The 141,839-nt window shown below is 44.3% G+C and overlaps 1 protein-coding gene and 1 long non-coding RNA gene across 4 annotated transcripts; one reads left to right on the top strand and one right to left on the bottom strand.

The window, feature by feature from the left end:
* Positions 1-20,229: 20,229 nt before the first annotated feature.
* LOC136289082 (uncharacterized) lies at positions 20,230-62,091 on the bottom strand. Of its 3 annotated transcripts, none has more exons than XR_010720712.1 (5): positions 61,352-62,091; positions 25,264-25,359; positions 22,032-22,149; positions 21,820-21,869; positions 20,230-20,454 (listed from the first exon to the last, which is right to left on the bottom strand). It is a non-coding gene; the product is annotated as an uncharacterized lncRNA (long non-coding RNA). The 3 variants fall into 3 exon arrangements; XR_010720717.1 differs by lacking the exon at positions 20,230-20,454 and adding an exon at positions 20,661-20,785; XR_010720718.1 differs by lacking the exon at positions 20,230-20,454 and adding an exon at positions 21,286-21,544.
* A 217-nt stretch (positions 62,092-62,308) lies between these two features.
* GATA6 (GATA binding protein 6) lies at positions 62,309-83,184 on the top strand. Its single transcript, XM_066182538.1, has 7 exons — positions 62,309-62,392; positions 63,677-64,590; positions 67,886-68,052; positions 71,390-71,515; positions 72,854-72,941; positions 73,051-73,157; positions 81,558-83,184. Exons 2-7 carry the CDS (start codon positions 63,696-63,698, stop codon positions 81,723-81,725), a joined length of 1,551 nt encoding a protein of 516 aa, XP_066038635.1. The 5' UTR covers positions 62,309-62,392; positions 63,677-63,695; the 3' UTR covers positions 81,726-83,184.
* Positions 83,185-141,839: the final 58,655 nt, after the last annotated feature.

Here is a 141,839-nt window from a genome sequence, read left to right as displayed (position 1 = left end):
GTCAGGTAAGAGCAACTCCACCTTGGCTGTGTTTGTCGCATCCTTTTCCAGCCTCTGCCACCACACTCAGTGCCATGTATGCAGCATCATCCTTGGGCACAGAAATCTGCCCCCAGAAGAGGTGCAGATATGACTCAGAGAAAATGGCAGTACCTGGATAGGGCGAACCCTTTGGCTGACAAAGTGGAAGGGCGGAATGAAAGCCCTGAGCATTCCACAGGGTGGGGAAACAGCGAACCGAATGAAAGATGTGGATGTTGTCTGATCCAACAACAGAGAAATGAACATTAAAGAGAGATGGAACACTTGATAATTTAACATTTGTGTTAAATGGGATCAGGCCTGATTACCAGGGCTGGGTAATTTGTGAGTGCGAGGCATCGCAGCTGTATATTGAGGTAAGTAGGCCACGTTATTCAGATTATTTTCTCACTTGAATTTGCTCAGGAGACGGGGGATCTTCCTGCTTTTCAGCCTCATGGGAGTAGCAGTGTTGGGTGCCTGGTGTCTGACTTTCACAGGGAGCAGGATATTTGACTACCAGAGACAGACAGTGGTAGCTGATGGTATTAATGCTCTTTTCCCAAGCCGGTGTGAATGCAGTAAAGCAAATACAGTGTAAAAGTGAAAGTAAGTCTTCAGTGTTTCCCAGGTGGAGGGCACATCAGTTGGACTTGCTGTGAGAGGAATGTACCATCCCACCGTTTGTATTTCCATACCAGCAGTAACAGGAGCTGATGGGCTCCTTGTGGAGGCAAGAAGTGAATTGTACTTCATGCAAAGTAAGGTCTACCTACCAAGAACCTCAAGCCCTGGTTTTAATTAATTTCTCCCACCACACTCTTTGCTCTGCCATCCACAGACCCACACCAAAGCCAAATTTTCAGTGAGCAGTCAGAGTACTGGCATAAGGGAACCAGAAATATCTTTGTCTTTGTCTTCATGGGTGGAGGTTGTGCAGCCTCAAACTCCATGCAGAGCAAGTCTACTCACCAGGTGGGGTGGGGAGAAGAAATTCTCCATTATGGGATAACAGATGTCACCAGGGACACCTCGTAAGCCCCCTGGGGTGCTCGGGGAGACTACCATTTGTTCCAACAGCAGAGCTTAGCCACAGGGCACAGCCTGCTGAGACTTCATGTGAGTCCAGGTAAAATATTGCTGCTTTTTAACACCTCCCTGCCAAGTGTCCTGAAACCAGGGGGTTGCCATTCTTCAAGGGTGTGTGTGCTGCCCCTCTGCTTGTTCTGAACCAAGTTCCTCCCACAGCATGATCCCAATGCCCACCCAGCTGATGGGAGGGACTCTGACCCTCTGCCTTGCACCAAAGCAGTTACCAGACTAAGCTGATTTTTCCAGCGCCTTGTCTCTTATGGCTGCTACAATGAGGGACCAGGGCAGCAAAGCCTGCGTGAGTGGGAGTGATGGTTTGTGTGCTTTGCCTGGTGGCTCTGGACGTAGAAAGCATCAGTACAGGGCAGCTCAAGGAGCCTCCAGTCTGGGCTGTCAACCACACACAAAAAATCAAAAAAGATAAGAGGATTTTGTGTCATCAGCCATATCTATGTCAATAAATTAAATTAGGCCAGGACGTGGCTGTTCTGTATCACTGAACTGTTAGCACAAGTACCTGCATGTACTTGGCCCATGCCACTTACCACCCCTCTGAGATTTTGTTGCTGAGCCACTCTCCATCATCCTTGAAAAATCATGGGAGGTGCCCAGTGTTTAGAGGAAAGCCAGTGTTACTCCCATCTTCAAAAAGGGCAAGAAGGAGGATCCATGAAACTACTGGATGGTCAGCCTCATGTCCATCTCTGGAAAGGTGACAGAACAGATCATTCTGGAGGTCATCAACAAGCATGTAGAACTAAACAAGTTAATCAGGAGTAATCAGCATGGAATTTTGAAGGGGAAACCACGCCTGATCAGTCTGAGGTCATCCCATGGCTAATGGTGTGGCAGGGTGGGACGATGAGAGGAGAGCAGTAGATGTTGTCTACCTCAACTTCAGCAAGGATTTTTACAGTGTCTCCCAGAACATCCTTGTAGGTAAGCTCAGAAAATCAGGAAATATGGGTTAGATGAACAGACAGTGAAGTGGATCAAGAACTGGCTGAATGGCAGAGCCCAGAGGGTTGTAATCAGTGGAGCTGAGTTTGGAGGCCTGTAGTCAGTGGCATTCCCCAGGGATCAAGACCCAATCTTATTCGATTTGTTTATTATTTGTTTATTTACCTGGATGAAGGGATAGACTGTACACTCAGCAAGCTTGCTGATGATACAGAACTGAGGGCAGTGGCTGATACACCTGAAGGCTCTGGTCCCATTCAGGGGCATGAATAGGCTTGATAGGCTGGATAGGCTGGAGAGTTGGGTGGAAAGAAACCTAACGGGCTTCAACAAGGGCAAGTGCAGGGTCCTGTACCTGAGTTGGAACAACCCCAAGTACCAACACAGGCTGGGGGCTGACCTACTGGAGAGCAGATCTGTAGAGAGGGAGCTGGGAGTCTTGGTTGATGACAAGCTGACCATGATCTGGCAGTGCCTTGTACCCAGGAGGGCCAGTAGTATCCCGAGGTGCATTGGGAAGAGTTGGCCAACCCTAATAATTCTGTGATTTGAGTGTTTCAGGTGCTTGTAGCAGCTGTGGCTACCGAGCACATTGTGGCAAGTCTGTCTTTAGAAGCACGAGACCTGGTCACATGGCTGTGAACTCCACTGGGCTAGCAGGCTTTGAGACCAGAGGACATCCCTGGAGGTTTTTATTAACTTAGGGAGATGTAACTACTCCCTGCTGCAACTTGCATTTGGCACTAGGCACAACTTGGTCCCTGGGATGATCCTGCAGCAGGTAGGCTGGAAGAGAGCCCTGGCTTCAGGAAAACTCTTTTGGGCTCCACACCCTTTGGTTTTGCACTGTGTTGTGCATTACCCCTTTGCTGCTCCATCATTTTCCCAGAGCAATCCTTCCCTCTGCACAGCTCTGTGCTGCCCACATCCTGGAAGCTGCTGCTCAACCCTTCCAGTGCCTGTGCTCTCCTCTCCTGCATCCCACACTTCATCCTTCGCCTGACTGACTGTCCACACCTACTCTTGTATCACCTCTTTATGAAAACACATCCCCTGCACTTCTTTTCTGCTCATGAGAGCCACACACAGAGTCGTGTGTCTTCGTGTGCATCAGCTGGCACGACCACACTGACTTCTGGGGCAGGGGAAACACACTGACATGGAGGTGTCACCCTTCACCATCCACACTGGCACCGAGTTGGACAACACAAAGGGAACTTAATGCTATTTTCGTGGAAAGGTCTTCATTTACACCTCAGCTGGTATAAATAACGCCAGATTTTAGCAGTCAATTTAATCCTTTTACTTCTGGTGTGAAAGAATGTATGCTCGGTGGCTGGGACTTCCCCACACAGACCCATCCTCAGACTCCTCCTTTTCCCCTGGAGGTAACAAGTTCAGCTGGACCCCTCGTTGAAAGGTTTTTAGCATACCCAGCTCGCCGGGGAAGCGATCAGCGTGCGGCAGAGCATCCTCGGGCACAGGGATGCGAGCGAGTCTGCCCCGGGCCGGGCGGGAATGGACTATACACAGCTCAGGTCCGCGGCCGGCAGACAAAGGGAGCCTGTAAGGCTGCTGGGATTTGCGGTTATCAGCGGCCAGGGCAGGAAACGTCCCACACCACAATAACCTCAACTCCACCTTATGTCAGCAAGCCCTACAAACAGAAGGACCCAGCCGCGGGCTTTTGCTCGGGCTGGTTCAGTACACCGGAGCTGGCTTCCATGGGGAACGGACGGAAAAACAACATGACTGGGCTGTTCTGATGGCAGGCAGATAAACCCTCGCTCCACTCAGACGGGTATTGTTTCCTTCCCACAGGTCTCCTTGCTGCCACCACCGAGCACACGATAAAACCTCGGCTTTTTATAGGGGTTCTGTTTGAGTTTGTGCTCATTTCAATGGAGTCATTCAAAGTGAACACGCTTGGTGAATTGTTAATTCAAGTGTCCTGGAACACAGCAGTTAGGAAAAATGGAAGGATTATTATTAACCAGTTAATTCTGGACAAAAATTCCCTACCTCTACTTGCCGTAGAGTTACAGCTTCTTCAGCTTCACATAGCAGTTGACTTTGGAGCCAGGGCTGGCAAGGAGAGGAGGAAATATGTACATATGTCAAGAGCTGTGCCACAGTTTTGGTCAAACTCTGCCAATATTGTTGTTTCCCTGTCTGCCACCTGAGGTGGCTGGAGTCATTGCTCCAGCCTGGATTCTAGCAGAAATAAAACCAGATGTTCATATAGACTCTGTCAGGTACTACATCCCAGCACATCCACACATGGCTAGAGACAGTAAAGACCTGTGGGGCCTTTTAGAGCTGCGTCCTCTGTTTCTTATTCCTGAAAGTACTGACAGTGAATTCAGATATTTTGCTCGATACTCAATGCATTAGAGCAGCACCTTGGGATTGCTATCCTGAGCTGTCGGCTGATATCCCTTCCCCATGCTGCAGCACCCAGCTGGCAACCACACACCCAGACACACTCAGGCAGGAAGGGAAGGTGGGAAAACACCCAGTGTGTTTGGGCAGAAGTTTGGGTTTTTAGCTGGATGGTTTAAGACAACAACCTTTGGGAGAAAACCTAGTGAAGGTACTCTAACTGCTGACAGACCATTTCCTTGGACTGCAGAGGGCAGTGGGCATTTGCCTTAATTGATGCTTCCTGCACTATTTTAAGGTTGAATGCTCTTCCAGGAAAAATAAACGGATAACAGGCCCATTGCAACACAAGCATGTATTATTAAATGCTCCTCTCCTATGTGCAGCTCATCCATGGCCATTTCCCTTTCTATGTCCTCCATGCCCCTGTCCCTCACACACTAGAAAACATTATCTTCATTTAAATATTTTGTGAGTAGATGAAGTGACTTCTGTCTCTGCCATGGTAATTGGTACTTACCAGCCACTACCAACTGGCTGTATGCACCTAGAAGGATGTGGCTCTCTAATCCATCAAACCAGTATGGGTTTTCTTCTTTCGTGTACTGCACAGGCTGTTTTGTCTTTTTTTTCCAGCTCAGGTAACTCTCTGCAGCTGGCCCACTTTTTTTTTTTTTTTTTTTTTTTTTTTTTTTTTTTAACAGGATTATCTGCAGCATTTTTTTGTTTTCTCTGTTTGTGAATTGATTTGTTTCTTCCCTATTCCTCCTTGCCCCATCCACCACAGCTGCTGTAATCCTACCTGCACTAAATCTTCGTTTCCTGTGAAGATGTTAATTTTGCTTGACTGAAATATACAATGGGAACATGGGAGAATCTCCCATATCCTTGTAAGTCGTGTGTTTCTCCTCCTTTCCAAAGCCAAATGATACAATTCAATTGGAAAATACTCAGCAACCTGGGTCTGGTGAGGTATGAAAACTTTGGTTGCTGCTGCTGCTCCTGCTGCCACTGCTTGGAGTGGGGAAACAACCAGACAAATTAACTGCCCTGGGAATATGCAAAACCCAAGTGAGAAACAGTCCCTGGCCTGAGAAATTTGCAGTCCTGTTAGACAAGACAGAGAGTGGCAGGGAGAGGAGGCATGGGCAGATGGGCGCCTGAACAAGGAGTAATTAAACCAAGTTCCTGCTCAGGAAGGGCTCTTCAGGGCTTCAAGTCATGCACTGAATTTTATAGCCCCTTTTAATTGATCAGTGAGTAGTCTCATCTTTATGACTTTTATATCGTTCTGTGTGTTTCTGGTAAGTTGGGGTTTTTGTCTCGGTTTTGATGTCTGTTTCTTTTTGATTTTTCTTTTTTCTTTTTTTTTTTTTTTTTTTTCTTTTTCTTGCAACACTAACTTGATAATAAGGTGATTTCAAGCTGACCTGTTGTCTCCTGTTGTAAGGTTGTTCTTTGGACACAGTGTGATCCTCCTGAAGGATGGCTTTTGCCTGGTGTCATCTGCAGCTCTCAGACTGGCATATGCAGCTTGTGAAAGATGCCTACAGTCTTTTGTTCAAGAGACTAATAAAATTAAACACTGTGGCAAGTTCTGTTGGTCAGGGCAACATCTGCTTCCTCTGACATATCACAGGTGTGGAACATACCAGGCCAGAAAAGACAGAACTGGGAGAGCAAAACATCTTAAAAAATTAGGAAGAAAATACCCTTCGGCAGCTATAGTGTGTCAGTGCTATGTCCTGGCACTGAGGCTGGCCCAGCGTGGGTGCCTGCATGCCCGTGATCCAGGGATACCATCCTGGCTGGCACTGAGCCTCCCAGGAGCCACGTGTGGTCCTCGTGGACCCAGCTGCTGCCTTGAGTCCTGTGCAGGGTCTCTCCAGGCTGGTGGGGCAGGAGAAACCCTGGCCAAGGATAGGATCCTTGTTCCTCAGGTCCTCCACTGTCATATGGACCTCGTGGGGGTGTGTGGCAGGACCTGAAGCACAGGGACTGCGACCAGCAATAAAACCCCCTGGGATTATGTTTGCTTATGGCCATATGGACATATAAATACCGATAAAAGTGCATCCAGGCTCCAGTCTCTGGTTGGATTAACTCCTTACAGTAAGGTTGGGTCCTCTGGGTATTTCTGTATCCCTTGCACTTTTGTTCCCTGCCACAGGAGGCACACAGTGATTCCAAACCTCCTGCATCTCCAATCTTTCCCCATGCCCCAGGAAAGAAGCTTTTGGAAAAGTTTTCAGTCAGATCCTCCTCCTCGTTAAATTTAGCACAAGCCTGTAAAGCGCCACCAGGAACAGCAATTAGGGAGCTGCATGTTTTGGTTCATGGTTATCTGCAAGGTCAGAGAGAAGTACAGGCTGTGTTAGTGTAGGTTTGTCAGTTCTCATACAGTTTAAACACAGAGGAAAATGTTAAAAAGAAGAAGAAAAGTAAAATGTATTAGTCAGTCCTGACTCTCAAAAACCTAAGCCCCTTCCTAACTGTTCGCCCCCCAACTGCTCCTTCCATTTGCAACATTGATAAAACACAAACAGCTGTATTTAATGAAATCTAGCTTTGTTGAAGGCAAGGAAAGTCAATGAACCACTTGTCACTGTGCAGAGCTCCCAAAATAGGGATCTGCCCCAGGATCTTCAAGCTAATGGCGTCCCACTTGACAGAGAATGAGGTCAGAGGATCCTCACGCTAGGAGTGTTTTACCATCCCTTGTTCTTTTAAAACTCTTTTTGTATTTCATCTTTTCCTCTCCCTTTCCCCTGCCACCCACCCAGCATCACCCACCCTTTGCCTTTAGCTCTTTCCCAAGCTCTGTACCCACTTCTCCCAGCTTTTTTCTTCCCCTTCCCTCCTTTTCCATACCAGACTGCCTTCATCCTGGCTGTCTAGGCTCCCTTTGCTCTCTTGGGCTCCCTCCTGCCCTCTCACCCTGGTCTCTCTCTGTCTTATGCCAGGTCCCTGCCTGCTCTCAGCACTGTTGGGGGACATCCCAGTGGGTGCTCCCTCTTTTCCTGCCATGCTGGTGGCATCACACGTAGGAAGCACAACAAGGACAAACATTTTACAGCGGGATGGAACACCAGTGAGGTCACTCAGCATCCCCAGGGACAACCAACCCCTCCTTCAGGCTCAGCCTGGCTTTAACGTGACATGGGCAGTGCTCCTGTCTCCCCTTCCCTTTCTCTCTTCCCCTGCCTCATTCCACGTCATTTCCATTGCAAGCAGAATATGCTCGCTCTTTCTTTTCCCTACCGAGCCCCGTCTGAAATGTATCTGAGGGGTATTTTTAGCAGAGAGCTTGGCAGCCTGGCAGTCCTGGGCGTTTTGCCACCTTGAGTGAAAAATGTGCATCAGCCCGATAAGGATTACAATGGTGTGCTGGGGGGCCGTGAGTGGGGGCCATGCTGGTGCCTGCCTACCTGCTCTGTGGGATGCAGCAGAGCAGCTGTGGGGCTGCCCCCAACCCATCCTGTGCCCCGCCGTGCATCCCACACTGGCCTCTAAAATATGGTCGCAGGTATAAAAGGAGGGGTTGCTGGGAAAGCTGTGGGAGTTAAGAGGAAGAAAGCTGTTGTGTGGCTGGAATAGGGGTATTTTTCTGGCCACGGTGTTTCTGCAGGTGATGTGCGCACAGCACCTCGTCCCAAAAAGTTGCCTTGAGAATGTAGCAGCCAAGTAATGATGGGCACAGGCACAGCTCCCAATATCACAGCCTCAGGGTTGCTGCTTTTCTTCTGCTTTTTCCTTTTGGCTGTGCTGTGGCTCAGGGCAAGGTGTTGGCCCCCTCACAGGCACAGGGTGAGCTCTGGGAGCAGGCACTGTTTGTCCCAGGGCTGTGGCTGGCACAGCTTGCTTGGAGCTGTTGTTCCCTGACGTGTCAGGCAAAGTATTTGCAAGTGGGAATGGCCTGCTGGGTTGACTTCCAGCTGCAATCAATAAAGAACTGTGCTGTGGGGTTTTCATTTGAAAAATAAATATCAAGTCTAGCTAATATTTTTTAATATCTAGTTTCCCCCTCACAGGGTCTAGATCTTACTTAGAGAAATTATGACAATGTGATTAAATGTCCTGCAAAATGTATGCAAAAATGTCACTTTTTACAAGCAGGACATTTTGGGGAAGAGGGAGATTGTATCAGGCAACCCACCAAGTTTGATTATCTAGCCTCCTGGTAGTCTTAGCTACCTTTAGAGTTGAGGAGGGGAGAGAAATTCCCTCAGGAAGTATTTTTGGGGGTAACACAGATGCTCTAAATACTCTTCAAATAGGCCTATCTTTCCTATCTACACCCCAGGGAAGAGCTGACTGGTCAGTCAGGGACCCTCAGATGTGACAACCTCTTCCAATCCACAACACTCTGACCACACCTGCACAGACTGGTCGAGGCAAGGGTGGTCCCTGCCTCCAGACAAATGGCTCCATCCTTCTGTGCCAAGCAGAATAATTTCAAAGGGAACTGTGCCTCAAGGCTGGTGGTGAGGATGTTTATTTGGTGCTGGATATGTATGGATGACTGCCTGCCTGCAGATGAGGGGTCCCATGCCTGAAGCACAGAAGTGGATGGAGGGATTGGAAGGAATCTCCAAAAGTGTGTCTGCCCAAGAAGAGACCAACTATACCTGTACTGTGTTGTGAAAGGTGTTCTTATATAATTCTTAAGGGTCTTGGTTAGACAGGGTTTTTTCCCAGTTAACTAAGAACAGGGGAGCAGACTTCTTTATCTCTCCATCTCTTCCCTTCTCTTCATCTTCGTAATTAGGATTATTACTCCATCGCCCTCAGCTGTTTGTTTTTGACCTAAGCCATCCTGTTCTTTCAGCTCTCCCCTGCAGGTCACGTTTCCCAGACCTCTGGTGTTCCTGGATTCTCTCCAAAAGGCCAACATCTTTCCTGAAATGCACTGCACAAAACTGGCCACCTTATAATAGCAGTAGCATACCGTATCTGCCCTGAACAAAAGGCCATTTCTTTGTATGGGCAATACTGCTTGTTATTCTTTCCAACAAGACATTTGCTTTATTGGTTTTGGATTTTGGTTTTGGTAATTGTGTGGTTTAGAGTATTTTCCAGAGGATTGCTTCTTAACCAGCCATTTCCACCTGGTTATTTCTGCCTGACTGTAGTTCCTTGCACTCTGCTCTACTGAGTTTTGCCACACGCTTTCTCTTGTCAAAACAATGTCTCTTTTCCCCCTTTTTCCTCTTTTTTAAAGATTTTAAATTCTGATCCTCTCTGCCAGATTTGCCATCACAATCTGTGTTCCCCTGTGCTCTGACAGATGATGCCAGGCAGAGCAGGGTACAGACCTCCTGTACCTACTCCTCTGTGTATCTCTCTCCTTTCTGACAACAACCACCAACAGCTGCTCTTTGGACTGCATTATCCAACCAGCTTTGTATTGAAGTTGTGTTTTCCTGCTTTACTTGAAGGCACAGCACCAACCCTGTCCCCAGACAGTGCTCAGAAGGGAAGATGATGCTGTCAAGGCAGCTGGGAGGACACCCTGGCACAGACATCTCTGGAGTTTAGGCATTTTGCCACTCAGCTTGGCTATGTTTTAAGAAGCCAGGTACATCCCAGATGTCTGAAGGCACCTGGGCAGAGGAGTTTAGCACCCAACCTTTGTACTCAGGTGCCTCTGTGGCCATTGAGGTTTGGTTTAGGCACCTCTGCAGCCTGTTTGCTGGCTCCAGCTCTGGCAGTGCAGCTCCCTGCTAGGCCAAAGGGCACAAACGCACGTCAAACTGAAATGTTTCGCTCAGTCCTGGTCACGTGTTTGGAGATGGCGTTCTGTGTGAAAAAGACTCCCAGTGTTCATTAACTGGTATTTTTCTTTTGGAAACTTTCTCTGTCCAGGAAAATACTGGATACTAAGAACTTCTATCCCAACTTACCAAGGAGAATAAACACCCAGGTGCTGGAAAGGGCTACAGCCTACAGGACCCCAGCTCTCAAGCAGCTGCTTGGTTTTGGTTGTCACTAGTGCCTTGTATTAAAAGCCAGGGGTTGCTCCATGAACCAGGGGTTGAGTTACTGTGAAACCTGCATCTCGCCTTCCCCTCACCCCTAACTGGCATTAAAACCTTGAAGAGCTGCAGCACACACAACAAAGGAGAAAGCAATAGGAGAGAGGCAAGGTCACACATCTGTTGCTTTCCACACTTTCTTATCTCTGACATCACGGGCCTCAAGGTCTTTCTTCTCATTAAAACAGCTGAATAATTGCAAACTGTACACAAACTGACTAAACCTGTGGCCTTCTGCCTTAGTCATAATATGGGATGTCTGACTAGGGAGGATGTTTCTCGGTAAGGGAGGGTGAAGGGACTGAAGAAATAAGCAGCTCTGTAGGAACGCAGTGGGAAGCTGCTGCCACTGCCCCTTGGGGCTGACAAGCTGCAGGACATCCAGCCAGGCCAGTGTGGTGTCATCGACGGTGCTGCTGAAAGCACGGGGATGTGAACCCACCCCACCCTCAGGAAATGCAGGGCCAGCACCAAAATGACTTTGTGGGGGGCTGACTTGCAATGATCCCACCAGTGCTGCCTCTGCTTGAGGTTTAGTTAGCAGTGGAGAGAGAAATAATAGGCCAGGAGTGAGAAGGGGAACTAAGGACTGAAAGAACTATGGAAAATCAATGGGTAAGGCATGTAATGGATGTAGAGGCATTAAAAAAATGATGGCAGAAAAGGCAGAAAAAGTACCCTCAATCATCACTTTGTACAGCCTGGATTCGTTCAAGCAATATCAGCCTAAGCTGACCTCAGGCCCCTCTGTCTCTTGCATCTCTTCACATGTCCGTGGTTTGGACAGTCACTTCTCAGGTCTGATCAGTGCATGCACTCCTGCTGATGTCTCTGTGGTTGCTGCACCCCCAACAGCTGCCACTGGGATTTCTGAAGACCACACCTGCATCCCCCACCCTGCTAGTCCCGATGAAATTCATTAATGGCAACTCATTTGTCATGACATAATGTGGGATGTAAAAGATCTATTTCTGGTGGTTGCACACGCCTCCCTGCTTGGTGATTAGTGTTTAGCATCTGGGAGTGCAACAATCTGGGAAAGTTAAGGCATTAGCAAGAGGATGGGGGTGGTCTGCCCTGTGAAAAATTATATGTGTACTGAAGTAAGTGGAAAAAGATGCTTTCGAGGTTCCAAACATTTTCCTACAGGAATAGAAATGATTGTGAAAGATGAAATCAGGAAAAATTGTGTAACAGGTGGCTACTGACATCAGCAGCTCAACACAAGTGTTAGTGGTTTTTGTCCTTCCAGTGTTATTTGTGAAGGTTTGAAGGTGCCAGAGTGCAGCACAGAGCTCCTGTTATGTGTCTCCCACATAACACTGGCCACAGAGTTCCTCCCAGCATTTTGTCCCCCCGGTGAGCCCAGCAGCTTGCTGGCATTCTGCTCGTGCTTCACCGGGAAGAATGTAGTTGTAAGTTCTCACATAATTTTTTTTTATTATTATTATTTTTAAAAAATCTGGCTTCAAATTCCACTTCTTTATATTGTGTCTTTTCCCATCAAAAATAAGTGGGGCTTGCTATGTGACACAGTTTCCTTCTGAATGAATTTGTACTGCCAGCAAGCTAACTCAGCCTTCTTTTAAAAAACTGGACACTGACTGAGAGATGCTGCCTCTGATCTGTATTTTCCTGCACCCTCTGCACTTTTTTGGTGGTTTTGGAAGTGTTGACCCCAGAACAAGGGCCATAGTCCACTAGTGCTGTCTTCACTTCCCTGAGACTTGGTGAGATCCCATTGCACCCTTCTCATCCTACAAAAGCAGGAGGGGCAGAGGCAAAGATCTCTCCTGTAGCAAGAATGCACAATGATACAGATGCATTATGGATTTATTTTTACTATCTTTTCTTCTTTAAACACCGAATCTTGACTGCTGCTGGAAGGAAAGTTTCAAACAGATCGAGTTTTCCTTGGAAATGAGCTATCTAGCAAATTTTCTCTTTGTGACAGGTTCTTAGATTAACATGCTTCTTATCTGATAAAACTCTTATCAGAGGCAATTTGTGGCACGTTGCCCCTGTACCATGGTGCAGTCCTTTTAGCTTTACTCTACTGAGTGAAGACAATAGAAGATGACACTGCAAATAATAAAGAGCAAATGCTCCCTGTGTGTAGGTATCTTCAGACTATCATTCCCTCGTTTGAACAAACAGTCAAATATCTACTGACAAACAAGCAAAAGTTGGCAGCAATTAATGGTCCTCTGGAATAACAATGTGCTGTGCGAGTACTGTTAAGCATCTTGAGCTGGACAACTGTGGCAAAATTTATGGTTTCTCCTAGACAGAAATGGTTTATTAATGGATTATTGAGTCTTTTAAATGATATTCCTCTGGGCCCTGCCTCTTGACAAATGCCCACAGGCAAAGTACAAAGAGAATAAAAAGTATGCAGAGTAGCAACAGTGATGCTTGGTATAACTGCAGGATATATTAAAGCCTGAGTGGAACAGTAATTAATTTTGAAATTTCTAAACATGTCATGCAAAAAGAATTCCAGTTCTGATGGAACCAAACATATTGAAACAAGTCACTAAGTCTTCTGCATTTCATGTAGAGGATGAAATTAAAATCTGTTATTTCAATATTTTGCTCTAAGTAGCTGATTCAACTAATGAATCATCATCTTTGGCAAAGTGAATTTTCCTGGAATTATCCCAACAAAGCTCTCCTGAATACCCATTTTGTAATTTAAAATTGGATAGCAATTCAGGTTAATACTTTGATGTCAAAATGGCATAAAATTTTGTAATGATAAACTAATCTGCAGAATAGAAATTATCAGTCCTTACCACTATTAATGAGAAAGAACAATAATTCAAGTCTATGAGCTGTTGCACACAGAATATCCCTTAGATAATGCTATGACTAATGTATATCTCCTGATAAGTGTACAGACACATCTCTCTTACATATGTATAGCTTCAAACCAGTGGAGGAAAAGCCACTCAAAAGCTGGGAAAATACAGCTAGATCAAGCTTGATAATGTCAGGGATAAATAACATTCGGAAGTACAAACTCACTGGTAGGTCTTCCCTAATGATCAGGGTGGGGCTTCCACAAAATTTTGACAGGTGTCCACATGCTCAGACCATCCATGTTTGACAGCATTTCCTCAGCATCTGGCCTGAAGCACTCAGCCTGAATGCACTGCCCGCCCACCCTCAGACACTTATCCTCCACTATCAAAAAATGATCAGCATTTATTGCAATGTTGTCCATAATGGATTTCAGCTGCCGGTGTCCCAGGGAAGCAGGACTGCATGGTCTCTTTCTCCTCCCCTTGTCAGGATCACTCATGCTGCTGCAGTACCTTGGGATCCGTTGGTCTTGCTGTCACATGCACGCACACACACACACACAAGAAGGCAACATTGTGGCCTCTAGGATGCTTATTATCTAAGTAGATACCATAGCATAGAGGCAAGTGGGCTCGTGTGAAGTCTATATGGCAAGCTGGATATAGAGGTGAGCGATGGGACCAGAGTTTCCACTATCCCATGCCAGCGTTCTGAGTTACTGGGCCCAGCATTCCCATCCTTAGTGCTTTCCTAACACCCTTCCTGCATATGCACTCAGTGTGATCTAGAACAGAAGGCATCACTCCTGGAAGACCTATCTCTTGGTTTCTTCCTCCTCTGCCAATGGCAGATCTTCCCCTCTTAGAATTGCATGAAGCATTTGTAACTGGAGCCTTTCAGGTGGCATCAAACACCACCTGAAACAAACATCATGTTCACCCTCTGCCCCAGTGTCAGCCCTTCTCATCTGTCCCTCAACAGCGCATGCAACTTTTCAACAATAGTGGCTGAAAAGTTGCCCAGTGGAAAAGGACTTGGAGGTGCTGGATGAAAGCAGCTGAACAAGAGCCAGGTGTGCCCAGGTGGCCAAGAAGGCCAATGGCATCCTGACCTGTACCAGCAATAGTGTGGCCAGCAGGATCAGGGCAGTGATTGTCCCCTTGTACTCAGCACTGGTGAGGCCACACCTCGAGTGCTGTGTTCAGTTCTGGGCCACTCAGTTCAGGAAGGACACTGAGGTGCTGGAGCATGTCCAGAGAAGAGCAACAAAGCTGGGGAAGGGTCTAGAGGGTAAGTCCCTTGTGAAGCAGCTGAAGAAGCTGGGGGTGTTCAGCCTGGAGAAAAAAGAGGCTCAGGGGTGACTTCATCACTCTCTACAACTCCCTGAAAGGAGGCTGTAGCCAGCTGGGGATCGATCCCTTCTCCCCGGTGACAAGTGGCAGGAGAAGAGGACATGGCCTCAAGCTGCATCTGGGGAGGTTCAAGTTGGACGTGAGGATGAATTTCCTCATAGAAATAGTTGTTAAGCATTGAAATGGGCTGCTCAGGGAAGTGGTGGGGTCACTGTCCCCAGAGGCATTCAGGAAATGGCTGGATGTCGCACTTTGTGCCACGGTCTAGTTGACAAAATGGTGTTTAGTAAAAGGTTAGACTCGATGATCTCAGAAGTCTTTTCCAAACTACTTGAATCTGCAATTCTGTGATTATATTCCTGATCCTAGAGTTCATCTGTTGGGTCAAAGGGCATCAACTGGTGCAGTATTTGCATTCTTCCAAAGAGAACTGGACCCTAAACTGGAACTATAAACAGCTGTGATTTGGTTCTAATTTAACTGTGGCGTTGCCTACTAACCTTATGCTGCATTTTATACTGATTTAAGCTGAGAAAGTAACTCTAAGTACATTTAGACCACGCTACTAACCCAATCCAGGGCTAGGCATCTTTAGCAGGGGTGGTCAGCTTGGACCCAGGGTGGTTTGAACACCTCCTGCAGTCAAGGAGTTCTTGTCAGTCAGCTTGAAATTTCTGCTCTACAGTCTCCTGTGCTTTGGGGTCTACGTTTGGAGGTCACTACATCTAGGATGTAAAATCACCTGTGTCTAAGAAGTTTAAATACAGGCTATGCTGAGGCCTTTCCATGCAGGAGAGTTTTTCAGAGCAAAATACTCCTGATGAACTCATCAGCTTCCAGAACAGGAGATCCTCTGATAAATTCATGTAATCTGCTTTAGAGCTGACCCAGAGGTTTCCTGCACACAGTGCCTCATCTGCAAGAATGGCCACAGAGGAGCCTTAATTAGGTGTGTCTTTAATTATTTATTTATTCAGAGCACACATGCATTCCCATTGTATTCACCAATCTCTGGTCAAATCCCAAGTCATTGTCTGCCTGCACACAAGTATTTACCCAAAAGTATGGTTTTAAACTGATTAACTCGCACTGGAGAAAACGCCTGCGTAGTCACTGATACTGGCTTAATACCTCACTCAGAAGTACTCTGAAGTTGGTTGAGGTCTTGTACAGATCCTCTTCTTTGAGAGTAAAGTGTTTGCACAGAGGCAGGAGTCACCTTTTCCGTGTTGTACAAAGGCTGAGTTGAGCTGATACCAGGCTGACTGGGAAGCATGGAAGCAGCATGTCTGGAAGAGGGCTGCTGGAGATCTGGAGATGGAGGACCTCAGCTGCATTCCTGGTGGTGGAGACTGACTTTGTTCTTTCAAAGTTTCCAGCAAGATAATGGTGTTTTAGATCAAGGTGAACAAAGGCTGCCTGTGCCTTCCCCTGGTATGATGTCTCCTTGCCCTCTTCCACAGCAAACTCATTTGCTTTGCAAAGTGCTCACAGATACTTGGAAGTGGAAAGGGGTACAAACCCACCCCTCCTGACCCAACTCCACTCCTGATGAACCACACACCTATTTTCTGCCACTGGGGTTGCCTTGTCACTTAGCTGCTGCCTCCTGACTAATTTAATCCTCTTCATGTAGGAGACAAACCAGAGCAGCAGAAGAGGCACCTGACTTTATCAGCTCCGTTTCTTCCTTCAGCTTATCAAAAACGAAGTCCCAGTTGGCTTTGTTTGACTTCTAGGGTTTATTGGATTTGTTGCTTCCCTTCTTCATTTTCATATTAAAGGCTAAGGTTGGGATGTTATCCTGCTACTGTAGCCTCCAGCTCCTGAGCTGATCCTACCAGCTCTAATTGCTCAGCTGCCTGATGTAATCACCAGGAGGTATATTGTGTGTGTGGCTACAGGCACTTCATATTTTCTGCCCAGCCAGATGTAAAAAAAAATAAAAAAGAAGAAAAAAAAGTCAATTGGCTGTAGGTCTGTCAATAGTGACTAATCAGGTGCTGTACAATTAATTATGAAGGGGTGTCATTTTAAAACAATTCTGAGGTGGGAAAGAACAGGCCTGGGCCCTTTACCTGCTGGTACTGTTTGTGTTGCTAAGCCAATCCAGGCTTCGTCCTCTATTTCATTTACCTTTTAAACTATTGCCCCCGCATAAGTAAACACTTTCTATAAAGTGTGTGTGTGTGTGCATGCATGTGTGTAAGTGGGTGGAGGGTGATCTGGGAAGCTCTCCACCCTAGAAAAGAAATTAATGATGGGGAGGAAAAAAAGAGTGCAGCATAATTTGGCAATAATTTCTCAAGAACGGCAGGAGATAATAGCAGGTGGATGAAACAGGAATAGGATGAAGCAGTCTGGGGCTGAATCCCAGAAATCAAAATTGCTGTGAGATAGAGAGATGGGGGTGAGAGATGTCCCTGCAATGCAAACGCCCTGAGCAAGGAGCCTGGGCTCCCCAGCAGCCGCCTACCAGCACGTGTCAATGGGACAAATCCCAGTCCCACCTAAACTGGCTCTCCCAGGCTCCGCTCCCAGCAGTGGCCAACATCGCCCTCCCAATCCCCTGGGAATGTGGCTGCACAGAGCAGGATGGTGTTCCTGCTCTTCACCCTGCTGGCAAAACAGAATTGTCCCTTGCAAAGCAAAACTCATTTTTCAAGGAGGATGGTAAGGGAGCTGCTACTGTCCAGTTCCAGGCTTAGGGCACTGACTGGTGAAATTGTGTGTGTGAAGGGGAAAGAAGAGCAGTCACAGAAATGACAAAACAGCCTAGTAGAAACAAAGTGACAGTGCTAAACGACTGAGCTTCACTGAGGGAGCTGTCAGTCATTGAGACTGTGATGACACTGTGTCTATTGCCTGGAGTGGCAGAAGACGGGCTGGAAATGTAGAATCAAGGACGTTAGGGAAAAGCCTCTGCTGAGACCACCTCCTTGAAGATGCTGACTGCAAGAGATCTTCTGGAATGTGGCAAGGGGCAAGTGTCATGTTGTCTCATAGAAAAAGTTAGAAATACTGTGTCCAACCATTTAGCTTGCTAATAGAAAAACTCCAAATGGCCCTTTGGTTAAAAATTCTGCCTGCAGCACTTGCAATTCTGTTCCATGGGGGAAAAAAAAAAATAAAGGTAAATTCGTGTGTGTGAGAGAGTGTATAATTGTTAACACTGCTCTTTACTGTAATAATTGTAGAATTACATGGATTATTCTGGATAACGATTTATTAGCAAATGTGTTTTAGGGGCAAAATGCCAAGGCACAAGAAGTCCTGTTCTGAACTTTTCAAAATCAACCATGCTGACTTTGTTCCCCAAAAAATAATTTTCTTCATTTTATTGGTCAGTATTTTAGTTGAAAACAAGCATTAAAGATAGAGCAAAACATTAGATCAAAATGCACGTTTATTACATCAAATTAGAAGACTTCTAAAACCGTATTCAAAGTTAGTTTCAGAGCTTTGTGAGTATTTCAGTATCACTGCTGGCAGAGTCCCCCCCCCCCCCAGTCTTCAAAAAAACACGTTATATTGGCTTTGTTAACAGTGAAATATTTAGTACCCTTAACCTCTGTTTCTGTCAGCATTTTGATGACAGCAGCTACTGGATCCCAGCCACAGCATTTCCTTGCCTGTGTCAGAGGACTTTGAAATACGATGTGAGGAGGTTCAGTTTGTTGGGGCTGTACAATGTAGGGGTTGCCAGCCTGGTTTAGGTCAATCCATTGTCCTGGTTTTGAAGTCTTGTGGCGAGACCATGGAAATGCATCGCCCAGAGAAAGAGCTTTACCCTGAATCATCCTGGACCCAAGTCAGTTGCTCTAGAAGGGCACCATGGCACTGAGCAATGGCTGACCCCGGGTTACACAGCAAAGCAAAATTAACGGATGTAAAAGTGGAGGTTACAACATAAACATGTGCTCAGATACTGGTGTAATGAACACAGTATAAATATTTAGATGTATTCCTACATCTAATTCTTATACTCATCATTCTTATGTCAAATGGTTTACAGAAGGCAAAACTATATTTCAGTTACAGGCACAGCTTCATAATTCTTCAAGTTAATTAAGGCATCTAAATGTGCTTCGTGTCTGTCGCTTCTACTTTGTAAATGGCACATACCTGTAGGTAATTAAATGCTTTTCATAACCGTGACAGTAATGGCAGTTTAGGTGCCCAGCCTCAGGGAAAAGCAGGAGCTGTGAGTGTCATTTGTATGTCTTCAATGAACAGATTATATCATGTATGCAGACATCATGTAGGGCAAGAATTAATTGTGGTTTGGGATCTCTTTATACTGAGTGTGAGAGTCCTGGTGCTGGTGTAGTGGTGCCCTACAGATGGGCTGTTGTGCTGATGGGTGCCCAGGGGCATAGGAATGTTTCTGCCAGCCCTGGTGTCAGAGCAAGGGGCCTGTGGGTGCCACCTTCCCAATATAGCTGCAGCACTGTGCAGCTTATGTTGGCCCAGAACACCCCTCATTGCTCTGTTTCTTTCTCTGTCTGTGCCTTTATGCATAAACTGTAAAACTGGCTGCACAGGCAAGGAAGGAGAGGGGTGGCCTGTCCCCAGCTGGAGTGTCCCCTTGCGAAGGAAGGTGAGCAGGTGATGGGGTGCCACCCACAGCAGAGATTTCCCCAGGGTGGCCTGAGGGTGTGCTGCCTGTGGTGGTCCCAGAGCCTCACTGGCAACTGAGATCTGCTCGGTGCCAGGTGGGGAATCTCCCTTTGCCAGGGGAATCCCTACCCGGCCACTTCACAGTGTTTTTAAGGACAGCAAGGAGCCTTATCATGTTTCCACATCTGCTCCAGATGCTTTGCATTCCAGCAATGCTCCACAAAGGTGCTGAACCCTACAACATCTCTCCAAAGAGGACTCACTTCTTGCCACCTTGGCAGCTGTCAGCTTCCTGCATGCAATCCAAGGGGAAGGGAGCGGCCCTGCTCTCAAGGATGTCCCTGCAGAGCTGACAGCAGGTGACACAGCCCTGCCCCTCACCCGTGTCAGCAGGACCCGTGTGTGCAGGAAGGCTGGGCTGCATGCAGCCAAAGTTCAGGCAAACAGTCCAGAGCAGAAATGGTTTCCGACCCAGTGGCACCAAGGCCACTTTGGCCACTTTTGGGTTTCACCTTGAAGTGCAGCCAGAGCACAAGGTGCTGCTGGCACTGGTGTCTGTGCAGAGGGGCACGGCTCTCAGGGTGTGCTCAGTTCCCAGAAGAGGGGATAATTAATAAATGCCTCTCACAACATTTCCCAAAGTGCCAATACCCATTAGTCCCTAGCCAAACCCCAGTGCTGTGCCATCTCATTGCTGTGTGAGGTATCAGCATGCCCTGTCCTCCCTCTCCCTCTATCTCCCACGTCTATGCTGTTTCAGGGCTTTTTTCTCTTTAAGAGGAAACCCGGCGGAAGCCTAGCTATTCAATATTGTTTCATATTATTTGGTTGTGAAACAATTTAATTTGTTTATGGCTCTAAAGGTCAGATTTGACTGTTGCCCAAATTTCTAAAGAATAAAGAATGCATCAGGCTGAATGGGACTTCATGGCATGACCAACTGGAGAAAGAGAAGGGGGCTAGTGAGAATATTTAACTGGAACAGCAAGGCAAACTTACCTTCAGCTCAGGTTTAAAAGCCTAGTCAATCATTACACGTTTTTTATTATTTACCTGGTACAAAATCCCCCTGGGTGAAGAAGCAGAAAAACCCACAGGCCACAGTCTTTCAAAATTTTTAGTAGCTTGCTCAGCATTTTTTTTCCTCTATCTCAGGACAGTTGAAATTATATGGGTTGTGATGGTACCTGTGGATAGATGAGAAATAAAGTGGAAGCACATTGTGGTTGTAGCTCCAAGCAGGGGTGTTTGTAACAGTGAAGAGAGCAGGGCCAGCCAGGGACTTTGAGAAGGAAGGTAATTCTCACACAGTCATCAGAAGACAAAGGTTGCATTTACACCTGGCCAGAAGGTTTAATCATCTACTATTTCCAAACATTGCAGGCTCACAATCTGTTGTGTCTGAGATCATAAAACATAATCACAAACTGGAGACAAGAGACCTGGGGCTTGATTGACCAGACCTTATCTTTTCTTTTTCTTCGTTCTTATTTTTCACTCAATTTTCTTCTGCCTTTTCTGGAGCGGCGGGGGTGGAGGGGAGGGGGTGGGGGAGAAAAAAAGATGCTTTGGAAAAACTTGCTTTGACCAGAAAATTCTTGGCGCAAAAAAAAAAATAATCTGAAACCCAAGGATTAATGGGCAGTTTTCATTCCTCTTTGTCTCACTTGCATCCAAGAGCACTTGGGAGACAGATTACCTGCTTGCTAAGATCTCCCTCCCAAGCTTTCAGGGAACAGAAATTGTGGTAAAGGGACCAAAGAGAGAGAAGTATTCAAAGAGAACCAGGTACAAACCACTCATAGCTTAGTTTTCCAGGTCCTACCACAAAAACAACTAACATTCAACCACCTGAAACACCGGGTGTAGGTGGCTTTCATCTGTCTTTGGGGGAAGGGTAAAATTAAGGTAACATTGAAAGAGAATCTGGTAGTGATGGGAGGGTTTCTGGGTAAAGTTAGCCACATTTTTGCAGTTTGAGACTGTAGCTGGTTTCCTCTGTACCTGTGAGGCTGGTGAAGAGGTTTATCAAGCATAATCACGGACTCCCATAGTATAGGAAATCTGGGGCAACATCATCACTTCTGCTTCCCTCACCCCATTGTCTCTGCAGGGGCATCGCTCTTTACTGTCTGCCCGTGGCCAGGCTTGCAGAGAGGAGCCAGGTGTTTCTCACCTGATATTCCTGATGGTTTGTAGGAGAAAGGGTGGAAGGGCCGTGTCCCAGCCCCGCTGCCGCCTGGCTCCAAAGCCTTGTGTCGGCGTCAGGGAGGGACCCTGGAAGAGATGATGCTGCTTTGCACCTCGTTTGGGTGTTACTGTGTGGATTCATCATCAAAGCACTTAGTGCTGGGAGGAAGAACTGGCCCTGTTGAGATGAAGGGTTGTCCTTGCTGACTTCAAAGGGGGCTGAATTTAACCCTTTGACTTCAGTGGCGTTTGAGCTCCTGGTTGGAATTAAGCACGTGCTGCTTCTGGATTGGGACTTTCCTCTCTTTGTTTGAAAGGGGAAATAAATAATCCAGTTAATTTGCAGTAAACCATCATCTTACCTGATGATGCCTCTGTGTGTTTTATGACTGCCAGGTCTGTGACTTCCCCGCTTTAAAAAAAAAAAAAAAAAAAAAAAAAAAAAAAAAAAAAAAAAAAAAAAAAAATTAGAGTGGGAGCAATAAGAGCTTCCCTAGGAGAAGTTCATTAAACAAGGCAGGCTGGAGAGCCATCTGCCCCTGGCACTGCCTGGTACCTTCGTGGTGTCCCTCACCTGGCTAGGGCTGCCTGCCACCTGATGAGAGTGGCATCTTTGATGTCGTCTAGGGCAGCAGCCATACCCAATTGCATAATCAAGGTCACTGGAAAATTACACAAAACTTTGCCCAGGTCTATTGGAAAAAAGAAAAAAAGTGAAGCACTTGCAACAAAAAACCCCAACCACCCAAACTTCTGCTCATGCCACCAACTTGCTACTCTGTGTGAATACACGTACAGTGCCAAGCTGCCCCCTTACACTGCCCTGCAAGCATTGACAAAAAAAAAGTATTATCCACATTAAGGCAATTGCAAATTTTCTCTGGTAGCTACATGAATTCATCCCTGTGGTTTTCCTTGTCTTTCCTTCAGCTACAGTTTCAAGTAGATAACAATGATGTGCAAATGCAAGAAGTAATAGTCTCATGCTTTGCATTGCTGAATGCTGACCTTCTGAGGATTTCAAGACTTAGGGTGGTAAGTTTGGTTTCACATGCCCTTAGGAGCTATCAAGTCTTTCCAAGACTTGATAGAGAAAACAGTCAGCTTGAAAATCTGTAAATAATTCTTGAAAATAAAAGAAGAAAAAATTTCAGAATTTATCTCCAGAAAAAGAGAATTCTTGGAGAATTTTCTGTTATTCCTCCAACATTTTTCCACTGCCATTTGTGAGGAAAAGAAAGTCATGGACATAGCATAAAGAGGAAGAACTTGTAGCTTAAAAGGAACCAGGGCTAAAGAATGGAGCAAGAAAAAAATCCTGAAAATTTGAAGGACTTTCCTTTTTTTCCTGATAAAAAAACAAAAACAAAACCAACCCCCCCCAAAAAAAACAAACAAACAAAAAAAAACCTCCCCAAAAAAACCCCACAAAAAAAAATTAAAAAAACCTCCAAAAACAAAACAACAACAACAACAACAAAAAACGAAACCAAAAAAAAACCAAAACCAAAAACAAAAACAAAAAAAAAAAAGAAAGAAAATAAACAAAGTCCAACAACAAACCCAAAAAAACCTGGGGGAAAAAAAAGCCTCTGAATGCCTTGCTGGCCAGGTGTTCTGTGTTGGGGAGTGTGCAGGTCCAGCCCTGTTTGCCCAGCTGGACTAGCAAAGGCCATGTTTCCCAGTTACTGCCTGCTGTCCATTCAGTGGGGGCATCCTGCAGGTATTACACCACCAAAATATGTCACAAAGGTCCAGGCAGTGCTGGGCAAGGCACTGTGATGCCCCTTTGAAAATCTTACATATTTAACTCTGAATTTACATTTCTGATTAGCCCCCTCTTGCAGCCTAGTCATTTCTGGGTAATTCGAGTTTGTCTCCTTCCAATTTCTGCCCTGTAAAAGCTCTCCTTCAAGCTTTTCTCAGCTACCTGAGGAGGATTTGATAACTGTCAACATTTCTGGTCATGAGAATATCATGGCAGAATTTTTAAACTTCTCTTTCCATAGACCGAGGTAAATGAGTAATATGAAATATCTGCTGTTTCCTAACTTCTAGAGTTCAGGTATGCTAGAAACAAAGACATCTTTTTCCCCCACAATGGAAGGGCTCTGTCTTTCCACTCTTCACATTGTATATGAAACAATAATTTGAGTCTGTCATCTTTAAAAGTTTGAAAGTTTAATAAACTCTTTATACTATTTTTGTTTGCATGGAAACTGCTAGTAAATATCCCCATGGCTTTCCAAGCCTATGTCATATCCTCTAAAAGAGAAATCTACTTCCTTAATCCTTAAGCCAGAGGATTTAATTACAGTATAGCAGTTGAAGGGAGGGCACAGTTCATCCTCCTGAGTTTCCCTTGTGCTCTTGTTTTGTTTTCTAAATGGACACGGTGGGTAAAGATCCTTATACTCGGGACACTGACATTTGTAGGGTTGTACTGCTTATACTATCTCTGATGGGCACTTTGTTATGTCTTAAGTAGTTTAAATTTCTATTATCTAATTTCATGCTGGAGAAAGAAAAAAATAAGATATCCATCCTGGAGAGGTCCTAAATGCCTGTGGGCACCTTCCCACTGATGGCTGGTGTGCAGCCAGGCATTCCACTTGATGTCAGCTACCAGTTCCTCGGTCGTCACAACTGAGTCACTTTCCAGTTTGCTAAGGAATAAGATTTACATTACAACTGACAAAGCATGTAGCAGATCAATCTCTCAAAGAACTTCTGGTTCCTTGCTCAGGAATGAGATGGAAGTTTAATGCTGGGGGTGGACAGCACAGATAGGACCTAGCACACTGAGATCTTGCTCTCCATTTATTAAGAGAAACTGCAGCAGGCCCAAGGAAGTGCCTTGTTTAGCATTTTTTTCCTCCAAGGGCTGTTACTCATGGTTTAGCTCTTTAAGGCTTTCATCTGCCCTCCAAGGAATCACCTTGCCCCCACGAAAAGGGGTGTTTTTGGGGCTGGGTAGCTGTGAGCCTCACAGAGCCTGGAATGTCTCTACATGCCCTTTCCAGCTGTGGGGTGGAAATTCAGTAAGAATTCACAGGAATCTGACTAAGCCCATGCTTGGCCTGTTGGGGTAGCGGGATGGCTCTGGGGCCATGGACAGGGCAGGGGCCTGGAAAGGCAATAAATTCAGGAACTCTGCTTGCTTGGCTGCTTTGTGCAGAGATGTAACAGTACCAGCTGGGACATACCCCTCTCGCACATACCTCGAACGTTTTCTGTCACCCTCAGAACATTTCCTGGATTAGCAGAAAGGCTCTTCAGCTATAATTTTTGTTGAAATATCTTGCTTTAAACCTAGAGAGCAGCAATGAAGGCCTCAAATCTGTAAATCAGCTGCACTTTGGAAAACAAATCATTGCAGTGGAGTTTAGCCAAGCCAATTTTCTGTACTCATTCATTATGTAGTTTTCACTTTATGAACTGATTTAAACCGACCATGCTCCAGCAGTACCAGTTGCATCCAAGATAGGAGCCTGATTTACACTTCCAAAATGTGAACTGCTCCATGGTTGCATTTCCAGGAGGAAGAAATGCTACAAAGAGAGGCTGTTTGGCAGCACCCACAGGCCTTATAGACAAGAGCTTGCTGGTTGCCTCTGCTGGCCTACTTGAACTGGTGAGGTGTTATTAGTGAAGGGAAAGCTGTGATGTTCCCACATGCTGCAGAAAAAGGGGTGTCTTCCAGGGAGAAAATGACAAGACAGCTCCAGTCTCCAGTGATTGCCCAGTGGGAAAGTAGAAGATAAGAAGGTAGAGTGGAAGAAGCATGTATGACGGTAAAGGGGTACCTGGAAAAAGTGGTAGTAGAGGAGAGACAATGGAGATACGGATATTAACATCTGCAGTCTGTGAAATGGCAGTGGTGGACAGACAGCATCCATGGCCTGTGAGAAGAATGGGAAGAAAACAATGGAAAATTTTATACTTATTTAAGTGACCATGTAAAACTCAGCTAAACAAAACTGTGCCTTCACCCAGGATATCTGCAGGGGCAGTGTGATATTGTGTACCTTCACCAGCATTGCAACAGCCATTACAGGAAGGAAGGAGGGCAATGGTTTTTAGTTTTTTTCTTGGCTTTGAAGGTTTCTATAGTTTTGAGGTTTCCTATGGTAAAGTGAGACAGATTTGGTAAAAAATTGCTTGATTCAAACACTTAACCAGCACAGCTAATAAATGATTATTAACCTTAGCTATTTATTTTTTGGAAGTTAACCTGTTAGAAAAATTTTCTCTCCCATTTTCAGCCTTCCCAACATTTTTTCCCCCTGGTGTCCTTGTTAGATCAGAATTTTTTTTAATTGTGGTAGTGGGACTGAGCTTCACCTACAGTAACTTTGTTCCAGTTGCAAGCAAGGCAAATATGAAAGTGGAATTGCTGTCAGGCAGAACAGTTTTCACACCATTTTTGCAGGTCTTGTAAGTCCGTGTAATTACACAGAGATGAACCCCACATATTCCTTCCTTGCTCGTGGGAAAGTCTTTCAGGCTTGTTGAAGGTTATTATAATAAGGCTATATTGGCATGTTAAGAAATACCCGTAATTTCTAAGAACACAGAATTATTTGCATCTGTCATAAAGCTTATTTTCTTCATAAAGCTTCCCTTTCCTTCAAAGGGAAAATCAGCTGCCTTGTTATTAATATTGCAGCATCCGTCTTTTCTTATCTTGGTGACAAAAAATATCAACATACAGGGAATAGGCTTATATAGAGAAATATGAAATCGAGAACTGGTAAATGTGCACGACTGGAAAGAAGAAGCTGGGTTTGTAAAATTCTCTGATTTCACATTTGTGCACGCATAGGATTAAGGAGACTTTAAACAGTTGAACAGATTCAGATAAGAACAATTGTTATACCATCTATCAAAACATTATTATTGATATCCTCTTTAAAATGCTTTCTGCTGCCAGAAGCAGAATGAAGAAGTCTTTGTGTAAAATCCCACTGAGTCACCTGTGCTAAGACTGTGGAAAGTGCTTGGAAGGGCAGTCATTTGAGATGCTGGAACCTTGTGTTTTCCAGCTTCTGTGAAATTCAGGTACATTTCTCTGATTGTGAATAACAAGAATAGATCCCCTTGACAAGCTCTTTTATGTGGATAGCAATTAGGAGTGGCAATTACCGTACTTGTTAATCTGAGTAACATTTACATTGGCCCATGTCTAGTGTTCCTCCTGGTAGTGCAATTCCCTTTCATGTAGTCAGAAGTATGTATCTCATCATCATCTTTCTAGGGAGGTGATCACAATCCCTCACTTTGGGTATGTCCTTCCTTCAGGTGGATCCCTTAAGAGATTGTTATCTATACTTCAATGCCTTCTTCCCATCCCCCGCGCAGCTGTAAGCATCTTGAGCCACATCTTCCTAGCATCTTCCTTGCTTTTAGTATTTCCAAGAAGTCATCCTGGTGGGATATCGAGGAACTGAATGTGGTGCCAGGGGTGCCGAGAATTCCCCAATAAGAAGGCCGACTGCATTTTACAAAAGAACGGTTGTGCAAGGATGGGCAGGACAGATGGCTGAACCTGCAGAACGGGTTTCAGCCATAAATGCTCTGAACACCGTAAACGTTCGGTGGCTTTTCTTTCTTTCTTTTTGAAAGCTGAAATATATTTGGGAAGTACTTGTTCAAACTACAGACTCAGTCAAATATTAACAAGTGGAAACTGAGCGGGAGGAAAAAAGATACTTTGAAGGGCTCAAGCATGTGTGGGTTCTTGCTGTATTTGCCTAACTATAATCACCGGGGCCACACTTGCGACAGGCTGAAATGTTGCTGTGAATAGAAAGTATACCATAAGGGTTCTCAAATATGAAAGTGGGGCTGGAACAAAGAGCAGGCACCAGACAGACTTCCCCTGTTAACGATTGCAGGCCTGTCACCCTGGTGCCAGCAGTCTCAGAAATCCAGTCGGGAGCGGGCGGCGCTATCTCGATCCCAGTGTGACTGGGCTGCTTTGAAACCCTGCCCACAAGCCGTATTCCTCGCTGCCGCCTCGTCCCGGGGGAATGAACATTATCTCTCCGCTTTTAAGAGTGTTTGCTTTAAAGATGATTTACCACACTTGACAATTACCGAATTTCCTAAATTCAGCCCGAGGTATTGTTGTTGTTATGTGCAAAGCGGCGCCTCGGCCGCAGCACGCAGAAGGTCACCATCTCCCAGTGTGCAGCAGGTTGCTCTCAACACATGCCGAAAGACCTCCGAGGCTGTTTCCCTCTGCAGTCCCGTGACTTGGGATGTCAGTGGAGACATGGAAACCTTCTGACTGAAGAGCAGAAGAAAACAAAGCTGTAACCCAGTCTTGCAGGAACATCAGCGCACCACTGAGTTAGGACTCCTCTCGCTGGTGTAGCAGGAACAAACACGTAACTGAAAACGCTCCATAAAAAGTTTCCAACCTTTTTTCCCCCTTGCCTTATTTTGTTTTTTAACCATATTTTGATCCTGGTAATCAATGGGGTGGCATCTTCAAAACAATACCTATGGATCGGTAATGAATGTGATCCGTTGGGTGCGAATGTGATTTTCTTTAATTATGTTGTTGCTGACTCGAGTGCTACAGGAATGGTCTTTCTCCACTCAAATGTGAGGCAATACAAGGAGTTATTGTTTCATTTATATTTTATTGGGAAAACTACCAAAACCTTTATGTTAGAATATTTGACTACAGTGTTAACAACATTTCCCTGGACTGCTGCTTAATATACTTTTAATAGTTGTTTTCCATTTATTGGTTCTTTTAATCTATTGTTAATAAAGTCTTCCATGTTTCAGTAATTTTGTCCCTGTGTTTCTTTTGAAGAAGGCAAGTGTGTGTGCTGAAAGATTAGATTATCCTGTTAAAAAAAGAGAGAGAGAGAGAAAAGGGAGAAATGTCTTCAAAATGAAGCACATCAAAAGTAAAAGTAGGTGACAAATGTTAATATTTGCAAAGTGCTTCTGCTTTGATCCTGCATTTCTATTTTTTTAAGAGCTTGACAAATGTGTCCTGTGGTTTGGCTCAAACCTCTTTGCCTAGTGCTTTACTTGACCCACAATCCATTTGATCTTCCACTTGTTTTTCCTTCTGTCCAGGAGGCCTCTGGACTTGATAAAGGCTAATTCTTATTTCCACTTGCTGCTGTTCAGGGAAATAATTTTTAATTTTTGGTTGGATTAGGTTATTGTGTCTATTTATTTAGGCAGTTTGTAAAGAGATATTCGCTTTGCTGTTATTTGGGATGGTTCCCTTCCCATTTCCATGCCAGTACAGCTACATCAGATCAGCATCTGGTTTGGCTGATAGACTCTGGCACCAGATGTGAGGAAGATGTGGCTGCTAGAGTGCCTGACTTGGATGGCAGGCTGCCACTTTGTTTCTATAGTACAATTTCCAGGTGTGCAGTATCCAGTACCTGAGCTGACAAATATTTAATATACCAGACACTTTCAGGAGCACTGGACTGGCTACAGTTGAGTAAAATGCACATGCTTCTACAGCCCTCAAACACCCATTTCAGACTACCTGTTGTGATCCCAATCCCAGTACTGCCTGCAGAGTGTCTGATCTGTTTCCACTATGCTGCTTGCACAATCTCAATATTGCCCAGCTCAGTAAGAGCCATCTACAGCCCAACAGCCCCAGCAATCTAGAAGATGCTTCTGCAAGTATGAAAGTTGGCCATAAAAGTTGACATGTGATTTATGGCCTGTTTTATTGCATCAGCTCCCTTATTCCCCCTCAGGAACCCCTCCTCCCAAGAAACCATAACCCACAAACCACAACTGAGGGAGGCATGGAGTTTTGAGCTGCCATTTCAGCCAAGTAGGCCAGGAGGTGCAGCATCTTCCAGCCATCCTCCCTGCGGACCACTCCACCAGCTCCAGGCACAAGGGCACTCCTCCATGTCTCTTCCTCAGGAGCCTTCTCCTGTCTTTAAACCAAGGGAGAATAAACCTTAAATTGGAGTAGAAGATGCCTGCTTATGTGTCACTTTGGGGAGCACTCTCTTACAACTGAGTGAGCCCCCTTGGTAGTGTTGCCCCAGGGCCTTGGGTGCTGTCAGTGAGGTTGGTGTTATTTATGCTGCTCCCAGGTTTCAGGACAGAGTACATCTGTCAGGGCTCCCATGTGCTGTACATTTGCTTTCTGGAGACACATTTAGGATTATCATTTGCATTGCAGATGTGTGGCTCCATTGCACTCAGCTTCTGTCCCCATAAAAAGCTATTGACAGAGTGAGATCAATTCCACTGCCATGGCAAGAGACACGCATGTTTTGAATAAGTGTGAGTGTGAGGGATGAAGGGAAGCTCGCTTTTGGGAGCAACAATTACAATGCCTTGCTTAATTGGAGCAGTCAGGCGGGATGTTATAACAGTTGAAAAGCTTTGCAGATACATTTCTTGTCTTTAATGGTAGTATGACACCTGCCAGCTCTCCAGCTGTTTCCCTCTCCTGCAGAATGCATGCCATCAAGTGTGTGAAGAAAAGAAGGTATGCAGCAGAGCAGATCAAGGTCCAGATTTTCACAGGTACAATTGTCTGTCAATTAAAACAAAAAACCCAAACAAAGTACATAAAAAAATTCAGAGAATGAGGAAAATTGTGATGATGACACTCAGAGATTCAGAAAGAGCCTCTCTGGGTAAACACTTCAACATCATAGCAGCCTCCTTTGTGTTTGTCTATCCCTTTCAATTCATTCATTTTTCATGCAGACTTATTTCCATCTGCACTTAAAATTCTGTGACTCCTTTGCCTGTCAACTTTGTATCTTCTAATGCTTTACCCACAATAACGTACTCTACCTTTCCTGAGGTGGCAGAATACTTTTCTTCTGGTGAGAACTATTTTGTTTTCTTTAAAAAAACCACCCCCAAAACAATGAAAAAATTCACTCAATAAATGGCACCAGGGTTTTGCACCTTTCTTATTTCAGGGAATATCTGCAGCTAGATCAGCTATTACTTTCCAAATCTGTTTTCACAGGCATTTCCTGAAGACAGACTATCAGATAAAATGCTGGCTTTAGCCTTTTCATTATCCTCTGCCTAGGGTACTATTTTATTACTCTTGTTTTTGCAGTTTCTCTCTCTGGGTTTTGCTGAAAGCAGTTTTGCCAGTATATGAGGAGTTCTGGTGCCATTGTTAAAGAAGCTGTGCATTTCTGCTGGATAGATGCCTGAGATTGCTTTATGAATGATAACCAAAATAAGTTAAACCCCTAATCACAATTCAGAAATGAATTTGTTGGGGTGGGATTTTGTTGTTGTTGTTGTTTTTATTTTTCTTTTTTCTTTTTTCTTTTTTTTTTCCTTAAGACAGTCTTTGCAAGGATTCCTCTGCTTGGAGGATGCCTCAGATGGACAAAGGCTGCTGTAATGTCTCTTATTCCACATTTCAGTCTGCAGGAATGCAAGTGGCGAGTGGAAATAATTAATTCTTGGTGCTGTGCTGGAGTCATCTCCACCGTCTTGCCAGCCTCAGAATGTCAGACATATTGTTACTCTACCTGAGCAGGTCCAGTCAATATTTAACTGTTTGGTTGCTTCTGAGGCTGCAAGTCTGCAGCTTTTCCACAGTGGTTATCAGCACTGAATGCAAGAGGATGTACAAAATTACTCCTTGAACACAGTGCTGGTTTGTGTGAAGTAAAACACCCAACAAAATGACCCAAACCATGGAAAAGGGAGGATGTAGAAAAATATTTTATAATATTAAATATTTTAGTAACAATACAGTTTCTCACTTCCCCAGTAGCCTTCTCTTATGCCTTCTCCACACACTGTTAGGTTGATATGTAAATTTCCTTGCATTTCCAGAGGAGAAGACCAAGAATAATCCTTGTGCCAGGCCACTGGTTCAGTCAGCAATAACTGCTTGATTTGCATGAAGATAGAATCTTTGCTAAAGGGAAGGGTATACATGAGGCTGAGAGTCCCAAAATGCAGCCTTTCTGAAGAGCTCCTCTTTTTCTTGGACAAGTGACCTGCTGCACCGTGTCTCAGTACTACAAGCTAACAGGAAACGTGTCATGTAGGAAAAGAGAACTTTTGAGAAGCATCTGGATCCCAAGAGAGGGAATTCATTCCACTTGTTTGAAATCTAGATTTTCATTTCAGCTAATTGTGCTCATTGGTTGATGGCCATGGAGATTTAATAGCAAGGAGTGGTTTAAACTACTTTAGTTTGGACACTTATAAGAGGCAGAAAAGGGCAGTGAGGAATGCAGTGAGAGGAAGAGTATCAGGCATCTCTCTGAAGATCACCCTCTGAAGTGCTTGTGCTCTGCACGTGTACATTACTGCTTCCATTTAGCACTGGCATTTGTTACCTCCTCCACAACCAAACTGGCATCCCAACACTTCAAATTCCATTGCAGTCCTGATTTCCTAGTTCTGGCTATGATATTGCTTGCGTATGTAAGTTCTGTAAGTGCGTGTGGGGGTTGACCCCCTCCACAGAGAAGGTTGGTGTGTGAGAACAATTCCTATCCCTCTGTGTGGTTATTTTTCTGCTCTGGGTCTTCTATTTCAGCCCAAGCATGGCCCTGCTTGGTGGGGAGATTCCCAGCACCATGCCTCAGACAGAGCCTAACCCAGAGGGACACTGCCAGCTGTGGCCACCACAGAGGACCCCTGAGGCTGTGCTCGCATTCATGGGCTCTTCTAGACACTGTGCAAAATGGGGAAAGCTTTTTTTGCTTTTATACTTGCAGAGGTGTGAATGGCTTTTTGCCTTGGCATGACCAGAGCCAGGAAGCCTCCAGGTAGGTTGGAATAGCATGAAGAAAAATCTGTGCAGCAGTTTGTAGATTGGAAACTTTTGTAAGTTGAGGTGGTTCAGCGTTGTTATAACACCTATCAAAGGTAGGAAGGAATACCTTGACCCTTCCTTAGTGCTGCTCAGTCTGGTGCTGATACAGTGATGAATATTACTTACACAGGAATAAGGGGGAGGCAGGACCAGGGCCTCATCCTTTCCAGAGGAACATGTTACAAAAAAGGTGCAGATTTAGCAGGTCTGGAAATGCTGGGCAAGAGAAGCAAAGGATAAGCATGTTAAGAGAAGGAAAATGAGTACAGCTTAAAAATAAGCAAGTAAGCAGAGTTAATCTAAAAGCCCAGACTTGAATGCAGCCTTCTTTATTCTTTTTCTTTTTTTTTTTTTTTTTTTTTTTTTAACTTGAAGTTTGCATGTGCACAGATATCTTACACGAACTATTTTCCGTTTTAAGGAAGGGGGCCATCGCTGGCTCTGACCAGAATTGGCTTGCAAGGTGTAGCACCATGAAATGTTCAGGCAAAATTTGTAGCCTGCCTCAAGATGAGAAGTACTGGAAATCAGATGAGAACTTGTGATTTTTAGTTCCATTTAGTTCCATTTTGGAGATGCAAGAAATTTTATCTTGATCCAGCAAGACAAGTAGCTGTGTCTGAGTTTTACATGTGTGAGTAGCTGTTTTATTTTTGTGCAACTAATGCGGAGGCTCAGTGTTAGAGCAAGTGTTACACAGGTAGAGAGATACCCCACAAAATCCTTCCTTTGTGAGATCCTATTAGGTACCCAGGTGTTTGTGGAACATCCAGAATGAGGTGAATGCCACCATCTTTTGATGTTTGTTCTCACCTCACCTAGGTTCAACCTTTTGCCCAATAAGATGTCACTAATATAAGTTACGCAGGCAAAACTGATAATTTTAATTTAATACCAGCCTCTCATGTAAAACCTGTTATTGCCTTCATACAATTAATTAGCAATCAGCAGGGCTGTCTGAAACTTGTGCATTATTTGAGGTACCTGCATATTAGCATTAATCATATAGACTGATCAAGACAAATCTTTAAACGGATTGGGAAAGACAACCTTCGGCCTGTTTCTTCTGATATTAGAGTTTATCTTTCTGCTTGATGTCAAAGACAGGAGGCTTCTTTTGCATTGTTCTCTCCTGCAGATGACTGACATGGGCAGAGTCCGTCATCAGCACATCCATCTGATATGCTCTTATCCTTCCTGAAATTTGCCAAACTGGTGGCATGCAGGGCAGGAAGTCTACTGTTGTGCTCACAAAGTGGAGTCATGGTGTGCCCTGGTATTTCTCTTTGCTCCCTCATCTTCCATTTGCTGTGTCCTGGGTTGTACTATAGGATATGCACAAAGTATTCTATCACCATCTTCATGAACTGTTGAATCCAGGTGGGGCAGTGTTTTCCCAGGGTCCCTCCCTCTGGGCCATTATCTTCTGTTAATGGCCCATCAAATACCTTACCCATGACTCATAGAGAACTCCCTCCGGGAGTTGTCTCTGTTTAATGGGCCATCAAGGACCCCCTGCATGACTCATCATCCCATTGTGAGATGCTCTGCCCAGGGGGAGGAACCAAGCATTCTCCTCTGGATATAATCTGGGGTTTGGGACAGTACAGGGGGCCCTTACCCACTGGATTCCCGGAGGAACAGAGCTACCAGACCTTGCTACAGGATCACTGCTTCAGGAAGACTACCTCATCTGGACTGCTTCCGTCACTCTGCTCAGGTTGTATTCTGACTCTGTCAGTGGTCTTTTGTATTACTGCATCTATTTTATTTTACTTTCTTTCCTTTCTTCCTATTAAATTGTATCTCTGACTTGGAGCCTCTCATTTGTTTTGCTTTCAAACCACTACATGCTGGTTTCTCTTGCATTCGGAGTCAAGCAGCTCAAGTCAGCTTCATTTCCTCAATCTGAGTTATAAAATTTACCTCTTCCAGTTGACTGCCTCCTCAGAAATGAGCAAATCAGTTCTGCCAAAGAGCAACTGGTGGAGGCTGTAAGTGAAAGTCCTAGGTAATCTGTGGCTTTTGTCCAAGGCTCATGTAACCCCCTCAGGAAGATGGTCATCATGGCCTTTATTTTGGTCATTAGTGTGACCATAGCCAAAACCCAGTTTGTCACAGATCTTTGTCCTTTGGGCATGATAGCCCTGAGAGCCTGGCATTCTGCCTTGCTTGGCTCTCCTGTGCTCATAAACAACAACATAGCATTTCAAGAAAAAAACTGAGGGCTTTTTTTTTTTTTTTTTCCTCCCAGGATAAATAGCCTTCTATTAAATATGTCTGAAAATTTCCAGGAGGCCCTCTTGATTTTAAGCCATCATGCCCTATAGATCCAGAGTTTTTCTACTGAGAGCGACTACGGAGATTTTCTGTCTGCTTTGTTTCTCTCTTGCCTTCCCCCACATCCTCCATTTTCCCTCTTGTATTATTACCTTAAACAATGCCTTTTTGGAAAGCATACCCTTTTGAGAAGTGCTTTGTTAAAAAGCAAAACAAAAACACAAACCCAACAGCAAATAACAAACTTCCCCAAAATTCCCACAGAAACAAATAAGACAGCTTTGAAATTGTAAAGCACCGGCACACGGTGGGTGCCACTAAGCCCAGATGTTACAGCCCTAGCAAACCACAGTTGCCCTCCAGTTGCCCTGATGACTTATTTTTCAACTTTCATTTGATGCTCTTCCATCGAGCCGCAAGGTTTCCAGGCTCAAATACCAACATCCACAGAGACCCGCTAACTGGCAGCAAAAGACACGAGTGTGTACAGAAATAATGTTCCCTCTGCTTCCTCCCTCCCTCCCACCCTCCCTTCCTCCATGTCTTGGCATCTAAAAGGTCTCCCAAAGGACTTGGCTACAATGGGAAAGGTGCTCATAAATGTGTAGACAAAGGAAAGCTCAGAAAGGCCCTGCTGAGCTGGAGCAGCTGGAATGCATGAGGATGAGGGATTTTTTTTTTTTTTCCCCACAAACTGGGAGCTGCTGTTCTTCCTCCCTCAACCCTCATGACCTTTCTGGGAAGAAAAAGAGTAGGTGTCCCACCTGCATAGTGGCATATGCCCTTATCTAACCCTCAAACATTTTTGCAGGCAGAGAACAGGAACCTGGAACTCCCTCTCTCCCTGTGCCTTGACTACCAAATAAGTACTTTGTGGTAGGTGCATCAAAATAACCACACCAGGAAAATGTGTCCTCTTTGTACTGCTCAGTGTCCATGAAGAACAGGCAGATGAGGGGCAGAGGAAAAAAAGACCCATGTAGTCCTTTCTCATTTCTTTTTAAAATTGTTCATGATTGTTAATGTTACAACCTCACCAACTGTTTGGAGATTGTGTTTATAATCTAATCTTTGGAAGGATCCTAGGACCGCTGGATTCATTATGTCATTGCTTCGGGAGGAATTTCTGTATTTTAAGCTATCCTCTGAGCCCAGGGCTGTACAAAGTGTTCATACACTTTCCTTGTGTTCAGTTTGCATAGACGTGTATTGGGGCTTTTTTATGTCCTGCTGCATCTGTGGTGTTGATATCACAGGACTGATTTCTCCTGCCAGATATTCCTGGGTAAAGCAGCCTGTGTGAGCCTCTCGCAGCACAGGCAATTTGTGTGGAGGGAATTGTATGAGACCTTCTTTGCATTGTCCTACCAATGACCCCTTCTGTAATCAGGCAGAAATCGTGCCTCTGAAGAGTGGGAGGTATTACTGCTTCCATGCTGGTCTGTTCCTGGGCCCCTGCTGCACAGACATTGCCAACAGTAACAAATTGCTCTGAGTTATGTGCAGCGGTTTAGTGATGTGGACTAGTTATTTATTAGAGAGGGAGCTGAGACATCAGCAAAGGGCAAAAGAGTGAATGAAAGAAAAATCCCCAATCAAATGAAATGAAGCTGCCTCATCAGGCAGGCTTCCTTCAAAACTGCTCTCTCTTCTGGATCACACCTTGTTTATCTAATGGGGGGATCACATGCAGAGTTTTTAAAATAAACCCCTCAAAATAAAGGAATGTCCCCAAAGGCTGTGGATAAAGGTGACAGAGTTGGACTAAACTGCCTTTCCAGAGGTGGCAAATCAGTGATTTATTGTTTCATTAGTCACAGTTTCCTAAGCACAAACTTGTCTGTGATACTGATTGCCTTGCTCAGAGGCACCTTTTGAAGATATATGATAAAGATAAGGGACCTCCTCTCATGCACTTGGAAAGAGAAGGCAGCTGCAGAAGAGTGAGTACCCTGTCTGGTAAAAAACAGACCAATGGAGGTCACTGGAACAACATTCATTGGTAGGAAAGTCCTGAGTTTGTTTTGACTTGGAAAAGAAACTTCCAAGTTTAACATCATGGGCCTATAATGTGGGCGTGCCAAAAATGGGAGGAGGGGTCTTTATGGTATTCTTTAATAGTGATATTGATGGGCAAAAGTGATGCCATTGCACTACTAGTCTGCAAACATAATTAAGTTTCACCCTCATCGATTGAATTCAGTTTGCCCAGCATGGGTCTCTTGCTTTTTTTGTTCCCTTCAGTTACTTAATGGTCACCCGTATTAATACTCAGTACATTTTCCTGATGCAGAGTCCAGAAGGGCTGGAGGTGCCCTGGAGAGGACAGTCAGCTCTTGGGAAGCAAAGCACTTCAGAGTCAGAATGGGGTGTGACAGCAACATGACTCAGACCTGGAAAGATCTGGAACAGAAGAATTAGTGGGAAGAGGTGTTGATGCAACCTCCTGTGCAAAAGGCAGGCTCTGCTGAATAAGAGCCTCTCACTTCCCAGGCCTCTGACTCCTCACCAGAGAGATTTGTGCTTGTCTGATGCACCAGAGAAGTTCAATATATTTTTCAGCAACTGTGGCACAACTGTGGAACAGAGACCCAAGGAACTGGTGCTGTTTGCTAAAGTTATCCCTCCAAAATCCCACAGACTGCTGGGGAAGTGACTTCCCCCAGGATCTTTCTATGAAGGGACAGAACTAAAGTAAACAGTTACATTTATAAATAGATGTTGATCTGTGAATTCTGCTGGGGAAAAAAAAAAATCTGGCTGTAATGGTGGCTACAATCTGAATTCAGGTCTACCTAACCACTGAGTTGTGTCTTCAGGATAAAGAGTTTGAAATAAAAAAAGAGATTGGTTGGCTTGGTTCAGGTTGGATCAGCTCCTTCCCAGTAAAAACATTGTGACAAGACCCTGGGAATCAGTGAGGCTTTCAGTTATGAGCTTCAGAGCGGCTGAGGGCTGTACCTGCAGGGATTTGCTGCTGAGACTGCAAAGCCATACATTGCTCACCTGTTGGCTACCTGTATGCAAGGAAGGGGCAGTGTGTGCCTTCCATAGGGACAGCCACTAGGAGACCTCTTATTTGTGAAATTGTTCATTCTGTAAAAATAGAACTGACTTTTTAAAAATTTGCTTCTTTAAATTGTTGACTTCTTAAATACTGGATTAACTTTCTTTTCCTCTTTCCTTTTTTTTTTTTTAATTATCTTTTTTTGCTGAGTAGTGTAGTAGGTGGCCCCTTTTGATTTCCCTCCTTTTGCCTCTCCCTAATATTTCAATATTTCCTCAGCTTTGGAGGCTTACTGACCAGTTAAAGCAAAACTAGGTGGATCCTGGATATGTTTCACTTACCAGAAAATAAATGTCTGTGGAGGAGGGCAGAAAACATTTCCAAGTGATTTAGGACAGCTTCCAAAATCAGATGAAAGTAAAATCTATTGAGACCTGAAAACTAAAAATAATATTGCAAGTCCAGCTCGCCCTTGAGATAGCAAGGACGGTAACTTCTGTTATTTGGCCACCTAGAGCAGCAATGCTGAAGATGCTTCTCACCACCTTGTGAGCATGTAGTGAAAATTTATGAGAAGCTGCAGCATTTCCAGTCCAACATAATGGACATTAATACTTTTTTTATACACATCAGTAACAATGTGTCTAGATCCACCCAAAACCCCAAAGCCAAATCAGCTTTGGGATGGAAAAGAGGAATTCCATTTTTCCTCACTTTCGCTGCTGGGACAGACAGCCTTCCTCCCTTATGAGGTAATTTAATTTTCACATTATGCTTTATGGGATATCCTTATTTACCTAATGTTTTCCTGTCAAGTCTTTTCAGACTATGAATCTTGTATATTTTATATACACAAAGGTGACTTTTCCTTCCTTTAATGACCGTGGCTTATCAGTGCAGGCAACCGATACTGGACTCATAAATATGTCACTCTCGGTTTGCGGCAGCCCCTTCTCCGCCGTAAGACTGTTCCTTGCTGCTTGCTCCTCCCTCCAGCTCCCTGCATACCCATGGTCTGCTCAGCCCCTCAGGGCTACTGGACTCACCATTGGCTGGTATAAATAAATCACTGATTCAAGCTATAGGTGAAAATCATTGTGAAAGGAGCACCCAGAGGAATGCAATACGAGGTCAGTGGAGCCAGCGCCTTCCGACTCCAATTAAATATTTCCTGTAAGTCAGTGCCAATTGTGCATCTTGTAAGAACATTTGAGAGCGAGAGCTTGAACTCTCCGGGACCCTCTCGCCTCGAAACCTGTTTCCTGTTTAACAAGATTTAACAAGTACAACCAAACATGCGCCATCAGCAACAAAAGTCATTGTGAAGGGCTCCAATGTGCAAAGGTGCTGGGTTTCCTCTCGGCCCCGAACGCCGACCGACCTCATCAGGCAGTCACAGGGTGGCTGCAGGGCAGTGCTGCTGTGCCCTGGTGCCACAGGGCTGGTGTAGGCTCAGCCCTTTTGCTGAGAGAGGTGGAAGGAAAGAGGAAAAAGGCAGCCTTTTCAAAAGGGGTCAAAGCTTGTTGGGTGAAAGCTTCAAGAGTTGATGTTGATGCCCCAGGATTTTCTTATGGAGGATGGAATAATAGAATACTCTGTGCTGTCTGTCTCTTCAGCTTAAAGAACAACCTTGCTGTGATGCAAGTCTTCTGCATGATGCCTTGAAGATGTCATTGCAGTCAAAGACATCACTGTGGGTCCTGGAACAGGTTCTATCCGAGGCTGAGCTCCCTGTCCAGGCAAAAGAGATGCCAAAAGCAGAAATCAGCCAAAGCCAGCTTTTGATTGGGCAATCAAATATGGGGAGAGTGGGCATGAGAGCCCCAGAATTTAGGGAGTCCTTCTAGTTGAAAATGCTAGGGAGACACTGAAAACCTGTTCATAGTGACCGGGCACTGAGAGCACAGTAGTTCTTCCCAGAGGGCTGTACAGTGGTAGGAGACATCTACAGATGTGTGTGTATATTTATATATGTATATACACCACTCTTATATGTAAGATACATGTGAATGTAAAAAATATGTGTGCATATTTATCTACATACATTTATGTATATGTTCTACATTTCTGTGCACTGTGCATATAACTCATACTAGAAATTGCTGTAGCATGTTCTCTGTATCTCTCTGTATCTCTCTCCCCAGTTCAAAAAGCCTGGGACTTGGGATGAATCCTCTGGTGTTCCTGAGATAACAACAATAACAATAACAGGAGCAACAATCTCATCAGTTTACTGAAAACTGTAGTGTCATCCTTCACCAGAAAATACATGTCTGACTAAAGTTTCCAAGTGCGTAGCCCATGTCTTTCCTCTCATCTGCAATCTGCTGCTCTTTCCAGCTGCGCCATCCCTTCAGTAGTCAACAACCAGGGCAAGGTCTGCGAGCAAAGGGAGGACATGGGTGGAAAAGAGACGAAGAAACAAAGTAAAGTGGAGCCTAATGTGGTGCAGAGGGTTCTGTCCTCAATGTTGCTCACACAATGAAAATGACATTTCATCATGATGGATGTTAAAATCAGAATAATTTTCTTCAAGGAGGTCATGAGCTTGATATATAAGATTCATTAAAAACAATTTTCTCATTGTTGGGGAGGAGGAAAACTTGGGAATTTGATATAGGCTCCTTGGCTATGTGCTAAGTGGGCCATCCTTTATTTGAAATCCATCATTATATGGGATATAATTCAAGTTCAGGGAGGACAGCACTTTGCTGAGAGAAGTCTCCTAGGTCTTTTCCTATACTCCCTGGGCCATGCTTACACAGGAGCCAAATCTGCCCTCTCTGCCTGCTGCAACACATAGAGTGAGCCCATTCCTCAAAGGAAGGTTTGCACAAGGTCCTCACCACCCAAAGGAGAGATATGCTGGTGTTCCTGCCTTGTGGCTGAGCAGTGGACAACCCATCTGGGTTGGTCTTCTGGGTTGGTCTTCTTTCCTCCGCAAACTGCCTGTGACTTTTCACCACCCTGCTCAAGGCAGTTCCCATGCCCCATGTCCCATTATCAGCCTCTCTTGCGCCTGTGTCATGAGGCATCTTGCTTCATCGTCCTAAACTGACTCCAAAATAATTCTTGGTGTGAAGGCAAGACATTGTATGATGCTCTGCTGACTTCAGCAAGGCCATCCATTCTTGCTGTCTTGTCACAGCACAGGGGCAGAAGTGCAGTGTTCTGGGAGTTGGGATCTGGCACAGCAAGTGACAGTTTTGGGCACTTCTCCAGCAGAGGAGCGTGCAGGAGGAAGGAAAGATTCCTGCTAGTGAAATCTACAGTTTAGCCATGCAGCTTGGAGGAGACCTTACAAAGTGCCCATGGGCAAAGCAGTCACACAGGGCAAGACTGCACTTTATCATTAAGAGGGCTCTGATTCACAGTACAATAGGCATGCTTTGGGCACATTAAACCTGGACAACTCCTGTAAATTGAGGTTGAGGTGGCTCACATGGTGCCAGATGAAGGAAGGAGCTCCCAGCCTGAGTAGCCTGGTGCCCCACTAGGTAATGTACTGACAGTGCAGAGGAAAGAAAGCTGTAATGTATTTCCCTCTTACAGATGGGAAACTGAGGCAGGCTATGATCACGTTCTCCAAGAGTGTGACTTGGATTTATACGAGGTCTCTGGAGCACAGCTGGGCATTAAAATCAGAAACTATGTCTTATGTCTGTGCTCAGGAGGAGGAGGAAGGTATGAGTTGACTGGCAAACATTTCCAGACAGACGGTGGAGCGGATTAGTACAAAAGAGGATGCAGATCTTGGCTGTTCAGCTGCCAGCAGAAAGGAGGGGGGAGTATGGTTAGGCAGCTGGTGGAGAAACAGGTGCAGAGAAGGTTTCCTGATAGCCGTGCTGTCATCCTGCTTTGAACCCTCAGCTCCTCAGTAAATTTTCCCTCTTGGAACTCTCTCATCAAAGTTTCATTTCCTCACGTTCCTAAAATAGTTCTTGATAAGCAACTTGTCATGCTGGTAAAGCCCTTTTGGTTACTTTCCTAGAAATCTATTTAAATGTTTTCTGACTGGACTTCAGCTGCTTGCATTCCCATTCGGAAAAAAAAAATATTGGTGAAAAAAACAGTACAGCCAAGGCTTAACACAACAAGAAGGTGAAATGTTTATGTTTAGTAGCGCAGCAGGACCTTGTCTGTCAACTGAATTTCCAAGCAGTGACATAAAATTACAGTGGTAGAACTCACACCTAACCAGAGTGACAGGGGGAGGAAAATATGAAAAATATATATATTTTTAGCACGTAAAATATCTGCAAGAAATACATACTTTTCACTTTCAGTGCCTTTTTGTGGGCATTTTGTCCTCACATTGCGGGTAGAGATGGAATAAAACAGAGCTGGTCAAGCTGCAGTTTTCAAGGCCCAAGGGGAGCCCTTGTGCAAGGCAAATGCTCTTTCCATGCTCATCTCAGAGATACACTGGGGCTGCACTGGCACAGGGCTCCTGGGCAATCCCAAGTGCTGGGGAAAGAAAACTGGCAGAGTCGATTTGGTCTAACATGGCTAAATGGCACTGTAACCAGTGCACAGCCAAATCATCCCCATCTCAAAGGAAAGTAGTGGGGAATGCTTGTTATCCCCAAACAATGAACTTTTGCCAGAACTCCTCCCACAGCATTCTGATGCCCACGGCATTGTGTTGTCCCATGGCTCTCATCTGGAATAGTTTTTGACACATATGAAAGCTTGCCTGGGGGAAAGCTGGCCATCCTGCTTTGTAGGGCAGGAGTTTTCAGAGACTCATAACAATGTGGGAACCCAGGATTATTACAGGAATGGGGGAGCTGAAGGGAATAAAAAGATTCTGGGTGGGGAAGCACTTGGTTGTATCTGGTCTTTTCAGGTCAACTAGCTACCATTCCTTGGGGCAAGTGCAGAAGTCTCTGTATAAAAAGCTACAGTAAGAGAATGAGAGGTGATTTCATTGGCATGGCACCAAGAAAAAGGATAAAGAGTTTGATCTGAGATGATTGGGATGCATTATGGTAGAAGAGTGGATCGTCTGATGAGAGCATCCAGGCAAGGAGTCAGTTCCCTTTGTTTGAGTTCAGACAAAGGTTTTGCAATTTCCAAGGATTAAGAAAACAGGTATCAAAACTGTGGATTTTACTTCTGGGTGATTCTTTGCTGATTTTGGGCGTCTAACAACAATTGGAATATCTCGTGCCATATCTATGTCTGTCATTAGAGAACTTGTTTCCACATGAGTGCCAGGACTGTTTTCATAGGATGAGAAAGGCAGAATGAAAATTGTGCTTTAAAGAGACCTGCTCACAACAACCCTGCTTTTACATCCTCAGCAATGGGGAAAAAAAAAAATCCCTGGACACCAGATGCAGGTAAGGGGTCTCTGGAGCCCTCAGAACAATTTATCCAGCCTGTCAACTGCTCCTGGTAGCTTTTTTTCTTTTTCCTGGGGACCTATTGGCACCCCAGATGAGCTATTCTGGTGCTGCAACCTGCCCACGCTTTCCATTTTTTATTTCCAGGACTCCTTTTTCTTGGACACAGAGCTGCTAGAAAGAAGTTGCCACTTGCCCAAAGGATCAGTATCTCTAATGCTGATTCCCTAACCATTCCAGAGGCCTGCGCCTTTTCTTGCAGGTGACAGGCAAGGGACATGTGTGTGCACACATGCAGCAGGTCTGGAGCAACTCAGTGTCTCCAGGAGGCATAGGAGGGATTGTTCCTGGCTGTGTGGATCTTACAGCTCACTGAGGGGAGGCAGTGCCCAGACCTCTGCTTCTACTGCAGGACGATCCAGGACTTTTCTGAATGGAGATGTGGAAAGAAGTTCACAAGTTTTAACAATATTCCTAAATAAGTAGGTCATCACAGTGTATCTACCCTACTAGCAAACAGCATATTTCTGTTTGATTTTCATGTATTTCTTCCCACTCAAGTCTGACACAAACAGAAAGCACTGCCCCCAGCTTTGCCCAGAGGTGACCTCGGGGCAATACAGCCTCAGAAGTACCCAAACTGCACACACCCTAAACACAGACACACATTTTTCTAGAGTGAAGAAGTCTTTTGTGTGGGTTTGCAGCAACTTACAGGCATTTGGGAGGGAATCAACCAGGAACCAACACAGTAATTCCTCTCCTGTACATCAAACGTTAACAAAATAGGCCAGTACCCAGCTTTACCCTCTGTACTCAGACAATTGCCCTGTAAGCAAAAGCCTTGCTTCCCTGGGATCCAAGAGATCCACCATCCCACAGATTATACTAGAAAATCACATTTGTTTGGCCTGGGTACAAACTCTGGATCAAATCACTGTCTCATGTGGGTAATGGTAACTTCTCACTGTTTCTCAGAGTTTCTCTTTGAGTCTCAAAGCAGCATAAGAAGGCTGCATCCCAAAATGCACGTAGGAGTGATATTTATATTATCTTAGAATTTAAACATTTCAATATGGAGTATTTTAGCATCAATCCTGTATAATTTTCCAATTTACTGAAGATGGGTTCCCTAGTGATGTGAGGGGCTCCTCTCTGGTGCCTGAATACCATTAAGAATGTTTGTTCCCACTAGTCTTAACCTTAATAATTGCAGCAAATTGATTTTAAATGGTGGATCAGGAAGGCCTGCAGAAAAGAATTACCTTTTTGTGTATATTCCACATATTAAACATGCAGAATGAAGAAAACTGAGAGTCATCAAAGCACCATTTCCAAACAGACTTGCATCATTAAAAAGACATTTGGCTTCGTAGTTCAAGGTCAAGTTTGTTCCCAGAAGATGAGGTAATTTAGTAAAATAATAAAGCTCCCATTAAACAAACCCTGTAATAGAACTGAGCCTTAGCGGCTGCAAAGGAAGGAAACTGTAACTTCTGTCAAAGCACAGAGATGAGATTAGCGTTAATAAAGCATTCCTCACAAAGCAGAGTGATAGTAGATGGGGGGAAGGCACATCCAAATAGCTCTCATTTCCACAGCATTTCCCTTCAGATATGGGCTTTTTAATTAGCCATCGGAAAGAAAACTGAAAGTGTACTTTCTCCTCCTCAGTTTCTCCCCGGCTATTAATCTCCATGCTGAAAACACTGCCACCGGTCCATCTTATTGTTATGAGCTAGTGGAGACGTAAAAGAGCTACAGTCATAGCCCTTATCGCAGCCCAGAGGTGTTTCCTTTGTGTTATGAGGAGTATTTTGATTAGTTTTCACTGTGTCTGCAGGGAAGACACAGTTTATGTTTTCCACAGCTAGAATTATTTCTAGAAATACGGAGATTTGTTCCAGCACTCACCAGTATGTATTGGCAGGGTTTAATGATTGAAAGAGTTTCATTGTTGTGCCACAGTCATTCCTTTTTTAACTCCACTTGGCTTCATGAGTAAGTTTGAGGCAAAACATTGGTAGTGGATTGTTCCTGGAGTAGGTTGCTGATTTTTAGTGAATCATTTGTTTGAGGAATGCAACTTTTCTCCCCTGTGACTGCCCTGTCCACTGGCAGATGCGGATAATAGCACATTTGAAGAGCCACAGGGGTTTTCTCTTGGGAAGGATCTCAGAGGGACACCAAATCCTTTTCTTGCTATGTCTTCTCTTGAAGTGTTTAACCTCTTTTAAGAGCACAGGTGACGGCAATTCTCCAGTTTTCTCCGGTGGATCCCATACCTTCCATCTGTCAATAGTGAAAAAATATTCCTTTACTCCTTGCAGGGGTCTAGTTTGTATATTTGAAGTCCATTACCTGAAGACTTGCTTACTTTTCCCTTCATTTCATGAAATACTCAATTTCATTCCAGACAATGCAGCAGGTGGGACCTGGGACCACACAGCAACTTGAGGGGTCTGCCACTGGCAGATGCTTTCAGTCCTGCTTGTGCTCTGTGCTCCCCTAGAGCCAAGTCTTTTTGGAAATTGTGCTTTGATGACTCTCCATTTTCTTCATTCTGCATGTTTAATATGTGGAATAGACACAAAAAAAGTAATTATCTTCTGCAGGGGGAGCCATGCACAGCTCTGTGCTGGGCAGGAGCTGCTCTGCCCACCCCATTTCCCACACACAGCCAGGGGTATGTGCACAAGCAGATGAGCAGTCACAGCACTTTTGCTTTCCAGTAGAGAAAAGTTGCCTGATAAATCTGGTCATAGCAATCCAGGATGATGCAGTTCTGCGGTTCCCTGTGGCTTCTTACCTCATGGAGGTGAAAGGAAAGAGCAATGCTCTCCATTCCATCTGCAGAAAGATGAGCTGGCTGGGCTGACAGCCCTCAGGTAAGAGCCATGACAGCACTCAAAAGAAAATTTGCAGCAAACAAGGTGGCTCACTTGTTTCTAAAGTCTCATCAAAGGGAGACAAAAAGAAAAATTGCAGTTCTTCCCAGGTGTGCAGGTTTTGCTTGAGGGAACTGATGGGAAATGTAACCCATTTTTGGGTATAACAGGAGTAACACCCACTTTCCGTCTTGAGGTTGCTAATTTTACATGACTACTTCAACTGAAGTAACCAGATTTTTAAAAAAAATCAAGTGCTGGCAAAGTTCCTGTTGACTCAAGGAAACTCAGAACTGCATTCTTCTTTGGTTTATCTTTTGTTTCACTCATGAACCTGAAGCAAGCAGAACATTTAGGAGTGCTAAATTGGGATCATTAAAAGTCCCTAAATAATTTTATGATGACTTCTATTGTTTTGTGTGTGGAAAAAAAAACCCAACAACCAAACCAGAAAGCCACACCAGGGTAACAATGGAAAATGGCCCCCTGATTCATGCATTCCTGTCACTTCAGACATTTCCTACTCTGACAGACTAGGAATATAGCTCCAGATGAATGATTAGGGTCTGCTTCACTGTGAATTTGTTTTCTGCCACTGTTGTTAAGCTGTCCAAGTGCTTTTAATCTCTGCAGTTGCTATAACCTTAAACTAGGCAGGTCAGAGTTTTGCCTGCTTTGGTTAATGCATAGCAGACACAGCTCTACTCTCTTAGTCGAGCCATTGCAACTTCTCACAAGTGGCAGTAGCTACACAGGAGCATCAGAGAGGAACCATTCTGCACCTCAGGCCTGTGCAGGCCAATGTCAGCACCCAGAGCTGACACTGGCACCCAGGAACTCCGACACTGGGTGCCCGAACCACCCTGCTTCTCTTTGCCTCCCTGTATCTCCAGCTTCAATAGGGCAAGAACAATGTTCCTCACATAGAGTCACTTAGATACAGTGAGCTAAACTCTGTATTTATGGAAGGTCTGGAGCAGATTCCTTCCACTGCTATAGCATGTGCCTCAGAAGAGTCTTTGTCTGCTGCAGAAATCTCCCTGCACCCTACAATCAAGGAAGCAATAAAAAAGGTATCTAAAAAATGTGGCACCAGTGCATAGTCGGCAGCGCTTGAAATCAAAACAAGATCTTCAGGGAGCAAAACAAACTTTCCACTCTGGAAAAATTCCTGATCCCCAGTTTCCCAAAATGCCATGGCAAAACATAATTGTCACGGCTCTTCCTATGTCTAGCATGTGTCATTGAAATGGCCTGAATGAAGTTATTTGTAGTGTGTAGCTCATCCAAAGCCTCTATCAATGAAACCACTTAATTGCTTTCTTTGGGATATTATGCAATTGGCTTTTCTGTCATCGTTTTCCTTGTCAAGGCGATAATCTTGTGACTCACAGTCATGAGGGAGGCTTCTCTCTCCTGCCAGCCATAATCGTAATCCACTCACTCCTGAGTGTGTGCTTGCTCCTGCAGATGGGATGACACCTCCTGACTTTGTTGGTACCTTCAGGAACACATCAGAAATGATTGTACTCAAATGAGGATAGTGAGGTAAGGCCCCTAAGAGAAGCTGTGGGATGGAGGTAATGGTAGATAAAATTTCTTATTCAATTCAATAATATTGAATCATTTATTGGATAAATATTTGGGAAGTATTGCTACAGCCTGATTTCAAGCAGGGTTGCCTGTGGAATCATTCATAAATTCAAGCCTTCTCAGAGGCTACCCCAGATTTGGGCCATTCTGCCACAAAACCTAATTGAGGAGCCCCATTCACAAGTGTGGGGTTCCATCCATCTCTCTCATTTAGTATAAAGCAGGTGTTTTAAGCTCTGTGAATGTAAAAATGTGTTCCTGAATGAGGGCTGCCATGAACAAGCACCCTTAAAATCCTGAAAGTTAGTTGTTAAGCTGATGCCTTTATGTAGATTCTCTGTCCAACAAAACACTGCAAAAATTCAGGAGCTCGCTTCAATTAATGCTGGAGGTGTTTAGATTCCAAGGTTTTGATATGCTGGGGATAATAACCAGCCTTTTTGGACAAGGTTTCTGTAAGTGCCTGCTGCTGGCAGCTCTCAGGGATGGGATGTGAGGTGAGGGAGGTCTTCGAGGGTGCAGGATTTTTCCTCCTACTGAAGATTTTTCAGGTCTCCCTTTCTCCATGCTCTACTCTCTTTCTCTTTCTACCTTCTTTCCTTCTGGCTCCTCTCCTCACCACGCACTGAGGTTGTGTAGCACCTCCCACAATCCATAAGAAGCACAGAATATCAGGTTATAACAATCTGGCAAAAGGTGTTCAGGTGGGCAGTCAAGCTGAAGCACAGCTTTTGGAGGAGATGTGCTGCTTTGGTTTGTTCTGAATTTTTGGACTGATCATGAAGCCTGCTCCATCATGGCTGCTTCCCCAAGGCCAGGCAGCTCCAGCAAGCCAAAGGGAGTGGTAGTTTCACTTGTAAAGCTACAAAAGCAGCCTTCATCTCTTGCTCTGTCAAAGTCTGCTGCCTTTGCCAGCTACCAGAGCTTATTCTGCTGCATACCTATTAAAAAGAAGTCCAGGATTTTTTTTTTAATGGGGTTGACCCAAGCTGTTGGTCCAAGAACCAACTTTACAAGTGGTGCGTGATGCACACCCACCTCAGTGGTGATGGAACAGAGCCCAGCAAAGCTTTGCAGTGTGCAGATGAAACATTCCCTGGCTCAGGGTGAGACAAAAAGGTGATAAACACCAGCACCTGGGGAATAATCCCCTTCCCACCTACCGCCACCACCTTCTCTTCTTCTCAAAAACACAAATAAGCCGACTCAATTTGCATTTTCATAGCTGGAAGTGATTGCTAAATTAATGAGCACTGCTATTTATATCTAAATAATCACAGTCCTAAACAACTGCTTGGAGGCATCAGTATGGAAGGTAAGGTTCTGGACTATGATTTGATGGGTTTCAGGCAGCACTTGTCATCTGAAGGAGGAAAATACATCCCAAAAAAAAAAAAAAAAAAAAAAAAAAAAAGGTGCTTTACGGTATTTGAGACAATCTGAGGAAAACTGGAATAAGAAAGCTATGTGAGCAGTGTATACAGACTTGGCTTGCTTTCCAGACTATGCTGGCCTTAACATTATTCAGAGGAAATACTTTTGCTAAGCAGCTTCCTTTAACCATCTTAGTTGCCACAACCCTTCTAGGACCTCAGCATTAAGCCGTCCTGCCCAGATGCACAGGGTACTCAGCATTGTTCCCAGAGTGTGTGAAGAGCCCTGCAGGCCAGCTCTGTCCTTGCTGCCTTTGGCTGAGTGTCTGCAAAGTGAATCTCTTGGCTTAGTGCAGAGCTTGTGAGGCCACTTAAATCTCTCTGACCCCTTAATGAAGTTTTTAAAAGGGCTTCATAAATCTTCATCACTAAGTATTGCTTAAAGCCCTGCAGGGTTTCTCTAGTGGCATTAACCACTAAAACAACTAGACAGGCTCAGGTCTATCTATTGCATTCATCTTCATTATTCCACGGGTTTTCCTCCTTTATAGTCTTTTACATAAGCTGCAACCGAGAAAGGGAACTCAGGAGTGGGAGCCCTGAGTCAACACTGCCTGTCTGGCAGTTTGTAGCCATCCACTGTGACTATGTCTGATCAGTCCTCTTCTTGGGAATGTTTTCTGTGCGGGCAGCAACTTTATGCTGTCATTTATCCTTCCTTATTTTAATCACTGTGTTGTTCCTCATTAGGAAAAGAGCCTCATTTTTGCCTTTCCTGTGAAAACATACCTCAGGTCACAACCTGACAGCTTCAAAATGGATTAGTTACCTGCTTGCCCTTCAATTTTCTGTTTTATTATTGGAATTTTGGCTGACTTTGATAATGGCTTTTTTATGAGTAGCACAAGTGTTGTCTGAAATAACTTCCAGCTTGACGGATATGTAAAGATTGCTAGGAAAGTAGGATGGGTTTTTGAAACTTTTTACATCCCAAATATTGTGCACTCCACAGTGAGTGTGTTGGTTCTACATAGTCTGTACAGGTTGTTTGATTTTTTTGCCTCTGCAAAGTGAGGACAGAAGAATCATGATTGAAATGCACAGACAAACAGAAAAATAGTGCAGGTAAAGTCATTGAAAACAGTGAGAGACTTTGGAGAAATGGTTTCAAGGCTAATTCTGCAGACAATGAAGGGCTAAGGCTCTACTGACCTTTTGAAGGACTGGCGATCCTTGTGGTCTAACATGGTCCAGCCAAGCTTAGGTTGCCTCATTCCATCCCAAAATCATACTTTTGTGAGCTAGATGATTTTCAAGGTCGCCTTTTCAGTTGGCATTTTGTTTATGCCGTCAAGATATGGTAGAGTGCCACGGAAATGCTGCTTTAGAGCCATTGTGATGTCATTTTATTTTGTTTTAAATTTATTTGCGTTACGAGAAGGTCTCAGCGATTCAGCCTCAGGGAGGACTGAAACAGTGTGCAGGGAGCAGAAGAGAAGCATTATGCTTGTGAAGGCTAACAAGATCTTTCTATTGAAGGGCTTGACACTAGAGTATTTAATCTGCCAGAAGTGCCAGTTATCATTAGGAAAATCATGTAAGTTCCTAGTCTGGTTCAAGACTAGAAGAAAAGTAATGTCTGATGAACATGGAGGAGGCTCAAAACTCAGATTGTGATATGTGAAGTGAGTTACTTGAGGCATTAAAGGAGAGCTCCAGACTCAGCTGAACTGACATTTCTTCCACTGAGGTTAGTGTGTTCTAGATGATGTCATGCTGTGATGCTTTCACGTGTGAGGCAATCAGATAACTGTTTTCAGTACAGACAACTGTAGGATAGGTTGCATGATGCAGCGTTATCTGCTCTAGAACGCATTGGCCGACAGTGTGCTAGGGACACTCTTTTGCCCTATCAGGGGTAAGATTAGATATTATCTGACTTCCTGGCTGCTTAAAGGCTATGCAAGTTCATCCGTGCTTACTTACATAGCTGTTAACAAAGATTCAAATTAGGTCATAGATTTCAAGTCCTCAAAAGACCAAAATTGCAGGCAGGGGACAGAAGAAGTCAAACAGCCACCGCAGCCTGAGGCGTGTAAAATGTCAGGAAGTTGGAGTGATAAGAAAGAAGGTTTCAGCAAGTGACTCACGGCCTGTGCTTTAAGAAAAGATGAAAAAATCCTAAATTGTGGCCCAAACGACCTGCCAGAAGTTCTTACTCAGTCCTAAGTCCCATACACAGCTTGATCCTTTGAATGTAAGCCAAACATAAAAGGCTGTGAGTAGAGACCTGGAGGAGTGGGTGGGTGGGTAGGTGGCTACTGTCCTATGGCCAAGGCATTGTCACTGACCGTGTGACTGCTCCTAACCCTGTCCATTTAAGCCTTCCACTGCCTGAAAGTTAGCTATCTAAATGTCTTTAAGGATATCAGCCTCAGGATTCACCTGAGGCTTCACGTACACTGTATTTCTTGTTGATTTGGCTCACATGACTGTAAATCTCTGATGTAAATGAACCAGGCTGGGGTAGGAAAGCAACACTGGTCCAGCTCTCCTGTACTAGGTATTTGGAGCAGAGATGCTTCAGGTCTCTGAAAACACTCAGGAAAGGTAAAGTTTAAGTTCATACAGTGAACTATCACACCGTAGTCCCATGATACACTGCCTTTGCCAGCTAAGCTGCTGCAGCCAGCTCCTGCCCCAGATGCCTGTTCCCACCTCTGGCCTGCAGTTTGTCACCTCCTCAGCTGTGCCAAAACAACTACGTGTAGAGAAGTGCTTAAATCAGCGCACTGAAGTGATGGAAGTTAAAAATAAACTCTTTGTGGGAGGAGGAGAGGAAGAGCTATTTTTAATTGTAATCACTTCAATGGTCTTTCTTCCAGTGTGGTCCCATAAGGAATTTCATTAATACAGCTGGGAGAAGGCAGTGGATTGCTGTGCTGGCACTGGAATGACTCCTCCAGGCAGAAGAATACCTCCTGGCAGAGGGAAAGAATTTCTGGAGCCAGAATTGCACCAGGGCCAGTGTGCTGCAGAATTGTGCCTTCCAATATGCAGAATTATGACTTCCCTACCTGAGTCTAAACTAGACTCAGGTGTCCCAGGCTCTCCATTAGCTATTCTGCCTCCTAGATTCTCATAGCATTCATTAAAAAAATTATTGCATGCAAGCCAGCATTACCATTAATAAAAACAAATAAAGAGACACTGAGGTTTTTCCCTGTTTTATAAACAAATACTCCTTGTAATCATTCTGAATACTAGCCTCCTCCACAATTTACTATGGTATGGTTAGATGTCACCCATCAAAATCTATTCAAATACAAAATGCACAGTAAATTGAGAATAAAAAACATCAGAAGAGATGCAAAACTGTGTTTTATTTAATAAAGTTTCTTACGTGATCAAGAAAGAAAATATTTATACGTTCCTTAAAAAGCATTAAAAGTTTATTGAAAAACATCTGAAAAGAGTTCAAACAGTTGTGGTGCAGATACAACTTGAAAATTCACTGTATAATTCAGCAACTTAACCAGCAACTTACTGTTGTTTTGGTCATTTCCGTGCTTAAAGAGATTTTCTGTGAGTGTGCGACATGTGCAAAGTCTTGGCGATGCCTTGTGTTCAGTCACCTCAGTGATTTGTTTCTGTCTGAACATGAAACACCTTCACTTGCATTCAAATATTCCTGATGCATTTCTCCAGAAACTTTGTACCAGTGGAACACGTGAAACATGTGAAACTCGAGCAGATTTCAAACTGCTGTTGCCTTTTGAAATAAATAATTGATTACACTTCTTTTTGTGTGTCATCAATGTTATTAAAAGGTTTTCTGTGATATTGACTGATTTTCAGTGCACTTCTCAGGAAAATGGGGCAGTAGGTTAATTGCCATCACGCAGGAAAATGAAGTAGTATCCTGAGTCCCACATCAAGGCATCCATTCTTTTGGCACTCATGATCTGTGTTCTGGATCCAGTTCCTGGATGCTTGGGTGTACAGGCAGGATTTAAATTTAAATTCCTAGACTCTGAGTATGTTTAGTATGTCCTTCAATTCTCTTCTAATAAATAGAACCAAGGGCATAGTGAGTCAGTTTTGTAATTAGATTATATAATTGTCTCATGAACTCTGTACAAATTACCTATTCTCTGTATTGTTTTTGCAGTGTATTGTTTTTCTTGAATAATATGGCACATATCCAGTATATATCGCAGTCAATTAAGTACCCCAGTTTATATTTTGATGGCCACAAATGAATAACTGACATCAACAGAAATAATTTAGTCACTGCCCTTTTTAGTACCGTCAGTACTCTTCATTTAGACCACCAAATTTATTTTAATTGTAAACATGTTTCCTTAAAAGCATCTTTTTACATTTATTTTATTACCGAGAGGTAACCACAGATGAACCATATAGCTCAGGTTTCAACAAATTTGTGATTCTAAGGTTGACATTAGCATGTAATGATGTAAAGGAAATCCATTTTATTGCATTTTAATTAAACATGTCAACTTGAGCAGGCCTTTCTCCAGAAAAATGCCCATCAGAATTTAGTCCTTCATCGCTAGATTTTATTTACTTCTTGAGCTTTGCACAGCAGGTTTTTTGCCTTCCAAATAGAGGACTGATAAAATAATTTAATCCATTAAACAATGCATTTTTGACACATAGAAGAAGCAGAGTATTGGGTCCTTACTCACATTTAGCATTCAGCCAAGGTCTTCCAGGTTTGTCCCTGTTCATTTGTCCACAACCATTAAATTCAGGGGGTCTCCTTTTCCAGCTGAGAAGTTTGCTTTCCAGTTCTCTCCATAGTTCAACCTAGTCAGCTCTGTGCTCCACAAGTCCAAATGCTGAGCAATGGTTAACTTATTTCAGTACAGAATATTTTTAATCTTGTGGTAACTAGAGCTCACAACAATTAGTTCCTTCTCTCTATGCTTATTAGAGGAATCACTTGTGAAAAATATGTCACCTTTCTGGACCTCAGAGGTACATGTAGTTCCAAGCAGGCAGACGAAAAATACATGTTTGCCACTTCTTGCAAGCAGAAACGAAGTAAATTTATTTGGAAAACTCCTGCTAAAGGAAATGTCATTCAACAGTTCTGTTGAATTTGAAAACTTAGCAGAGGTCACGTACAAACTTTGTGATTTGATTAGCAACTATTCCAGGCAGTAGGAACTAAAATAAGAGTGCAGCATAAATTCTGGTTTCAGGCTGAATTACACCCCTCTCCAATTCCATCAGTGAAATATCTTGGAGGATATTCATGTGTGCCTCTACCTTTAAAATAAAAAAGTTTAAAACCTTCAACCCAGAGCACAGGCAGCAGTGTCAACCATTTCAGGGGTTGTTGCTTTCTCTGTGCCTTGCTGACCACAGAAAAAACAAGAGGTTTTGCTGTAATTTCTGGAGGCTGAAAAAGGATGAGGTGCTGAGGTTTTGGGTTCTGGTCCAGGCATGACAGACCTTTCCTACCATTCCAGATGTGAGCCTGTTACCAAACTGAAAGAGGGGGGAAAAAAAAAAAAAAAAGGCAAGCACTTTTCCTGCCCTCTCAAGATGAACCTTGTTGCACATTTTATTCCAAGCTGATTTTCTTTAAAAGGGCTAAATACTTCAAAAACAGCGCAAAAAAAATCTTAATTTTGGATAAAATGAAATGTTTTGATTGATACAGAATTTTTTGGAGGGAAAGAGTTTGGCTTAGTGTAGAAGCTGAAACATTTTGATTTAAGTGGTGATAGGTAAAGCTGTGTTCTTACAGCCCCGCTGCTGGTGGTCTGTGGGGAATGGCACTGCATAGGGTGTCACCTATGGGGCATTTGGGGGAGAGCTGAAAATAGCCACGGAAAAGCCCTCCAGCCAGCTAAGCACTGCTGGAGTTTTCATCTCCCAACACTCCTAGGCTCAGACAGCCCCACCTCTGTCGGATTTATCTGTGACGCCATGAGATGCCACTGATGTCAGTGCTCGTGGTTGTCCTTTCTCCTGGGGTCACTGGCCCCCAGAATTAAGGGCAATGTAAGTTTGTAAGGGTGTGCTGGCCATAGAGCTGGATTTGCCATCTTTAGTGTCCAATGGCACAGTATCTGTGTCATAAAGAGGTGCTGTTAAACCTGACACAGCCTGACATAAATAACAGAGTACTACATTACCTTTACTGTTGAGCTCATTACAGAAGTTAAGGTAGTTGCTGAGTTAGTGCTGATTAGGTTTGTTTGGGAACAACAGCTTCCAAGCTGTGATAGCAAAAACTCTGCATAAGCTGAAAAAATATTCATCTGAAGTTTGTGTAAGAATCTGCTTAAAGCCAGTTTAGTGAAGTTGAAACCATGACTTGAGGGCTGAGTAGTAATTTTTGCTGGTAACCTCAGAAGTGATCTACCGGCAAGGTTTATTTCTGCAAGAGATATTTCCATGGAGGCACTGACTATTCATTTTAAGTCATTGTGAACAAGGACAAATTCCAGCTGAATGAGTAGCTTTAGACCTTTTCAGGATCTGGATAAATGAGTAAAAAACACAGAAGCAAGGCTTCTTTATAAGCCCATTTCACATACCCCATCAGAAAAAAACAACCTACAGTAATGTTACAATGAAAAGATGCTGCTGCAAAGCAAGTAACCTATGTAAATTTATACTAAAACTGTGTTGTTGGAGGGTTTTAGATTACTATTATTTCAGAAGTGAATATTAAAGTTGTGTGCTGCTAAACTTCTGTTTATTTTTCATTGGCAAGTGCTAAATGCATCATCCAGGTATCATCCTAGTTACTGATGGATATTGCCGGCAACTCTCTGAAGTTATCCTGTAACACTGTTGCATGGTATTTTCTTCAGAGTTTATTGAAAGTGCACAGGTCCTTTTTTTTTTTTTTTTTTTTTTTTTTTTTTTAAACCCTTGGAAATAGTAGTCACTCTATACATCACACTGATTTGCTCTGAGGATTGCTTACTTCAAAAAATCGCTGTCAACTCTATCCATATTAAGAATACAAAAAACCGAAAAAACCCCACCAAAAACAAAAACCTTGAACCTCAGTAACATTAGGATTACTCCTATCTCCTTTGTTACCGTGTTCCATCTTTAATACTAAAACTATTTTGTCCATCAAGAAAGACAAATTGAGAAACTATTAGTGTGTGTATGTTAAAAACGTAATAAATTACACCAAGAAAAAACCTTATGTATACTGGGCTACGCTACTTTTTGCTCATCTAATTGGAATTAAAAGAAAGTCGTTTGACTCTTTAAAGTTCAGTCATCTGTGACCTCTTAAAATCAACCAATAACAGCAGGGGAACAATATATTTTAACCGCCTAGTTTTGAGACGATCGGCTTTTTAATTGTTCTTTTTACTGTTTGCAGGTGCTGGCGTCCTTTACTACTGAGTTACAAATTCAACGTGAGCAGCAATAACGGATGCATAAACCCAACATTTCCCTAAAGTAATCGAAAAGTGCGGATTATTTGCACTCCCTCTTTGGTTGTGGAGGCTCAGGAGAAATGGATAAACACTGGCAGTGATTGCACGAACGAAATGGAAATTGCGGTATTCCCACGGCGAAAGTATATATTTATACTTCTAACTGCAAACAGAGGGCTGTGTCCGCGAAACCATTAACACCGAGGGTAAGAAAAGCAAAAGGGAAGGAAGGCGTCGCCTCCCCGGAGGTGAATCAGCAGCATCGCTTATCTTCGGGCCGATGGGGATGGGTCCCGCCCGGCCGGGACCTGTCTCCGCGATCCCCTCCGACACCTCCATCTATCAAAAGGAGGGAGAAGCCGCGTCTGCGGGGATGACAAGCAACGCCAAGGGGGGTACACGCATTTTGCCTGTCCATGGGGCCGCACACGTCTCGTTGAAAACCTCTTCCCATCTCCTCGGTCTCCATCCTACCTCCCGTGGCATGCTTGCTCATACTTTCCCCAGGCAGGAGCCATCCACTTACTTTTGATAGCAGCTAGGAGCAGGGCTATTAATAGGCTATCTAATTACCCCGAGCTGCTAACTCTGAAATCTCTCATTCTGTGATGTGGTTGTTTTGATTTGATTTTCCAATCTAGTAGCTCTTGCATGTACAGAACTGGTCAGACTCGCTCTGGAAGATATTATTTTAACGTTTAAAAATCTACTTTCATTCCAAGCAGGAACAAGGTCCCCAAACTTTGACATTTCACATAAAAGCAGCAAGTTAAAACATTATTAGTTGGGATGGAGGGAATCGGTTTGCTTAGCAAAGATTACGAATGTCGTTGTTTGGGTGTTTATTATAATTATTATTCTCACGTGTTCTCAGACATTTCGGTCAGGCAGGTAAATGGCGAGGAAAAGCGTTTCAAAAGCGAAGGCGAGAGGTTGCCACGATGCCAAGAGAAACGGAACGGCCCCGCCGGAGCTCAGCGTGGACACGCATGAAACGGAGATACTCCCGGAAAACGCTTCCAAGAGAACGCATTCATTTTGATCTGTGAAAAACATTTCACTGGAAGATTGTGACCTGTTCTCATGGTTTATTTTATTTCCTGGACAGAGAAGTGAGAAGACAACTATGTGGGGGGTTTCCCGGCAGGTTTCAATGCATGCATAAATCGATATTTCCTTCACGGTGTGCGGCAGTGGCGACAACCGTCCCAGGGAATAGTTGTTGATGTTTTTTGTTTGGTTGTTTTTTTGTTGGTGTTTTGTTCAGTTTAGTTTTTGTTGGAGTTCTTTTGGGAGGGGTGGGTTTAAGTGAGAAAGAATTAACTCTCTGTGCTGTGGGCATGGGGGCGGAGGCAGGGCAGCTAATTGCAGATTGGATTTGATATTGCCTAACATACGTGATAGGGAACGGGGGGAGCATGAGGAGCAGCCCGGCTCTAAAGCGCTGGGGAGGAGAAGTTCGGCTCCGCCGTGCCTCGCCGTACCCGGCTCTCTCCCACAACGACCTGTCGCAGTAAGAAACTTTCCCCCGGGTTTTCCTGCCAGATCCAGCAGAGGAAAGCCCTGGAACCCTTTCCCAGCACCCAGACAGGAACGCACAGTGATCCCCACGGCTCCGACCCGGAGACGCGGCGGCGGGAAGGGCTCTGGGCTCCCACCGCGGGCGGCGGCGGCTCCCATCCCCCGCCTCCCTGTTCCCCTCGACGGGGCGGCGGGAACCAGGGTGGGGGCCTTTCCTTCTGGCCTTGTTGTCTCGAAATGAGTTCTTTTACTAGGTGTGAAAGCCGATTCGCACACAGAGTCGAGGTATTTGATTTGTCTACAGTTGTGCGCAGAAAGGGGTACTGCAATTAAAAATAATACATAATATTCATCACTGCAACTAGTAAAAGGAAGACAGCCCCAGCGCTTTGTAGCAAGGGCATTGAGATGCCCGTTGATAAAAGGGTCAGAATTAGGCCATTTTAGTCACCGATTCTCAAAACCTTTAAAACGGGCGTGGAACAATAAAAGTAATCCTTAACTCATTTCCAAAGTCCCTGTGTATGTGCTGTGAAGAGACAAAACGTGTATGCCCCTGTTGGACAGAAGCACCTAAATCGTGTTTTTTAGGGTACTGCGTGGGTTCCGGCTGCTTCCCGGTCACCCCGAGAATTGGAGGGCATCGCCTTCGTCCTGCGCGCCCCACCGGGGCTCGGCGTGCGGGCACCGCGGAGCGCCGGCTCCGGGAGTCAGGTTACGGGGCAACAGGAGCCTCCTCCGCGCGTTTTGTTGATTTTATTTATTTATTTATTTATTTAGGCTGAAATCATTAACCAGCCGGACCTCAGAGACTGGAGGGATGGCAAATTAAAAAAAAAAATTGCAGATCATTATTAAAAAAACCAAAACCAAAACAAATAACCAAACAAAACCAACCAAACCAAACAAAAAACAACAAACCACAACAAAAAAAACCCTCCAACGACACAGAAACCACACACTTGAGCACATATTGCATAAATGTCCTTGCGGGCTCTCTGCTGCCTGATGCCTATTTGAGCCTCAGGTGTTGAAAGACACCGTGGAAATCACCCAAAAGCACGGGGCAGCATGTCACCAGTGACCGGGAGGCCGCTGACTGCAGCGGGGAATATCCTTCTTCCCCGCTCCCTGCCGCCGGGCACGGCTTCAGCCTGGGGGGAGCCGAGCGGCCGGGAGGGAGCGGGCCAGGTTCTGCGAGCCGGGTCAGGGTGTCCTGCCCCACGGGACCCGGAGCCTGCTCTCTGCGACCAGCGAGGATGGCTGGAGCTGAAGCCCGGCCTCTGAGCACCAGGCGGCCCCTCATTAGGAGTTTCGGGAATAGAAAAAAATAATGCCTCCTCATCCTTGAGAATTTGTGAGTCCGTCCTCACCATGGGACATAACCGATCTATGGCAAAGGGCGCGTTCACCGTGCCCGCCCCTGTCCCGTGCTGTGATGTGTGGAGGACCTTGCCGCTTTGGGGGTCAGTTCGGCTGACCACTACCCATAGCTCCCCGGGCTGTCCCACCCGGCCCGAGACGGAGGTGATGGGTGATGTCAAAGGCCCCTATCCCTCTGAAATCCATCTCTTCCCCAGTGGATGCGGATTGCTCCGCCGGCTTCGGCCGTCGTTCCTGCGGCGGGGGCTTGAGCCCTGCTCGGCCGGCAGCTCCCCGCTGGGCTGGGCGCTGCCGAGAGCCGCCGGTGCCCCGATCGATATGTCCCCTTCAATGTCACAGCCGCTGGGCAATGGAAACAGTCCATATCGTGGGGTGGCCTTGATAAAAGTGTATTTTAAGTAGCGCGGATAAGCGAAGGGGAGAAGAGAGGGGGAGAGGTGCCGGCACGTCGCCCGTAATAACCGCGGCGCTTATCAGCCCGGCCTGAACTCCCCAGCAGTTTCTAGAGTACATTAAGTTACATAAACACGTCTCGGAAAAGAATACACTCCAGCCTGCGATAGTCACCAAAGTGACCCCTCGTACCAACCCGCGCCCGAGCCCGCCGGGCCCCCACGGCCGCAGCGCCACGGGAGCTTTGGGGCCTGAGCCGGCGGGCGATGCCTGCTGCTCCCGGGGCTGACCGGGCCGAGGGGCAGAGAGGGTGCAGCTGGACCGAGCCGTCCCCTCCTCCCCAGGGAAAGGATCACGTTTGAAGAGACCCGAGAGCGGGGGAAGGAGCAACAGCTCTGCGCTTGCACACGCCTTACCCCCAAACCCTTTTTTGGGAGGTTGAAGTGCCTGCGAGGGAATTTGCCTTAATTGGATACGAAACTTTCCCCCCCTCCCCAATCTGCCTTCTTCCCTCTTTGGCCACAACGACCAGGAGCGATGGTCACCTCGCTGGCACCTCCTCCCCGGCGGTGTCTTCCCGCAACCGAGCACACCTCTGCCCTCAAAAATGTCCCTGCACATGCCCCCTCCACCCCCACCCCCCGGGTACCTAACCCAGGCAATGGTGCGGGAGATTCCCGAGAGCCTCCCGGAGCCCCGGAATGAAAGTTACGTCAGCAGAGCGGGATTTGGGAAAGGAGTGACGTAATGAAGAGTTAAGAGTCTATGATTTGAGCGGTTCGACAGCAAACCCGAAACGAAAAGGACTGGAGAGGAAAGGGGTGACTGGGAATGGTTTCCCACGCTGGTCCCAGTTTAAGCCGGGTTTTCTTATCGTGTTTATCGGAGGAAATAAAATGAAGCTTGTAGCCCGGCTATAACGTAAACAGGCTAATCGGCAGGGAAAAACCCCAAGGCGTCTGAGTGTAAAACACGGGTCACTTTGGAGCCAGGGAAAGAGGCGCCTGCCAGGCCAACGCGGCCGCTCTTCCCAGCCATCCTCACCTTTCGGGCAGGCACCCTCCGGGCCCGGGCGGGTCCCACCGCCCACCATGGGTTTACATGAGCACCGGCAAACCCCTCCCAGAGAGCAAAGCCCGTCGCTTAAAAAAAAAAAATCTCACGGTATTTCTCGCTTTATATCCAGTTTTACACGTGTTTGAAATACCCTCGTGTTTAACAGGAGAAGGGGCATCCAAAAGACTGAAAGGAAACGCGGAGTTTAAAGCTCGGCGCATTCCAGCACACAAATTTGTAGTGGCAGCACCCAAGATGGGGAGAAGCAGCGTGGGCATGGATTCCCGCGGCTTCCGCTGCTCTTGTCTCACATTTGCAGGTAAAATCCACCGCAAAAGTGTTTTACTTTTCAAGCTAGGATCGGAAGACTAGCCGGGCAGAAAACAAATTACTGCCCTCGCTTGCAAAAGCTTATTTTCTTTTTAATATTGAACTCACTAAAATGCACCTAAAAGCAAAAAGGGAAAAAAGTCAATCCAACCTGGCAGGGTGACCGATATTTAACGATATCATTTAGAGACAACTGACAAAAAAGAAGCATCACCTTTAATCATACAATTTAATAAAGAAACTGTTTCTCGGGAAAGTGATTGTTTTCCGATCAAACCCCTGCCGCGCTATACCACAAAAATTAACGCGCACAATAAACTTCCAAGTCACAATCAGTTCACCAACGCCGGCAGAGCGGATCGCTACAGCCAGTGTTTTACCGTACCCCCAGCACTGAAAATTCTTCACCTCCCGTTCACCTCGTCTGGAAAGACCGAAAGAAAAGCCGTGCCTACCCCAGGAGCGACAGCACCGCGCATCAGCAGGTTTGGGCTCAGTTTCTGTCGGGAGGGCTCGTTTCTGCCGGCTGCCGTGAGCCCGGCTCTGCTCTAGTCCAGCCCTTTGCTGCAGATGACTTTCTGTACAAACTGATGATGACAGATATCCAGCTGATAACCTCTGGTGAACGAAGTTATTTTAATTTCCAGTCACTTTCCTGCTAAGTACCATATCAGTTTGTACACAGCTGAGATAAGAGGGTTGAGGAGCGGGGGGGTAATAAGAAAGAAACGGAGGAAAAATGCCTACCCCCAGCTGTTGGGATGGACACATCCCACAGCTTGCTTTGGCTTCACCTGACGGTTGGGGCAACTCAAGGGGGAGCCACATTTTTCTAATCTCGAGTAGCTCGGATTTTGACGAGCAAAAACTAAGGAGATTTGAGGGAGGGATACGTTCGCCTGGTTGCTTACGGCGAAACCTAGGCACACATCCCCCCCCGGGTCGCTGCCAGGGGACATTCGCTGACATGCCGGTTGGCGCGGAGGAAAAAAACCCCAAAACTTATAGAAGTTGAATATTCACCACAAAAAAAGATTTTATCGGGGAAGGAGGGAAGAGTGTGTATTATTTCGGGGTTAAAATAAATTTTAAAAAAAGAAAAAAAATTTAAAAAGGAAGAAAAAAGACGGGGGGGGTTCTGGCAGAGCCAGCCCTCGCTGCTCGTTCCCGCTCCCCGAGCAGGGGTCCGTCGCCCCTCAGCTGCGGGCGCCCCGAGGTGCCCCCCCGCCCCCACCCCCGGGGCTGCGGCGGCCCGGCTGGCCCCGGGACTGGCACCCCTGCGGAGCCCCGTGTTTGTTTAGGGCTGGCCGAGCCCAATCAGGGCCGGCTGCCTGCAGTTTTCCGGCAGGGCTGCGAGAGGCGCCTCCTCTCTCCTTTTTATACATGAGCCGCCGGCCTCCGCCGCCGGAGTTGCCGCCGCCGCTCGCCCCCGCCGCACTGGATTTACCGCCCGCCGCGGCCCCGCGCCCCGGCCCCATGCGGGGCACCGGCATCAGGTTTGACCCCTCTCTTTGCTTGCCTCGCCGCGGTTTCGCTAGTTCTTTCTCGGTCTTCTGCCGCTGCCTCTCCGCCCTCGGGCTCTCCGAGGGGAGCGCGGGGCGGCGGCGGCTGCCCCTGGCTGGGGGAGCCGAGGGAGACCGTGCGGGCAAACATCCGATGCCGGTGCCTGGAGCCTTATCTGCCGGAGCCTTATCTCCTAGTTATCTCGCAGGAGGGAAAGACGTATTTGGTGCCTATCTGCGAGGGGGCTCTGTGTGTGTGTGTCCTGTATTCTTGTGCCTGTGGTTATCTGGAGAGTCCCGAGGTGGGCTGAGATCGGAGAGCCTCGTCTTCTCTTGCTGTCACTTCTCTGTGTCCGCTTTCGCTTTCTGCCCCATCTCTCAGGGGCTGGACACCGGGCTTTCTGTGTCAGTCCGGCCCCTCATGCAGGCAGCTCCGAACTGACGCCGCTCTGCTCGGGACGGGTGTCACCCCCGGAAGGGGTGCGGGGACTCGGGACAGGCCCCCAGCCGGGGCTGTCCCCTGGAGCCGGCCCCTCTGGCAGGCACATCCCGCCCGGCCTCGCTCCCTGTCCCGCCGCCGCCGCGCACACTTCGGGCCCGGCGCATCTCCCGTCTCCTGGGTGCCTTTCCCTCCTCCTCCTCCTCCTTTCTGTGACCTTGGGCTGCAAATATTCAAACAAGCGAGGCGATGCGCGGAAGAGCTAACATCGCTCTCCGGCGAAGTAACCTTAAAGGGATCGCCTTACTAATTGTTTTCTCGATGGAACAGAGTCAAATGACTCATTCATTGAAATAATCATAACAACGACAGCAGCCAAGGAAGGGCAGAGACAGGGAAAAATGCCCCCTCGCCCCCCTCTGGCCCCACGCCCTTACGCCCACCTTTGCCCCGGCGTGCTTCATGTTCAAATCCGCAGCCCGGGAAGCGAAAGGAGAGGGGAGCAGCCCTCCCGCGGCGCGAAGAGCGGGACCGGAGCCCCTGGCCCCGCGGGACTGGCGTCTCCCGGCCCGTCTTGACCTGGGCTGCCTGATCCCATTCCGCCGGGGCGAGGGACAACAGTGCCGAGGCGGCATGACTGATTAAGCGCTCAGAGGGGCCAGATAAGCCCTGATGAATCTCATTACGGGAGGGAGACGAGCTGTCCTGTTTGCAAACTTTGCTATTATTATTTCTCTCTCCCCCACTTCCCTGCTCTTTTGTGTCCTCCTTCCCCGCCCTGCCCTGCGGATCCCCCCCTCCACTCCTCCCCCTCCTCGCCCTTCCCCATCCACACCCAGCGGCTAGAAGGGGACCTGGATGGCCGTGGCTGAAGGCGGCTGGTACGCGGTGAAGCGGTGCGCTGCGGACGCCGGCGGTTCCTCCTGTCCCTTCGCCACCAGGGAGCCGCGCCCGTCTCCTCCTTCGCCCTCCTCCTCCTCCGGCTCCCAGGGTGAACGCGGCACCTCCAAGACTCCTCGGCCGGAGACCGACGACAGCCACCGGCCGGCCCCGCCGCCCGCCGCCGAGGGCAGGTCGCTGCTCGCCCCCTACGTCCACTTCGGGACCCCGCACCCCTCCGGCCGTCCCAGCTGGGAGGACATCCTGCTCTTCGCGGACTTAGACCAAACCAACAAGCTGATCTGGTCCAGCCGCGGCCCCAAGCTGAGCGCCCTCGGCGCCGAGCAGCCCGAGGAGATGTACCAGACCCTCGCCATCTCGGCCGCCCAGGGCCCCACGCCTTACGACGGATCTCCGGGCGGCTTCATGCACTCCACGCCCAGCTCGCCCGTCTACGTGCCCACGACCCGCGTGGGCTCCATGCTGCCCACGCTGCCGTACCTGCAGGGCAGCGGAGCTGCCCAGCCAAGCCACCCGGGTGGCGGCCACGCCGTCTGGTCCCAGCCGGCCGCGGAAAGCCCCTCGTACAGCAGCGGCGGCGGCTCCCACCCCTCGGGCCGCTTCCCCTACTCCCCAAGCCCGCCGGTGGCCAACGGGGCCTCCCGGGAGCCCGGCGCCTACAGCAACAGCCTGGGCGCCAGGGACCAGTACAGCCCCCTGGCCCGGCCGCTCAATGGCTCCTACCCGGGCCCTTACACGTCCTACGTGGGGCCGCAGCTCACCCCTGCCTGGCCCACGGCGCCCTTCGAGAACTCCATGCTGCACTGCCTCCAGGGCCGGGCCGCCCCCATCCCCGTCCGGGCACCCAGCGCAGGTAGGACCCGCGGGCAGGGCAGGGAGGGTCACCGCATGCCGGGGCTGCCCGCTGGAGGGGCGGCACGGGGGGCGGGGGGGGAGGGGGGCGGTAGGACTGCCCTGGCGAGGGGCTCGCTGGCGAGGAGCGGCCCCGGGGTCGGTGGCAGGACGCCGGTCCCGGGACCATGGCTGTTCTGGAGCGGAGGTAACTCCCGTCGTTTGTGTTGAATTAGGGGGAAAAAAATACACCTCAAAAGAAGCGGCGTTGTTTGGAGTATGGCAAGCGGGGTTACCAGCCCAGAGATCCTAAAACGAATTGCCCGGTGTAAAGTTAATTTTTATTTTTTCCAAATCAGTAATTTCCTGCTTTCCCTAAAGGCGGTCATCTGGACGCGAAACGGTGACAAATTCACTGCAAATTAATCTCTCTTGTTTCGTGGAAGAAAATAGCAGGGGCTCACTTAAACCCATTTGGGATTATTTCAACTACAAAACACTTCGCTGGTTCGTTAAAAAAGAAAAGCAGTGAAGCAAAACATCGTATATGAATGAGGAAACCTAATTTGTAAACTGCTGCTAAAATACAGACAATGTTCCTGCTGGAGTTTTGTTTTCATTTCCGAGGTGTCCCATCCTCACTTTTTGTTTTAGTTAAGGAAATTCTCGGTGTCATTAAATCAATTGTAGAAGTGGAGCTTGAGCTGCCATGATTTAGTCAGAGGTAGAAAGATTAGCAATTATTGTGATCTCTTCAGCTTTAGAATAAGTGTATGTATACATAAATAGGTGTGTGTGGCTATGTATATTTATATATATATGTTATGCACACATATATAATGTATATATACATATTTACGTAAATATGTGTATGCACACAGGTTTGATCATCATTCATTTAAGCATAAACTACCCACCAGGTGCATATATTTTATAGACACCATGATTTTCTCTTTCAGTGCAGTGTTGCAGAAAATTACCCTATGGATTTTCATCTTTCTGTAGGGCTGTACACACAATGCTTCTCCCGCCTCTCGGTGATAACCTGTAGATTTAAGTATTTTAAGCCTCCCACTTGGTGTTTAATATCATGACAGAGGGAAGAAAATCAGTTGTAGCAGTGCTAGGAGAAGCCACACATCTCAGGGTAATACGAAGAAAGTTTTTGGGTGAAACTAAGTGATGGAGGGGAAAAATCAGTTGGATTTTTTTTTCTGTTGCTTTTAAAAATTATTTTATTTTATTATTTTCTCGGGAGAGACGTGGGGTTGGAAAATATCACGGCAGGGAGAGGAGAGGGGTGAGTAAGAGAAGTGAAGGAGCTGGGCGCTGGAGGAGGTTGAGACAGGAGTGTCAAGGCAGCCGAGGAGCACAGCAGCTTCCCCTGCTCCAGCGGGTCTCTCCCACCAGTACTGGGGGCTGGAGGGGAAAGGATTAGCCTTTCCATGAGGGAAAGGACGGGTGCCAGGGCAGCCGTATCGCGGTGTAACGCGGGGTGAAGCAGCCCGGAGCTCCTGGGCCAGGCGAGTTTTCTGCTCCTGCGAGGCAAAACGCGGCAGCAAAGCCGAAGCTACGCGTTGTCCCGTTTCAAAACCGTAGGAAAATTATAGCCGAAACACATGTTTTTAGGGCTAAATATTAGACAGTTTGATCATGCTTTCTTAACGTTACTCTTAGAGATGTTAAAACAGTATCTAAAATTTAAACTTAATTCTGTTTTCCGTGGGGATAAGCGCATTACTCATTCTCTAAGGGGAAAAATATTTGAAAATGCCTTAATTTGAATTGAGAAATATTGTCACAGTAGAATCCCTTTCTGCAGGTACGAAGGCAATGCTATAAAATAAATAGCTGAGACAAATTACTGTTTAAATTCCGGCGTCCTTGAAGCCCTAAGCATTTTTCTGGTAACAGTTTTAAATGGTGCTTTTAGTGCAAAGATTATTAAAATCTTAGCGATGTGTTAAGAGCTAGGAGCTAACTACGTGAGTTGAACTGTGCTCTCTGGACTTTGCTGTGTGCCCGCTCCTCTCTAGCGCCTAATAATTCGCAAACGAAGGGAGGAGAGAAACGTATTTGGATGGGCGCGGGCCAAAAGGCCGCTTCTCTCTCAGCTCAATGCCCGCCGTGTCACCGCATCCCAGTCTCCAAATCTGCTCGACTTTTACGAGCTCTCTTTCCCTGTACAGTGAAATGTAAGAGAATAACCCAATGATGAATTTAGGCAGGTAGCAGAGGGAGAAAAAAAAAAAATCAATGACGCTCTGAGTCTGAAACATACATTCTCAGACTCGACTCGAAAGCTGCTGTAAAAATCCAAACATCTCCTTTTATTATTTCTGCATAATGTGGTATAGTCAATGTAAAATAAGTATTTATTCCTCCCTCCTTGAAATATGGAGGGGTGAATCGGAACAAGGATTCGCATGGGTGAAATTATTAGCTTTTATAGGTGGGTAATCTTTTTTTTTTTTTCCGCCCTGCATTTAAACCTTTTTTTTTTTCTTTTTTTCCCTTCAATGCTCAGTAACTGTGAAAGCAGAAGGCGCAGTATCGCTTATTTTTCCATTTCCTCTGTTCCCTATAAACCAGCTCTAATTTGACCAAATAGATGAGGCAAAGCGGCCGCTGCCCGTCGCTTCCTTGGCACACCAGGGCCCCGAACGCTGTCTCTAAACTTGAAGTTTACTAGTTGCGAGGCATTTAAGATAAGAGTTAGGGTAGAAAAGTTTTTGCCAAGCCTCGACCCTAGAGAATATTGGGCAAAACGACAGCTCCTCATATCCACGTCCCAGGGTGGCTCTGGGAATCTCTATTCTGACAGCCACCTCGCTCTCTATTCTGCACCCCTCTAAGGGCAAGTGTACCTCCCTTTCCGTCCTGTGGGCACCACGGCGGGGGGTTTCTCCCCTCGACCGGACCCCAGCCGAATTTCCCAAGGGTCAAATCCCGACGGGAGTGCAGGGTGGGTCGGGGCTGAGCCCTCCGGCGGGTCGGTGTCCGGGGCGCACCGGCTCTCTCCGGCTCGGAGAGCAACGGCGGCGCCGGGCCGGCACATTTAAATAAATAGGGAAAAAAACCCCAAAAACCAAAACACACCACCAAAAAAGGAAAAGAAAAAAACCGAGGATTTTTGTTAAAAAAAAAAAATCACCGCATGGCCGCCGTCACTGCCGGGGAATCGCTTTTCTGAGGGCCGGGTGCTCGCTCGCCCGGGGCCCGGGTTTCGGCGCGGCGGGGCCGGGGCCGCTCTGCGCGGGGCTGCACCGGGCTCGGCGGCCGTGCCCACCGCCTCTCCCCTCTGCTCCTGCCCCCAGAGCTGCTGGAGGACCTGTCCGAGAGCCGGGAATGCGTCAACTGCGGCTCCATCCAGACCCCCCTGTGGAGGAGGGATGGCACCGGAAACTACCTGTGCAACGCCTGTGGGCTCTACACCAAAATGAACGGCCTCAGCCGGCCCCTCATCAAGCCCCAAAAGAGAGTGGTGAGTCTGGAGGGAGGGGAGGAGGGGGGCGAGAGGAGTTTCCACCCAAGGAACCCCTGTCAGCTCTAGCCAGGGAGAAATCTGGGGCAAGGACGGGGGAGAGCGATCAGTGTATCAACCTGGTGATCGTCTTGGCTGCAAAACCGAAGTGGGGTGAGCAGGTTTGCAGGCCAAACTGGTCACAATGAGGGGTGACAGGGCTGGCAGCCTTTTGGGAACTGCTTCGGACCCACTTCCAGGCTCTGAGCTGGCAAAATCTCTCTGTCCCCTTGTGAGCTGCATACTAGGCATGGGCTAGCCTGGATTTTCAAGCTATGAACCCCATCTGTGAGGGGGATTCAGTGGCTTGGAAGAAATTTGTGCTGGTGATGTCGGACGTTTCCAACAGAAAAACAAAACAAAACAAAACAAAAACGAATCAAGGTTGGAAAATGTTTGTTCAGAGGGCTAGGAATTTCTCCAGACCTGCTTTGTTTGCTGAGAGCTCGATCCTTGGGAATGTAAGCAAGTTTTGTATATAATTCAAAGAAAACCAATTGTTTAAACAATGATAATAGCCTTTGTTTTGTTTTACTCCTAAGAAATGAGCGGCAATTTTTCTAAAAATATACTCCTAAAACTAGGGGGGGAAATAAATAGTACAAACCAGAACCCCTGTTTATAACTCAGGCTGGCACTGAATAGGCAAGGAGAAAATTTAACAAGCGGGAACTGCACATTATGTTTAGCAAATCTGGGTGGAGGTCAGCAGACAGAAAGAATACGCTCTTCAGTAATGGCTGTTACCGAGCGAGCCACAATAAATCACACCACAATAATCCAAGCTGATGTTTGGACCCTTGTGTATGGAGACAGTGGATCAAACTCATCAGCCTTTCAAGCCCCTTTCAGTCATGCCAGCTGCTTTGCTCCATGCTTTTTTTTTCCTTGGGCTAAAACACCTACTGTTCTTTATTTCACAACCGTTTAAATTTAGTGCCCTTACGGCACCGAGGGGGAACAAGACCCAAACACACAACGATCAGGGCAGACAGTAAGCGCTTGGGAACCAACCCACCTCCACTTAAAGACCTTTCTTTAAGCCAAACAGTTAATTGAACTTAAAGTCAGAGGTTTGCTGCTGCTAGATGCTTGTTTTTTTTCTAGCTGGTCATCCAGTAAATTTCATGACACAAGGTGTTATCCCATTAGTGGAAACAGATGCAGTGGAGGGGCCAGATCTGCCAATTGCCTCAAGTGTCAGAGCCCAACTTGCTGTGGCACCTTGGCCCAAGGCAGATTTCAAGGAGTTGACACTCAGTTCTCGCATTTCTGTGTCCTTTTTTTTTTTTTTTTTTTTTTGAGGGAAGGGTGGGGGTGAGAAGAATAAAGCAGAGTCAAACTATAGCTCGATTTCAGTCTGACACCTCAGCAAAATAACTCTGAAATAGTTCTGTATAACAATCCCTACCGAGTACTCTGGCCATAACTATAAATCAACCGTGACTGTGTGTTCATACACTTGGAAATATGTAGGTGAGAAGGGAAAACGTTTTGAAAATGCTAAAGATGTTTAGATTGCCCCAAAGTTTCTGATAAAATTCCTGCATCAGAAAAGATGTTTTAGCTTCAAACCATGCCAAAACTCGGTGTCTGTTTAGATACGGGAATGACCAAAAGTTATTGAAATAAAATGTATGAAGGTTTAGACCAGGCTGCGTAGGAAAGAAAAAGATTTAACAGAGTGAAACAGCTGACAGCTTTCCACTTGCAGAGAAAGAAAATGAAGCATATGTGTTACAACCAGCTTTCTTTTACTCAATGTGATCATGTAAAACATGTATTGAGTTGACACAATTTGAGCACTGTGTCTGTACATATTTAATAACTAGGTCAAAACTTCTGTTTTCATGACACTTGGATTTTTAAGATTAAAAATTGTATTTGTGTACTTCAGCCTATATAACACTTGGCTAGGTAGTTTGCTTTTTTTTCCCTGCGCACTTAATAATGGATTACTGATTCAAGATTACAAAATTCGCGTTTAATCTGGAACTCTTTCTGAGCTGTGGTGTAAAATGACGGTTTACGGCTAAAGACACTCAAACAGACAATATCCAAGAAACTCAGTTAGTACTCAGAATATTCTTCATTTTCAAAACATTTTTATTGGTTTCCCCAGTGGCAGGCAGCCCTGTGGTATCAAAGGTGACCCAGTTACACCTAACAACCCAGCAGTAAATGATTCAAGAGGAAGGGCATTGTACCCTTAAGTTAGTAATTTCAGTTATGGGCACTTTATAGTCAGAATAAGATTAATGCAATCCTCTAAAACTGACTTCTTCGTGTAAACTTGTTCAGCTGCCAGACACAGAGCTAGGCACAGATTTTTTTGTATTTTTTTGACAATGCGATACTTTGAAAAAGACTAGATTTATGATCTAGCTGGAATTCTTTGCTTGTGATGAACGTAAAAGAGATCAGTTGTTACAGGGACTTTTATAACCCATTCACCTTCATTTCACATGTTTATGAGGACTGCCTTCACTTATGATATACAGCCTGTGGCCATAAAGCTCTGGGTTGTACGGTTATTTCTGATACAGCATTGCTTCATCTTGGCTCCAAACTCCACGGAAGAGTGTCATAAATGGCTTGTTTGCAGTGGGAACCTTGTTGTCCCTCACAGCTTTTCTGATGGCTGAGGGAGGCTCTGCTCTGTACAACACACTCCCAAGGCATGTTGTTTTTTGTATGAAGCTAAAATGGGTGATGATAAAAAGGTCTTTTAATGAAAGTAGTGCTGTTGTTCATGTTACCCCTGGGATGCCCAGGGAAGCTTTCCCCAGATGCGGTGCCACCGAGGGCAGGTGATTAAAGTAGCTGATTTTTCCGATGAGTCAGGAGTATCAGTGGCAGGATCAGAGCTGTCTCTTCACCCACTATACAGGGGAGAGGGCTTTGAACTGTCTGGAGAGGCGGCATGGAAGTGTTGTGCCTTCTCTTCAGCTCAATGGAGCTGTAGTGTAGATATTTCCTAGCTGTCCTGATGGAAAAAGAACTGTGTGCCTGGTGGTCTGAACAGACTTCTCCTGGTCTCCAGCTGCCAAATGAGAATTTTGCCTCTGCTGTGACTGCCCAGGGTTGAAAGACATTTGGTACTTCCTCACACCATCTTTCCACTCTCTGATATGAGGATAATTCTGTTCTAATTCTGGGCTGTTGCTGACAGATACTATTAAAAAAAGCTCCTACCATCCCCGCCATGTGTTAAAGGACTTTTTACGAACCATAAAGACATAAATCACTCTCTCCTGCCCGCCTGTTTATGCCCGTGTTTGCCTGTGCTTGCCTCCAGCCTTCGTCACGGCGGATGGGCTTGTCCTGTGCCAACTGCCACACCACGACCACCACCCTGTGGCGCAGGAACGCCGAGGGCGAGCCCGTCTGCAATGCCTGTGGCCTCTACATGAAGCTCCATGGGGTAAGTGGCTGCTTCACCAGGGGAGATCCCCTGCCAGCTCTGATGCTGCTTTGGGGAAGGGGTGGTCCTCAAAAAAAAAAAAAAAAAAAAAAAAAAAGGATGAGTGAAATGCATACAACAATGGAAAAATGTGTGACATTAGAAAATGGTTGTCCCACTTTGACTTCTTATGCCTTTGACTAGTTATGTGTTTGCCACTGTAGCTCTCTCAACAGATTTCTGTAAAGAAACCACCTTTGGGTGAGTAGCAGTGGTGTTTTTGCCACTGGGATTTAAACCAGGTCTTTAGTGGGGAAAAGAAACCCTAGACCTTTAATGAGACAGTTTTTCATGGACAGACATAGCTATGCCCCCAAAACTTCGACTGTAATTCAAGCCATTGCTCTGCCAGAAAACCTTTAGATGCGATTTCAGCCGTTGTTGGACAATAATAAAGTAAAAGAACCCCTCTGTCCTGAATGTGGTGGAGGGTGTTTTGGGTGAGACTCCTGTGGATTGCATTATAGTGAAGCATAAGTGTTTGAAGAGCAAGGGCATTAGGAATGATTGGGACATGGCTGAGCCTTCAATAAAGTGTAAATTATGTCACAGGTTGAAATATTAGAACTATAGAAAACACAAGAATTGCCTTTCCTCAAACTGGTGTTAAAATATATTTTAAGCATGTGTTTTTGTAGCGTGATTATCCTTGTGAAGAACACAAAGATGATTCTTGAGCACATTTAAATATAAATTTATCCCTATAAATATAAGTCCAGATACCATAAAGCTGTATTACGGGTAGAACTGCTTATAGGAAGAAATACTAAGTCAATTCTTCTACTCTAAAGCTTCTGTCCTAAGACATTTCCTCATGATGATCTGGTTTGTATTGCTGTTCCACCGGATGAGGATGATTTTTTTTCTCATATTCATTCTTTCTTTCCAGAATCAGGCACTGGAGATAATTCCTAACTGACTGCAATAATAAATCAAGGATCAGATATACCCCATGCAATTTAATTTCTTACGGCTTATTGCCAAATGAAGCTGGTTTTCCCTAATTCTGTGCTGTTTTCCTATGGATTGATTGAGGGGTTGAAAAAACTCCCAAGTTTGCATAGAGAAATAAAAAGTCTTCCTACTTTCTTAGTTCAGCTACAATTCCCCTTGAATCAAAGTATTGTTTGGCAAAAATAGAATGCAAACATTTTTTAGAATTAGTACTGTGACACAGAAAGAATTGACTTGCTATACAGACACTTGCAATATCACATCTGGTCCTGTAGTGTATTTTGATATTTCATATTAGAGTACATATACAACTCTGTGATTGGTGTGGAAATTTAATTTTTTCAGGTTCCTCGGCCTCTTGCTATGAAAAAAGAAGGAATTCAGACGAGGAAGCGAAAACCTAAGAATATAAATAAATCGAAGGCATGCTCTGGTAAATATAAAATATAAGGAAGTGTAGCTGCAGTAGTCTGTAGTTGGTTTTTTTTTTTCTTCTCCATCTGGAAAATATTTCTTTTTAATACCAATTCCCAATTTTTCAGGTAGCAGTACTACTGCAGTTCCTATGACTCCGACATCCACGTCTTCTACTAATTCAGATGACTGTAGCAAAACTGCTTCTCCCAGCGCACAGACTGCAGCCTCTGGGGTGAGTGTCTGTGTCTGCAAGCAGGCTGATCACTGGGCAATGTTATCACAGCTTTTATCTTATCTAGCAGAATAATAATCTAAACAAACTTTCCAGTTTTGTTAGCTGATACTAGAACAAGATTTTCAGAGGATATTACATATAACTGTAAACAGAACGACAAACTGGAGTACTTTGCAAACCTTCTTGATTAAGATCTATATAATTTTTATGATTGTTAGCCACAGCTTAACCGCAGACATTTTGTTTTAAATATCCAGGTTCTTTCATTTCAAAGGTCTTCTTTTGGACAGAAGATAATAAAACATGCCCAACTGATCCTTTCAAGAAACAATTATTTTTATTTTTTTAAATATATATATATACACATACACATACACATACACATACACATACACATACACATACACATATACATATATATATATATATATATAATTCTATCAGGTAAAACCCAGAAAAATATTATCCTGCTGTACGAAGTAAATCATAAAGGCTTTCGTTTTAAACTAAAATGTGCGTTTAAACCCTGATCCAAACCCAGCTGAAACCAGGCTGGAGCACCCTGCTGATTGCAGTGCATGGGGGTTCAGCCCTCTGCCCACAGAGGGCTCTTCAGGGGCCAGATGCTCAGCATCTGGCAGCACAAAGCTCCAGAGGAGCACCCAGGAGTGCTGATCATCCCCTGCTTTAGTTTTGATCCTTATTTTACACCATGTACTCCAACCATCTCAAACTTCCTTTCTTCACTCAGCGTGTGTGAAAAATACTACTGCTATAGTTGTGAAGCTTAATGTAGATTAATTTCTAACCCCTTGGCTGTACCTATCCATATCCACACTCACTTCTCAGCCTTCTGTATCCCTTAATCTGCCACATCATTTCTTTGAGAAACTTTCCTAATGTAGCTTTCTTTAGTCCTTTACTAATGAAGACATTGTTTATAATAACTATTTTTCAGTATGTCTTGGTGTTCCCAACATCCAAATTCTTTTCAATAGTTTAATTTCTGATGTACAAAGTTTCATTGTACAAGGGGAGGAAAAACCCATTTTTTTAGCAAATGCGATTGTTTGTGGACTGACAGGGCCACCCAATTTCAGAGGCACTGGGTTTTGGGTTTGCATCCTGTGAGACTAGGATATTACTAAAAGGGCTTGTCTTGGACATGAGAAAACCTTGTCAATCCAGGAAAATAAACAGATCACATCAAAAAAAGAGTAACACTAACTGAAAAGTGAACCATTGCAGTTTCAGACTTTCCCAGTTAACTACTATGCACTGTTTTGAGCTCTCCCTTATATTTGAGAAGGAAAAAAAAGTAGCCAAATTTTCCTTAAATTTTCCTTGCATTACCTTAAGCAGTGCTTGTGATCCTGAGCAATGTGGGGAGATTTATGTAAGAGACGGAAATGGAAGCACAATCCCAGCAGACCCTGAGGCAGCACAGCCATGTGCTGTCTGGGGACAGACAGCCATGGGGAAGGAGAGGCCATACAGACGAGATTTCTTTTCCACTATGCTGCTGCCTTCTTGGCTGCCTAAAACCTGACTTCCTTTCTATTTCTCCCTAGAAGAGCACATCAAACACGTTATTAATAATCTTTATGTTATAATTTTAGTAGTGCCACTTTTAATATGGTTTTGCCAGATGGAGTTGTGTGGGTGCCAGAGGAGAGTGGCATAGGGGCATGGACTGTGGGCTAAAAGATTCCTTGAGAGCTGTTAGCAACTAAGAGCAACTCCCAGGAAGGACCCTGAGGCTGCTCTTAGTTACATGATGGCATCCCCAGTGACAGAACTTCAGTTCTCCCCAATTTTTCCATAGTGGATCAGACTGGGAGAGGACACCTGCACAGCAGCTGGGAAAATCTGTCCCCTTATATCCAGCAGGCAGCATGGTTACATCTGCACAGCATTTTCCCCACCATGATTTGATCAGATGTGCCTTGCATATGCAAAGCCCTTGCAAATACCCCCTCGTGAAAAATTTCAATGAAGGGAAGTGATGGAGAGGGGCTGTGACATGCCCTGAGGAGAGGAAGTTGCAGTGGCAACCAGACATATGGGCATCCCTCTGACTCCATCCCAAATTATGTGGAGGGCTGCTGATCTCCCACCTCTGTGCCCCAATCCCAGATTATGTAAATGAAAAGAGGATTTGCAGGGGAGCAGCTGTCAGGATATGTCACGGGCATGGTCACATCCTTCACTCTGGCTTTGCCCAAGCATCTGTAATTTAAAGGGATGAGGACTCAGGAGACTGGAAGTTTGAAGTAGAAAGTGGTGGCAGTTAAGACTGGCTCCTGTTGTCCCAGACATAATTTGGGAACATGGTCACTAGCTGTAAAGGACACCAAATAATTTCTAAAGGGCCTAAATCCTATGGAAGAGACTGAGCACTCATAAAGTCCGTTTAGGCTGTTGTGAGTGAAGTGATGTCAGCATTTTAGAGCAAGGCAGATCACATGCTGAAGCAAAGATGTTCTGCTAGACTTCTGTTTTCCTTGATTATTTTTTCTTTTTCCTTTTGAGTTGATCCATTGACAGATCAAAGGTTTTTAATTATTTCTAGAATAGGCGTTAGCTTTGCACAAGGAGAATAAACTTCTCCAGCTCATGACTGGAGGGAAAATAAAACCCTCAGATGGATGAATCCAGGCTTTATAATCTTTGGTAATTTTAACAAGACCGATGTTGATTCCTGACAGTGGTGCTGGTGATGTTGCCAAAAAACAGGCACCTGCTTGAATAACAAACCTGGTTTGTTCCCTGTGCCTTACGCAACAGGCATGGCAGCTTGTTTTTGTTTTCCTCTGTTTTTGCTTCTTAAGCCTTTATTCTGTGAAGAGGGGGAAAATGCCAAATTGACATTAGGCAGAGAAATCTGATGATGTTTTAGAAACTCTTGTGTGAAATTCACAGCGATGTTGTTGCTAAATGAAACAGAGAAAACAAATTCCTCTACTGGTACAAAAGCAATTTATTATGCCTTTGGTGGGAGGCTGCCAAAAAAGTTTCCAGTTATGTAGAAATCTAATGGAAATGAAATTCAGCAGAAGTCATTTGTGTCAGTAACATTCACTTTTTGCCCTACCTTTCTTTATCTCTTTAAAGTAAAATAAAGAAGGGAGGGCAGAAAAAGAGGAGGGCAGCAATCACTCTTGGCAATGTCTTTGAGACTATCCATTTCATGAAGGGAATCTTACATGATGCCAATTCTGAGACAAATTAGCAAGAACCTTAAATGTTGATTTTACGTTCTAGCTGAAGTTTAAACATTTAAGAGATACGATTAATGAATTGCTGTGGGGGCAAAGTTGATTTCAAACATCCCAAAATGTAGAAGTGTTTGGATGGGAGATATTTCGTTGTCCCATTGTAAAGGGGCTATTTGCCAAATTCACATCTGGATCTAGGATTTAGGCCTATTTCTGTTTTCCTAAGCAGTATAAGTACTGGGTGTCCTGTGTTACTAATATGGAAAGGGTCCAGCTGCATGATATATGAAGTTGCCTTACATCCCCATAAAAAGAAGATTTGAAGGTTTCAGGCAGCCTGCATCTGCATCTATACCTGCTCTCCCTTTGATGCTGCTGAAACTGTACAGGGAAAAGCTCCACCAAATAAATTGCTAAACGAAGGACATGGTCTGCAGTGCAAACCCATCCATTTCCATGCAGGGGCTCCAACAAATGTGATAACCAGAAGGACTTTATTCCCTTATTAGGTTAAAGGCAGTATGAAACCTGCTGTAAAATCTGCTTTTTATGGCAGGACATGGAGGCTCCTTGGGGCACAACTGATGTCAGAAAAAGCTCAGCAGCACCAAGGGAGCTCTTCTTTCAGAAGACTCTCCTGTGTCCTTTGCCTCTAGTTTGGAGTTTTCTCAGAAGGACCATAATCTCACACCACAGAAAAACTTAGGAGGTAAAATTAGTGCTTACTTCTCCCAGAAGTTTACCTTGAGAAGTGGTTCAGGTCTGGGTCTTCAGTTTTGAAGGGTGGGAAATGAGAGAGCTGACTGAGATGGCCTCCGCATGTGATGAGCTTGCAGGAAAATGCAGTTTTAACTGTCTCGCAAATGCTGGACAAATGGGGCTAGATTAGATGAACGGCTTCTCCTGCATTTGCTTTCTTCTTTTTTTTTTTTTTTCCCGTCAGAAGAAGATTTGTGAGCTGGTTAGAGGTGATGTTGTTTGCTCCTGTTTAGGTAGTAAATTGGTAGGACATTCATGCTGGCTATGGGGAAATCAGCCTCCATAGAGTATATCCCAGAGTCTGGATGAACTGGAGATTCAACCTCTTAAAACAACATGTAACCACCTGGGTATTGGGAAGTTGAATGTCCAGGGGTCCTTCAGATTACCTGATGATAATATTCCAGCTGCATGGAATAATTTTGTAGGTGTTGGGACAGAGTTTCCATGAGAAAGGCTCACCAGCATGGTTGGTAGAACTTTCACCTGGAAAATGGGAACACGGTGCCTCAGTCCTGGTATGAGTAAATATTTATCTAAACCAGATGGAATAAGATCAACAGGAGGTGTGAGGAACGTGGCAACCTAAAATACCAAAGAGCATGGCAGACAGGGCAGTATGCTGCTGGAGATCTGATACTCCAGACTCTAGTTTAAATCTTTCTTGGTCTCCTACTTCTTCTGCTTCAGTCCTCACTCCTGGACAAAATGGGATGCTACTTTCTTCTCCCCACTCAGTTTCATAAGCTGAGTCTTTTTCTTTTACATTGAATCATTTTCTTTGCTCTGTGTATATGTATCCAAAAGAGAGCACTTCATTTTTATATCAAACAGAAGGAAGCAATCCAGCTTTTTTGTTTCAGTGGGGAAAAGCAAAGAAAAAGTATTTTTGCTTCTATCCCAAAATTCTATAGGCATATGGACGCATACCTTTTGCTTGGTTTTGTTTTATTGCCAAAGCAATAAAGCCAGTTACTCATACAGCCCTTGACAGCAGTGGGTCATCAGTTTTCCAAGCCATGCTGGAAGTTGCCTCCCTCAGGAAATTAATGAAGTATTAACCACAGATTTATGTTGCTATAATACAAAGGAGAGATTAGAAGACATGTAAACTTACACGTCTGCAGTATAAACAAAGGGATCAATTGGACTAGCAAGAAATGACAACTTTGTGTATTAAGAGGGTCGTTACATCAGTAAAAAAAGCCATCATTTTGCAGTGCCAAGACTTGCTCTTTAGATTCCAGGAGTGACAGTGTTGGGAAAACGTGCTCTGTGTGGGGATGGAAGTTATTGCAGGGAGGCTGAGGCTGGAAAATTAAGGACTCCACCAGTTTGCCACAACACTTCATGTGTGAAAGAATTCTTTGCAAGTGTATTTTAACTGACTGTAGATATCATTTATGTGTTGCGAAAGTAAACTAGGCTGAGGAGGAAGAGAGTCTCAGCTGAGACTCAGCTTATTGCTGACTTAGTGTAATGTCCAAAATTCATGGAGCATTTTGAATGTGTTAAGTGGATAGAGCAAAGGTCTATCTGATAGACCAAAGGTCTAGATCAAGGCCCTCTGTCACCCCCTCCAGCTGCCCTTGCCCAGCGCATTTCCCTCTTGGCTGTGGAGGAGTGGGGGAAGGCCAGAGGGGAAAGTGTCCATCCCCTCTCCCTGCTCTTTGTGGTGGGCAGGCAGTGCGGGAAGGAGTGGGTGGAAGAAAGTAGGAGTCTTTCAGCCAGAGCTGCTGCTGCTGTTCCCTGAGTGCTGTCCACTGCAGCCTGAGCAGCCTGGTTTTGATCTGGAGCAGCTTTAGTGGGAGTACATTCCCCTCTAAGGTGCTGACAGCAGGTTTTGGTGCAATCTCGTTGTCTCTGTGGCTCTGGCAGAGGTCTTCCTCTGTACGTGGCAGGCAGGTCCTCCACAGAAAGGCCACCTCTGATGCAGACAACCTGCCTGGGGGTTGACTCATGACCAGCTCCTCCTCGTTTGGGTAAAAAGAAGAACCTTTGCAGATACAAACACAACCTCCCTCTTTGTTTGGGAGGAAGGCTGTTCCCAGTGGGCTTCATTCCATTTTTTCCTCATCTATGCTATTATCAGATTTCACCAATGAAAAATAAAGACATTACCTTTTTATAGATAGAGCCAGAAGCTGTGAATTAGACCTCATTGACTTCATCAGCATTGTTCAGCTATTTATTTCAGCTGAAAAAAGTCCTCTAAAGTCCTCTAACTAAGTGCAACTTCTGTCATCTCTTATCCCTTAAAGCTGGAAAACTAAGAGCGAAGGTAGGCAGGCTCAGGAACAGAACTGTGATACCGTCACGTCCTTTTCATGAGCTAAAGTTTGTTTTCCATGTCTCACTTTGGGAGCTGCCCAAGCTGCCTGGATTTGTCATGACATTACCGGGGTGGGGTTTCCAGGCCCAGCAGTCCTGCCCGGGTCCTGCCCGTCCTGGCTCAACAGAGCCGGAATCCAGCCTTGGACAGGCAGGGATGGGCAGTCTTCAAACAGGACGTGCCTCCATGTCCTCTCTTCTGGGGTGCCTGAGGGAGGGGTACCTGATTACCTCACATGGAAACTGTGGGACCCTGCACCCCACCTTTGTAGGGCTGAATCAGGAAAAGGTGAATTACACTTTCCAAGCCCGGAAAAAACAGGTACTGATAAGATATTTGCCTACCAGAACAGCAGTGGCAAATATGGGCAAATGGGAAGCTTTCAAAGCAGCTCCTAGTATTTTTAGCTCAGGCTAAGCAAACACTGCTCAACAGTAATTTAAACCCTTCTTCCACTATGGGGAGACTGAAGCTGTTAAAAAGTATGTCTTTTGTGCTGACAGAAATCTGTTTGAGGTATTAGAAATAAAAGGAAGGCTTTTAAAAAGCCAGGCTGATGCAAGATCAGGACTGTACAGGTTAGCATGGAACCTGCCTCACTGAATTCTCCATGCACTGTCACAGGGAAAGAGGATACAGAGATTCGTTGTCACTGATTGGCAACTGTGTGTTCAAGGGACTGATAAAACTTATTTCTTAGGTTTAGAGCTGTTTCAGCTGGTTTTGGGGAACAGATAGGGTTTTTTTTCCCCTTCCTCCTCTGCATTTCTGAGTAGTGACTAGTGGATTGGGATCATGGTTGATGACTGGGTGGAAGAATAGTAGCGGTCTATCATTTTAATACAAGATTAAGAAAATATTGAAGCCCAGGTTATTTCAGACAAAAATGGCTGCTAGCAGTGAGTATGTCTTTCAGAAGGTGAGGTTTTCCCTGGGACAAGCACGGCAACAAGAACCCTGCATCACACCATTTGGAAATTACCTTTGAATAAATGAACCCTTGCTTTTCTTCTCTCAGGACTGCTAGCTTGGCACAGCTCCAGGAGAGCCAAGAGCTCTACTCTTGTAAAATGATTAAATATGTATACTTCGTACTTAAACAGCAGGCAGGAAGCTTCTGCAGTCACAGTTTAGGATAGATTTTTTTTTTTAAAGAATTTCATCCAAAGACTATCCATTAACAAGTAAATTAAGGTTTTAAAGTTGACATATCCAAGAGTTAATTTTGCATGAAGTCAGCTCTTAAACATTTCCTTTATCAGGTGAAAATGTTGCCCCTTCTCTGTCTGGCACTGCGAATTTTTCCTCTTTAGCAGATCTGCTCAGCCTCATGGAAAAAATGATTGCTCCTTTGTCTTTTTAACTCTCCATTTCTCTGTTAAAATAAATGGACTGGTTCCAGTGTGGTTCAGAGGTTCATCTCTGTGCCTACCAGAGCTCTCCTGCATGTTGTCTTGTGCAGGGGACAGAACAAAAATGCTCCTGCTTCAAAGGCATAGTGCTTCTCCACCAGAGATTAAAAGACCATCCCCTTTAGTGGCCAGTCCTAAAGTGGTTTTGGCTGGCGTTTTGAAGGGTCAGGAATGATTTTAAGCATTTCAAGGGCTAAAGAGCCCAGAGAAAACTGCTTTCCAGGAGGTGCTCCATATCTGCTTCTGGAGAATTGGGATGTGTCTGGCTTCTCCCTTTTGGGGGCGAAAAAACTAGAGCTGCCACCACTGTCAGATCACATTTTTGACGTTGGCACCTGTGTCTCTTCAGTAGGGGGCAGTGGGACACATGCACATTTCCTTCTTAATCATGAGCTGATTTCCAAGTTTTCTGCACATCACATGGTTTCATTTCCACCTCTTCAAACGCAGACATCACTCCCAGTAGCAGGGTGGGACGACTGGGCTCATGCTGAGACTTTTTTTGCTTCAGGGTTTCAGGGCATGGAGGCAAGCAGAGGGCAATCCCCATTTTTGAACAGAAATCCTGTGCTGATGGCTGCGCTTCAGACCCTCTGTGCTCTCACTTACATGTGCCCTGGTGTGTGTAAAGCTCATCTGCTCAATGAATCTCTCTCTGCTCTCCCCCTCCCTGCAGGCAAGCTCCTCGGTGATGTCTGGCCCAGGAGAGAGCACCAGTCCTGAAAGCAGCAACCTTAAGTATTCAGGTCAAGATGGGCTGTACACAGGAGTCAGCCTGACCTCCACGGCTGAAGTGACAGCATCCGTGAGACAGGATCCTTGGTGTGCCCTGGCTCTGGCGTGACCTGGTGAGAGGGAAGCTGGGTCCTGGCAGCCCCCAGACATCTGCGCACGGTTTCCTCCGTGGAGCGGCCGCAGCGGCAGCGAGAGTGCTGGCAAAGACCATTCCTCTGAAACAGTTTTTGAGCCTTGGTGGCAGAGGTGTTTTTCTACTTCCGAAAGAGGCTTTGCCGAAGCATCCAGTTCCTCATCTATGCAAGAAAAATGTAGGGAAAGCAAATGACCACCGGGGATAGCTAATGCAGCCTTACACTCTCAAAAAACCCCTTCAAAAACCCAAAAAAAAAAAAAAAAAAAAGGAAAAGAAAAGAAAAAACAACAACAAAAAAGAAGAGATAAACCCTCACCTATTGATAGATTCCAGAAATACATCCTCAACTTACCCAGCAGCGCTGCCTTTCTGATTAAATAGTTGTTTTCACTCTCTCATCGCCTTTTCCCCCATAGAATTTGGTGGAAGTTGTCAGTGTCGAGGAGAGAGTAGCAAAGACTTTAATTACTAGAGATAGTGAGATACTTTTAATGAGTGTCAGAAGTGCTTACAGCTTGAGTTGATGCAGACTTCTCGCACCAAACATTTGATGTCTTCAGACAGACCCCGTCAGACCTCTCCTTCTGTGCTCTCCATCTTCAGCGTGCCTTGCTCTGCTCTTCCAAGCCCAGCTATGTCCCTGGAAGAAATCACATTTGGTACAAGTCCCATGAGGTCCAGCTGGTTAAGGAGATTTTGGGATTGGTGTTTTTTGGTTTAAAATATTTACTCACTTTTCAAGACTGCGACATAACTTTTAAAGCACACTGTGACTGAGATTTATGAAAGTCCATATTTCCTGGCTGAACTGTGTAGAGTCAGTCAAAATTTGTAAACAGGGTAGCAATCAGATATTTTTCTTCCATATATACAATAATTTTTTTAAAGAAGTGCAATTTGCGTTGCAGCAATCAGTGTTAAATCATTTGCATAAGATTTAACAACAGTTTTTATACGAATGAATGAATGTAAACATTTTAACTTAATGGTACGTAAATAATTTAAAAGAAAAACTTAACTAGGCATCCTTAGGCTTTTTAGCGCAACAAAAATGCATCCACTTTCTGTATTTCCAGTTGTTAAAGCAAGAGTTTCAAAGAACAAGCCTTCTCTCAGGAAAATTGCCCTAGCCATCTGCTCCGAAGTGTTGGACAAAAATGCAAATGCATCCCCAAGGGGTTTTTTTGCCATTGAATAAGTGTGTGGTGGAAAGCAACAAATTGCAATGAAACTTTACTACCTAACTGATACATATGTAAATACTACAGAAGATATCTAGGCATCTTGAAAATGTAGGATGCAATCTGTATAGTGTGACTGATGCATAGTTAGGTTGGTTTTCATTGGTTTTTAAGTGGGATGTCATTTGGAAAGTTGTTTCATCAGAGCTTTACAAATAAAAGGGTATCATTTTAGGATTTTTTTTTCTGTACAGTGTGCCTTTTCCTTTGTCTCCAACACAATTACTAAGCTACATTAAAAGCTATAGAAATGTACCTGGTACAGGCGACATGTCTGATAGCTGCAAGGAAGGTGTCCAGCTGAAGCATCTGCTCTGCCTTCCTAAGTCTGAACTGTGTGCTTTTTCTGCAGCTCTCTTCACTACACCTTCTGATGATCTGTAAAACTAAGGCTTCCACCTACCAACACAGGCTCCTCATGGGCACATGTGAGATTTTTTGTTGAAAGTCTGGGGAGCTGAGCTCATGCTCTGTGAGGACTATCATTGTTTTTGCTTGCCCTTCACATCACAGCTAAAGGGTGTCACCCAGGTTCCCTGAGTAGGCAAATATCAGGATGTTACCCACTACAGATGTAACTGCTGAGTGGCAGAGGCTTTGAGTGCCTGCTGGCATCCTCTTGTGGACAAAGGTGAAGGACAGCAAAAACTGAAGGCACTGCTGCTGAGAAGAGAAGACAGTGAATTTTAGCTACTGAAGGAACTGGAAAACATTTTGCTGGCTCTGAGGACTGGTTCTCTTCATTGCTCAGTTTGTTGGAGCCAGACTTACAGCCAGGTGTGATTTCCAGCTATATCAGCAGTGCTGTTGGACTGGGAAGCCAGTATGCCCAACCTCTATACCCAAAAAGTGGCTACAGTGTGTCTCTTTGTCTCTCTGTGCCAGACCTACCTTCTTTTGGGGTGAATTGGGGTAGCTTCTTGGCCTCCAGTGAAGCTATGCTGACTTGCACCAGCCAAGAATCTGCCTTTTGGTTTTCCAAACCTGACAGCTGAGGCTGCCTCCTTATGCCAGAAGTGAAAACTGATCCTAGCAAAAAAGGGATCAGGCTGAGCCTTGCCTGGGGTTTGGGTTGCTGTGGCCAGCCAGGAGTGGGGATTACTCGCCCTTAGCGGGGCTGTCATGCCATACTCAGTGCTGGGCAACCTCACATCCTGGCTGCCTGTGGGTTAATGTAGCCAGGTACCCCAGCCCTGCTAGCCCTGGGGCCATGTGAGCTTGGATCTTGTGATTTACAAAAATAAATACCTATCTAAATGCAAATTGAGCCATACAGAGAAACACGGGCTTAAAAAACAAAAGGCTTGGACAAGAGAGTGGATATCTTTCCTCTTGAAGTGTCTACTGGCTAAAATGCCCTTATTTGTGATTTTACAAGTGTTGGCACTTAAATGGATAAAAGAGCTGTTGCTAACTGGTGTTTCAGAGTGTTCAGCCTTAGCTAGGGTCAGCATCCTTTCTTGTTTCCTTTTTTCTTTTCCATTTTTCTTGCCAGGGTGATGTTTGTTGTGCCACTTCTGAAAAGCTTAGCACATAACCCATACCTGCTGGGTGTGTCAGAGCTGCATTGCTCAGAGTCACCATAAAACAGGAGGTTTAGACCAGCGTGTTCCAGTTTCAGGCTGCTGATCCAGCAGAAAATGTCACCTGGTTGCTGATGGTCTTGCTGGTGGCCTGTGGAAGGCCATGTTGCTTTGAATCCCTGTGGCACCTGTACAAGAGGGCTCCTAGGAGGCCTGGCTCCCTTCTCAGCACCACCTTAGCCCAGGGTCTGTCTTAGGGTGGTTCCTGGAGATAATATGTTTTGCAGGGGCATATAAAGATGCCCTATGTGGAAACCTTCCTCTTGGATCTGAGGGTTAAAACGCTCTTTAAGGTGATATTGGGAGAAAAAAAAAAACCAACAACCCTAGAAACCCCCAATATTTCATAGAGAAAGTGTTTCCAATTATTTCTTATCAGCAAAAAAATTAAGAATGGAATGCTTTACCTCCTTGGACCAGAAGCAGGGTTGTCAGGTTTTCAACCCTCTGTAAGAGTCATAGGGGGTGCAGCACGCTGTTGCCTTACTGAAAAGGTACTGAGGAGGTCCTCAAAGCCAGGCTTGACTGTGAGAATGTATCTCCATACTTACCAAAACTGCACTCCAAATGTGCTAATTGCTTGAGCTGCTACTCCAAGACAAAATAAAGGTTTGTTGTTTTTTTATATATAATTATTTTGCATTTTAGTCCTGCTGAGCCAGCACAACTCTGAGTGTGTGAGATGGACTTTGCTCTGGCACTTATATTACTGATTTCACTGCTCCTGATGGATGGCCTGGCCAAAAGCTTTCCTCACTTATCACCATTTCTCTGCAGTGACAGCCCTGGGCTGGGCTGCAAAAGAGCAAAGAAAGAGTTTGACCATGAGTTTTGGTTACTAATGAGGCCAAACAAGCCCGGTTGATGCCAGAGATTCTTTCTAGTGCGAGAATTAAGCTTCAGAGTTGACATTTGGAGGTGAGGGGGAAAGGGATATGGCTACTTGTCATGTTAGCACCTTTTCTCTGGAAAGAGTAAAAATTAGATACCAAATGTCCCAGGGCATCTGCTTCAGGGTCCCCCATCAAGCAATATTAGAAGGCTCAAATTTGCTTGAGTGGCCCCTCAAGATCAGACTGCTCCTATCCATGTGTGTTGCCTCCAATCTTCCCTAGGTCCTAGATCCTGTTTTAGTTGTATTCCTGACATCCTCACCCATAATCATATTTTCTTCTGTTCAAAGCGTTTGAAATGAGATGAGGTCCCTACTGTGGCTCAGTGGTATTTTTCAGCATGGCAGTGAGGCTGTGTGCTAGTGTGGTATGAGTGGGTGCAACAGCTGCCAGGCTTGGGTTGGTGACCCAGAGAACCAACCCAGATAAAGAGAATCGGCCTTGGGCAGGCTGCCCAAAGGGAGTAAAGATTGCCTGGCTGTTTCCAGGACTGCAGGTGGGCTTTGTTTCCTGTGAATGATCAGGGGGCAAAAACTTGGGTGTGAAGTGAGGAGCCAAAGTAGCTGATTTTTGTTTTCCTGCTGCAGAGCTAGACAAAGCCATGCATCAGCTCTGTAACATTTGCCATATAGAACTCGGGTAATTTAGTGTCTGTTCCTGCACAAAAATAATATAACTTCAGCTCCTTCCTAAGAGAAGAAGGGATTTTGGGGTGTCACAATAGCTGTCTGCTATTGTGAGCCTTAGTTGAGCACAGGCTGCAGAAACCCAAAATGGACTTCAACTCCTCCTGTGTGATCACAGCTCCAGATCTTCCTTTATCCATCTGTCATGAACTTCATTCCTCACAGATCCTCCAGTTCCTAAATCTGTATACACTGGACATTCCAGGGTTTTGTCAAACACATGGAATTCAGTATTAAAATATAGGGCAAGGGTTGTTGCAGTGGGCCAGCAAGAAGAAAACTGATGGCTTGAGGAGCGTTTTCTTGTGCCTTCTGCTCCATATGTTGCAAAAGGCTTGAGGCCTTCACTACATATTTGTAACGTGTTTTGGAAACGCTTCTTAATATTTCCTCAAAGCTGTCTGATAGAACTTGGTCTCATATCTAGGAGAGGGGAGTAGACTTTCACAGAATCACAGAATCATTTAGGTTGGAAAAGACCTTCTGGATCATCAAGTCTAACCTCTGATCTGTAAATTTAGGTGCCTGGATGGACGCGCAATCAAACAAGAGTTGCCAATACTGTAGCCAAAAGTGCTAATGCACTCCCTGAACAAATAATCAGGAAAATAGTGAGTAGGAGTAAGGAGGCAATTTGACTTTGGAATGCCGCATCCAGACCTGGAATCCACATTTGAAAAGGGTATTTAAAAATTGGCGAAGGTAGGGAAAAGAATCACTAAAATGATTTATGAACTGAGGAAAATATCTGGTCTTGATAAATTTTAAGACCACAGTCTGCTTAGAGTATCTAAAGGAAGACTAAAATGTGACTGGTGTAGTAAGTCCCTTTGTGGAGAGAAAATGATAGGCGCCTTTGACCTTACAGAGAAAGACATAACAGGATCTAGTGGCTAGAAGGTGAAGCTGGATTAATTAAAAAGATAATTTATCTTCAGCTGAAACAATGAAATAATTAATGATGGGAGCAATAGCAAGGGAAAAAGACTAGTGCTCAGTCTCTTGTTGCCTTTGCAACAAAGCTGTCTGGAAGATCAGCTTTAGCTGACCAAAAGTGACTGGGTTCAGGACTGAGCATGTTGCATCTGCTGCATCATGATTTATAGGCTGGATTAGTTTCCAGTTGGTCTGAAACCATATTACTTTTTGGGATGAGACCCAATGCTGAGGTCTTGAATTTTTGTTGTTATTAGAAAACCCATGGCACTCTTCCTGAGAGCCGTGGTAAACACTGTGGTGTTTTGACCCAGTTTCAGCATAAGTAATTATTTTTTTGCATATCTAAAACGTCCTACTTCCTCTCCCAAACTGTCTTACATCTTTACTGTTTCCTGCTAAATACATCCTGAGACCCATAGAAGAAAACTTTCAAAGTTGAACAAACAAGACTTGAAAATCTGTCCCCTCTTACAGCACAGCACAGCACAGCACAGCACAGCACAGCACAGCACAGCACAGCACAGCACAGCACAGCACAGCACAGAGACAGGGGCTGCTGAGCAGACCCTGCTCTTGGAGAAACAGGAAGGAAACTTTCTCTGAAAACAGCAGTCTGCAGGTCTTTAGTCTGTGACCTTTTGATGCTGTGAAGATCATAGCCTGAAGAAGGAACAAATGTGTGTGGGTCACCTCACAAATGTGGCAATTTAAAAAAAAAAAACAAAAATAGTGAAATGGGAGGTTTAGTTAGTGCGCTGAACCCCAACTGGAATCCAAGTTCTACTTGTTCTTCTCATGGGAATAAGTAACATTTAAAATGGTGCTGCTTTTTGTGCTTTGCTTACAGAGGACCCAATCTTGTGGCACGAGAGGGTGGGGATGAGCTTTGTCTGTTTGGGTGGTCATGTATCTGATCCCTGTGCAGTAGAGAGGAGCCCAAACCATCCAGGCAGATCCTGGTGAGTGTTACCACTCTGAAGGGGTTTTGCACAAGCTGGGAGATATGCCTCCCAGGAGTGTCCTTGCTAACAGGAGAGGATGTGTGTGTTTGGGCAGGGCTCTGGGGAGGAGAGAGGGAAGGAGGCCTGGTGGAGGGGAAATCTGCCCTGCCTCAACTGTAGCATCATGAGGAGCTGCTCGTGGGCAGCCTCTGCTCTCAGGGACCCAAGGTGCATGAGGACCAAGAGCCTGAAACTGGCCTTCTCTGAGCCTGCAAGGACCTCTGGCAAGCTGTGGATCCCCATCTTCTGTGTGTGTGTGTGTGTGTGTGTGTGTGCGTGTAGTGTCTCCATTTTATTAAAATTAGATCTTTTACTCTATGTCTTTTTTCGATTGTAATCTACACTTGCCTGTAATTGTTCCATTTTACCTGAATAGAATTTATTAAAAATGGGATAGTGGGGATGATGAGCCCCCTGTAGATCAGTGACAGAGGTGAAAAGTGGTGCTTGTGACATGTGGGGAGACCCACCTGTTCCAACATTGAGCACAATATGCGTGGATTTTTCCATGATGTGGACAAGATATAAAGCATACACTCTGTTCTTCACAGAGTTAATGAAGTATGTCACAAGATTCATTTGATTCAATTTTATTTTAAACTATTAGAAACCTTTCAGCCTGAAACAGGGTCCTGAAGAAGCAATACTCCCTTACAAGAAGGTGATGTTCTGTAGTTTCCTGTAACTTTGACACGTCTTTTTTTTTTTCTTACCAGATCAAGGCAAGAGCCTAGAGACTGAAAAATAGCATTACTATTTTAACCAAAGGAAAAAATAAATTCTGAAAAGTTTGACTAATAAAATGTTAATTCTTATTGCAAGCAGCAAGTGATACCTTCAAGATTTTTAAAAAAATGCTGCTACATTCAGAATAGGCATGAAATAATTTTATTCTGTACACTTTGGGGACTCTAAGAAAATTAAAAGACAACTTCTCAAAACAGAATTGATAGGATTAGATGTGCTCTAGGCAGAAGGAGGCCAGTGATGTTTTTAAAGTTAGAGCTCTCACTTTGCTGCCCAGTGTTATGCTTTGCTCTGATAAAGTTTCTGGGACTAAATGAAAACTTTGTATAAGCAAGAAATTCAGGGAAAACAGCTTCTCTTTCTAAGTCTCCATGATCAGTTTTCAGCAAAAGTAAGAAACTTCAAACACAGATTGCAGCAAATTTGGGCTTTGAGAACAAGATGCTGATGTCTTAAAATTTCTCTGTGTCAGAGCTCATCAGGGAAGATATGGATAGGCACTGACAGCTATGTGCTGTCCCCCTTCTCCAGTATAAACCAGTCCTGACCCCACTGCATGCAGTTTTCCCTTGTGCAGGTAGCTAGGGATAGAAGCCAGAGCACTTGCTTCAGCATCGGGCAACAGGATCAAATCTCTCACATTGCAAAGCACTTTCATAACAAAAGCAAAGGATTAGACTTCTGAAATGAGCCACAAAAACAACAACAACAACAACAAACAAACAAACAAACAAACAAACCCTCAGGGAAACACTGAAAGAAACTCTTATTTCACACCATTTATGTACAGAGGCACTATGATATTGGTTACACTCTACTTTTCCTATTCCTGTTAGGCAACCTAAAAAGTGACCAGGATACTTCACTTGTGTTTCAATGTGCTCCACTGATGTGAAAACCTATGGCAGTGACATGTTAACCCTGAGGCCATACATGACTGGGAGAAATCATACCCTTGCCTCTCTATTCCCACAGATTTACACTGAGATCTTCCATATCCATCCCAGCCCTAGGTTTGCTTCTGAGACAGCTTGCACTTTGGGCCCAGAAATTCAGTTTTGAGCAAAAAAGTCCTGTTGAAAGAAGACCAGATACTCCCTGTGGTTAAAAAAAGAGATGTGTGTGCTACCTAATCAGCATGTGTGGGTGGGAGGGAAGTGAGGTAGAAAGAGTAGGGTGGAGCTCTGCTGGTAAAGGGCATGGCAATGGAAGGCAGTGGGAGTATACTTTTTCAGGGAGAAGACTCAGCATTAAAGAGAGATGTAGCACAATAGAAAAGCAGGACAAACCAGAAGATGTAGTGTGATCAGAAAAGCAAGTATTTTCAACAGAAGCTTTGGAAGATATTTAAGTTTGTGTTCTAAATTAACAAGTAAAAAGTATCTGGTTTTCAAAAAAAAAAAAAAAATCAGTTTCATTACAGCCAGTCTTCCTTTGACAGGAGTACAAATATTTTGCAGATCCTCTTTGGCTGAGAAAAAGAATTTTTGATTACATCTTCTATTGTGGATTTTCTGATAGCAAACTTCTTATTGGAGCCAAAGGAAATTTATAATTTGCTCAACTGTTTTGTTGCAGTAATTTTGGCATAGTCTGCTGTTGCCCTGCTTGCAGCAGAGAGTGCTTATAGACACCTACAGGCACTGTGGCTACATGCTGTCCTGAAGACACCTGACCCCAAAAGAGAGTCCTTCAGAAGGGCATATCCTGGCCCATGAAGTCCATATGAGTTTGGGAATGTGTAGAGGAAATGTAGCCCAGATTAAATGGTTCATTTAGGTAAAACCCATCTAAGCAGAGAGGGTCTTGGCTCTGTAAGCAGACAAGGTAGAAGCACTGATGAGAGAAGAGACAGCAGTGATATCTGAGCTCTCTTAACCACCTAAGCCCATCAGCCACACTGTCTTCAGCCTCATCAGCAGGTGAATAGGGGGAAGGGGAAGCCACCAGTACTTTTTCTGGGGTGTCACCCTCAGCTGCAGGGTGGCCCTGGCACGTGAGCAGCAAGGCTGTGTCTCAGCCAGCAGGCTTGGACAGTGTGCATCCAGAGAGGGCTTCCCCTGCCCTAGGGAGAAGGGCAGTTCATTTTCCAGCCATAGATAAGATTAGATTCACTCCTCTGTTCCGTGTGTATTGTTCTGCTTCTATGAATTAAACATGCAGCCAGAGAACAGGAGAGCATTCTTTTATCAATAAATACAGAGCAGATAATTGAAAGAATGAATGTGCGAATTTCATTGTTTGAAAAGTTAAGCAGTGGATTTGAGGCACAGTGTGTTTTTAATCAGCATTATTATTTAAAGTGAGCAATACTGGACAGGCTCCTTGAGTATTCTGATAGCATATTCATTAGCTAATCAACAGAGCTATTATTTTCCTTGAAGTATGCCCTACTTTGTGGTACTAAAGTGCACACACTGATTTACTGGTAAGGGTAATTAGAGGGCATATCATAAACACCACCAACGTCATGGAATACTGCTCTTTAACCATCTCTCCAGCTAACCCTTCCACCTGGAAAAACAGCTATTTTGCAGCTGATCCTCATCTGGTGTCAAGTGTTCATTCTCCCTCTATTACCATCTCTGCAGTTTTGTGAACCCATGGCAGCAGAGGATGTAGTTTTAGATTTATAGTTTCCCACACTCATGAGATATATGAATTTGAAGGGCTTTCATACACCAGCCTTTGCAAAAGTCTCAATGCTGCTCAGAAGCTTTGCCACAAAACAGTCTATGCACAAGTTTCAAAGGAGAGCCTACACATATGTGATCTATGTTTCTCAGAGGTAAAGCCCTGATGGGGCTGGGGACCTCCTCAGAAAATAAGAGCTTTCCATCAGGCATGTCTTGCACTTAGATCTTCCCTGAAGGTAGAAATACAGCCCCTGGTGACATATTCCTTTCAGGTTCCACTTGGAAATCTTATATGTAAGGGGAAGGCCAGGTAGGTTGGAAGGACTGTAGCTAAACTGTGCATTCCAAACAAAAAATTTGGAGTCTCTTCAGCACTGAAGTCTGAAAATCAGGGGTGCTTTGCATCCAGCTGAGCTGCTGTCTTGTAAATGCTGTAGAGGAAGGTGGGTGCACGAGTGAGCAAGGGAACATCATCCCAGGTGGTTCTTTCTTCTTGCCTGTTTTCCCTCCTTCCTTCTTCCTCTCTTTCCCTCTTTTCCTCCCTCTATGCTTGTGTTTCACCCTGTGCATTTTGGTTCGTTCCTTCCCAGCTACAGGTCTGTCACCCGTATATTTCTGGACAATTGAGAGATCGGAAAATCTTTAAATCCACAGCACTGAATAAAACAACTTCCTGATTTTTCCCCACCCCATTTATTAGATCCTTCAGTATTAAGTTGTGTCTGTCTTTACTGAAGTTTATTTAATTATATCATTCCTGATAGCAGCAATAAGTAGGTCCTAAAAATAGAATGGATAATCATCTTTCACTCTTGCAAATGAAAGAAGCAAAAAATATAAATACCAATAAGAAACAAATGCAAAACACTTCATTTCAGAATATGGCAAAATATTTTTATATTTCAAAGGTATATATTCCTGTTTATCTTAAAGATCCCTGTTTCCAGTGCAGATGACTGGCTTCATTTGTAATTTAAAGCAATAGCCAAAGTTCTGTTCTGATTATGAATTACTCACTTAAATGAGTGTTTGCTCTCTGTTCAAATGAAAATTACCAAACACAATGGGATAAGTCCACTTGTCCAGCCAGGGTGCTGTCTTATTTTCCTATTACTTTTGAGCTGGAAAATTCTCTGTCCTCCCTCACACCTCCGACATACAGTGGGGCTCATTATCCCCATTTTAAGTATCAACAGGGATTTAGAAAGCCTCTGTGCTTTTCCTAAAATCTCACAGGAGTCATTCGCAGACAAGGCATTTACTGACTATCTTCCAGATCCTGGGCAATGTCCCAGCTGGGTACTGTTGTAGGATCTCACCAGTGCCAGGACACAGGCAGCGGTGTGTGACAGCTCCTATTAGTGACTACGTGGCATGGCATGGTTTTGGTTGGGATCACCTAGTATTTTCCCAGCAGTTGCCCCTGGTTAGGGAAAAGCAGCTGGGACAGGGACTGCTCCTGGTTTGGATTGTTGCCCTCCTGCTTTGGAGAGTGAGGGCTTAGCCAGAGGGGCAGAGGATGTGCTTTGCAGTGCTCCTCCTTTAACTATTCCCTGGCCCATTTTATTTCCCAGCATAGGTACAGCCACTTGGCATGTATTTGTGGTTTGTGTTTGTCTACTGGCATGGAAGCGACATATTTCAAGACTGGTTGGTGAAGAAAGAAGAGGAAACCTGATATGAAATGTGGATGAGTCTTATGTGACTCTGAGCCAAGCCCTGCTTCAAGACTGGGGATATGTTTTCATGAAGGAACGTGATTCTCTGCCCATGCAGTGTCAGCACAAAGCAGAGATAGGCCCCAACACGTGACTCTTTAGTGACTAGTTTGAATGGAAATGTGTGATTTCTGAACAGATTTATTGTGCAAGCAAAAATGTATTTGCTAAAGATTACAGCAGTGTGTTTGCTCTGAATGCTGAGCCTAGGGAAAAAAGACTGCCCTGTGTGACTTTTTATAACACAGTGAAATAAGGTCTGTGGTGTCAAATACCTGTTTTAACTTTGTCAGTCCTGTCCCATGGTCTGCAGTGCAGGGATCAGGCAATGGAAGCAGAGTAGAGCTGGCGGTGCAGAGACCACTCTCTGGCTCAGACTCCAGCTCCTGCACCCCCTGTGGATGTAGGTGATAGACCTATTTACAACTCACACAGCTTCAAGGTCTGTGCCAGCCGTGGAACCTGCATGCCCATTGTTCCCTGACCTTGCCAAAACTCTTCTCTGCCCATGTGTTGGGGGACATCAAGGAGCTCTTTGGCCCACTGGGGTCCCTGGAGTCCAGCTTCTTTCTTGCCACCTCCTTCTCAGGGTATCAGGAACCCAGGAGCCACTGCTGTTGAATGCCAGGACTCAGCCTTGGACCTCTAATTAGTCATTATTGCTTCAGATAGCCAATATTATTACCTTTATATTAGTGGTATCACGTTGTATAATTGCATAGCTGGAAGGTTTGCGGAGGAGTTGGAACTATGATTCTGCTACTGTGACCATTACCCCTGAAATACAGCAGCTGAGGAGCTGGGTGCCTTCCCCTTCAGAGCTGTTTTTCAGAGTGGGTTCATGAGCATTTCCACCGAAGATAACTCATGGGCCACATAGCTTAGCAGGCAACCAACCCTCCTGATCTGAGACCATACGTATTATGGGATTGGGAATCACATGGGTGGGGGGCAGGGGTGTCTCAGGATTTTTGGTTAGGGAAAGTGGATGCATACAGCTATCTGGGGAATTCCACGAGTCTAAATTCACCCTTTTTCTTTTGTCTTTTAAAAAAAATATTTGAAGCACTCAAGTGACTGATCTGCAACATGTAGACTTCAGTTTGGTTTGGAACTGAGATTCAGACGCACTTGTAGACAAGAATTAAAAAATGCGATCTTATAGGTGTACTCAGGGTCAGCTGACAAAAATAATTCTTTTGCCAGTGTGTTGAATCCAGTTACCAGTTCCATCACTCAGTTGCACTGGCAAAAACATTCCTGGGACTTTCTTTTTGCTAATACTCTGCTGCACTGTTTGGAAATAGAAACACCGCCAAACTGGCAAGTTATCTTGGACTTGTCCTTGTACAAGGGAAAATGGGGCTTGATTTGGTCTGGAAGTCTGCTAACATTTGCTGCCATGGCATTTTTGCCAGTCTTCGTGACGCCAGTGTATGGAGGAATGCTGCAGCACATGTATTCAAGGGGGTTTGTTTAGTGTAAGAGTGTCTGTAGGAGGAGTAATTTCCTGAAAGGAACAAGTGGAGTGGCTGACCTTGCACTGATTCTGCTGACAGTTCCTGCTTGAAATAAGGTTGCCCTCGTCTAGTGCAACATCACTCACCTCCAGTCAGGGAGTTTCAAACTGTTAGGAGACACAAAAGAGCCATATAAGGAGTAACACATCCACAGGCTTCCCTCCGTCCCAAATGTGGGATCTGGGCACCTGAAGGCCCTGAAGGAGCTCAGCTCCAAACTGAAGGTTGCAGTTGGTTTATAAAAGAAGTTTCTCAGCCCTGCACATCTTCAGCCATTAGAATTCAAATCTGGTTCTGAATCCTAAGTCATGTTAAAGGCAAGAAAATGGAAAAATATCCCAAAATAGGAATCAAAATGATCTCCAAAGTACTTGTTTTGCAAGGCCACCAGGAACAGCATCTGCATAACTGTTACTTAAAAAGAAGAAAATTAAAAAGCATGGTTGAAAACTGATTTAAGGGGCTGGGCAGATTCAGGTGCAAGGCAGGAGATTGAATGTTTTGCGTCTTTGCCCTCATGCTTTATGCCTTGGAAGCCTACCTATGTCCTGCCTGTTAATGAACATCTGCTTTTGATTGTCACAAACCCATATATTTCAGTAAAATAAACATACCTGTTCTCCACTTGGGAAAGAGCCTATTGTTTCTGCTGTGCCAGGTTCAAATATTGCTTTTAAATCAGAGATGGACTTTTTTTTCTCACTTGCCTAATAGTTACCTTTAAGTGCTAAATGGCTCCATCAGGAATTATGCTTCTGTGTTTGGACTAGCTGCAGGACATGGGCTGAAATGTTGCCTTTTCTTAGGTGTCTGATGGGTCCTCTGTTGAAGGACCGTCTCCTGGCTCTACCGGCTGTTGGTGTTAGAAAATAAATATATCCTTCCAAAGCTAATTCTGTTTTAGTCCAGCTGGACTAAATGCAAGTGACAACAATAAAATATGGCCTTACCAAGTCTGTTCATCTTACCTGGTAACTCTGAGCTACTGTTTTTTTGAAGCCAAGATAGTTGTTACCATTGTGGCTGTCTATCTGTCCATGTGACTTCCTGCCTGACAAGGGCTCCAGAAACCTGCATGATAAACAAATAGGATAAAAAAAATTAAATGTGACTCACCGTGTACAGGGCTGGAGCTCCTGGTTCCCCGGAACAGACAGACCTTGACACGTCATGACATGGTGTTTGCTGCTTGGTGACCTGTCAATCTTATCCTACAGAATGCAAATCACTGTTTCTACACGTGGAGAAATCAACATCTCTTGGTTTCATTTGGACTATATGATCATGACCGTTTTTATCATGATTTTGGTCTTGCCTTAAAGCAGCACTGCAAGTAGCTGATGTTCCTCACCTCCACATTTTCAGTCTTGGTTTCAGCTAGACTCTGCAATTAGTTGTGAAGTAATGGGGGTAGGAGTGATTTTCTACTTGAGCAAGTCAAAGATTCAAGATTTAATCCTGCTTATATATATACTGATTACGTCCTACCTAGATGGCGAAAAAAGCATTTAACAGTTTAGTTGCAGGGAAAACATCCATGCAAATGTACAGGTTGAAACCAAATACCCTTTTAGACTCAGATTCTGTTTATAAAACTGTTTTAAAAACCTGGCTACTGTTTGGGAAGCATGAGAACAGGAGAGATACGTATATTTTCCTTAAAGTCCCTTGCACACAGACCATTTTCAGCTCAGAATGTTTTGGACTTTCCTAGACATCACAGTTTGTTTATCTAGTAGCTTGCAATGGATCTGTTGAGCTTGTCCTGTTCCTTCCTGCTGCACAGGTAACTGCATCTCCTGAAAGAACCAACACTCCCTTTGGCTTGCTATGAAGCCTGATCCTATCTGCTTTATTTGATGGTTCCTAGGCCACCTAGGCCACCAGATGCTCTGGACAGCTGATCCCTCTCAAGTCACTTTTGATAGATGACTGTCTTTAATGTCTCAAAACCTGGATCCTCCAAGACCATTTGGTCCACACCAAGCTGACACTGCTTCTTTCTATTTGAGAACAGTATGGTTGCCCACATGCATTGTTTTGCCATCAAAGGCCATGTTCACCTTGGGAGAGTTAGTTGAGAGAAAATGGACAGAAGTGGTTCAGTCCATAAGGAAGCCTCTGCTGCAGAACTGGTCTGTTTGTGCACAGCAGGTCTCTCAGTGACATCCAAAATCATCGAGCCAAGAGCACGCACACAATGAGATTGTCCTACACCCTGAACCTCCGAAAGCCACAGGACTTGCTGCTGAGGAGACCAGGTGGCCAAGGGCATGCCACATCTCATAAGAAACATGCTCAACCTATGCCTGGACACAGGGCTAGCTGAAAAAAAGAGGATTTCTCCAGGATTCCATTGTATCTCCTGATATGTCTGGTTGGGAAGAAGTATGTTTTGGGAGGTACTTTCAGACTCACCAGTCTGTCCTCACAGGAAGTTTCTGCTTTGCTAAAACTAATGGACGGCTGCCTCCAGACAAATACCTCCAGTTTCCTAGGTATTGGAGGGTTTTTCACTCGCATTTCAAATCTGGGCCAAATTAAGGCCAAATCTGTGCTCAGATAGGTGTTCTTCCACCCACCTGAGTTTCCACTCAAAGACAGTCCATTGTGCATAATTTACTTTTTTCTTTATCTTTTGCCCTTCTCAATTATCCACCAAAAATAGATCATGATTCGTGCATCATGATCATGCAGCTGCAAGAGTACAGTGACTGTGGAATGGGCAGTGACAGAATACTCTGCCATTACTTACTACTTATTCTCAGCAACTGAGAATACTTCACAGAATGACTCAGTGAACTATTACCTCACATTTCTCATGTGAGCAGCATCAGGGAAAGGCTAGAACAGCGGCAGGCCTAACCTTCCCCTGCCCCCAAAGGCAAACGAACCATTAATGGTGCAGTAAAGCAGGAGAGCAAAGGTGTGTTTGCTGCACAAGGCTGGTCTCATAAAAATGAACTTTGCCCAAGACTGAACAAAATTGTACGAAAGTCACAGTCAACAATTAAGGACATGTTTTTTATAAGGAAAAGTTATTTATGACTTTCATCTGAAAATTTATAAAGTTTTAATTTTGTTACACAACAACCATTCCTTTCATGCTTTGGCAGGAGAGATGTCAGGGTGTTAGGATAGACGCAATAACCATGGGTTTTTTTCTGCTTACTTGTTGTTGAACCACATTTTCCTCTTTAAAGTGTTTTATGGTCGAGTTACTCTATTTGCATAATTACTGCCACATCACCAGTCAATCAATTTTATGTGTTTCTCTCCTAAACCAATCTAAAATATGGCATGTATATAAAAACATCACCCATGATTACACAGACTTCACATTTATTATTGCTTCAGGTCAAAGATATATGATAAAATTACCCTCTGTTGTTTCCCCCTCCCTTCCCGCTTCTTTAATGCACAACTCTGAACACTTTCTTTAGTATTGTTTATCAGCAATTTTATTTTTCTCTGAATGGGAGACAAAAGAAAATAAGTAATAGAGCTAGTCAAAACAAAGCAAGTAACTACCACAGGCAGCTATGAGGATTGCTCATTTTTACAAGCACGTAGAATCACAAACAACTGTACACATTGATAGACTTGTCACACAGATATCTGCAGGAAAGACAAAACATTCCCACTTTCTGAGTAAATTCCAGACTTGAAAATAAGTAGCTCCAATGGAACCAGGACTCCTGTGACATCTGAAACTTGACGGTTCTATTTCACATCTTGGTGAAATATAAAAAAACAAGAGAACCCAACCAGAATGTTAGATGACATGACTGACATGAGTGTCATCAGAAGCCAAGATGAAAAAATTTCTTTCTGCATTTTACATACCACCTACATAGTGTTACACAATTTGTTGCTGTTATAAGTTACACCAGTTGAATCAGTCCATGTACAGGGAGAAAATTCAGAGATACTAGAAATCATTTATAGTGAGAAGAAGTACTACATTTCTTCATGGCAGGGGTTAGCTTCCAGTTATGAATTATCCTAGAATAAACAATCTGATATGTTCTTCAAAAATTTTTTGCTGATCCTTGCTAATCTTCCGTCCAAGGTACACCACAACGGACTTGACTTTTCATCTTTCTTACTGTGGACTTACTGAGTGTAAAAATCACTCCTGAACATTTGAAGAAAAAATGAAAAACTAGCTTGTTTCCTGCAAAAAGTAAAATATAACAGTAAACATACTTATCAAAATTCTCGGCTCCAGAAGATCCCAAACAGAGCCAAAAAATATGTAATATCTCACTTCTGCTGACAACTAATTTATCTTGTTCTCCTTGGTGTCCAAAGTATCAGTGCTGTGTTTTTGTGTTTAGATTCAAATCGTAATGGATCAGAGCATAGCGGTTTGAAGTAAATGGCAAAATTCCCACTTATTTTCATGAAACAAGAATTTACATCTGCTTCAATAAAAGATTTCTTGGTTCTCACTACCCTGGTCTGGGTGGTGTAGTCCTCTGTTTCTATGTGCTCTACTTTAGCTTGTTGTTGATTCTAACTCTGCTATTTGCATACTGCTAGGAAATAATCCAGTGTGCTTTAAATTGGAAAACTCTAGAAGTGACTGGAAGGTGAGCTGATTGCTATTTGTGGTTTTAAAGTAAGTTCTTCATGGCTGACGAAATTTTTATAGGCAAAGAGCGGTTTCTTTCAAGCAGCTTTCATGGCAGCTGTTGACAGCTTCCTTCAGAAAAGCCAAGCCTCACCACTGTACAAATAATGTGTTCAGTCTTATCCTGACAGGGACAACGTTATCAACAAGCTCCTGTCTTCTGCTTGATAAAAAAGCTTAATGAAGCAGTCTTTGTAAAAAACGTACCGTGACAAAAGCACCATGCAAGCAAAGACAAAGTAGATCATTTGACTAAGTCATATTGGGCAAAAATTTGGGGTAGATGCTGATCTAGGGATGGCCCTGCTTGAGCTGAGGGATTGGACCAGGTGACCTCCAAAGGGACTGTTTTGATTTAGCCCCAACCAGCAACTGAACATCATACAGGTGCTCACTCACTTTCCGCCCATCAGGACAAGTGGGAGGAGAATTGGAAGGGTAAAAGTGAATAAACTTGTGGGTTGAGATAAAAGCAACTTAACAATAATAATAATATTACTACTATTAATAATGTAACAACAATAATAGCAATCATATAATGAAAAGGAAGATAAATTAAAAAGAAAAGAGCAAGCGTGAAATAAATCACAAAGAAGATGAGTAATGCAAATGAAGAACAGCTGCTCACCACCAACCAACTGACCAGCCAGCCTCCAAGCAGCTGCCCCTGGTTAATTTTCCCCACAGCTCCGTAAGTTAAGTATGGCACCATATGATCTGTGATACCCCTTTGGTCAGCTGGGGTCAGCTGCCCGGGCTGTCCCCTCCCAGCTTCTTGTGCACCCCCAGTCTCCTCCCTGGTGGGATGGGGTGGGGTAAGGAAAAGACCCTGAGGCTGTGTAAGTGATGCTCGGCAATAACAGAAACGTCCCTGAATTATCAATGCCATTTCCAGCACAAATCCAAACTGCAGTCCTCTATTAGCAAATGTACAGAAAATGAACCCCACCCCAAACCCTTGCTTGGTTCCAACCTCTGCCATTCTGTGATTCTGCAAGTACTTAATCCAGGACAAACCCTATGTTCCCAGTTGAGCCATATGTTTTTTTCTCTTCTCCAAGCAGTGTTTCCTACCACCTATCAAACCTGCAAGTGTTTCCAGTGGTTTCACAGCCCTACTTGGATTCTGACAACGTGCTCATGTGGTTGTCCCTGAAAGGTTGGGGTATCATACACCTCTCTGTGCACATATAGCAACGTTCAAACATAACAAACGTGTAATGCAAAGACTAATCTGTCTTGCCAGTCTTTTCCAAGCATAACACAAGTTCCTCTGCTCCATTGAGCCAAATTATCTTAGGCTCCAGGGTGCTTTTTTGGAGTACTCTTTCTGGAGGGCTAAGCAAGAAACTGCATTAAGAGGCTGTAACGCTGTACTTCTCAGAGCTGTGGGCTTGGTCTCCTCAGGAGAGAATCCTTGATTCAGGAATTCACTTCCCCCTTCCTGTGAGAAACCCTGGGTTTGTTGACTTTCCCAACACATTGCACAGGCTATCTATTTACTCAGGCTTTTTCTGAACGGGTGGGTTTCATGTGGAGGATCTTTGACATTTCCTTGTGCTTGCATTTCTTTGAAAGACATCCCTTTAAATGCTTACAAGTTTCCAGACTTAACTACTTGTCCCTTATGACTCCTAAAAACTCTTAGATGGACTAAGATAAAAAAAAAATAAATTACTTTCCTCCCCACACAAGCCTCTGTACCAATTCTTTAGCAATTAAGGGAGGAAACCAGACTTCCTCCTTCTCAGTGATGCCAGACGTTGCTGTCCCAGTCCTTGGCAGTGCTGGTGCAGGAAGTGTCCCTCATCCCCAGGCACTCACATCCTCACAGTCTGAGGAGAAGCTGGCAGATGAGTGCAGCAGGGCCAGCCTTACCAACAGGAAAAATCTCCTGTGGAGCACTTTGGAGATCAAAAAGGATGTGCTGTTATTAGCTGGGCTCTCCACCAGCTGCAGCAGGACAACGGGGGTCAAGGCAGCACCAATCCTCCTGCCCAGGGAGAGGAGGGAGGGAGGAAGGATGAAGGGAGCAGGGAAAGGGAGAGTTTTGGACTGAGTTGATAGCAGCATAAAATATTTTTCAAGTTGTAAATCTATTAGATAAACTAATCTCAGGCTTTATGAGATTCCAGATGAAATGCAGGAATATGCCAAGCTTCTCGTTTTTATTTCCAAATGTTGAGTTAATTTGGATCCAATCTGAGCCAAATTTCGCCTTAGTGTAAGCAGGTGCAACTCCACTGGATTGAACAGAGTTACACCCATTTACAACAGGGATGGATTTGTCCTGAAGTGATTGAAATAGGGCAGAAAAGAGCACACATGTTTCCAGTGTTTCATCTTTGAACCCTGAGATAAATAAATTGAAAAAAAAAAAAAGTGTTCTCAGTCTCTCTCACACAAATCTGTGGCCTAGTGGAAGGCTTTATTTAAACACAAGATCTTACTATTTTTCCTTCTTTTGTTCATTTGCTGCCACTTTTTTTTCTTCCTCATCCTTGCTTTTATCCCTGTAATTAATCTGGTATATTATTTTACAAAATACATACCACAATTGTGAATGAAGATTTTATTTTTGAATTCACATTACGTAGATGTTATCTCATTTCCTTCAGATTTCAGTCTAATTAGATACTGAAAGAATACCTACTTTGTAATTTTCACTGCCATTTTTGTGGACACAGTGTTTTTCATGTTTTCTGTATTATTTTAAATAGAAAGTAAACTGTAATATTGGGAAATACATGCCTCCCACCAAAAACAGTGACTGTTACTTGCTTCCCTGCTCATTTAATAGTAAGGCTGAACATAGAAAGCAATCTAATGTGTGGAAGACAATAAATGAGACATTGATTTGACACCACTACTCCTTTTTAAGACAGATACTAGGTATATAACCACAGATAAAGTGAAAAACAGTGTAGATACAACTGTTTCCTTGAAGGGTTTGTGGAGGGATGAGAGTATCTGTTTAAACCATCTCCATTTTGAAGTTTTTTGTCTGTCTCCTGCTCGGGATTTTCTCACCCACTGGCCACTCACTGAACAGACTGGCCCTTTGGCTCAGGTGAGAGGCTGGATGGCAGGATGGCTGGATGGTTGGATGGCAGGATGACTGGATGGCAGAATGACAGGATGGCTGGATAGCTGCAGGGCAGGATGGCAGAATAGCACATGCTGCCCAAGGTGTGCAGGAGGGCCTCAGCTCCTGGTGGTTCTCACAGATCCAGCAGCAGCTCTGGGGGGCAGCTGTGGCTGCTTTTGGAGATTGGTACCACCTGGCTTTTATTGTCCAACTCAGACATTCACGGCTCACAACCTCTGACTCTTGTTCTGTGCCCCTTGGGTGCGTGCAGGACGGCTGTGTGTTATCCACTTCCTTCCTCCATTGCCCCCTGCCACGACACAGCCCAGGGAGCCCCACAGTCCCATTAAGGAAGGAAGCCGCTAACCTGATGCCCTCTGCCTTTGTGGGAAACACTCTCTGAGCCTTAAATGGCTTCTTTCGTGCAAGGGGGTAATGAAAACAAAAGTCCATGCATTAGGTTGCCTATTTGTGCCCGGTAGTATGTAGTGACCAGAAGGTCAGCTACTATTTGCATGAGTAACCATTTTTCCCATTTCAGCATGTCTGTGAGGAGCCCAGAAATGTTCAGCATCACAATCAGGGTGCCAGCAGATCCCTCCCTGCCAGTCATGGGTGTACGCTGGGACAAACACAAATTGCCTGGTATTTCACCCAGGACAATTAGACCAGACAGGTCTTCAGCCAGTCCTTGGCTCAGCACTTCACCAACACTAATGAAGATGCAACTGGGCCTGAGCAAAAGCTCTGAGTGTACCCAGAGGAAAGAGAAAGATGCACTGTCCCATGGGGATGGAGGGCTGTGCAAGCTGAGACACTGTCTCTGCTCTGAGGTCTCCTGTGGCTCTGCTGATGCAGGCACTGCAAGCCTGGCCACTGGCACCAAGGCTGGCCACTCCAGTCCTTCCCACTCCTCCATACAGCACAGCTGTCTGATGATCTGGCTGGGTGAGAGTCAAACATCTTCAGAGCTTTCAGAGGACACTTGCTGTTAAGCAGTGGATCCTTAACAGCTAGGAAAATATGAACCTTCATAAAGATGCATGTGAGAACATCTTGTGGGCATTCCCATATGACAAGGTACTCTGTTCACACTGTAAATCCAGTAATTTATTCTCCTTAAATTTCAAGCGATCCAGACAAAGCAATATTGATAAAGGTTTCAGTGTCCCTGAACTCACAGCAGCCTTTTTAGCAACAATAGCAGCTTTGGCTGCAGAAAGTACTTTAGGTTCAGGCCTGGAGGATGTTAAGCCTCATCTTGCACTTCCCCTTCAGCCATCCCTTTTGTTACTCAGGTTAATATTCTTGGCTAGAGCAGCCTATGCTGAAGGAAAAGGAACAAACATTTAGTCTTTTAAATCATCAGCCCTATAGTTGCTTTTTCTCTACTGCCGCAAAAATTTTACCTAGGCTGTGTTCGGCATAGGGCTTGAAAGGATTTCTATCTCAGGCACAAATGGATCAATATCCTCTTGGAATTCAGTAAGACAAATCTGTATATATGCCATATCAAAACAGTGGTTAAAATGAAGAAAGACAGAAATAAACCCCAGTAGTTATAAAATTTCTAGGTTTTCTTACTGTAAAGTTATTACATTTGAAATAATAAAAACTTGCAAGGGGCTGGGCAGGTATTCAAAATATGATATTTATCTGCTACCAAACTCCTTAAGGATAAGTTTTCTTTAGAGGGCTGTTTGTTTTGTTTGTTTGTGGGGTTTTTTTGTTTGGTTGGTTTTTTTTCTGCTGAGCTGTACTTAGAGGCCTCATCTACATCGTTGTTTGAAGGATAACATAAATGATGGTAAGTCCTTCCCACTTGGAATGCTAAAATGGATTTGACAGGCAATGGTCCAGGCTCACTTCCATCTGTGACACTCTCAAATGATTCATCATCTTGAACATGAAAGTAACTTGATGATGTTATGACTTACCCCTAGATAAGACAGCCAGTTCATCTGAAAGCAATTGCTCCAACTGATTGTCATGCACATGCCTCAACAGTGAAACTGGGCGTCTGCTTACGCATTTTAGATTTTTTAGTGTGCTTTTTCCATGCAGTGGGATGTCAGACCTGGGCAGGATGCTGTTGTGGAGTAGCACACAGTGTCAACGACACTACCACACAACAAACATCCTTGGTTAAGTAACTAGCCTTATGGCTGCATTTATTTTTCAGCCTAATACAGCTCAGTCATTCCCAACTTCCATTGATTTTGGATTAGTTAAATAATATGATTTCTTATCAAGCTGTAGTTTTCATTTCTATTAATTCTTCTAGGAAGCTCAGTAGAATAAACTAATAGTCTGACAAACCTTGACTCCTACCTACAACTCAATGCTTCAGCAACCCTGCTTTGGCCAGGAGGCCAGGCCAGGCAGCCTCCAGGACTCCCTTCCAGCTAGTATGATTCTATGGGTCTAAAATGTGACTCTCTTAAAATGTACATGTGCTTTTGGCACTATGCAGATCTTTTCTGAAACCTGTGTGGGTTTGGCTTTGCACTGCTATCAATATTTTCTAAGTCAGTCACATTACTCCTCCCCTTCAAAATTTCTTCCTGCCACCCAATTCGGTGCTTGTAAAGAAATGCTTCCTTTAACATCTTCTAAATGGTTCATGTTTCTACTTCAGTCAATGCTGCCCCTGTAACTTCGAGGTAAAAGTCTGTCAGCCCTTAAGATAATACGCATTTGTTCTTGTCTCTGTTTTTCACATCAATAATGCTCTACTCTCTCAGAGACATGTGGGCTTTAGGGTCTCTGCGGTTCTTAATCAGTATCTACTTAGTGTCTAGTGACTGGGAAGAGATGCATTGCTTAGGCAGGCAGGGGACACAGAGTGTCTCCAGAATATTTGAAAGTCAGTTTTGATACCTACCACTACACACACATGCCTTCTCCTTCATTTGGTCCATGCTTTATAGGCAGAGCAATGCTGTCCATTTCCTGTGAACATGTGCAAAGCCTGTGGCTGGATTTTCTTCCCTTTAAACTCAGCCAAAAAGAGCAATTTTCACTTTGCAAGTGTTGTCCAGCTGATGGGCGCAGGCAGAACAAGGAACGCCTCCCAAAGCAAAGTGTTTGCTGCAGGCTCTGGGGCGTGTGCTAAGAGAGTGATGAATACCCATTTCCTTTGAGAGAGAACAAGGCAAACTCTGCTTTTAAAAGTACTTAGACCTGTTAAATATGTGCACAGATATTCCATTTCCTCATAAATAGATACTGATAAATCAGTAGTACACTGGCACCAATTCGGATACTACAATAGAGCTGCCACAAGTGAAAGAGGAATTTAATCTCATATTTTCATAGATCTAATCTATACCATTCCTCTAGTTGCTTTGAAATATCCAATTACATCTGACTTAATAAAATTGGAAGACATTTATTACCATCATTAGTGGCTTGGGATGAAATCAGCTGTGAAATTGTGTGCACATTAACTTGCAGAGAACTGAGCAAGCCAGAAACCCTGGGAACTGATTTTCTAAATGGCTGCAGAGCTCTCTTACTGGATACTGAGCTACTGACACGTATGGCTGGCCTGGGCTGTGGGGCAAGGAAAGGCACAAGAGAAATGCTCAGTCCTCCTTCCCAGGCCCTTTCTTGTGTCTCTGCCCTGAGCTGAACCATCTCCCATCTTCCATTGGAGAGAGGGAGACTGAAGCTCTCAGGGAGGGATCAATCTCTGTTACTTAAAACTGGCTTATTAATTCTGCAAGTAAGACGGTAAATATAAAAGACAGACTAAGATGCTATTTTCATTGTAAGTACAAGTTTATAAAGAAAAATTCTGAAAAGGGGAGAATATGAAAAGATCTCATTTTCTCACACCTTTCAAGACAGCCAACGAGGCTGAACCACCTGTGAGATCTTAAAAAGAGTATTATTCCACAGCATCGCTCAGCTGCCAGGTATCATACTTATTCGTTATCTACGGCTAAAATTCCAGAGCACAGTCTTATTGTGGCTGTGCTTCCATCCTTCATAATTTACCCATTAAGCTGCAGTGTCATTAAACAATGTAGATAGTTAATTATTTTTAGTCAAGCAATGTAACACAGCAATAAAATTTTCAAAAAGAGACCTGTTTTAAAGGTTGATGACCTCATATAAATTGCTAAGTGTCAATAGATATCTTTCAACACTGGTGGAACAATATTTGTGCATTTATGGACACAGTTATAGAGTTTAGCTTGCTCAAGACCATTAAAGATCTCATGCTTATAACACAATAAACGTCACCAATGCAACCCATAAAACTATGCCCATTCAGACTTGATTTTTTTCTGAAAAAGCACTGTTGGTTTTGAAAACTGAAAGCCTTTGTGAAAACAGAAAGGTTTTCATGTAAAGAAAAAAAAAAAACTGGCAATTGTCTTAGTAAAATTCGATTTTCTTTTGATTTCCCTGAAACATGAATCCTGAATCATTGAGCTTTACACTTTCCCAAACAGAAACAACACTGTAATAAGCATCTTTCAGTTTTGAACTCCTGGAAGTAAGCTATTATGTGACTGCTCACTAAACTATGGACACAAAGGAAATTTCTAACTTTTCTCATGTGCTAATATAATCTCTTGGACAAGAATTACTTTTCTGTAAGATGCATCTATTGCTGCTACCTGTTGTGCCACCAACAGAAATGTGACAGAAAATATATCAAATGCTCTTTATCAGGGACTTTCCATCCTCTTTTCATCCTCTATTTGGATGCACACCTGCTAGGTGATTGGCATGCCAGGTCTTTATGAATGGAGGAGAACATATGCAGAATGATCTCACTGGTAGTCCACATGCAATTTCAAAGCTAAACAATACGTGTTTTTTATATATGATTCATCTCCTAGGAATTCATGCCTTCATGACACCTTTTCTAAAACAGGAAATAATTATGTGTTGCTAAGTTACTTTCATGCTTTAAAAAATCCCACTGCCATTTCTATTGTCCAGTTTGTGTTCTGAAGGCTGTGTTCCATCATAGGGATTTTTTTTTTCTTCCATAATGAATACTTGCTCTTTTTACCTTTGTCTTACTTTCTGATGAAAGTAAAGTCACAGATTCCCTGCATGTTTTGCCTCTTAGACCTGTACCAAATGTGCCTCACATTATACCACTTTGCTGGGAAGTACCTAGAAGATGCAGACAAAAATTCTCCAGGCACAGACAAAACTCCTCTGAGCAGCAAGGCATCAAGCCAGTGCTGGTGACCTTATACTCCTTGCTGGAGCACTCTCTCAAGAACATGTCGGTGTCTGGGCTGGGACACTTGATGCTCCAGCCAAGGGCAGTGCTTTTGCCTGGCAGCTGAAGTAATCTGCTTCTCAAGGATCTACTCCCCCATCTTTCCATCTTCAATTTGATTGCACATAACCTTTATACAGTATGCAGTTTATACTGAGTTACTTCCTATCTGTATCTCTTAAGAGCAGCTGTATTAAGGTTAACTAGCTTAGGAGTCATAAATAGGAATGGCTAATGTGATTGTACAAGCTTCCCCCCAGATCCTGGTCAATATTGTAACTCCGACCTGTAATGCACTCTCTCTGCAATTCCAGAACTGGGCGTCTCTTAAGCAAATACAGCTAATCACTTCAACAGGTTGCTGACTTTTATGAATTGAATTGCATAGCAAATAGCTGTGACAGTGTGTACAACATTGCCAGACAAGAACACAACATCATTATGTAGGGAAGAATGTTCCCCAACTCAAAAGAAGAGAGAAAAAATGTTTTACGCTACTTCTTATAAAAGAAGGGTGTTACTTGGGGTTGCTACTTGGGGGAGAGGGTGTGGGGGTGTGGGAGGGAGGTTTTTGTTGAGTTTTTTGGCATGTATCTGGGAAGCTGGTACTGAAATGGTGGGTCAGATACACAGAGTGTACATACATAGATTCTGTCTCTCCATTTGCCAAGACGGGGGCTTGATGCTGAATAATGTGTGATGGTGCAATTAAGCAAAGGCAGACAAGATGGAAATCACAGACAAGAAGCAAATCATGCAAGACACTCAGGCACCTCTGCAAGGACGGAGATGAGAGTACTCTGAACAAACCAAATGCATGCTGAGACAGTGACTTTCTCCCAGGACCCACGTGGGTTTCAGCTGCCTCTCCCTCATGTTATCTTCCTCCACTTCTGAGCCTCGCAGGCTCAGGGTGCCTCTGGCCCTGGTACCCCAGAGAAGCTTTAACAAGCTCATTACCCCAGTAAATGAAACGTCTTATTTCATCGATTCTACCTTTGGTAATGTTCTCCCACTTCCACTTTCCACCTCTTGCCCCAATTAATTTCAATGACTTTTATTTTGTTACAACTGAAATGCATTTGGCCACATCTTTCTTGCAAAGTGCAGCCTGAATTTACGTTATAGTAATTGAATTTTCTGAAGGCTTTGACATAATTAGCCAGGCAAGCTAGCTAAGCTGTGGATTGCTTTGTGCTGTACATTCAAAGAGCATTCAGAGCAATTGGAATACTCTGGAAATAATTTCCCTGCAATTTTCAGCAATCTAATACAAATTCTTGGTGAGACGGCACATTAGTCACATATTACACAACATGTCTGTCTCTAATAACTTATAGCAAATTTTAGCCGTACTAAAAATAGTAGTTACAGCCCGCATTAATTATAAGGATGTTGGATAGTAAATTGCTACAAAAAGCTTTCATGCCAGGAACTGCAGCTCCCATGTTTGTATTTGATGTCTGTATTATGAGACAAATAATGTTTCCTCTTCCAAAACCACACACCCTGGCCAGAATATCTGGCAAAACTCTCCTGAAGAAAATAGGAGACAGACCCTGGGGACACAAAGCTCCAGGGCTTGCCCCTGGTTTTGTGTCACTGGCTTTAGCAAGCTCATGTAACCTGACGCGTAGAGTTGCTGATGGCCTTTACAAGAAAGATCCTGATAATGCTGTAGAGAGCACGACTCTGCAGGGTCCATTGCTTTCACGAGATTATTTTCAGCATGTGGGACAAAGGCCATTATAATTGGCAGCACTGCAGTGAGGTCAAACCAGCAATCTTCAGGAGTATTGTGTTTGGAAATCTGTTTGCATCCAGTGGGAACACAGAGAAGTGTTGAGAGAGATGATGTTAGTTTACAAAAAAGTGACTGGTGTGAAAAAAGTTATGTGGGAACAACAATCACATTCCTAGAATTAAAGTTACACATCCAGAGCTGCCTAAACTGACCTAAGACAGACCTTAGCCACCTTGTCTTCTCACAGGGTGGAAAACAAATCAAGTCAATAGTATTGGGCTGGTCTAGCTCCATGAAGCAGCTTGGTAGAGAGCTGGATGAGCAACTCCTGAGGTTGTGAGAGGCCAAGGCTGGGGCCAGGCAGAAGGGCAGCATATTGCAGTCCTGATGCCCTCCCTGAAGCTGGTGAGGCCTGCCCACCCTTCCGCAGCAGTGAAACTTCCCAGGCAGATGGCATCACAAATCTCTCGTCAAATACACCCAGCAGTAGACAAATAGAAGGGGCTCCTTTTTCTCCTGTAGAAACTCAGAATGAAACGGTGGCACTTGTTTTCCCCAGGATGTAATGAAGGGATGAGTTAATTCTACAGGTCTGGGGAGGGGTTAGAGAAGTTCTATGCTGTTCCCTGTGCACCAGCTCTTTTGGTGACAGGCCAGGGTATTTCTGGTGGAATAGCTCAGACACTGCCCTGCTCATTGGCACCTCCTTATTCATTCTGATGGTTCAGTCAAGTAAATTGCACACAAAAATTCTGTGGCTCTTTTTTCTGCTTAATTCAGCTTCTTCCTATGTCTCATGACACAGGGGTTTTGGGGGATGAGTAGGGTTCCCCTGCAGCAGCAATATACTAAAAAAACTAAACCCTAACCTAGTATCATTTTACATACAATTTCCTTGCTAAAATGCTATAGTATAAGCTGGTATAATAAGGTACCCCATGCTTTATTGTGGTTGAGGGCCAGATCCCAAAACTTCTCTCGCTGCATTCTTCTTTGTCTCAGATTTGATGGATTTTACTCAATGTATTGGGGATTTTGTTTTTGTTTGGTTTTGTCACCTAACTATAGTAGTTACAGAATGCAGAATTTATTTCCATTATTTCCTTTTCTTTCCTTTTTTTTATTTCCTTTGAGAAGTCCAGTAAAATCAAAACTCTTCCCAGGAAACCTATATTTTTGTCTTCAAAACCCAGAGGTCTCCTATATTAAAACAGGCTAAGCATTTGCAAAACAAGACCTCAGACATTTTCTTCATTGAAAGTAGTCAGAAGGCACAGCTCTGTCTCAGCATGTGGTGCAGAAAAGACTGTAACACTCCAAAGCCCACATCACATAAACCTCTCAGTTAATTGCCAATATCTGCTGGGACATCACAGCGACAGGACACATTCATGGGACATCCAAAGCTGCCTCTTTAGTTCTGAACTCTTCCATCCCTCAACTCTTTTAAATGCCAGGAGCCAGCTGAGAGTTGGGCACTGTGAAGTCTTCCAACAGCAGCTGACCTCCTTCTGCTCCTTACCTGGGCGCAGGGAACATTCCCAGACTCACTCCAGCGGCGGCAACTGTGAGTAGAGTAGCTTTGAGGAGAATTCCTCAAAAACACTCACTCAAGGACCACTTTGGCTCCTGGGTCTCCTGCTGCATCAGCGACTGGGGAGCATTGCAAAACCACTGCAGCACGAAGGCAAAGGACATGGTGAAATCTGTCAGGTCTGGGCCTTGCAAATAGGCAGGGACCAGTAGCCAGCAGGAGGGCTAGGTCCTGTCCTCCTGCAGCATCACACTTTGTGAGGTGGGTGCTACCAGCATTAAAAGCAGGGAGTATATGATGAAGGAGCTTCCAGGCTTCTTGAAAAACAGTTCCCAGAGGAAACTGAGTGCTCCTGAGGGTCAGCAAACAGGTGTTTGTTTTCTCTTTTCTGCAGCCTGATACCGGGGTCCTGGATAGCACATGGGAAGCTACTTCCCTTTTTTGTTCTTCCAAGATTGACCAATTAGTCTCCTCATTCAACATGCTGAACAAAAGTCATTTGTGTAACAATTCCTGAGGCCAGCATTTACTCATCCCTAAGCTGTTAGCCCTGACCTTTTGGGATCTCCATCCCGACCTGAGAATCCTGCACAGGCTGGTAACAATTGCAAATCGTGTTGTCAGAACTTCTTCACAATTACAGCTATTTTCATGCTTTCTGTGCTTTCTGTCACTGTCACAGGACTTTAATGCACTCTTTCCTGGCTCTGCCTTGGACTCAAGGTGCCTTAAATTTTTAAACATAGGAATCAAATAAGCTGTAATCTGAAAAAGTAATATAAGGGTCCCCCCTTGCTCCAAGGGAAGATGGCTTAGTGATTCTTGGTGAAAATGTCCCTTCTGACATGGTCCTGCCCATTTTTGTGCAGCAATGAGCCCTTTTTCTCCCTAGAGCAGGGAGGATACTAAAGAGGCAAGTCACCAGAAGAATGTAGAGAAGTCCCCAAAGAGCTGTGGCCTGGAAATAAGGCAGAAGATATCTTGTAGCATTGTTAGTGGGGCTGCTGGGTTCCCCTTCACTGCAGGGCTTGTGGAGCCTTTTCATTTTGAAACAATCAGCATGGAGCATCTGGGGTAGCGGCCATACCATTTAGTAGTCCCTGAAATAAAAAAGCTCCATAGAGACTATTTATGTTGACTCTTTAGCTAACAGAAATAATGAATTGTAATTCATTTATATCCTTGTCATAAGATAACCACTGCTTCTTCCCAGGCAGCAAGTTATAAAAGAGTCATTCAGCAATTCACTGGCATTTAGCAGAGCAAAGTAAGTCAGTTCCAAGTTGATGATGCTAAACTATCATTGAAATGAGATCAAAATCATTATGGGTGAGACATTGCCAAGTCATGTTGTTATGCTGAAGTGGCATCTCCAAAACAAAGAGATCTCAAGCTTTTAAGCCTGAAATTGAGATGGAAAACATGTACTCAGCTGCTAGAGACCCATAACTGAGGAGTTGCAGGCACCCAGGTTCCACAGGTCCCTGTGGGGGTAGCAGCACCTTATCACTGACCCTGAGGCAGATATCTAAACTCCCTGGGTGGCAGGGAGGTGGTGGATTAAGTTTTGGATCCACCTTTTGCAAGTGCTTTCTGCCCACAGGCATCTTCCAGGCCAGCACGGAGGGAATTCTGGGCTGCACTTTGGAAGTACAACCCTCACGATATGTTCAGTTTTAACCCCTAATTCTGTATTCTGGGTTCTGTCACAACTACTCATTACATGTGCTTGTGGGCACCCAGGTCTGGGTGCTTGCCAAGGTTTCCTAATTGTATTGATTGAACGCTATTCCATGAATGCATGTTTTTAAAAAACTTCATTTAGTGAGTTTTGTATCTCTCCTTTATTGACTTTTTGTAAATGATCATCTCGCAGGCAAAACAACACTTTGTAAGCCCACATTGCAGTTCATTCACACCACAGTTCACATGTTATCCCAGTGAGCCCTTGGGGGGTATGGAAATCCACTGGAGTAGGATGCTGGGAAACAGTCCTTTATTCACTGTTAGCTTCAGCCAGGGTGAGGCAGTTGGAGAGGCTGGAGACAAGTCTTGTGACATGTGCAGAACGTTCCCTGCTGCTTGCTGGAAGAAATCTGCACTTACTAGAAGGAATAAGGATTCCTGACTGATGGAAGAACATGACTCTGCTCTCTGCTGAACTTTCAACAATGCAACTGGTCTGCTCTAGAGTCAAAAATAGCTATTTTAGAAGTGCTCTGAGACATACATTTCTTATTATCACCTTATGCTACATCAGCAACTGTGGACTAACTTTCTGCCTTACTTTGTCCTCTTCAATCCTGATTTCCCTGAGAAACTAAGGATGCCTGTTTCCATTTGCCCCATCTATCCAGACTTTTATCAGTTAAAACTGTTTAAAGCTATTAATGTTTCTGCTTTTGCCGTAACAAACAGCTTACTTCATGGACTCATTCATGGAAACTAAATTAATTTTAGAGGCTAATAATGACAGATAGAGTGTGTGTTATTTTTACTGAACGAAAGATGTCAAATTCTAGGCTTACTGGTGGTGCTTACATCTGAGCTGAGCCTGGGCCACAGGGCCTCAGCCACTATATGCTGATGAGGTTCCTCTGATGCCATGCCAGTTTTTCCCCAAGGGAAATTGGTTCCTCGTTTTAGGTAGGAGCATCTGCCTAATGTGCTATTTATAATATATTTCTTTCACAGAATGTCACTTAGAGCTACAGCTGCATTCAGAAATGCAATGAATGAAATTAAGATATTTCTGAAAATACTTTAAATTATTTGGAAATGATAAAAATGTGAGAAAAGGATCCTTGAATACCTTAATGAAATTAGGTCAGCATAAATAAGGCCACATAAAAATGAACTGGTTTCAGTGGCATTTAGACTTTGATATCCGTATTGGTATAAGCAAGAACAGAATGAGTTTTCCAAAGTTTGTAAGGACACCATGCATAAAACTTAATGCTTTTCAGACATTGTAGTTATGTATGCTTGCCTGAATTCTTCTTTTATAATGGCCAAGCCATTAAAAGGAGACCTTTCCTACCCCTCTAGCATGTAGCAGTAATAATAAATCAAGTGATTTCTTGCTGGTCAAAGTAAGTTGGCCTGGAAAAAAAAGCGTGTAATATGCAGGTTATATAGCTGTGATCTTCTTTACACTAATAATATGCTTCTTTATACTGCATACGTATTAGTTGCTTAAAGACAACATAAAATTAATATTCTTTTAGAAGACAACTTATGGTTGAAAAAATGTAGCAATAGCCATGCATGTAATATGGTTTAACAATCTTAAATATTCCAGACAGGAAAAGTTTTTTGTCAAAGTCTCTGACAGTTTAAACTTTAAAGCTTCAGCAAAACTTTTAAACTTTTAAACTTTGAACCTGTTTGAACTTCATTTGATTTATGAATTATTAAATGTACCACTGAAATTCACCGTCTTTATTTTCATCTAGTAAAGATTTTTTGTTTAAAAGCTACAGATGAAGAGTGGGAACTAAGGAAATGCAGCCTGAGGAGATTATAGCCCTGTTTTATCAGAACAGCATTCCTCTCAGCTGTATAAAACAAAACCCCAGTAAAATATTTAGAAGTAAGAGAGATAAAGGGCTGAAATTGGTATATACAAAAGGGTGGGGAAAATGAATGCTAAACTGGAAAGCTGGATTAGGCAAGATTTGGAAAATGAGATACCTCTAAATTAATTATTTAACTCTTCCTTCACGTCCTGATTCATTTTTCTATGTCAGGATTAAGAGAAGGGCAGCACCAGGTTAACAGTGTCTTTCACATGAAGTTGAGGGCAGTGGGAAGGAGGAAGGCATTACTTTAGTGCGTTGCTCTGGAGGAAACAAATCTCTGCAAAGGGAAATGCCCTGAATGGCTCCCAGAGTCCTGCGCTAGAGTGCTGGCTGTAATTTATGTTCTGGCTGACAGGGAACCTACCTAAATCACAGCCCTGACACCACATAGGTACAAATGGAGAAGGCAAGTGGTCGGTGCCCCTGCTGTAGCAGCATTCACATGCTGCTAACCACAGCGCTCAGGTCTCATCCCAGCACGGTCTGGGCACGGCACGAGGATGTTTCCAAAAGCCTTTTGGAAAGGCTTCCCTAGAAGAGGCACCCAGGGAGCGTGGCGGCAATCTGTGCACAGGCAGCGGGTATTTATAGCCTGTGTCGGAATGAGCCTGTACAGATGCAGTTTATCTGGGAGTGTTAGATACTGTCTGCATGCTGATGATCCCTCACTAGGCAGGATAAAAGGAGAAATAAATAGAAGGCAAACCTGCCCATTTGCAAAAGTCTATGTGTTTTGGGCCAGCTGAGCTCCCCAAGGACGACATACACCTCTCTGCCAGGAACAGAGTTGAGCTGGATAGCGGTGTGGGAAGGGGGCAGGAGAGCAGCACGGGCTGTCCTGCTCTCCTCTGCTGGGGTAAGGCACCCATGCCTTCGGGAAGGCAGCGTTCATTGTGGGAAACACAGGTTGCTCCAGCCCTCCTGTATGTCTTCCAGCAAGTGTTGTCACAGGGCAATCACATTAATAGGGCCAAAGATAAAAAGGATAAAGCATACAGGGAAAACTGAATGAAACTGGAGCTGTGTGAGTGCTGTAATACCCAAACTTGGCAAACATGTAATGTCAACAACATAAGTTACAACTGAGCTTCTGAACCTGCAGTGAAAGAAACAGAAGAGAGAGGTAAATATGGGAAAAAAACTAGGGAAGAGGAGGGGCAGAAACAAGGTATTCCTCAACCTTGCATGCAACCATTACAATAATCCAAGCAGCATCCAGCATCAGGTTCCGTGCTGAAAACAAGGTCTTAAATGGGAGAGAAACTCGATATGTGAGTATTTTTCTCTAATAAGCAGCTTTTTGCCTGTTTGTTTCTTTAAGCCTCATTCAGGATGATGTCTTTTTACATGAGAAAAACTACAGTGATTTTAGCTGCTTTCAAGTGGAGCACAAAATCAAGGCTATTCACCAGTGAGGTGAACAACACTGGGACATTGCACATGGACAGACACCCTACAACGTGTCTAAGAAAGGGAGAATCAGGAGCCTTGGGATCCAATTTAAATCAAAGCACTTCAATCTATCTCATTTTGAATGTGTTTTACTGAGGGGTTGCCTTTAAAATAGGACTACTTGACTTTGGTTGTTTTTTTTTACTCTGGAGTGTATTTACTTAGAAAATCTGAAAAACTGGAAAGTTTATGGATAAGGGGAACGGTGGAGAAGTGTAAAGCCCAGCTATGGGGCACTAAATCACAGACAGACAACTGGACCAGTAACCACATTATTTCTGTAAGGGCATTCATGAGTATAACAGTTACAATCACAGAACTGGGCATTTGGCACACATTTGCTGACATTTCCTAAGGAGAAAAATAATAATGTCATAATTTTGCAGTGCCGGATGAGTTTGCTCTTTTGTCCCAAGCCAGAGTCTAGAGGTTTTTCCTTAGCAAATATGTGCAGAGGCACTGGCTCAGGTAAATCAGAAAGTACTGGACACCCCACAAAAGCTGCCGTGGTTGCATCCCCTACACAATTGAAACTCAGCACCCTGTGACTCTGTGGTGTTTCAGAACTGAGCCACCCGACGTGCTTAGCAGTCTTCAGCAATATTGTTTTAAAAACATAATGCAGGCTTGAATGCTGAGGACAGTTTCTTGACTTCAGAGAAAATAAACCATTCAGCCATATCCCGAGAACTGGGCAATACTTGTTTCCCTTAATAGCTATTTTCACAGCCGCCAACACCTGGCCATGCCAGAGGACTGACTGGGTACACTATGGAAAGATCCTCTGTGGCCATTTGTCCCAGCACATTTCTCTTGTCCTAAGGGATGCACCAAGACAATAGTAATTCAAGATAGAGGCTGGGTTTAAAATCTGTGTTTTCTATAGAAGCTGAGAAAGAGAAAAAAAAATAAATAATGCCTGGCTCCAAAGCTCAGGAGATTGGCAACCTTCCCACCTCTCATTGTGGAAGAGCAGCTATCTCACCTGAAAAATGCATTTGCAAGAGCAATATAACCCTACAAAGCTTTCTGTGAGCAGGTTCAGATAAGGCTTGGGTATAAACATATCCCCTCCAATACCCAGCTGCTCTGGGATCAATTTCTCTACCAGCAGTATAATTCCAAAGGTGGGTCTGTGAACCAGCACCAGAGGCTTACAGATCAATGTTACCTTAAGTGTGTAGGGTTCAGCAGTTCCATTGCCAAGGACCTACTCCACACAGTTTTATCCACAGGGCTATTTAAAAATAAATAACACTGTCACTTTGGCTTCTCTGCAGCCTCTCTCTGTTTTGGGCACAGTCTGAAACTTTACTTGGTGCCCTGACACAGCCAGGGCTTTGAATCAGCTCTGAGGGAAATAGGTCTGTCTAGAGCAACCTGGCCTGTTGCTAAAAGCAAGCCTGTACTTCAGGAAACACCAGACTGGAGAATTAAAATGAGAAGAGGAGAGAAAAAGAAAAGAAAGAAAGAAAGAAAGAAAGAAAGAAAGAAAGAAAGAAAGAAAGAAAGAAAGAAAGAAAGAAAGAAAGAAAGAAAGAAAGAAAGAAAGAAAGAAAGAAAGAAAGAAAGAAAGAAAGAAAGAAAGAAAGAAAGAAAGAAAGAAAGAAAGAAAGAAAGAAAGAAAGAAAGAAAGAAAGAAAGAAAGAAAGAAAGAAAGAAAGAAAGAAAGAAAGAAAGAAAGAAAGAAAGAAAGAAAGAAAGAAAGAAAGAAAGAAAGAAAGAAAGAAAGAAAGAAAGAAAGAAAGAAAAGAAAGAAAGAAAGCCTTTTCTCTGAGGATTTTCTGTGAAATCTGTGGCAAAACCCAAGGAAAACTGTGTACATCACGGCATTTAAAAGAAATACTTAACAGTGGAATTTATGACTCAGAGAAATGCATTTTAATAGTTCTTCCCCAGCACAAAGACAGAGGAAAACACATAGTTGGGGCAGGTAGAGAATGGCTGCTGCTGGACTCTGACTTCCCTCTTGAGCTGCAGCAGAAACACGGATAGCAGGGATCAGACAACACTGCAACAACTTGGAACTGGCAAGCCTAAAAGACTCTGACAATGTGAAAATTTGACTCATAAAGTCCTTTTTTTTAAACTCTGAAACCTTTCAGCCTCTGTTTCCTTTGCCTTTTATGACTGCATAAGGTCTTCTAGGGATCCCTTCCCGTGCTCCTTGCTCAAGGAAGTTGGCACCCACTGGGACGTGCCCCCAGCAAAGGTGATCTAATGCACCCATGGGTGCACAGAAGGATGAAAGGATGGGATAGGAAAGCAAAGGGACCAGAGGCACCCAGGGCTCCCTGTTCCCAGGGTGCTCCAGGCACCCTACCCAGACATGCGTGAATTTGGACTTCAAAAGGGTGCGGATGAACTGGCTGGGCGGGGCTGAGGGGGCCGGGCGAGGGCAGGCAGCCTCTCCTCCCGCAAATTTTGGCCGGGCGGCCTCTCCCCCATCTCCATCCCAGGAAGCATTTGAAATATTTCCACCCCGAAGTGGACCCAGTTCCCCCGCCACTTGTAGTGCTTGGCAAACAGCGGCGGCGGCCCGGCACATCCCGGCCCGGCCCGGCGGGAGAGAGAGAGGGAGGGAAGGAGGGAGGAAGGTGGGTGCCGGCCCCCCGCGTCCCTCCGCGGCCCCGGAGCCCCCCCGAAGCCTGGCGTGGGCGTGCGCCTCCCCCAAGTGTGTGTTTTGGATGAGGCGGCGCATCAGCTGCCTGGTATCAGCGCTGCGGCTCCGGCGGGGCGGGATGGAGGCTGAGCAGAGCCAGGCTCGGGAGGGTCAAGTACAGGTTGCTGCGCAGGAAAGAGCCGGGGGAGGGGAGCCTGGGTCACTCCTCTCGCCGCTGTCTCTCCCTTTCTCTTTTTCCTTTTTTTTTTTTTCCCTTTCCCCCACCCCCCCCCCCACCCTAAACTCTTTTTTTTTTTTTTTTTTTTTCCTTCCCCAGCCCCCCCTCCCCCCAGAAGGGGATGTTGGGACTATTCCATCAGTGTGGTATGTCTGTGTAAACATCATTAGCTCCTATGAGCTGACACGCTGGAGATTTTCATTTCTTCTTACAAATCGCTCCCTTCCACAATAAAAATACCATGCATATTGGCTGGATATGTTCGGAGGGAAGATGGAGATGTTTATTCTCCTTTGATCTCTCATAAAGCAGAAAGTCTTGGCAGAAGAATAGCACCGGAGACGGGAGAGGGTGCGGGTCTCCCAGAGGGCGCTGGGCAGCCTTGGGGCTGCGGAGTGAGGGCAGATCCGGTGGCCTCGCCGCGGGCACAGAGGGATGAGGCAGAGCTATGAAGCTCAGCCCTGCCTGGGGACACCTTCCCAAATTCCTGCCGGCCCAGCCAGGCCCCGGCGTTCAGCAGGGCTCTCCAGAGGAACGCTGATGCTCTTAGTGAGGCAAGGCTGTTTGCAGAAAAACTCATCTCCAGAGCACATCTGGAGAAAAATCGCCTTTTTTAAAATTTATTTTTAAAATTCTCTGGGGTGTCCAGCTGCCAGTGGGGTTACTCCACACAAGGAGCTCTGCACGTGCTGGGCTTGGCTGGGCTCTGCAGAGCACAGCAGAGCCCCGTAGAGCCCAGCAGAGCCGAGCCAAGTGTGCTATCTCCCTTGATCCACTCCTTATCTCCGGGAGCAGTTGTAGCAAGCAGGGAGCTCCAGCGGAGAAGCTTCCCTCATCCACTTCCCCCTTCTGTCTGTTTGCCCTGGCAGAAAAGCAACACTTTAGTAACCAACAGATGTCCACACCCTTCTTCTTCCGAAGCCCTCTTCATTCGTATTGGGGTGGGGGAGCAAACTTGGTGGGATATTCTCTGTGTAGCAACAACAGAATCCATGATGTACTCGCAGATGATTTTAGTATTACAGTAGGTAATAGGTAGTTCTACTACGGCAGGTAGTAGGTAGTTCTTTTTCAACACAAAATACGAAAATGGACAATGTAAAAGGCATGGAAGGCTGAGAGAACCAGGCCATTCAAAACAAGACTCTGAGATGTGCTGGGCTCGTTTCTCCAGCTGTGCTTTGCCGGACTCACCAGGAGAAGGCAGCAATCTCTGCACAGCATGCGGCAGTCCTCGCAAGCCTTTGTGGTGAGACTTCAGCCAGTTTTGCTAAGTCCTATGTCCCAAAGGTAGTTCTGGTCCAGAGATCCACCCAGATCTCAGACATCCCAGGCTTTCTCTTCTTGCTTTTGGTAATGTTTCCTTTTGCCTCTTTCTAGTGGTGTGTGTGTACTGAGCCACATGAACAGCCATAGCCTGAACAGTTAAGGCTGTTCACAGGGCCCAAGAGTATGGATGCTGATCCGGACTCTGCTGTTCCCACCTGATGCCCCTGTGTGAGCAGGCAGCCCTGCTGCTCGGCTGCTGCACAAAGTGGTGCTGGCTCAGTCGCTAACACAAAGCTGGCAAACTCCAAATGTCAGCCTCTTCCCCTCCACACGGCTGATCCCCTTCCAAGAGAACAAGATTGGGAGTGCTGCAGTGCAAATCCATTAGTCAGACTGCATTGGGTAATCTTTCCTATTTGTCCTCTGGCATTTTCTTTTCGTACCCCAAACCTCCTCTTTATAAATCTCTGGGATGAGCCTGTGGGCACAAACCCCCTTGTTCCCTTGTTCCCTGTCCAGTCCCCCCAGTTCATGGGCTCAGTAGCTGGGTAGGGTTGTGTCAGAGCATTCAGCTCCTTCCTCCCACACACTTACAGTGATTAATCACTGAGGGCTCAGTGAGGGAACTTTGTTCGGATGCTGTCTTTTCCCAGACAAACTGAAGTAATTTGTATCAAGAGCAACTTGTGAGAGGTTTTTCACAGGTCTCCACACGTACATGATTGTGTGAAGTGGAAAATCCATGGCTGCAAGATAGCGGGCTGCTACTGCAACGGAGTTTTGTTTTCAACTCTACTAATGTGTCTGGAGTTATTTCATGGCCTTCAAGACCTCCATTTTAGAGTCAGCTGGCTAACTGAGGACAGCATTTTGCTTAATAAGTGTCAGAAGTCAGAGGTGAGATGGAGTTATCACTTTTCCAGTGTCTGAGAATATAGCCTTCATTCTTTGAATATATTTATATGCCATGTGATTGCAGTCGTAGGACCGATAGGCCTGGAGCCCAAATCATGACCAAATAGTGAAGGAGTTTGGAATCCACATTTCTCAGCCAGACATGAAAAGCTGGAGCCTTTCAATCCGCATAGAAAAATAAATGATGAAAAAATTCATCAATTAGGCAGAGCAAAGTCATGAATTCAAAAGCCTTGTTGAATTCATGTTATTTCTTTATCCAAATAAGTACAAATTGAGATCTCAAAATGTAGTTCTCTAACCACCCAGGAGGAAATGTCCATTTCCAAGTTTGGAAGATGTGTTCTCATGTGGCCAAACTTGTGATTCTTTTGAAGATTTTCCTAGAGGGTAAGTGTAGTCATTCCAGCATCCCTAATACAATAATTGTGTAGATATTGCTAAAATTTCTAGACTGTATGATTTTAAGACATCTGTTTTATAAAAACAGATGGTTTCCTTCCATGGTAGGCCATGGGCTGTGACTTTACTAACCTGACCGTACTGCTGGTGTCAGACTGCTCAGCCTATTGAGTGATCCCACGGGCTAAATGCCTTTACAGCAGAGATAAGATGTCAGTATTTCAGTGCTGGGCATCCATGAATGACATCATGAAGACACAATGTACCCTCATTTTAATCACCAGGGATGCTTGAATATCTAAAAATTATCTCGAGTAAATAAGAAGTGTTCACCTTTTTTTTTTTTTTTTTTTTTTTTTGGTGGCTTCTGCATTTGTTCAATGTTAATAGCTTAACAAATAGTTAATTAGTAGAAGTGTGAAACAGTATTTTTTTAACATAGTATTGATGGAAAGGCAATTTTAAATTCACTTAGGCTGCCAATCAAAGGAAAATAAGACAACATTTAGTTTTTCCTAACTCGGGCTTAATGAAATGAGCTGCAAATCTTTAGACAGACTAATGAGATCAAATCTTGGATCTGCAGTAGAAACATATTTGTTAATATTTGTACAGATCAAAGTTTCTTCAAAGCATGCAGATAATGGTTTTGAATAAAGGCTCTTAAAAATCCCATAACTCACAAACAGAATTAGCCAGGCCCTCTAGAAAAATTATTCCAGTGAATTCTTTGCCTGGACAGAATCCTCCTCCTCCTCCTCCTCCTCTTCCAGCAGTATTTTTAAAGTTAGCAACCACAAATTTCTTGGGTTTTAATCTCCAGAGGTTTGAACAAGAAGATCACAGAAATAAGTGCTCTTTTCTCCTCTTAATTTTGTATATTACTGTGAATTCCAATATAATAAATTATGAGTGAAATGGGCTCATCAGGCAGAGCATCTGCCACTTCCGTTCCCTAGGTTAGGAACCACTGGCTGTTTCTCCTGAAACGGTCGCTGGTGTGAACTTTTCAGGCAGCGCAAAGTCTTGTGGGCAGATTCATTGTGCTGGCCACAAAGCAAATTGTAAAGAACTAAGAAGGCTTTTCCCAAGACTAGCTATCAGCACATAGCTTAAAAAATAACAAAAATTATGGGACAATCAAAAACTAAACTGGAACATTTTAAATGTGATTTTTTTCAAAATTATAAGAACGTATGTCAAATATGAAATCTAATAAATTTTGCAATGCATATATGAAAAGCTACCAACTCCCATTTGGAAAGCTGCCTTCCAGTGACACATTTCTTCAAATCAGTGTGGATGCAGAGAGGCTGTCGTACCATTTCCCCTTTATATTCTTTGAAAACCTTTTGTTTAGATAAACCATGTGTAGAATTTCAGAAAGCATGTAGCAAGACAATGATAGGCTGTGTGATACATAACATCATCATATGCAATCAGCACCGTGGTAACGGCCTTTCATATTGCTGAAATAGCATCACTGCTTTGTGTTTACTGAGCAGGTATCAAAAGCAAACATTAGAAATGCGGTGCAGCATATCCCATTGGTAAGGTAAAACCCTACAAATGACAGGGAGAGAAAACTGCACTTTTCCACATCTGCCTACCAACATTTCAGGGCAGCAGCTGAGATAAAGCAAGCAGGAAAAAACTGCATCCATCGTACCAGGGTGTGCTTTGCAGATCTGGATGAGAGACTGTCCGTGTTTCATCCTGCTGATGCACAGCCAGTATGAGTGCTCAGCTGGAATTGGGAAAGCTCTCTGTTGCAAGCAGATCCTTTGAAATGACTCCCACATTGTCCATGCTTGGGAGCTCTCTGCAAAGATCTTACCCCACAAATACTGTTTTCCCCTAAAACATATGTTTACTTCCTCCTACTTGCAAAAGATGCCGAGAAATGTGCTCAGGCATTAACATCAGTTTGACTTTTTGGGGACTAGATGAATTCACTGCTTTGCTGCAATTGCTAAATACAATTTTCTTCATACCATTTACAAGTTGTCTTGCCCCTGTGTGACTCTGGTCTGGTGTCAGACTCATCAGGCTCAGAATGGAAATATAAGGTGGTGGTAGCATTGTTGGTGATGACAAAACTCCTGTGCACTTTGCAGGTGGCAAACGGGTTACTTGTATTTTCATTAGCAACATTTGTCAGGGCAATCATTATTCGGGATTGCTGACAGCGTTGTCTGAAGTCAGTCCTTTGGGCCCCGGTCTGGGTCTTCTACCTTGCAATGCCTGGCAAGACGTAATCACCGGTGCAACAATTTTTAGACACCCCAGATTTCCCCATTAAATGGTGATAATTGGTACTTTTCAGGGCGTGCAGCACTCAAGCACCTAGAAAACAGCTGCTGGCTGATACCCTCCGTGTGTGCAGTGATTAGCTTGTCCACAACAGCTCCGGGCAGCACGGCAACCGGTGCCGAAGAGGTGTGAGTTTTGATTTAGCAGCCCGGACAGAAATGGTAAATTACTCACTGAAACTGCTCCTACCCAGATTCCTCCCCGAGTTGTTATCTGGACTGCTGGCTGCAAACACCAGTGCACAGAGCGTGGCTTGATGATCATCCTCCTTCTCCCAAGCTCATCAACTTTTTCCCTGCAAAATTTTGCTCACATCTAAGGCTGTTTTAACATTTTAACCATTTGAACATTTTTCATTCCTTCACGGAAATCGGGCAAATGTCATATGCCAGCTATACTCAGAGGTGGCATCTCCTATGGAACTTGCCTGGCATGGCAAGGTGTGGGCAGCAGAACAAACCCACAGCCACGGGAGGCAGCAAAATGACCCAAAACTGGTTCTGAGGCTGTTTCCTACTAAACTGAAAGCTCCTCTTGCTGCTTCACAGCCTGGCTCTCCAGGTGCAAACAACCTGGCACATTAAAGCAAGCTGGCAAAAAAGTGAGGTCTGATGTAAATACGACATATCGCTGCTTCTCCGTGTGGTGTGCCAGAACAGTCAGGTGGGAATTTAGACTTAAACTCAGCTTTCACTAGTTTTCAGTGACTTATGGTGATTTTAATGACAGTTTGTTTGATTTGAACTTATCATTTTCCTGGGTTTTCATTTCAAGAAGCATGAGAATTACTCTTTTGAGGAGGACAGAATGTGTGTTGTTATAAATGGCACTCGAGGATGGCATATGGCAGCCACTTTTCCTCCCTCCTGCATCAGCTTCCCTCAGTGGTCTCAATGATGGCAATTTAATGCTTGTTAAAATATTATTTCCTGGATTGCTCCAAATAATGTTTCCTGGGGGAAGAAATACTAAAATAAATAGAAAATGCTTCTTTAAAACAAACAAACAACATTTTCAGGCAAACAAATGCTAAAATCTGCCACATTTGATTATGCAGACAAGGGAAAAGGGAACTGATACAAAGGTTTAGACTTAATTTTAAGCAAAAAACTAGTCCTGTAGAAGGGCTGTAAGGTACAAAACAACAGGGTATCTCATACTGTAATAAGTCCAGGTCCAAGTGGAATTATTTGCAAAGGGTATGAAGTGCCTCAGCAGATAGAATGAGGGTTTTTTTTCACAGCAGAATCAAGGCAATAGCCCTCCATCATGAAGTTTTTCTAAATTCTCACAAACAATTTCACTGTGAGTACAACACAACCTTGAGAGCAGTCCTGGAAGAAATCCGAATGTTCAGTTCTCAAAACAAGATTTCAACATGCGTCACTTCCCTCCTTGGATTATTTTGGCCAAGGGTGACAGGATCAACCAGAATTCCAGGTTACAGTTCATTAGTCCATGACAGCTAGATTATCACTGTCTGCAAGTGGGGCAGTTCTGGCCATACACATTAGGATCTTTTAAACATTTCCAAGAGTACTTATCTTGATGCAGATTTTTTGTGCCTCTGAACAGGAATAGAAGCAATTAGACCCAAGCTGTAGGTGTAATCAACTAGCTAAGAAACTGAAAATTTATAAATGATAAATTCTGCCTCCAAAGCAAAATTTCAGATGTGCAAAAGAAGGTTCTTTCAAGTCAGGCCTCAGAAATACACTTTCAGACAGAGCTGGGTTATTTCATACAATTTGGCTTGAGTTTGTGCCAGGCTGGGGAATCAGAAAAAAAATGTGCTTTAAAATCATCCTGAGTTAGTGAAACAAATTATCAAGAGCACGGGTGACTAGTCACTGGGAATGCTCTACTCTGAGAAATGGTGAGTACTCCATTGATGTCATCAGATCAAGGCTGGACATCTTTCAGGAAGGTTTTGTGTCAGATGAGAAGTTATTGAGATCAGCTTGTGATTATTTCTGCATCTGAATTTGGAATGGTTGACAAGGAACCTGAAAAAGTGATGACAAAATGTGAAAGCGGGTTGGTGGGGTTCCTTTCTTCATCTCTCAGTGTAATAGAATGATTCTGGGCTCAAGAATGAATTGAGTGTTGCCTGAAGTGTGGCTGAGTCAGTACAGCTCTCCACTTGCTCTCAGAACTGCATTGACTCGGTAGTGCTGACAGCAGTAAAAAACTCATGTATTGATTGTCAATGAAGTATCATTTGAAAGTTCAGTCTTCAAACAGAAGAGTAAAAAGACGATTTTACATCATCATCAGTCTGGCTATCACCATGTGTAGTTGCACCGAGCTGGTCCAATTGTCTCTTCTGTTATTGTTAAAGATATTTTATTTTTAAAGAAAACTGTTCCCATCTTACAAGAATTGAATAGCATCCTGGAAAAGAAAATGTTGACTCAGATAAGGAAAAGACTGCTGGAATCATCATAGAAAGTAAATTCTTTCTTTTATTTAACTCTTTCACCCACACTCCCAGGGGAAATGTGTAAAGATGAGAAGCAAAAATATGGAAAATACACAGAAAATGATAAAAAAGTGAAAAGAGAAACAGAAGTGATTTGTGTAATTGAAAAATACCTTGAAATGTAAGACAAAAAAAAAAAAAAATTACCCCCTCCATTACCCCCAGGCATTACTCTGCAAAAACAACACAAAAACATTTCAGCCTGTTCTAGCAATAACTTTTTAGGGCTGACCCCCACACTGAAAGCCAAAGCAGTGTCTGGGGCTCAGATAAGAGACAAGAAGTCCTATTTTGAAGGCAGCCATTTGCAAAGGATGAATTCTACTGTTCAAATAGGTTCATGTGTCCCTATCTAAGATGAGACAGACACTAGTGTCATCTCAGCAGCAGTGTTATGTCTTAAGATGCTCTCCCCTAGTTTTGGGTGCATATCACCCTGGTGCATATCATCAGGTTTGTTGTGGTGCCCTCTGGGCTGGGTACAGTGCAAACTATACTAACAAGACAAAGCTTTGCTTGCAGGGTTTTAATGGCCTTTACATTTACAGTTTTAAATATGCAGACAGCATGGAAGAATGGCATTTGCTCTTAATGTTGTTTTCCGTAACGGCAGGGCAAGTCAGTATTCAATGATAGAATAAAAAGCTGCAGAGTTAGACAATGGGTGACACATGGACTTTGTTTTAGTTGGTATAACTCCAAAACTGTATTCCAGAAGTTTCTGAATTCTTCCAGTCTTAGTGGTTCATGCTGATAAATGTGCTTGGCACAGAGTTAAGAGATGTGATTTAGAGTCATACCTCTGTCACCAGGTCTCCAAGCCACTCAGCTCTCAAAGGTAGACTCATTTCTTCATTTCCATGATGCAGACAGTCTATAAGAGCATGATGGAACCCTGGGTTTAGTTCCACTGAAAGAAGTGGCCCAGACCTTTGTGGTCAAAGGTACAGAAGCTGCATGGGCTATCTGACTTCAGCCAGAGAAACTCACCACATGCACCAGAGGCATTTGGAGCAATACACAACTATCAAAGCAGGCCAGGTTTCCAGGGGTGTATGAAACATATGCCCGCTTCAGGGGAGATTTCATGTGTCTGTTGATTCTAAGGAGGTCTCAGCCTAGTCCTTCACTGCTTTGTAGCACATTGTGAAAGCCCACAGGACTCCCCATGCTTCTCAAATTGTGTGTTTTGTCCGTGGTCTTTGCAAATTCTGCCATCACTCCTGCCCAGAGGAGCATTACCAGTTAGGTGATTGTCTAAAGTCAACAGCAGGGTTTGTCTTGTCTTCCATTTATTGCCACAGATGATTCTGCACACTCAAGGGGGCATTTGTGGATGAACTGGATTTCCACAGACAATATTAATTCATGGGGATCTGGGGAGTTTGTATGTCTGAATGGAGTCAGAAAACTCAAAATCTGGGGTCCAGTCATCATTTCATGGATGGAAAACCCATTTCAGATTTCAAGTGTAATCTAATACTCTAACGCAGCTTTCAGAACCATGTTAACATAAAGCCCACATATATGTACTGCTAGGATAACCTTCTTTACACAGCATTTATGACTGCATCTCTATTTTAAAGCATGATGGAAAATGATTGGCTTTCTCTGGTTCTCATTCCCATCATTGGACATATGTGTGGAGATCCCAACACATTCAAAGGACGTTGCATGAGAACCCAACAGACTCAATGAATGTTACACAAGAGATACACAATGGAACCACCTCACAGAGGGTTGCACAAAACAAGGCCAGGGTGCTACTTGATCTTAGTCCTCTCCTGAACTAATTTTTCCTCTTTTTTTCATGTTTATCCTCCCACAGCTTTGCCCTCTTTGCCTTCTGAACTCCTAAAAATACTTAAACGTTGCCTTTGGTACAGAAACTGGGCCCTGATATTATGTGAAAAAGAAGGGGAACCCTCTGAAGAAATAACCTAATTGTAGCACCTGATAAATTAGAAATGCGTTCTGCTATCATTCAGCAAAGCCCTGTGCAGACAGCAAATTTTCACTGCTATTAAAAAAAAATGTGCTATTTAGTACAACCTTGCCATCTGGCTCCTAGTGCTGGATTCCGCTACAGTGTGCTTCTTGAGATTACACTCATCTGCCAGCCTCCCCCTCGCCTCCCAAAGCACTTAGGAAAACTCTGCTGGGAATAGAAAGTGAATTATTTTATTCCAATCACCATACAGCTAACTATACATGGTAATTAAGCGAGGAGACATTCTCCTTCTGCCATTGGAGGCAAAGGTTTTCTTGCTAGTCATAAATAATGAGTGCTCATAGGGAAAATGAAGCTGAATAAATTGGGAAAATTCACTGAATAAACTGGTATGTTATCACGCTGATGGTGAGGCAAAGATAATCAAGTATTAAAACAGAAAACAAGGGTAAAATATTCAAAGCTGAGGCTTCCTTCTCATGCCATCTTTATTGGATGCAGTTGTTCCAAATGATCACAAGCATCTTTAGGCACAGGAGTGAGAAGGAACATTTACCTCTGATTTAAACAGCCACGAAGCCAGCACTTTGCACTGGGATTGTGGTTTGCCGGGAGACCTCACCTCCTACGGACAAGGGAGGGGCTTTAATAATCCCGATGGCCTCAGCAAACTTCAGTATAAAAGTTTGCAGGATGAAGCCCTAAGAACTGGCAAGGTGTGGAGATTCCTGTGCAATTCTCGTGGTGTGTCTGGGAAATACTGGCATTCAGGCAGAGGAAAGTGCTCTTCCTTGTACCAAGCACCGCTGACTTCAGCTGTGGGAGACCTGCAGAATGCAAACCTCCCCAGGGGCACCCACTCACTTGGCAGCTGCCCTCTCCTGTCTGCAGTCCCAGATGACTCATGCTCCCCTCACGCCCTCTCTGCTGCCTCCTCGATACTCCCTCCAGGCTCCAGACAGTTTGCTGAGCTAGAAATTCCCAACAACACACCACGGTTCATGCAGTTCTGACCCCAAAACTGAAATTCCCGCATGGCTCAAGCTCTTCTTTTTTTCTGATCTGAAGGTTTAGCTCCCTGATGACTCAAATACACCCAGTCTTTTTTAGCATACATTTAAAAAACTTTGATAATTTTCATTCACCTGCAGCTCCTGACTCAAAATCAGCTGTAAATGACAAAAACCATCATAATACACATGCTCCTGGCTCTGTTCCACTCTGTAGACATGATGCTTACTTGAAGAACATAATGAACTTTTAATTTAGTGGTTTGGAGCCTTAGAATAAACCAAAGCTATGCTTCCAGGACCTTAAAAACTCAAACAAGCCCCAAACCAAAGAAACCAAAGATTCTGAAAAATTCCCAGTACTCCTGGATCTTAGCATTTGGTTAACCATTCAGTTAACAGGAAATTGGAAATTTCTCCTTAGTTCAGCTGCTTCCCATTCAAGCTTAAAACTACATCATAATTTGGGATCCCAGCTTGAATCTAAAATTTGATGATTCCCCATAGCTTTCTTGGTGGCCTTCCAAAGTTTTCTGGACCTAAAATTTCTTATGGATAGCTCCTAATTGAGGAATTCCTCACTGAGTCCTAAATTCCTACTTGGGTTCTCAGTTGTCTCCAGTTTTTGCTCCTGAGACTGAATTTATCTTATTTCACAAATAGAGGTCTCCACTGGCTCCTGCTCATTAGTTGCTTTTCCTCAATAGCTGACACACCCCCATGGTTTTGTACTCTACTTCCCAATCTTCCAAGTAATATATGACATATTATTAATAACTCCATATATGTGTTTTGATAGACCAGTTCACTGAATATCTTTGGTCCTGCTGATGTCACAGGTCTATTGGTTTGTCTGGCAAACAGTCTTCCACTTGCCAAGACTTCAAAGTTTAATGATTAAGAGCACATTGGGAGAACTATATATCCTTTAATTATTTTTAAACTCCTCCTTTTCTGAAGGATACAAAGTTTTATGAACTTACACCACCTGTAATTTTGGTCTCTGGCAAAATGAACTGTCCTAGTGTGTCCATCTTGTTAGCTTGGTGTGTTTCTAAGCTCATTTTCAACATCAGACTCAATCACCCTTAGCATTCCGAGTCTTCAGGATGATGTTAAGAAACCACCAACTTTCAAAGTCTGCATAAGAGAAAGCCCAAGTCTGCTTGATGTATTAGGGCTGGAATTCCCCTTTTTCAAACCATTTATCTCCACCAGGCTTTACAGCTTTGTTCTCCAGCCCACGGCCTGACCTCAACCACTACCAGGCCCAGCAAAATGAAAAGACATGGAATGGACCCATGCTACAGGCAGCAACAAGAAACAAAAGCAAGGGGTGTGACAAGCTCTGGCTCCTGCTGAAGTCTACCCTCACCACTTGTACAGCTGACACTTTTCAGTGTCCCTGAGATAGCTGTCAGCATTGCTCTTTCCCTGATACCCCTGCCTACATGACAGTGTTGGGGTAGAGCAGGAACTAAGAGCAGAGACTAGACTGCTGATAGTCCAAACTTGGCCCTAGTCTGGTGCCCTACGATTCACTCACACACTATTGTTGCCTATTAATAATATGCTTTTTCCAAGACAGAGAAAATGAATTACTCTTAGATAAGACACTGAAAATAAAGTCTTGTCAGCATGGTATATTTAGAAAGTGACTGTGGGACAAATCCAGGTCAGTCCTCCATTCAATATAGAGTTAACACCTGAAAGGGTTTGCTTGCTGCAGGGGACAGTATCCAGGAGTACTCATCATCTTTCCCTCTTGCCATACACTGGCTATCTGCACCCATGGCTGCAGCTTCATATAAAATTCCACAACATGGAGAACAAAGCAGAGAGGTGAGATACCAACACTTTTGATGTTCTCCTTCTGACTATGGACAATGAGTTTCCTGCAGTAAGCCAGGAGTTTCAGAAGTTTGCCAATGCTTTCCTGGACTTCTGCTCACCTCTCTTCCTTCCTCCATCACTCTCATGTTCCTTCTCTCCTCCAGGAGGACACAGAGGGTAACAGGACTTTTGTATCTTCAGCATCAGACATCTACTGAACTGATTTCCCCCAAAGCTTATGTGTGAATTGAATTTCAAAAGCAGCACCTTAGGGGTTGTTTTGTCTTCTTAGAGGACTCTAGAATTTCTATCAGAACCCTTGTCAAGGATCACAAGTCTATTTTTATCTCAAGGTGGAGGTATTTTTCAAATTCACCTCTTTTTTACTCACTTTTGAATCATGCCAAGCTGCATCCAGTATTAAACTGAATTTCTGAAGAGTCTCAGATCTGCATAAAGTCTATGCATCAAGGCAAAGGGTATGTGAGCAAATGTAGTGCCCATACTGGTAGATCTTCTGGGCATTAAGATTGTGGTGGAGATGTGAAAATATCAACTGACCCTCTAGATTGCAACTGGGGACAAATTTCAAGTCGATATCATAAAGTATTAATGATACTGAACAAGGTATTTGTAGGATTTCAATGAAAAGTCCTTTCTAACTGTTCTTCCTCTCCTGGGCCAGAAAGATGAACTCAAAATAAGAAGGGTAAAGACAGGCAAAGGGAATAAAGGGAATTAAGAGCACTTCTGAGAGAAGACTTAAAAGCCTACTTAGGTGAGCAGGAGAACTCTGAGAAGGGGAACATTTACATATAAATGCAGAAGGTAATTACCATGAAAAGGGAACATCTGTTTAGAGTAATGCTACTCCCTTTAGCAGTAGGACCAGGTCCCGAGTATCTCAGACTAGGCCAACATGTTAGGATCAACTTCAGAATCATTTTGAAGTCCTGATGTGCTGAGTGCTCGAACGTCAGCCAAACCTCCAGGCATGAAGTGTGTCCTGCTTCTTCTCACTTCCCAGCCTGCCCATCCATCTCTGTGTGTGGTAGATTTTGCCCACCAACAGCTGCTTCTGACTTCTGGCCCTTCAGCATCCCATTTCTTTCCCTTAGCATAAGTGATGGTGACTGATCATGACCGCACTAAGTCTCTACATTCTGAATAAACATATGGCTTCCAGACTAGCCAGTGCAGCCTGCTGTCTTGTGGCACTGGGGACAACTGATCACTCTGCTGCTTCAGCCCCAGGTGTAAATCCTGCTGACCCATCACATGTTGCAAAAACTTATGTTAAAAGATTTTTTTCAAACATCCCTTCACAAACAGTCAAAGTAGATGGTGTTCTGCTCAGCAAATAGCTTTACATTCATCCCATTGCATAGTTTCTCCTTGTACAGGACAAGAGATTGACAGTGTTTTGACATTATGGATTGTTATTGTGACAACACCAAAATATGACAGCTTGGTTTGTATCCCAGACAATTTACAAACATTAATTGCAGGATCATACAAGAATCATGTGCTGTATTTACCAGAAAATGTGAGGAATCCTTCTAAGATCAACATGCTGTGAGTAACAGATTCCTCCAGAAACAACCACAGAATGTAATAAGAGGAGTGTTTCTGACAGAAATGCAGTCCCTGGCAATTGTGTCCATAGAAAGTAATGAAGCAAGGCTGGGAAACTGTCTATTTATGAGTGAAATGTCTTTCCAGTGACAGTAGGAGCACTGCAACTTAAAAATAAAAACTACATACAGAAACACCTTACTGGAATGTATTTTAATTTAACTTCAACTAAACTGGGAATTCATTCCTGCTGCTTCTTTGATGTGGCAATAGGCAAGTAAAAGAATGTTCACAGTTTATGCATTTATCTCTGGGAGAGGCAACCCTGAATTCCTTGTGAAAACAGTCTATTTTTGCAGTGGGAAATCCTTTTCCACTAAATTTTCTTTGCCTGGATTTTTTGTCTATCTCATGCTCAGAAAGATCTAACATTCATATAAATTAGAGGGACTTTCACCTACCCATGGCCACTTATATGTATGCACATGCAATGCCACCTCCAGACATTGAGTCTGGGTGCTTTGGAAAGAAAGGAGATGCAAGCCTAGTGCTTGTGATCTGGCAGGGAATGGACACCCAGAGCAATCCCAAGAAGTAGGACACAGATTTGTCCTAAGCAGACATGAACTGCTTCTGTGACAGAACTATTATTGGAATCCATACTTGAGAAGTTAGGACCTGGAGCTGAAAAAGTACTGAGACCCCCACATGCCTCTTCAGTACTATGGGCAATACCTTGGCACCTCAACAGGCTGTTGCATATGAGCTGTTGTCAAACCCTGCAGGTCTTTGGATCCTTTAGATTCCTTGATGACCCTTTTGTCCCTCGTCTTGCTCCATTTCAGGTGACACAAGAACATCTTCATGCAAAAGCCATCCTAGAAGAAACTCGAAGAAATTGATGGTGATTTCTGTATCCTCAGCCAGTGCATCCAGCCACATTAACCATCCTCCCTCTTTCATTTCTGCTTCACATGGTGGAAAAGAGGGATGTCCAATGCAAGCAGCTGACCAGGCTTAGAACACAGAGGATTTTGGCCTTGGGAATTCAAGATGGGGGAGGAACCATCTCTGACAAAGTAAACCATATCATACACTCCCATCCCACTTTTTGCTCCATTTTACCCTTTGCTTAGGCAAACACTCGAGTCTGTTCCAAAAACTCTTTATTCCATGTGTGTGTGTCTCCTTTTTTTTACACAAGTACACCAAGCACTGATTCATGACCCAAGCGTAAACAGGACAGACACTGTAGTGTCCCTGAATCTGCACCAGTTTTCCTAGTTTTCATGTCATCCAAGGCACACACCTTATTTTTCACATCTGACATGACTTTAAATAGTGGTGATCAGCTTTTCCATACCCAGTGGCAGGGATTTTCCATGGTTACCGGTCCAGACCTCCACCCCACAAACAGTGCAATGACCTGCCCATATTTGTACATGCAACATATTTTGGAAACATTGACCTTACCAGGAGCACATAGTTCTGAGGAGCTCCCAAGAAAAGGTGGCGTTGAGCAAGCTGCTCCTGTCTTTCCCAAAATTTCCTGGGGGGCTGAGTGAGGAGCCAGCATATGTGAACAGTCTGTGTTCACTCAGAAAGACTTTATTACCATGCCCAGGTATGACTGATACTCACCTGGAAATACGATGTGGTCCCTTCACAGCAGTGACCCGAATTTCCTGCCTTACAGCAGCCCACCAGAGCTTCCTGGGCAAGCAGGCACAAGAACCAGTTTTAGCACTTGTTCTCAGCTGTCAGCATTACTTCAAATTACCCAGATTACTTCAGATTCTGATTTGGGCAGGACTTGGACTTCTGTCCTGAGACAGAAAAGAAGGTAATTTCATATTTTACAACACAGGGTATCGATTTTAACCTGTATTCTGACAGAGGCAATGAGGCACTTTGTTCAACATCTTCCTTTTCCATGTAAACCTCTCCCTCCATCCCAGCTGCTCCAATACTCTTTTCATCTGAAAAATTAATACAGAGTGAGGGAATTTCAGGTTTCTGCTCAGTGACCTCCAGCTGCTACCTGGTGTTTTGGTGAGAGGTCGGTGGTGTTAGGGTACTAATTAGTCCTCCTAAACTGGAGCTCTGTGCCGTGCTTCCTCAGGAAAGCACTCAGGCTGTGGTACAGCCCGAGGGACAGAGTGACAGAGGATAGCAGTTACAAACCTGTAGGTTCCTCAATGGTAGAAGAGAAAAAAAAAACAAACCCCAAACCAAATAGCAGCATAAAAAATTCTAGTGTTCCCTCTTCAAGTTCTCGTTGCCACCAATAAATTATTAACCCCGGTGATTAAATTAACATCTAAAAGAGTGCACTAAAGCAGTAAAGATAGGCTGGTCGCTGGCGTTTCCTCATTGCACATCCCCTCCTTCCTGCGGGTTTCCTCATTGCACATCCCTTCCTTGCCGGGGGTTTCCTCACTGAGCATCCCCTCCTTCCCGCGGGTTTTCTCCTTGTACATCCCCTCCTCGCCGCGGTGCCAGCTCCGCGTCGGGGCTGAGGCTGCTCCGAGCGCCCTCGTGTGCCGGCCTCGCCCGCCGCGCCCCCGCGCCTCCCAGCCCCGGCCCTTTCGGGTGCCCTCCCGACAGGAGAGTCCCAGTCAGGTCTCCCGCCGGGCGGGATCGGCATCGAAGTCCTTTTCCCTGCCAGAAAGGGTGTTAGCAGCTCGCCCGCCCCATCTCGGTTGATTCGTGTCTGGGAAAGGAAAACAGAATTAATAAAGGGATAAAGGCAAAAAAAGCTGTAATAAAGCCAGCCCTCCTTTCAGGTTGAAGGAAGAAACCAAAGAGCGTCTCTCTCTGCTTGCAAACTCCTCTCCTGGTGCTGTGACGCTGGGCTTAAACAATTCATTTAGTTAGAATAAAATTCAGTTTCATTCACACTTCCACCCTAGTCTTCTCAGTGCCAGTGGATTTCTTTGCAGAATAAGAATGCAGGCTCTGATTATTTTTCTTAAGTTTGTTTGAATTTTTTCACCTTGAAGAAGGTTTCTTCCATTGATCATAGATCTGCCAACACACCTGCCCAGCAGAAAAAGGTATGAATTGTTGTTCTTATTAGCAGCTTTTGCATTAAAATCACAGCAAAAGAAACACAAACCCCAGATATGAAATATAAATAACAAACAATGCCCAAGATTGGAAACTTTCTAGAGATTACATTAGACCCTGGCAGGGCCCCTGACTCTGTCAAAGAAGTGTTATCTTGAGATTGTCAATGCACGCTTCAGGGTAAGAGTGACTTTGTCCCCAGAGACTCAAGGGAACATAACAAGTGACATCAGTCATATTTTGGAGACTGCAGAACCTAGTGTCATTAAATGTCAACTAAATCTCTGTACATGGCTCTCTTCAAAGGGTCATTACTGAAGTGCTGAAAGGTGAGAGGGGCTAACTAAGCCAATTAAAGAAACATTTACTAAGTACGGGAAGGACACGATGATGAACAGACCAGGTACATACCTGTTTTGTTTTCCTTCAGTTTCCATCAAGACCGAAGTGGTTGGGAAAAAAATGCCCCTTTACCAGAGGTAGGACATTAGCTGACAAAAGGCAGGAGGCTTATGCCAAAGCAGTGGCCATTTCTTTTTCCCCTAGAGTTGATGTTCTGTCTGTTCCACCTCAGCATTCCTCATGAGCCAGAGACAACACACCAGTCTGCCCAAACACAAAAATAAAGCACTAGACAGGCTTCTTTGGGAAAAGCAATGTTACATGTGAAAGAGGAATTGCAACTGGAATTTACAGGAATGCTAGCAGTCATGTCATCAGATCACATCCTGATCCTACTTGCTTAATTGTAAATAAAGAGCAGTCCTGGGGATATGCCAGCTATGGCAGCTCCTAATTAGGCCATTTATTCACAAATCTGTTTTCTTCAGAAATACTTAAGTGGAGCGACATTTTATGGTATTAAAAACAAACTTTTGTATTTTCTTGGTGAAACCAGTGTTTTCCCTTTTGCAGAAACTGACTCATGTAAAAAGTATCCACAAAGGAACTGTGCAGATATACTCAGGGATACAACCAGACTGGGATTTGTCAATTGGTCCCCTGCAACTTTACAGATGGGACAAAATTCTGCTTTAGAGCAAAGCAATTGCATAGTTTTGAGCACCATGGAGGGATGGAGGCAGAGGTGTTCTTGCAGGTCTAGCTGAAGCAGTTAATGAAACAACCCCTTCTCCTGTGCCCCTGCACTGGGGGTTACCATTACCACACCAGGGTCTAGTCAGGCAAAGGGACAGCACATCCGGAGAAACCACCAACTCAGCTCAATTAAACTAAGTGAGTTTGCTGAATTTGCACTGAAACTGATTAGCACCAAGTCTGTTCATTTGGCTCAGCTGAGGGCATGGCCACCTCCACCCAAAGGCACTGGCAAAAAGGAGATAGGCAGTAATATCTAAGTTTAGGAAAGCCCCTTTTTGAAAAAAATCGTCAATCTGAGCTTTAAGGGAAGAATTTGCACACAGCATCCTTATCTGGGATCTGAGTTCAAGGCTGTTTTATCTCGGGTGTTGGTTCAGTTGGGTGTGGAGATAAGTCCAAGCTGTGAAGTTTGAATCTGGACCAAATTTCTCCATGATTTGAAAGTGTTTGATTCCATCATTTTGGAAAGGGCCTGTCACTAGGTCTTTTAAGCTTAGCAGCAGACACAGACATACTGAAAACAGAAATAAACTTTAGGAAGTCACTGTAGCTGCATCCGGCTGAACCCCCAACACTTTACAGAATCACTAATTTATAAAGAATGAAGGAATAATAATGCATAAACAATAACTGAAACACATCCAACACTTCAATCAGCACGATATACTTATTGCGTAGCCACTATAAATACATTCTGCTAACGCAGGAAGTTTGGGGCAAAAACAAAAGCACAGGCAACTAGCTATACTTGCTGCAACTACAAGACATTTGAAGAAATATTGCTTGATATTTGAAAGTGTATAATTAAAAAAGAAGATCTCTATCAAAACTGGTTTTTTTAGTATAATGAATGGGACTGTCTATCTATCTATCTATCTATCTATCTATCTATTGATCTATCCCTGTGGCAACACCACATCATTGAGGTATAAACTATAGATTATAGGCAACTTCAGGCAACCCAAGAGACAGCAGAACTGGGATAGAAAATAGAAAATATGGAAGAGATGAAAGCCAGAGGCAGTGCTGTTTAGTCTGTTCACACTGTGAAAATAAAAGATAAATCTGACACTTGGAGTCATCGTTTCAAAGGGCCCTTCCTACTTGGGCCTTTTTGGTGGGAACTCTCTGGGTCAGCAACATGGATATTCTTTGGGCACATTCATAGAAAATTTGGCTTCTTGTGGTGAACACCTGAGAAGTTTGGCTTCAAACCTGCAAGTGTTAAGCAAGAGCAAAAAAATTTAAACATAGACTTTGTTCCTGAGCCTGCTGAATTCCATTAAAGAGTTCATCAACATTGTCTGGCTTTTGTTCAGGCTTGGAGTCATTATTACAATTACTGACAAGAATGTAATACCACAAAGCAAGGTTTTGGAGGCGAACAAGTGCTGCTAATCTTTCTGCTACATCTCAGCCTTGATTCTTCTTCTAGGGATAACTTTGCTATGCAGTCATCTTGTTTCTCTTGGTTAACAAAAAAGTCAACTATTGAACATAGTCCATATTACACTCTTTATTACGTTCATTTTACACATACATTGGCATCATCCAAACTCAGCAGGCAAGCGTTGGCTTCATTTTAAGAAATGGTAAAGTGCTGAAATGCAGCTGAAACTGAAAGTATCCAGACTGTTTATTTTTTGACACTTTGACAGTGGGTAAAAACATGAATGTGAATTGTACTGAAATAGCAAAATGGAAATCTTGAGAGAGGAATACAGTAGCAGACCCAGTTAATCTCCAGTGCTACAATCTTCCCAGGACTATAATATTTCAGGATTCCATGAGCTTTAAATAATTTATCCTACATTCCTAGGAGCTAGGTGAATAAAATATCTGTAGGTGTCAGGCATTGCCCAGGATGTTTCTGGTTGAACCTTGGTCTCCAAAGGCCTCAAGCAAGGCTCTCATCCTAGACTGTGCAGTGAGGGTCCGGGAAGAAGTGAAGGCTGAGTCTCACTGCTTAATTTTACTTTAGGTTAAATCCAGGGGAGAGGGAGCTTGCAGGGTAGGACATGACCAAGGCCAGGAGGACAGGAATTGGGGATGGAAAAAGAATTATTGGAAAACTTAGAGAAAGCCTAGCACAAGTATGTAATATTTTTCTTTCTGTTTTCCTTGCCTGCATTTGAAGCAGGGTTGAGTGTTTTGTTTCTCTGTGAGTGGAGCTCTCCCCATGCTGTACTTTCCTCTACAATGATTTACAAACTGCTCTCCTCTACTTCATTCTCCTTCTCGGGGAGATTGCCAGTCCTGTCAGCATTATCATCTGACACTTTGGTCCAGAAATATTTCAGGATCAGACATGCTTTCCTTGCTTTTGCTGCCTATATTTCTGGAAGGTCCATCAATGAGACAATGCTTTGCACTTGACGGTCTGATGTCAGTGCCAGGACAGGGATGAGTTAGCAGCCACTTAGTCTGCAGAGCGTAGTACCAACCTCACTCTACAAACAGTAGCAAACCTGAAAATCCAGGGAAACAGGAAGCCTCTTTAAGTGCAAACTGTTCCCTTATTCAGACCTTCTGGCTGTAGCTGCTGATGGAAAGGAATTTGCAGCGGGAATTGCAGATCAACCTAAATCTCCAACTAAATACAGTCTTGCACTAGTTGGGGGGAAGGAGGGGAAATATGGCAGGGAGGAGGAGAGCCAGGAGTACCCTTAGTACACAAACCCCGTGTTGAGAGCAGCTAGGCATAATTAATTAATGATGAGTTTTAATGGGAATGTTTATGTGTTTAGATTCTCTCTAAGTAAAGTTGAAGCATGAGAGATTCGGTGTCCAAGCTGCGTTGGTTACATAGCTGCCCATGTTAGAAAACGAAAACTTACTTACGCGTGTAAGTACCAAATATTACTCACTGAACAAAAATAAAGTGAATGAGTCATATAAAACAACTCTATAAACAAAAGTTGCAAAATGCCTGGGAAAACTTAACTAATTCAATTGCTAGGCATTATGTTCCACTTGTGGTGTTCCTCTAGCAGGCCTGAAAAACTTACGGGATGCCAGAGGGACCTTAGTGTGAACTGCAGAGGAAGAGCGTGAAGTGTAAGGGCTAAGAGTACATGATAGTGTCATCTTTTCCCCACAGAACATGAAACAGCTGAACAAAGTGGTTTCAGCTCTCTCATCTCTTAGACAAACTTGCTTTGCAAGGAGATGTAGACAAAAACATGGATTTCCTGCAGATCTTGGGCAGGAACAGGCTCAGAGGAAGACTGGAGAATATGGGATTTTCATTTTAGCTTGTGTCAAAAGAATGAGGAACATAAAAACTGATTTCATTTCAGCAGAATAACACAATACCACCAGAAATACTTTTGCAAAGATATGATTTATGACTGATGTTCATCTTGACCAGACTCAGCTCTGTCTAATACTATGCTATCTGTCTATCCTATCATTTGAAGCTACTTCCAGTGTCAGTGAACGTTTGGAGAGTGCTCAGGGACTAGCAAAGGTCTCAATCAAACTTGAACCCAGGATGGCAGAGTTTCAGGACTGGAAGACCTCCAGACTCTCAAAGTTTTTCACTGTATCCCTTAAGGTATCTTCATGTATCTTCTCTCCTCTGGTGTGACCTCACCAACCCTCTAAAACTACCATGTCCTCCTGGATTGTGCCAGATTCTGTGACAAGTTTTATTGGAGCTACTGGGTACAGTGATAAAGTCCAAAGAGTTTCTGAAATGCAAACCTTGCCTTGACATGTACATTAGAGCTAAAAGGTACTTCCATCTTTACCATTTAGTCAATTTAGAAGAAGGGAAAACTCCCTCAGAATCCTCATGAGATCTAGGAGACTTGAGGAGTGAATTTTGAAGGTTTGAGCTAGTAGGGTTGGGTTGAACTCAAAACTTGTCTGACTTGTGCATCGCATCAGTGTTTCAGCTCGTCTTCTGCACGTCACACAAACACAAACACTCACACCAGTGAGATATGTGGTTGGAATTACACTGGAATTGAGACTGTCTAAATTCAAAGTGTCAGAAACTGCAAGTCTAAAGTTCTACATTACACAAATAATTTTACTGGCAATGTGATGCTCAGTATCTGCTACTGCAGACTGCTTAACATGAGGCTCAGCTTGATGCAGCGGTATGAAATATAGCAAAGGTGACGAAGTTATCTCTGCCCTTGTTTATTGCCTGAATTCAGTTCCAGTGTTTGTAAGACAAAGAACAGTAGTCCAAAAGAAGGCGGGGGAAAGATATTTAATTCAGCAGTGCATATGAATAATACTTGAAAAGACAAATAGTGTTTGGTTTAGTTAATATATTGCTCATTAGTAAACCACAATACAGACATTTTTTAAAAGACTGCAATCACCATGACAACCTGATAACATTTAGTCACATCATTTCCGAATACAATTATCCTCCTTAAAAACTTCTCTTTTTTATGAAAACAGAGGGCAGATTTCAAGTCTGTGCTCTGTTCTTAAGATAACCTGTAAGTTCCCCCTTTAAAAAGTATTGTGATTCAGTGGGAAAATGCAAGGAGAACTAAAAGAAAGATACAACTGGAAGAGAGGGAATATGTATTGAAATTGTAATCCCAAGTTCAAGGAAAACCATGCTGACCTACCCTGTAAAATCCATACAGAGGGGGTGATTTGCACATATAATTCAGGCTTTATGTGTTAACTTTAATAGGATCTTCCTCATGGTGTCACAATCCCATGATGGAATGACAGATAAGCATCAACTAGGCAGATGTCACTGCAGGACAAAAGGAGTTGGAGACCAAGATATCTGGGGGCACTCATCCTTGCAATCCTTCAGTAGCACAGCAGGGAAACCAGATGCTAGTTCAGACCTGAAGGATCTTCCAGGCAGGACTCTCTGGTCTTCAGGCTGACTTATCCCTGAAACCCTTTAAATGCCTCAGGGTGCTGGGCAACAGACGGTGTTGGGGGTGCAAAATGTGTTGTTATAATGGAAAGAGTCAGGAGGATGTTTGCTCTTTCTGCTGTGGGCTGTAGCTGCTCCTGGCAGTGGTCACACTGGTACACAATGCAGTGCCTTTGTGGGTCAATGTGTGCAATGCTAACACAACAGAGGAAGGCC

Source organism: Chamaea fasciata, unplaced genomic scaffold (genome assembly GCF_029207755.1).
Source record: "Chamaea fasciata isolate MVZ Bird 193981 ecotype frontalis unplaced genomic scaffold, bChaFas1.0.hap1 SCAF_1, whole genome shotgun sequence".
Classification (NCBI taxonomy): Eukaryota; Metazoa; Chordata; class Aves; order Passeriformes; family Sylviidae; genus Chamaea; species Chamaea fasciata.
This window is presented reverse-complemented; position numbering and strand designations above follow the sequence as displayed.

Excerpts from the sequence above, each read along its gene's own strand:
- GATA6 (XM_066182538.1), top strand. The coding sequence starts at position 63,696 with ATGGCCGTGGCTGAAGGCGGCTGGTACGCGGTGAAGCGGTGCGCTGCG. Across the intron at positions 64,591-67,885 it reads CGTCCGGGCACCCAGCGCAG|AGCTGCTGGAGGACCTGTCC; the intron begins GTAGGACCCGCG and ends TCCTGCCCCCAG. Across the intron at positions 72,942-73,050 it reads TAAATCGAAGGCATGCTCTG|GTAGCAGTACTACTGCAGTT; the intron begins GTAAATATAAAA and ends CCAATTTTTCAG.